The sequence below is a fragment of the Peromyscus leucopus genome, chromosome 8b (assembly GCF_004664715.2).
Source record: "Peromyscus leucopus breed LL Stock chromosome 8b, UCI_PerLeu_2.1, whole genome shotgun sequence".
In the NCBI taxonomy this organism is placed as follows: Eukaryota; Metazoa; Chordata; class Mammalia; order Rodentia; family Cricetidae; genus Peromyscus; species Peromyscus leucopus.
Window position 1 is genome coordinate 91,153,639 of NC_051086.1, and position 131,371 is coordinate 91,285,009.

Consider the following 131,371-nt stretch of genomic DNA (forward strand, 5'->3'; position numbering starts at 1 on the left):
CCTTTAACGGCTGAGCCATCTCTCCAGCCCTTTGAAAAACTGGAGTTCTTCTCTTGTGTTTGGAGGCAGCAGAGGTTGAAGGTCCCTTCACTGCATAGCACTGGACATGCTGCAACACCTAGGCACTCGTGTGCTGCATAACTAGATTTTTAAACGTGGGAAACCAGAGGGCTAAAAGTTCTCTTTTTTTTTTTTCAAACTGAAAAGCCTGCATAATTCTGCAGATGTCCTGGAGTTTGATTCAGTAACTTGTGGATGGAAGACTCACTGGGAGCTCACTATGTGGTTGCAGTACTAATTTTACATTGCTGTTCAGTTGTGGAAGCATCTGAGCTATATAGGTCTCCCTGTAGGAAATGTGAAAGGAAAGCACAAGAGAACTAGGGCTTGGGGTTTTTGTTCTTGTTTTTGTTTTGGTTGATTTTTACTATCAGATGGATTTTTATTTGTTTCAAAGCAACATAAACATGTAGTTAATAAGCATATTTGAAAAGGACCATTAAATCAGAGAAATTTGGATGGAAACTTGCTGTACAAAGGAGTTGAGCAAATTCAGGAACCAAGGGGAAATGTCCTGAGATAACACTTGCATTGTCAACCTCTATTGATTGTCTTTACAATAAAATTATTTTGCAGCTTTAAAAAAAAAAACAAAACCCAGGACCTTGTACATATGCATACATACGCAGCACACCCTCTGCCACATAGCTAAAGAAAATACAAACAGGGTTCTATTTTGAAAACTGAAATTTTGTCAGTTGGGTGCAATGGCCTGCACCCCTAGTCCCAGCTGCTCAGGAGGCTGAGGCAGGTGGATCGCCTGAGCTCAAGCAGTTCAGGGCCAGCCTGAGTAACAAGCCCTGGTCTCTTAAGGAGAGAAAAAACAAAATCAAAAAAACAGAAAAGCCCTTCCCCCACCACAAAAAAAAAAAAAAAAAAAAACCTTAACGATTCAGGCTGAGATGAACAGCAGGGAAAGGTGGTGCTAACAAGCCTGAGGACCTGGGTTCAATCCCCGGGACTCTGCAACCTGACTATGTAGGGTGGTCTCTAACCTTCACACGTGGCACGCGCACGCGCACACACACACACACACACACACACACACATGCATTTTCAAAAATGAATTCACACCAGCTAGTGGTGGCACACACCTTCAATCCCAGCACTCAGGAGGCAGAACCAGGCAGATCTCTGTGAGTTCGAGGCCAGCCTGGTCTACAGCGTGAGTTCCAGGACAGCCAAGGCTACACAGAGAAACCCTGTCTCGAAAAAACAAAACAAGCAAGCAAAACAAACAAATAAAAGAATTCACACAGTTAAGTGAAAAACTACAAAGGGTTACATGAATGCCCTGTGAATGCCCTATGAAGCCAATCCTCCTTCCATGATCCCAGGACATCTGGACGCTGAGGCTCCTGGAACCAGGTCAGACCTAAAGGGCACATGAAGCCCCCACCTGGCGCCTGCCCTGCCCAGTGAGCTTTCTGTGCCCCCAACTCTGTCCTTGTCGCCTTTCATCAATTCCTCCAACAGCTGGGAGGGTTTCATCTCAAACAGACACCCCTGCCCATCAGAAGACTTCCTCCTGCTCTTTTCCTGGAGGCCCGCCAGGAACATCATTAGGAAATTAGTAATTGAGGACCATTTAACACCATTTAAAGAGGTGAGGTCCTAAGCTGTCAGGAAAACAAACAGTGAGTTTAGGGAGGTCCTGTGAGATAAGTGGCCTGTGTGTGGCTATTTTTAGATGGGAAAACACAGCAGGGCTCAGCTAGGAAGTGAACAGCAGGTGGTTCTCCAAGTGTCCACAGTGTACCGTGGAGTGCAGGAAGGGGAAGCCAGGCCAGGAGAGCCTGACCTGCCCCCCCCCCATCTAGAAGAGCGGACAGGGAAAGGGTGTCCCTTTTTGTTTTTCAGGTTTTAAGCCTCTTGGGGTTGGGATGCACTTAGCTACCCTTTAGCTCAGTGATAGATAGGGCCTTGACAGCCGCGGGGTGAGCGACACTTGAGGCATCTTCTCTTTGGAAGGTTTGGAGCACAAAGAGGTCACAAGACTCCAGGGCAACTCTCCAACCGGAAACCCCCATAGCAAGATGCCTGTTGCTCTCCTCTCACGGTGAATCCCAAGCGCCCTTGACCTTCTCTGACCTCTTTGTTGTCAAAGCTCACTGGCCCTCCCGCATCCTGCTTCCTCTCTTAATCACCTAACCACATGTGGCTTGTTTGACGCTTTGTTCAAGGTGGCGGCCGGCACCGAGCTCTGCTCTGCCTCAGCAGTCAGTGTGTGTGTGTGTGTGTGTGTGTGTGTGTGTGTGTGTGTGTGTGTGTGTGTGTGTGTGTGTGTGTTAGCCTCTAGGGAGACACTCCCCAGATGTCCCACACATCCCCCGCCCCCAAGTTCCTTCCAGATCTGTTTTTCCTCCAGGCCTCCCTGCTTTGGAAGGGAAACTTTTCTTCTTTGCCATCCTGTGGGCACTGAACCTGGCATCCCTGGCATCATCTTTGTCGGCTTCTCATGCTGTGTGGCTGCCACTCATCAGGATGTGCCCTTGCATGGCCTACACTTCATTTTATCGTGTCTGGGGGTGCGTGGTGTATGCATTGTGTGTGCGCATGTGTGTGTGAGGGTGGCCCACGCATATACATGTGGAGGTCAGAGGCAAACTTCAGGTGTCTCTTCTACCACCTTCTGCCTCCTTGGTTGCTTTTTTTTTTTTTTTTTAACCTTTACTTAAAACATTTTTAGTTATTTTATTTGATGTGCATGCGTGTTTTGCCTGCATGTATGTATGTGTACTATGTGTGTGCCTGGTGCCCACAGAGGTCAGAGGAGGACATTGAATCCCCTGGGCCTGGAGTTATGGATGGCTGAGATCTGCCATGTGGGTGCCGGGGTAGCACCTGGATCCTCTGCAAGAACAGCCAGTGCTCTTAACTGCTGACACATCTTTCTAGTCCCTCCGCCTGAATTTTTTTGAGACGGGGTCACTACGGGACCCAGTGCTTGCCAGTTTGGCTAGACTAGCTCACCAGTGAGTTCCCGGGATTCCTCTGTATCTGCCCTGGGACCTCAGCGCTAGGATTACAGATGAGATCTCAGCTTGTGTGGATGCTGGGGACCAGGTGTCAGGTTACCACGCTGTCATCACCCTAGCCCTGCTTCCTCTCTGGCCTCTGGTTCCTTCACCACCTGAGGGCTGTCCACTCCCCTCACTCTCCACCCTAAGCCATTCAACCATTAGCAAGAGAGGCTTTCGATAGTGTCGATCTTCTCACGCGCCATCCAAAAAAAGCATTCAGTGGCTCCCATTGCCTACAGAATCAGAATGAAATTCAGGGCCAAGTTCACTCATGGTCGGATCCCAGGTTATCTTTTCAGTCTTGTTCCCCAAAGTCCTTGCTTCATGGCCCCACACTCCACAGACACCCGTTTGTCCCTAACTTTGCTTTTCCCTCCACCTAGAATATCATTTCCTTCATTTCCACGTGTCCAGATTCTAACCGTATTTAAGGTCAAGCTAATTAAGCCTTCCCAACACAGTGACCGTCACCCCTGCCTAAAGGAGCTCTCTGACCCAAAATTCCCTAGCACTTACGGGTCCTACCTTGGGGCCCTGGTCACATTCAAGCCTGCATTGGAATTGTTTGTTTATGTTTCAATCCTTCTCCTTCTCCTTTGAGCATCTCTTTCCGTTTCTAAAATTGAGTTCTGCTCACCCACCAGGTGCCCAGTGGGGTGTGGTGTTCAGCTGTGGAGAACACGCTCATCTTAGCCCTGGCCCAGGCCCCTTTGCCTCTGATGGCGTCTCTCTTCTTGTCGGAGCAGGAACTTTATGTCTTTCTCCTTTATGTCTGGTCTTGTGACTTGCCTTGGCTAACGGGACATTGGCAAAAGGGAGGCCGGAGGCTAGGGAGATGGCTCAGTTGTAAAGTACTTGTCAGGCAAGTGTGGGGACCCGAGTTCTGATCCCCAGCACTCACGTAAAGAGTCAGCAGCATGGTACGCTCCTGTAACTCCAGAGCTTCAGCAGAGGCAGAGGCAGGTAGACCTCTAGAGCTCACTGGCCAGCTCGCCTAGCCAATTAGTGAGGTACAGTTCCAGTGGGAGACTGTCTCCAGAAAATAAAGTGGAAGGCCGGCTAGGTGGTTCACTGCGTAAAGGTGCTTGCAGCCAAGCCGAGAGACTCGAGTTTGACCTCCAGAACCCACATGGCAGAAGGAGATAAACAGTCGCTACAAGTTGTCCTTAGCCTCCACACTCACGTTGTGGGTGTGCCCACCCCTTCCCCATGCAAAACAAATAAATGTAAAAAAATAAGCCGGGCGGTAGTGGCGCATGCCTTTAATCCCAGCACTCGGGAGGTAGAGCCAGGCGGATCTCTGTGAGTTCGAGGCCAGCCTGGGCTACCAAGTGAGTTCCAGGAAAGGCGCAAAGCTACACAGAGAAACCCTGTCTCGAAAAACCAATAATAATAATAATAGAAAGCAGTTGAGGAAGACACTGGACATCTGGCCTCCACAAATAAACATATGTATAACACACACACACACACACACACACACACACACACACACACACACAATCGAACTGATGCAGGAAAAGACCTGAAAAGCATTTGCTCATGAGGGCTTGCTCTCTTTGGGCTGTGGTTGGCATCTCAGACCACAGTGGAAAGCCTACAGGAGACAAGTTGCTATAACTGCAGCTATGAGACACATAAATAAAGCCACTTTGGATAACCCAGACCCTGTCCACTACCAGATAGCTGCAGCCTTGCCAGGGAACCCAGGAGAATCCAGCAGAAGAACAGCCCAGCTGAGCTCAGCCTAGATTGCCTACCCTGAGGGTTGTGAGCAAGGTAAATGGGTTTGTTGCTCTAGGCCACTGTTTTCAAAGTGATTGTTTGCACAGTTACTGGAATAGCCGATAGCCAGGCAGTGGTGATGCACATCTTTGTTTGAGACAGGATTTCTCTGTATAGCCCTGGCTAACCTGGAACTCGCTCTGTAGGCCAGGCTGACCTTGAGCTCATAGAGATCCTCCTGCCTCTGCCTCCTGAGTGCTGGGATTAAAGGGCTGCACCACCACCACCTCACTAGGTGATTCACGTATTTAATTCCAGCACTCGGGAGGCTGAGGTAGACAGATCTCTATAAGTTCAAGGCCAGCCTGGGGTCTACAGAGCGAGTTCCAGGACAACCAGGGTTATACAGAGAAACCTGTCTTGAAAGAAAAAGAAAGAAAGAAAGAAAGAAAGAAAGAAAGAAAGAAAGAAAGAAAGAAAGAAAGAAAGAAAGAAAGAAAGAAAGAAAGAAATAGCCTATAGATGCTGGTTAATAAAAAGTTAATTAATAGCTACATGAACTGAACATTTACTGTGTTCAGGACTATTTTGGGGAAATGCATGAATTAATTCACTTAATTCTCATAAAAATCCTGAAGTAGGTTTTATTACTGTTCCCATTCCACAGGTGATAAAATTGAGGCACAAGGGTATTGAGTAACTCGTCCTAGGTCATATTGACTGGATCCAAATCCTAGCAGTGTAACTCCAGAGGCACCCTGTAAACCACTGTACCCCATTGCTCCTGCTTGTTCAGAGTGAGAAAACAGCAGCATATTGAATGCTGTCTCTAAAGCTCCCCGCTACAGATTTGACGAGTGCTCGGTGAACAGAAAACCGTGGTCCAATTCCTCCATCCCGCTCTACTCTCCATGCTCTCTTGGATCTGCCTCCAAGTTCGGGGTTCCTTCTGAGCGGGGCGAAAGACTTTTCTGTTTATACCCGACATCCCAGGATCCTCTGGCATCACCTCCTTCCTGCACCCTTTGCTGGGCACAAGCTCAGATAATCCCACACTCCTCTGGGAAGGAAGTGCTTGGACTTGGCAAGTTCGCGCTGCCCTTTGGCCCGGGGTACCAGGTTGACAGTGCAACCGTGGTGGTTTGCTCACCGGGCTCTTTGGACTCCCACTCTCCTTGAGGGAGTCAAAACAGGAAACAGATGGGAAATGGCTTTTTAAAGTTTAAGACAAAAGTTATGTGAACGTAACAATGACTAGTGTCTGTTCCAATTTCAGTAGAGATGCATTTGAGCTTCCTTAAATGGGTGTGATACCATGCTGGGCACTGTCACCAAGGCTGATTGGATACGGCTTGCTTCGAAAACCTCCAATTTGTGTGTGTGTGTGTGTGTGTGTGTGTGTGTGTGTGTGTGTGTGTGTGTAGATCCAAGGTCACCCTTATGTACCATGTATCCTGTTTTAACTTTTAAATTACATTTATTGATTGACTTGCTGGCATGGGTATGTGTGCGCATATGCTGTGGCACACGTGTGGAACTCAGAGGACAGCTTGCAGGGGTCAGTTCTCTTTTCCACCCGGGGGGACCCAGGAACCAAACTTAGGTTGTCAGGCTTGGTGGCAAGTGCCTTTACCTGCCTAGTCATCCTGCCGGCCCTGAACTTGTTTTCTGACACATTTTTTTTTAAACTGGCCCAGTCTTGCCAAGTAGGGTATGGTTGTTTTTCATCAAATTCAGTAGCTTCCCCTTAAGCAACCGTTGCCTAATCAGCAATTGCAACCCTGAGGCTACCAGTAGCCATAGCCAGGAGGGAATTCTCTTCCCTCGGCTTTGGCTAATCTTGGCCTTTAAAGGGAACTTTGTGTAGATCTCTATCCCTCTAAAGAACTCAGGATTCAAAGGTTGAGGTGAAATTCTGCTTGCTCAGGGAGGCTGAATAGCAATTAGCTAACCTTCTCTCCTTTCTTGTGGCTCCCCCAAAACAGGACATCCTTCTGCTCAGCCCCCACTTAAGAACCCTAGCTACCCATGGTTCCTCCCTACCACTTCCTGTCAGCTAGTCGCTGACTCAGCCTCCTAACCCCAGGTTAATGTATTTAATCAAACAAATGTAGCACATCTTTGCATCATTAAACAAATGTTCCACAGCATAAACGAATGTAACACATCTTAAATTAATATTCCACAATAGGCTGGAGTGATGGCTCAGTGGTTAAGAGCACCACCTGCTCTACCAGAGGACCCAGGTTCAATTCCCAGCACCCACATGGCAACTAACAACTATCTGTAACTCCAAGATCTGACACCCTCACACAGACATACATGCAGGTAAAACACCAACGCACATAAAATAAAGATAAATAAATTGTTTAAAAAAAAATTCCACAACAGGGTATGTTTGCTAGCCACCAATCTGCCTGTCTCCACCTCCCTAGTGCTAGTATTTTTAAAAGTATAAACTACCACAGTGGCTGGAGAGATGCTTCAGCAGTTAAGGGCACTGGCTGCTCGTGCAGAGGACAGGAGTTCAATTCCCAGCACCCACATGCTTTAGTGGAAGAAGAAGGTGGCATCGTGTGGAGAAGGAAGGAAAAGAGAAAGGCCATGAGGGAAAGAAGTCGAGGGGAGCGCTCGGGCAGAGGGCAGTGGATAGAGAGAAGAACCTGCCCTGCCCGGTGGAGGCAGGAGGCCTGGACCCCGCAGCATCAGGATGTGTACCAGGCTTTTTCTTCTGGGCCACCCACCAGCTCCCAAATCACGACACTGAGAATTATTATGAGTTTGGAATGCTTGGCGTAGGTTAGGCTCCTTTCTGGCTAGCTCTTTTAACTTAGATTAACCTGTTTCTCTTTATCTACCTTCTGCCTTGGGCTTATTACCTTTTTTCCTTCTGTCTTCCTTTCACTGCTTCTCTATGTCTGTCTGTCTGTCTGTCTGGCATCTGCCTGGCTTCTTGCCCTGAGTGTGTCTCTCATTCTCTCTTTCTGGTTCTTCTTTTCTTTCTTTTTCTTTTTTTTTTTTTTTTTTTTTCGAGACAGGGTTTCTCTGTGTAGCTTTGCGCTTTCTGAGCTACTCTGTAGCCAGGTGCTCGAACTCACAGAGATCGCCTGGCTCTGCTCCCGAGTGCTGGGATTAAAGGCGTGCGCCACAACCGCCCGGCTTTTTTTTTTTTTTTTGAGATAGGGTTTCTCTGTGTAGCTTTGGAGCCTGTCCTGGCTCTTGCTTTGTAGACCAGGCTGGCCTCGAACTCACAGAGATCCACCTGGCTCTGCCTCCTGAGTGCTGGGATTAAAGGCGTGCGCCACCACTGCCCGGCCTCTTCTTTTCTTTTTGAGCCTAGATTTCTCCTCCTAGTTATTCTCTCTGCCTAGCATCCCTGTCTATCCCTCTCCTGCCTAGCTATTGGCCATTAAGCTCTTTACTAAACCAGTCAGAGGCAGGGTGAAACAAATGCAACACATCTTTATATAATTAAGCAAACGCAGCATAAACAAAAGTAACATATCTTTACACAGTTAAAGTGATATTCTGCAGCATAAACAAATGTAACATATCTTTGCCCAGTTAAAATAATATTCCATAAGGATGGGTCGGGGGTGGGGAGAGGGCTAGAGAGTAAGGTGCTGAACCCCCACACATGGGAAGCTCTGAAGACTTAAAGGAACAGTTGCCCAAGGAAATATTGTAGGAGGGAAGGTTGGAACTCACTTACATTATACCTGCCTCTGGGGCTGGGGATATAGCTCAGTTGGTATAGAGCTTGCCTACCATGCATGAAGCCATGGGTTCAATCCCTAGGGCTGCATAAACCTGGTGTGGTGGTGTATGTGTGTAACCCCACCACTGAGGAGGTGGAGGCAAAAGATAGAAGAGGTAGATGTTCAAGGCCACTTGAAGCTACCTAGTGACTTGGAGGCCACGCTGGGCTACCTGAGATTTATTTCAAAAAATGATAACCTGTGCTCTGAGTATGAGATGTGAGAACTGCATCTGGTTAGTGTGTCAGCACAAGTCAGTGGATGTCTGCAGGATAGTTCAACCATTTCTGGATGAAATCACTTCAGTTCAAAGGAGGCCCTGAGTCAGAATCTAAATTCATCTCTGCATCTAGGATTGTCTTAGGGAGTATCTGGGTTCATCCAAGCAACCCCCCAAAGCCCAATTTGTTTATTCACAGAAATTGTCAGATTAAGCGCACTGATTTCAACAAACCATTTATTTCCAAGAGAGAAGGAAGCAAGGCATGGGAGACAGATCAGTGTGAAAAAAGGTGCTTCCTGCTTGAGCCTGGTTCAATCCCTGGAACCAGCTTAAAAGCAGAAGGAGAGAATCTGTAGCAAGCTTTCTTTTTGGACTTTCTTGAACCACCAGCCCACAAATAATGACACAGAGACTTACTATTAATTAATTGGCCTTTAGCTTAGGCTTTTTCCCAAATAGCTCTTATAACTCAAATCAACCTGCTTCCATTAATCTACATTCTGCCATGTGGCTTTTACCTCTCTTCCATTCTGTATTTCTGACTTGCTCTGCATCTCGCTAGTGTCTCCGCCCCTCTTCCTCCCAGGGTCATCTTTCTCTCCCAGGGAGTCCCACCTATTCTCTCCTGCCTTGCTATTGGCCATTTAGCTCTTTATTAGACCATCAGGTGTTTTAGACAGGCACAGTATCACAGCTCCACAGAATTAAACAAATGCAACATAAACAAAAGTAACACACCTTAAAAAAGTATTCTACAACAGTTATCTACTGAGTTATCTCTCCAGCCTCTGATATAACCTATTGATGTGGTTCAGCAAGGCCTGGAACTCATTATAAAATTCAGGCTAGCCTCACACTTATGATCTTCCTGCCTCAGCTTTCCAAATACAGAGATTCCATGTGTGAGCCACCACACCCAGCTACATCATTTAATTTTACCATTCATTTATTATAAGTGTGTGTGTGTGTGTGTGTGTGTGTGTGTGCTCGCGCGCGCGCGCGTGCGCGCGCGCGCAAAAAAGCCGGCATATGGATGTCATAGGATAACTCTATGGACTTGATTCTCTCCTTCCATCTTATGGTGATATATTGTGTACCCTAACAAAATTTGTAGGAAAATCAGAAAACAGAACAAACCACTAGATTAAACATAGAGGCCAGGCAATGGTGACACACACCTTTAATCTTAGCACTCAGGAGGTAGAGATCAGTATGATCTCTGTGAGTTCAAAGCCACCCTGGATCATATGAGATTGACTCAGTCTAGGAGAGAAACAGAGCCAGGCAGTGGTGGCACACACCTTTAATCCAAGTACTTGGGAGTCACACATCTTTAATCCCAACACTTGAGATTTCATGCCTTTGCTTGGGAAGCACACACACCTTTAATCCCAGGAAGTGATGGCTGGGCAGAGAAAGGTATATAAGGTGTAAGGAGACAGGAACTATAGGCCTTTTCAGACTGAGGAGTTCTAGAGGTAAGGGGTGGCTGTGGCTTGTTCCTTTGTCTCTCTGATCTTTCAGCATTTACTCCAATATCTGGCTATGGGTTTTTATTATAAGACCTATTAGATTTTGTGTTACTGTTAGTTTTATGCTGTGGTGCAGTGTTATTCATTAAGCGGCACTGTTACCATTCGAGAAAAACCACGAGGTATGACAAAATCCACTATCAGAGTTTTATTAGGAGAAGGGAGGGACAGAAGAGAATGTGATCAGGCCTGTGGAAGATATGCAGGGAGTCGGGGGAGGAGAAAAGGAGGAATCTGTGATCCACTTTTTATGGATTCCCCTGCACATGCACATATGGGTTTACAGAGTTATGCCTCGTATGCGCCTAGATTGCGTGACCACGCTGCACACAAATTATGCGACCACACAGCGCACAGATTACCTAGGACGTAGAGCCCTGGAATGACCAGCATCTGAACAGTGCATGTGTGGTCATGTAGCTGGGGAAGTGGCCGGGAATTCCAACAGTTACACCACCTCTGTGTGAATTCCTGAGACTAATCTCCTTTCTAGGGCAGCTCTCTATGGAAGACCATATAGTCAATACCCAGATGCTCTGGGCCGGAGCAGGACCCCCGATAATAGGGTTCGAGGGCCACCATGGTGCTCCACGGTCACTTCTTGCATATAGGAGGGGTGAGACAGGGGATCCAACACTAGCTCCTTCACATCCTGCTAGTGTTGTACATCAAAGAATAGGATGCCAGTGCCTCCTGGGCAGGTGGGGGAGAGAGGTCCCGTTGGGGCCTCTGGTCAGGCTTCAGCCTTAGCAGCTGCAACTCCACTAAGAAGATACAGTTATCCTGGGCTGCATCCCCTAGTTCCTGGTCCCAGGTGCTGGGTCAGAAAGCTCATCACAGCTGTCAGCTCCTCGGGGCTCAGGTCTGCAAACAGCTGGCTCTGGCCAGGGTGTGTCTAGGGCTGGGTCGTAGGAAGTGTGAAGGAGCCAGGCCCACCTAACTGCCTCTCAATTTCTGTCTCCTATGCCTGTCATCAGGGCCCAAAATAGACAGAAAGAATGAAGAGATCCGTAGCTAGACTCCCACCACCTCAGGCTCTGGTTCTGAGTGTAAATGGGAAATGGAAAGGCCAAGTGACTCATGGAGGTGCCTCTGTCCTGCTCCAAAACAACACACGTCGAGCCGGGGTGGGAAGTCATGTGGGCTCCCGGGTAAGCAATGGAGAACGGCTGGTAGGCAGCCAGCTGCCGTGCGTAAGGTCTAGGGCTCTTCCCTGCCCTCTCTTGGTTACAAGCAAAAGATGTATCTTGCCCTGCACCCTAGCCACAGCTGGATTGCCTCATTCCCACCTTCATCCTCTAGTTTGAAGCACTTCAGGCCAGCCCTCCTCCCCACCAGAGCTTTGCTGCTGAGGAAAAGTAATGAGCAGAAGCCCTGGGAGGAGCTGGGCTGCAGGGCTGAGCCTCGTCCTTTCACGGAAGCCTGAGAGTTCTAGGCATCGGATAGGAGTGTGTGGTGTGCAGAGCAAGTTGGAAGCTGGGTACTTCCTCCATGGGAGCAGGGAGGACACACCAGGTAACAGGAACACCCTCCTGTCCCCTTGAGCATGATTGATTGGCAGACCAGGTCAGAGGTCAGGTGCGCCTGGGGCACTGACCTCCAGGTTACCCTTTATAGCCAGTGCTTGCAAACAGAAAATCCTCAGTGAGGGTGAACGTTCACTGTCAAGTTGATGGACCTGGAATTACTTAGAAACTAAGCCTCCCGGCACACCTGTGAGAGATTACTCAGCTTCAGAGCAGCAGGTGTGCTGATTTTGTTAACTGAGGTTGAAGACCCACTTGAAAGTGGGTGGCCCCATTTCCTGGCTTTGGGCTGGGACGTAGGAAACAGGAAGCAGGAGCGTTCATTCTTTCCTCCCTGCTTTCTGACTATGGATGTCACGTGAGCAGCCGCTTCTAGTTCCTGCGGGGCTAACTTCCCTGCCAGGATGGACGGACTGATGGACAGACCGATGGACGGACCTTACCCTGAAGACAAACCCTTCCCTTCTTAAGTCACTGTGATGGCTAAAGTTATGTTTTAAATTTAAATGACTGTGCTTAAGAGATCTAGAAAACAAAAGTGTCTCTGACCTGTCAGTCCCGTTTGCCCATGGACAGACAACTTCCTGGAATGCTGGGTGGCAGCTGTTCTTCTAAAGCAGCAAGCCACATGTTGTCACTTCTGTAAACAAGCTTGGCTGCCCCAGCTGCACAGGATGTGCTTGAACACTAGTAGGCGGGACGTATGCTTGCCCCCAATTGGATGAAAGTGGAAGTACATAGCCTTGTGGGGTTTGCCTTTATAAGCGCCTGTCTAATGCAGTTCAGCACCATACCCTGGGAATCCTGAGTGTAGATCTGACCTGTGTCCATCATCTTGGCCAGCATTTAATAAAGTTTGCTTCAAGTTTGTCAAGCTTTATTATTATTATCATTATTATTATTATTACTATTGTTATTTAGGTTTTTTGAGACAGGGTTTTGGTGCCTGTCCTGTATCTTGCTGTGTAGACCAGGCTGGTCTTGAACTCACAGAAATCTGCCTGGCTCTGCCTCCTGAGTGCTGGGATTAAAGGCATGTGCCACCACCGCCCAGGCTAATTAATTTTTAATTAAAATTGTGGTAATGGTTTTATTCTTGCTCAGTGGGATTAACACCTCTTCAAGTTATTTTATCTCAGCAACAGGGGAAGTAAGCAAGATGCCCTCTGTCTCTGCAAGGGTTTCTATTGCTGTGCAGTACACCATGACCATGGCAACTTTTCTAAAGCAAAACACTTCATTGAGGTAGCTCGCTGACATTTCAGAGGTCCAGTCCGTTATCGTCATGGCAGGAAGCAAGGCAGCATGCCGGCAGACATGGCGCTGGAGAAGGAGCTGAGAGTTCTTACATCTTGACTCACAGGCAACAGGAAGTGGTCTGAGACACTGGGTGTGTCTTGAGCATATATAAGAATGCAAAGCCTGCCTCCACAGTGACACACTTCCTCCAACAAGGCCACACCTCCTAATAGTGCCACTCCCTTTGGGGGCCATCTTCTTTCAAACCACCACATCCTCTTCCAAGATGGTGCAGAAGCATGGCACAGTGGCCCCCATTTTCCTCGTGGCCCTTTGTAAGGAACACATGTAAGGCCTAGGGTGAACAACCCTGGTCAGGAGTGATAAGCAATAGAATGATGTAAGTAAACCACAAATGGAGTAGTGATAAGCTATAAGCTATGTGTGGAAGTAGGGATAAGACTAGAAACCTAGCCAGAAAAGAATATAAAAGATGAAGCCTCAGACCCAACCAACAGAGCTCATCAGGCCCTCGCGCGAGACGACTCTCCTCTGCCAGAGAGGTGAGATCCTGTCCCCAGTGCAGATGTGGCTGACCTGAGGGAGGCTGACCCAAGATCCAGAGGAACAGATTTGGCGAGTCAGGACCTGTACACCTGGAGAGGTACTCCTGCTTCCATTTGGAAGACAGGATAAATATTGCTTGTAATCTCACTGTGTGAATAAATGAGTGTTATACCAAGTCTGAATCAAGAGTGATTATTCCTCCCCCGTAACTGGGGTATGTGCTCGATTGGTTGGGGGCTTCTCTGCTAGGTGGTGGACATGTATGAGGCCACTTGTAGGGAATAAAGGTTGTGAGGGCCATATAAAGGTTCTGACAAAGATGCCAGTGTGGACATCCAATTGACTTGGTTAAGATATGGAATGTCCAGGTGTTGTACCCAGAGTCCTCCAAAGACCACCAAGAGACCAAATCCAGTGCAAAAGCAAAGAGTCTTTTTATTGTTGCGAGTTAACCTGGGTCTCTGTCTGTCTGACCCAGCAGCTGAGCAGGAGAGACCCTGAGGAGCAATCAAGCGGGTTGTTTTGTTTCGTTTTGTTTTATTTGGTTTGGTTTTGGTTTTCGAGACAGGGTTTCTCTGTGTAGCTTTGCGCCTTTCCTGGAACTCGCTCTGTAGACCAGGCTGACCTGGAATTCACAGAGATCCGCCTGCTTCTGCCTTCCTAGTGCTGGGATTAAAGGCATGTACCACCACTACCCGGCTAAAGCAGGGATTTTATAATCGTTAGTGTAGAGGATCTGGGGGAATTCTGACTCTATATGGTTACAAGTTCAGGATTGGTGCTTACTTCAGGTTAGAGATGCTTGGTTTGAACTGACTGGAGAGTTGCATCTGCAAGGAAATTGCCATCTCCTCTAGCAATCTATGTTATTGTATCTATTTTGCCAGCAGATCCATTTCTTCTGATAGTCAGACATCTCATTTTCAGCTGCAGGAAACTCATTCCCTCTGACAGCTGTAGCATACATACAATCTGTAACAGCAGAAGACATCCCACAGGACACATGCGGTGCTGTGTTTAGTATGCCAGTTATGTTAAATCATAGTCTCTAGGTTATGGCAAGAAATGTCTGGTGTGCAGCCCCTAATTGTCTGGGTCTAGGGGCAGCACATCTTCTGATGAGTTTCCCAGGGTCTAAGGGTGGGTTTCCCAGGGCCTGCTGCCCCCAGTCTGACCCTTCTCTAAGATGGCTGACACCCTGTCAGCCTGTCAAAGGGACCCTGAGTAAATAATAAACGTGACTGTGATGTAACTCGTGATGTAGCCAGCTCTGGCAAGAAGCCACTTCCGTGTGAAGAGAGTATGTCGCATCTGCCAGCAAGACCCCTGCATCATCTTTAATCTCTCAGCTCATCCACCTTCCGTTCTTGGCCCCCAGACTCAGTTCCATCACCGCTGTCTACGGGACAGCCACATCCTGGGCAGAGGGGCTGAGGGTTCCAGAGATGGGACCTGACTCCCTCGAATAGCTGGAGTGGGGTGGGGTTTATTTTTTACCTGGTGGCATATCCAGGGAGAGATGTTGAGGGGATCTTAAAGACAATGTGTCCGGCTGGCACCGAATGGGAGGCAGTTCTAATCAGAGGCAAGAGATGAACCTGACAGCTATGAAGTGAGGCAGGGCAGGAGACCATGGGAAGCCTCCATGGCTGCTCAAGGTCGTTGTTGTAGGAAGATGAGAAACTGGATCTCAGTCCTGAGGCTAAGTCTTCGCTGAAGTCACCGCGTCCCTGGCTGGACTTTCGGAATGCTGGTGGCGGTTCCTACTCCTTGTTCTTCAGAGCTGTAGGCATGGGCTCTTTCCAAGGCTGTGAGAAATAGAAACTCTTCCAGTGGGATGGGATTTCCACACAGGTGTCATGTCCCCTGTCTGTCCATCTGTCCATCCATCCATGTGCCTCCCTCCCTCCACAGAGCAGCCCTCTGGTCCTTCAGGAAAGTGAGAATGTGCTTCCCTCTTCCTATTGGTTGAGGATAAGACCACTACTACAGTTTAAAGACAAATCTGAAGCAAGCTTTAATTAAATACTGGCCAGGTGAATGGGCTCTGGCCAGGTCCATCTCTGAGTTTCCAGGAAATGGCCCAGAATCATGTATGGCCAGGGCTTAAGAAGGAAAACCCATAATTCATTGCATTTTCCCATCAGGTCCAATCAAGGGCAACCATCGTGACGTATTTCCTGCCTGTGAACCTCCCACCTACATATGATCAACCACATACCGTACAGATGGTCAAATAAACTTGTTTAGGGGAGTGAAAACCTGTGGCTTGTTATCTCCATACACAACAGCCTCCAGCATTTCAGGAACTATTTGTTCTTGGGCAAGGGGCTTGCAGATCAGAGACTTTTTTGTTTCATGGATCTCTAAGGCATAGTAATTAAAACTTAAAACATAACTTTGGAGCTTACAATCCAATTTTTGTATTCTGCAGTAGCTCTGGGGTTGGGGTGGGGGGCAGGACTGTATGATAAATATTGTTAATTGAAAACATGTTTTTGGAACACTTGGGGGAGCATTTGGTAAACAAACACAAAATATTTGATAAGTGATTTAGAAAACATGGCTGGGTGTAGCCTAGTTGGTGAAGAATTTGCCTAGCATGCACGAAACTCCTGCTCCATCCCCAAGCAGCACCAAAAGCAAGCAAGGCAGTGCATGGCTGTAATCCCAGCACTCGAGAGAATGAGGAGTTCCAGGCTATCCTCTGCTACATAGAGTGCTCAAGGCAAGCCTGAGCTACAGGAGACTTGGTCTTCATTTAAAAAAAAAAAAAAAAAAAAAAAAAAAAAAGTAGTAGACAGGAAGAGGGCGCCATGACAGACACACTTCTGTTATCTCTGATGAATTCCTTTGATCCTTGTTCATCTCCTCCCATGGAGGTCCCGAGTGGGTATGGAGGACACATGTAGTGAGAGAAATGGGGAAGGGCTTCTGCAGTAGAGAAAGTGGGGGCGGGGGAGTGGGGGGTGGTGGAGGGAGACTTTGGAGAGCTTCCCTAACATAGGAAAAGCAGATTACTGGGGAATTCTGAGGGACCCACTAATGATAGTGGGAGATGAGGAACCAAGGCTTGGAGAAGTGACAGCCTCAGAGAGGAGCCCGGTCCCTCCTCCACCACCCCATTGTCCAGGCAGCGGAAAGGGGCCATCACTGTGTCGTCTAGATGAAGCCTCACACTGGCACCTGGAGCAGCCCAAGTTCTTTTTGCAGAGACCTCTCTCTGCACGTGAACACAAAACACATCCAAGCAGAGAAGACAGGTTTATTCCTGGGCCAAACGTGCATGACTCTGGCCCGGGGTTTAGGTTGCTTTAAATAGCGTATCCCAACGTGGAAACCACTTCCTGAAGTTCTCATAGTTACAGACCTAAAGAAAGTCATGACACTCTCAAGCACATTGATGGAAACATCAGGATAGCGGGATGCAGCACAGTGGGGGAATCTCTGGTATAGGTTTCAGATCCTGGCCCACGATGTTATTTTTAGCTTTTGAGGTGTTGGGTGTTAGTTGTTTGCTAAGTGAATACATCCCCAAAGAGTGAGTTTGGTTGGTTGGTTTTGTTTTGAGACAGGGTCTCCTGTATCCCAGGCTGGTATTGAGCTCACTGCGTGATGGAGAGTGACCTTGAACTCCTGATGCTCTTGTCTCCACTTGCCAAGTGCTGGGATTGTTGGAGTGAATCACCACACCAAACCCCAAACAGTTTTACTTTATAGTTGCAAAGACAGTTAGGCCAAACACACCAGTGGGTAACGGATGCTTCTTAAAGAGACTGAAAGTAACCCAGGATAACTTAGCTCTGGATCTGCAACATTCCAACTCTCCACAACTGTGAATCAGTCAGCCGGCCCTGTAGAGTCTTTAACACAGATGCGGCTTTTCCCTGGGAATTTCAGTTCTGGGAGAAGCTGTGATGTTGAATTAAATGCCTGTGTTATTTTTTTTTTTTTCTATTGTGATAAAACACCACGAGCAAGGGAACTTATAGAAGTGTTTAGTTTGAGCTTCGGCTCCATAATGACGGGGACGGTGTGGCAGCCGGTGGCAGACACAGCCGTTGGAACCGCTGCTGAGAGCTTATCTTGAAGCACGAACAGGAAGCAGGGAGAGCAGACTCAAATGACACAAGCCTTTAAGTTCCCAAAACCCATCCCCGGGGACAAACTTCCTCCAGCGAGGCCACACCTCCTAAGCCTCCCTAAACAGGGCCACCACCTGGTGACCAAGCACTCAGATGCCAGAGACCATGGGGACATTTCTCACTCAAGCCGTCACAGTCCCTCAGAAAACAACTTCGGGATGAGTCTTCAGGAAGCAGAGTTGGCATTTATTGAGAAAAGGTCTTAGGGGCTGGAGAGGCGGCTCAGCAGTTAATAGCACACACACACACAGACACACACACACACAGACACACACACACACACACCAACAACAACAATGGCAAAAGAGCTGGGAGTCAGGGTGCATGCCCGTAATTCCAGCACTGAGGCTGCATGGTTGCCAGTCTGGGTGACATCAGCAGCTCCAGGCTTGTCTGAGCTACAGGGTGAGACCTTGTTTTACTTTGTGTTTTCTTTATTCTTAAGGAAAATAAAGTTGCCAGGCAGCGGTGGCACACACCTTTAATCCCAGCACTCGAGAGGCAGAGCCAGGCAGATCTCTGTGAGTTTGAGGCCAGCCTGGTCTATAGAGTGAGTTCCAGGACAGGTACCAAAACTACAGAGAGAAACCCTGTTTCAAAAAACAAAAAACAAAAAACAAAAAGAAAGAAAGAGAGAGAGAGAGAGAGAGAGAGAGAGAGAGAGAGAGAAAGAAAGAAAGAAAGAAAGAAAGAAAGAAAGAAAGAAAGAAAGAAAGAAAGAAAAAGAAAGTTATAGGCATTTAATCCCAGAATTTGGGAGGCACAGGCAGGACCTCTGTGTTTGAGGCCAGTCTAGTCTACACAGCAAGTTTCAGGATAGCCAGAGATACAGAAACCTGTTTCTCAAAAAAAAAAAAAAAAAAAAAAAAAAAGAATAAAGTAAAGGTGTGTAACTATGTGTATCTGTGTATAGAATGTGGGTTTGATTGTGCATATTTGTGAGGCATATGTTTATGTATGCATGCACCTGTTTGGTGTGTATGTACATGTGTGAATGTGTTTATGTGTGAGTAAATACATGTGTGTATATCTGTGAGTGTGTTTGTGTGCTTTTGTGTAATTATGTTTGTATGTGTATGTACACATGTGTTTTGGGTGCACGGGTACATATGCCACATACATTTATGTTTTTGTTTATTTGTTCACAACGTGCATGTATGTTTGTGTGTGCATGCATGTGTGTGTGCTTGGCCCCATGTTTATCTTTGCATCTGTGCATGTTCTTTGTGTTTACTTATACACATGTGTGCTCATGTGTGCATGTATTCATATACACATGTTTCTGCCTCCATGAGTTTGTGTGTGTATTCTTATTTAAGTATGTGCCTGGTGAGCATGTGCATGTGGGTGGATGTATGTGTGTGCATGTTGGTGTATGTCTGTGTGTGTGAGTATGTGAAAAGATGCCCAGATAAAGGGCTGTTGTGGAAAAGGATAGTTTAGGACAGACAGACTTACTTAGCCAACACCTAATATCAACAGTCTGAAGTATGCAGGAACAATTTTTGGAAAAAATGGAGTGCCAAGGGCACAGACCTGGAAAGAGCTAGAAATCCCTGAGGTCTTCTTAGAAAGAACAGATTTCAAGGAGGAGGAGGAGGTGTGGGAATTCCAGGCAGGAAGGAGCTCCAGGAAGCGCCCTCCTGCTTTGCATTGAAGATGTCACTCTGACATTTGCCAAAGCAGTGTCCATGGTCCATGGGTCACTAGTGGAAGGACAGCTGGTTGAGGGGCAATTTCCTGAGAACAAGAATTAGATCCATGTGGTGTAGACCACTTTTTGGAGGGAGGAGTGAGTGCAGAGAAATACTCCTGCCCGCTGGAGCTGCAGGGTCAGGCAAAGGCCAGGAACATGCTGGTCCCTAGGGAAGCGGTGGTCAGTATTGAAGAACCAGAGACTCTGAGGAAGGAGGGCCACACGTTCCAGGCCAACCAGGGCTATGCAACAAGCAAGGCCATTCTGAGCTACGTACTGAGACCTTTTCTCAAAAGACCTAAAAATATAAATTCAGAAAGAAAATAGTGGATATTCCAGAGGAGCTGAATTGGAGGCTTTGCCTCCACAGGCTGGGGAGTTGAGAATTAACAAAAAGAAGAAAAGAAAGTAATGGACATAATGGCACACACCTTTAATCCCAGCACTCGGGAAGCAGAGGCAGGTGGGTCTCTGTAAGTTTAAGGCTAGCCTGCTCTACATAGTAGGTTGTAGGCTATCCAGGGCTACATAGTGAAAATAATAATAAAAATTTTTAAAAAAGGACTGGAAATCCTCCTCACCTCTCAAGGTTTATCCATATCATGGTTTTCCAGCCACCCCATATACATTGTGTAAATGTACATGACAATCAAACCGTTTACTGGGAAATCAGCCTCCTGGAAAGGGGATTGATCAGCAGGGAGGCTCTCTCTTTGATCAGCAATTGAACATGCTGTTCTCTGACTTGGTGCTTCTCCACACTCTCATCCCTCTGCCCCTGGCAACTTTTGTTTCTCTGTAAGATCAATGTAGACATCCCATCCTATGGACAGTGGCTCTCAATCTTCCTAACGCTGTGACCCTTTAATACAGTTCCTCATGTTGTGGTGACGCCCGAACATAACATTATTTTCCTTGCTACTTTATAACTGTAGTTTTGCTACTGTTCTGAATCATAAAGTAAATATCTGTGTTTTCTGATGGTCTTAGGCGACCCCACTGAAAAGGTTGTTCAACCTCCAAGGGGTTTGTGACTCAGAGGTTGAGAACCATTGCTCTAGGAGGCCTTTCCCAACCCTTCACTATCCATTATGAAAAGAAAAAAGAGAATATGGATATGATAAGATAAAAGGGACATTATGTAATCTACTTTTTAAAAGGAACTACTTGTTTTAAATAAGATAAGTAATGAAAATTTTTTGGTCTGAATTTATCAGATGTTACTGGACTGGACATTGTTAATATATATAATAAAGTTTTAATCTGAATCTGTCAAATGTTAATGGACTAGACATCATTAATGTAATTTTTGGCTGTATATATTGTATATACTTATTGGATAGTTTTTCTTGTATTAGTTATAAGCTGTTTTATTTTTAGACAAAAAAGGGGAAATGTGGTGGTATTGTGTTCCCCAAAATATTGTGCACCCTAATAAACTTCCTCCATCCTTGATGATAACTGTTACTTTATGAGCTCTCTTTCCCCCGACTGTAGAAACTGTCTTGTCTATTGGTTACTCTCTTCTGTGTTTGGCACTGTAGTCCCTGAGGAGAGGCCATTAGTGAGACTGAAGACTCAGTTGTATCAGTTCTTACCTCCATGTTCCTATCTTGAGTTTTTTTTAATTAGTGTATGTGTGAGAGAGAGGGGGGAGGGGGAGGGGGAGGAAGGGGGAGGGGAGGGGAGGGGGAGAGGGAGAGAGCCTTACAAAATCTAAGGAGGTGCCGGGCGGTGGTGGCGCACGCCTTTAATCCCAGCACTCAGGAGGCAGAGCCAGGCGGATCTCTGTGAGTTCGAGGCCAGCCTGGTCTATAGAGTGAGTTCCAAGAAAGGCGCAAAGCTACACAGAGAAACCCTGTCTCAAAAAAACAAAAACAAACAACAACAACAACAAAAACCCACAAAATCTGAGGAGGAAAGCCTTATTTTAGCTCATGGTTTCAGAAGGTCCTGTCTCTCGTGGGGAGGGCGGTGGTAGAGCACAGCAGCTCACATCATGGTGGACCAGGAAGCAGAGAGAGCAGGACAGGAAGCAAACCAAGTCAGATGTCTCAGGGGCTCACCCAGTGGCCTACTTCCTCCATGTTGGCACCATGTTCCAAGTTTCTAGAGTCTCCCCAAACAATGTCACTATCTCAGGAACGCAAATCATGTGTCTATGGACTCAAAGTGCTAAGGACCTGTGGTGGTTTGAATGTAACCAGTCCCATAATCAAAGGGAGCGGCACTGTTAGGAGCCGTGGCTCTACTGGAGTGGGTGTGGCTGTGTTGGAGGAAGTGTGTCACTGCAGGGGTGGGCTTTGAGGTTTCCTGTGCTCAGGATACCTCCCAGTGTCTCAGACCATTTTCTGTTGCCTGCAAGATGTAGGACTCGCAGCTACTACTCCAGCATCATGACTACCTGAATGCCACTGTGCTCCCATGATGATGATAATGGACTGAACCCCTGAAACTGTAAGCAAGCCACCCCAATTAAATGTTTTCTTTATGAGTTGCTGTGGTCCGGGTGTCTCTTAGAAAGCCAAACTAAGACAGTATTCAAATCCTAAATCTGTGGAGGACATTGATACCCAAACTATAGCAGTGGCTTTGTCTGGTCTGCTCTGCGTCGTGCTGGGATTATAGGTTACAACGCCGTGTCTGACCTCTATAAATCTTTACCGCAAGAAAGACTTCCTCTGGGTACCTGGAGCTGGAATCTGGAACTGAACTTGGAGGCCTTCCAGAGGAGAGGCAGCTGGCACATTCCTCACAGCGGGTGTCTGAGTCTGCATCCTGGAGAAGGCATAGCCATGCTCTCTTCAGCCTCAGGGGCACCCTTGCTCAGCTTCTTCTCAGGACAACAGCTCTCCATCCTAAGAGCTCCAGATGTTGCTGGTACCAGTTCCTTCAAACCGTCAGGAGGTTGATCTTCACTAGCTGCTCACTACCCCTACCATCTCATCAACCTAAGGTCAATACTGTAAGCAGTGCCAACAGTCTATAGAAGAGAGTAGATGAGGTAGGGGGCTGAAGACCCATTGCAGCCCTCCCGACTTGAGCTGGACTGAGGTTCTAATGGTCTAGATGTCCACTCCCCCGACCCCCACCACTATTGGTGGGCTAGGGAAGGTGATGAGATAGAGACACATTCAAACACATAGTCACGATTTCAGATGGAACTGTGTGCTCGCGCACACACACACACACACACACACACACACACACACACACACATGCACACTACCACATATACACACTCTGGCTCTTTGGTCTAGAGACAGGCATCAAGGGAATGTGTTTCAAGTGAACTGAATGGTGGTGGGTAGTGTTCCCTTGATTCCCTTCCCACTATCAGTGATGCTGCCAGAGGCCTGGAGAAGGGACCAGAAAAGAATGGTGTCTTTTAGTCGGCTGGAGAGAGGCTCAGATAAGAGCAGACTGTTTCTTCCAGAGGTCCTGAGTTCAATTCCCAGCAACCACATGGTGGCCACAACCATCTTAATGAGATCTGGCGGAGTAAATCTTTAAAAAAAAAAAAAAAAAAAGAATAATCTCTGTGATGAAACACCATGGCCGAAACAACCTGGGAAGGAAAGGGTTTATTTGGCTTTCAAGTCTGTATCATAGTCCATCACTGAAGGAAGTCAGGACAGGAACTCAAACAGGGCAGGAGCCTGGAGGCAGGAGCTGATGCAGAGGCCATGGAGGAGTACTGCTTACTGGCTTGCCCCACATGACTTGCTCAGCCTGCTTTCTTTTTTCTTTTTTTTTTTTTTTTTTTTTTTGTTTTTTCGAGACAGGGTTTCTCTGTGTAGCTTTGCACCTTTCCTGGAACTCACTTTGTAGACCAGGCTGGCCTCGAACTCACAGAGATCTGCCTGGCTCTGCCTCCTGAGTGCTGGGATTAAAGGTGTGCGCCACCACTGCTCAGCCAGCCTGCTTTCTTGTAGAACCCAGGATCACCAGCCCAGGGACAGCATCACCCACAATGGGTTGGACCCTCCTCCATCAATCACTAATTAAAAAAATGCTCCACAGGCTAAGTCAGGTGGTGGTGGTGCACGCCTTTAGTCCTAGCACTTGGGAGGCAGAGGCAGGTGGATCTTTGTGAGTTTGAGGCCAGCTTGGTCTATAGAGTGAGTTCTAGGACAGCCAAGGCTATACAAAGAAACCCTGTCTCAAAAAACAAACCAAAAGAAAAAAGAGAAAGAGAGAGAAGAAAAGAGAAAATGCTCCCCAGGCTTGCCTACAGTCCGATCTTATGGAGGCATTTTCTTAATCAAGGTTCCCTCCTCTCCCACGACTCTGGCTTGCATTGTTGACATAAAACTAGCCAGCACAATGGGAACCAAAGATGTATATTTAAAAGAGAATTTAATTCATTGGGTTGGAAGAATGGGGGTAATGAAGTCAGAGCACACAACTGACCACACATCCCCTTGGCCTCCACCTCACCATCTGCTTGTTCTTCATCCTTCTCTGTCCGCCCCAGGCCCTGTTATCAAGGAAGCCAGTCACTGTCCGCCCTGCGCCTTGCTGACATCTACCCTCCTGTTCTTTGGAATCTGTTTTTTCTCCACCAGCTGACTCCTTCCTTCCCAATCCATATTTCCACATCAACCTGTGGGAGAACAGAGGATTGGAGCTGGACAGAGAGAAGGAGGCGAAAGTTTCCATGGTGTCTGAACTCTTGAGCACCTCATCTCTCTGTTCAGAAACTGAGCAGCAGGAAAAACTGTCCCCAGTACTTCCCCTCCTGGCCCAGCCTGGGATCTGGCCAAGCAAAGGCCCCCATTCCACTGCTTCTCATTCCCCCTCCTGTGAGAGAGACAGTGGAGATGGAGGGAGCGATCGGCTGGAGTCCAACATTTCCTCAGAATTGATAGAAGAAAGGCAGGGCACGGGCCGTACTACAGGCCACCTACTTCTTTAGGTCTCAAGAACTCGGGCTATCCACTCCCCACACACTGGATATTGGTTTAAAAAGAAAAAAAGAAAGGACAGTTCATGATTGGACCCACTTATTTATTTTGATGAAGCAATATAGTCACATGGTTCAAAATTCAGTATGTTCCCAGAATGGCATGCAGTACCCAGTGTCTGCTCTCACCCATCTCCTCCCCGGAGGTAACTGGTGTTCCTCACTTCTCAATGCAGAAATAAACAAATATGCACTTATAACCTCCTCGTTTTTAGTTTTTCTTTGGTCTTTAAAGTATTCTTTTTTTTCTCTTTATATGTATGTGTCTGTGGGGGGTATGTGCCTGAGTATAGGTCCCCATGAAGAGGACATTGGCTCTCCTGGAGCTGAAGTTACAGGTAGTCGTGAGCACTTAATATGGATGCTGGAAACCGAACTTGGGTCCCCTGCAAGAACAGTGTATCCACTCTTAACCACTGTGCCATCTCCCTGGTGCCTTTCTCTAATTTTTAGCGGTGCTGAGAATTAAGCCCAAGACCCTGTACATGATGGGCAAAAAAATATATCTATCTATTGTAAAGCTGTGCCTCGGAGCCAGGCAGTGGTGGCACATGCCAGTAATCCTTGCACTTGGGAGGCAGAGGCAGGTGGGTCTCTGTGAGTTCCACCCAGCCTGGTCTACAAAGCAAGTTCCAGGACAGCCAAGGCTGTTGCACAAAGAAATCTTTCTTAAAAAACAAAAAAAGATAAAAGAAAAACAAACACACGAAACAAAATAGCTGTGCTTCGGGTACCCTACCACTGAGCCACACTTCTAGCCCTCGGTTTTGTGAGATAAGGTCTCACTGTGTAGCTCAGTCAAGCCCCCAGCATGGAGTCTGGGATCACAGCTGTGCACCATCACATCCCTCTATATTCTCCTCCCGTTAAAAACATGAGCTGGGAATGAACCGTAAACATTTCTACATGCCCCTTCCCTCTGAAGGTTACTTCCTACTCACATGGAATGACATCTAACAGTTTTTAGCTTAGTTGGATTGCACTGTAAGACTGTCACAATGGCCTGGTCAGTCTGCTCGGGAACGATGCGCCTTGTTTCCAGTCACTTGGTGTTTCCTTGTACCCTCCCTGTCCAGATCTCAAGAAAGTCAAGCAGTGATGGGAAACCGTGAAAAGCAGGTCCCACCACGCCACGCCTTCTCTCTCTCATACTCATTTGCATGCTTGCCTCTGATTGGATGGCCCTTGGTTTGGGCGTGGAGTCTCAGGGCTTTCTGTTTCTCACCTTTGAGGTCAACACATGGTTTCTATTCCACTGCCCCAAAGTGGCTACTACAGGGCACAGAGGACGTAGTCATGCAGAGACATGGAATAAAATAACCATTTGTCATAATCCTAGCAAGTCCGAGCCACCTGCTGTCTCTAGACCGAGTGCCGAGCAGGACTGTAGTGCGGGACAACTCCTACTCTTGATACGTGGTAGATGTTAGGAGACAAACAAGCTTGGTCCTTTCCAATAAGACGTTCCATTGCACCTTTGAGATTTCCACAGCCTCGGGGCCAGAGGAAGGGACTGCAGTTGAGAAATGAGGGCTGAGAGGACACGAAGGGCAGACCTCCCTTTGGACTGAGTGGGAAATCACAGAATGTAAGAGTGAGCAGGAATCCAGGAGGTGTGGGCACGAGAGAGGAAGGAGAGATGGAAGAGGCTTAAGTGAAAAGGAGCATGGACAGGAGTCCCCTTCACAGCCCATCTCTGGATGGTCAAGACTCAGGGAGTCCCTACTTTGGGGTCTCTAGAGAATTATCCTCATTGCAGAGTCTTCAAAGTGACCATACATTTTTTAATAAAAGCCAAAAAAAAAAAAAAAAAAAAAAGAAGGAACCGTCTGAAAAAGCCCACAGCCATCACTCCAGACTCCTAGCCAGGCTACTTGTCTCCCGAGGCAGGAACTCAGTACAGCCGCTCTCAACAAAGACCAGTGTCCCTGTGGGTCGGGCATCATGCTCAGGATGTTCCAGGCAGGGAGAGAGAGACAGGAAGTGCAGCAGAAGAGAGAGGAGACATCAGAGACATATGGACGGAAGGAACCAGACGGCCCTGTACACTGCCAGCTGCTGCTGCTCTCCGCACCTCTTATCCCAGGGCCCTTGGCTAGACTGTCCATCCACGGGACACTTATTTGTGAATAAAGCCTCCATGGGAGAAGGCAGGGAGGTCTGGCGCACAGGTGGCAGTCTGGGACAAGCAAGCCAGGGGGTTGACCTCACAGGCACTGGCATCCTGGTCTCCTCGGAAATAGACAGAGTCGGCAGAGTAGATGGAGGGATCTTCATCAAAGAAGTTGTAGGGCCGGAGGAAGAAGCCCACCCCGTTCCCCACAGTCACCGTGTTGGGAACGTCTTCTGCATGTGGGATGTGCAAAAAACCAGCTGTTACCCAGGCTACCAAGTCCTAGCAGGAGAGAGAGAGAGAAAAAAAAAAAAAAAGAAGAAGAAGAAGAAGACGGTGAGGTTGACTAGACACAGCCTCCCTCCACAGTGGCCTGTTCACGAGTTCATAAATCTTGAATCTTTAAACAGTGTCTCCTTTGGATGTCCCAGAAGTCAAAACATAAAAAGCTCATTCCATTTCGGGAACAATGGCTGCCTCCTTGAGACTGGCTTGTACTTCCATCTCTGATGTTTCCCATCACAAAGCTTTTTACCTGCTCACCCCAGAGGGTGATCACCATAGGCTACTTCTGCTTTTCTTTCCTAACTCTCTGAGCCCCCAGAGTGTAACTCAGGGAAGAACTGTGGAACCGGGGCATTCGGGCCTTAGAAGGTGGGAGCCGACTGACATGTAGAATGCACCCTTCGATGCAGGGATGGAAGCTGTGGTCTGTGTTTTTCCTCTGGTAAATTCTAGCCCTCTGTGAATCCTCAGGCCTGGAAACGGCTCAGTCGACCAAGCTGGGACTTTGAGGGCTTTAGGACCCAGGATTTTGCACATGACTTCTTACCTCTGGGAGAGTCTCTCTAGGGCAGTGGCTCTCAACCTGTGGGTCACAATCCCTTTTGTGGGGTCACACATCAGATATCCTGTCTACCAGATATTTATATTATGATTCATAACAGTAGCAAAATTACAGTTATGAAGTAGCAATGAAATAATTTCATGGTTGGGCGTCACCACAACGTGAGGCGCTGTACTAAAGGGTCACAGCGTTAGGAAGGTTGAGAACCACTGCTCTAGAGGTAATGATCCCATCCAGTAACACGTAAAAGGCAGACTCCTCTTCTGAGGAGTTCGGATGGTTTTCAGGGACCCGTCTGTAAGCAGGTGAAGCTCATCCTTGTACCCGATCTCTGTTCATCCCCCCACCAGCTCACCTGCCCAGCGATGGTCTCATTATTGATGAAGTCAGTGAAATTCACAGTGGGGGTCCATGGGTCATTCTGGTTGAAGATGCTGGAGCTTCCAGGCTCCTCCTCCTTCCTCCGCGTCACAGCCAAGTGGTACCTAGAAGGGCACTGGTTAGGTTTCCACGGCCGCCAACTCCATCGTGACACCCGCTTATGATGGAGGCAAGCTCTGTGCTCTGACAGGCTTCCATACATACTCACACAGCAACGCCAGCCTGCAGAACTCCTGACACCCCACCGAAGGGTCACGTCACTCCCCTGCCATTTCACAGTACAACCCGCCCCTACCACGGGGACAGAAGAGAGCTCTTCTCTGGCGTAGGTCCTCCAAGGTGGAATGACACCCTACCCCACCCCTTGTGCCCAGACACAGGCAATGTTTGAAACAGTATGAACTGCTTCCAGGCATCCTCTGCTCCTGATGCCTCCCAGGGCTCACCTCCCCAATCTTCTCCGATCACCGCCACTCACCTCCCCCAGCTGATGGATTTCTCTATGGGGCTTTCCTGAGGCAGTGGCTCCCCAGCAAAGCTGAGTGTCTGAATGCGGTAGCCTCTCCTATGACCCCACTTGTTGCTGTGGTTACTGGCCAGGTACAGGTAGCGTGGGGTGGCACCCCCCAGGGGGAAGGCAGCCTCCTCTTCCGTCTCCAGTAGTTTCCGGGTCACCTGCAGCCTCTGTATCTGGTACTCGGGACTCCAAGGTACGTTCATGGGGACAAAAGCCATGTCCTCTGCCCAGGCCCAGTTCTTCAACCCTGTGTAAAGCGTATATGGGCAAGTCATTCGACCACTCTGGACATTTCTGGCATCCACCTGGCTTCCGAGGAGGGACCAAAGGGCATCCCAGGAGTGACTGGTTCTTTGCTTCCCTCCTTGTCCCAAGATCTCCCCAATCCTTCAGACAAAACTATCAAGCTGTAAATTGGAATATTCAGGTGCTGGAGATCAGGCTCAGCAGTTAAGAGTGCATACTGACTGCTCTTTCATAGGTCTGGAGTTTGTCTCCCAGAACCCATGCTGAGCCGCTCGAAAAGTGCCTGGAACTCCAGCTCCAGGAGGATTTCCAGGGCCATGTACAGCTCATGTACACAACCCATAGACACAGAAGTAACAACAAAAAAGAAATCGGTTTGTTTGGTTTTGTTTTTGTGTTTTGAGACCAGGTTTCTCTGTGTCGCCCTGGCTGTCCTGGAACACACTCTGTAGATCAGGCTGGCCTTGAACTCAGAGATGAGCTTGCTTTGGTTTCTCTTTCTTCCTTCCTTCCTTCCTTCCTTCCTTCCTTCCTTCCTTCCTTTCTTTCTTTCTTTCTTTCTTTCTTTCTTTCTTTCTTTCTTTCTCTCTTTCTAATTTTGTGGCCTGTGCTTATCCCTGAGGACAGAGTTGAATAAACTGTGTCACTACCCTCAGTCTCTCACAGGCTCACAGGGGTCAGAGAATCCACAGTCTGGCCCTGTAGGGTGAGGAGGCCTGAGTGAAACAGGGTCAGTGGTCCAGGAATATAGGTTCAGGCAGGGACAGGATTTCCTCAACCCCCAGGACACCATTTCTGTCTACCCTTAAAAGATATCATCAAAAGAAATGTCCTGCAAGGGCCTTCTACGTAGGAGTAACGCCTGAATTAAACCAGAAAACCTGTGGACTATGTGCCCAGGCCCTGGGAGCATGTGGGCACAGCCACAGCAGAGCACCGGGGAGACCCTCGGGGTGGGCAGAGCTGGCAGAAGGGAAGTCCTTCTGCAGGTGACATCCTGCAGGTGCCGAGAAGTCAGCAGCTGCAGCTGCAGCAGGCCGTATGCGTGGGACAGCTCTCTGTATACAGAGGGGACCCCAGAACTAAAAGCATCAAGAGTGGGCTGACACTGGGCAGTGGTGGTGACGCACACCTTTAATCCTAACACTCAAGAGGCAGAGGCAGGTGGGTCTCTGTGAGTTCAAGGCCAGCCTGGTCTACAGAGTGAGTTCCAGAACACCTAGGGCTATAGAGAAACCCTGTCTCAAAACATAGGAATGGAAAGAATGTGACTCTGTGAGAACTCTGAGCTATTTCATATTCAGAACAGAAAAAAAAAAAATCAGGTGATGATTCATTGTAGGGGAGGAAAAAGGGAAAGATGATCTTCAGGAAAATCATGCAGCCTTGGTTGTCTGTGTGACCAGAAACTCCAAGAGCCTTCTAGAACTCTCCACAGTATTTACTGTACCACTGCACTGAAGTGAATGGCGTCCAGAAAGAAATGAAAAGCCAGGGAAGAGGAGGACCCGACTCCCGAAGAAATGCAGAGGAATGGTTGTTCCAGACCTGACTTGCATGCACAGGGACTCAGCAAACCCAAACACATCCTCCAGCACTGCCACACCACAGGCCAGACAGAGCTGAGCTGGAAAACAAACAGCTGCTTGCTTGAACAGAGGCCCATGTAAGCTCAAGAGACTCTGTGAAAGCAGATCCTGCCTTCTCCCTGAGCTTAGCCATTCCCAAGATTTCCTAAGGAGGTCACACGTATAGAAACTGGCAGCTGCCGGGCAGTGGTGGTGCACGCCTTTAATCCCAGCACTTGGGAGGCAGAGGCAGGTGGATCTCTGTGAGTTCGAGGCCAGCCTGGTCTACAGAGCAAGATTCCAGGAGAGGCACAAAGTTACACAGAGAAACCCTGTCTTGAAAAACCAAAAAAAGAAAAAAAAAGAAAGAAAGAAAAAAAAAAAGAAAAAGAAAGAAAGAAAGAAAGAAAGAAAGAAAGAAAGAAAGAAAGAAAAAAGAAAGAAAGAAAGAAAGAAAGAAAGAAAGAAGGAAGGAAACTGGCAGCTTTGCACCCAGCTAGGCAGCTAAGATCCAAGTAAAACCTCGTTGCCATCTCTCTCCCAGCCAGCCCAAAAGGAAACCTGAAACCCCAAATCTTTCTTTTGTGAATGACACTTACTCCCCTCCTGGAAGACCTTATCTCCCTCTCAGGATATCTTACCTGCCACATCCAGGTCCACTTTGTAGTGAGCACTGTGGGCGTGCACCGTACCTAGCGTGTGCTCCCCAACTCGGTTTCCAAACCTTTCACCAGCACCAAAGAAGAATGCTGAGCTGATGTAGCCCGTGGCATGGAATTTGACTTCTATGGCCCCGTTGGGGTGGAAGATCATGTCCCACACATAGTCATAATTGAGCAAGGTAGCCACAGATCTGACCACGAGCACGGTCTCCGCAACACCCCCAAAATAGTGGGAGTAGAAATCTGAGTGGTGTCTCCGTAGCGGGAGGCCCTGGTTCTGTTCAAACACACAAAATGCGTCGCGTAGTGTCTTGGGTGACTGAGATTCCTGAAGGAAATGCCAGTCCATGTAGGTGGCAGGTAAGGACAGTCCACCCCACGGGTCAGGGAGGTAGAATATTTGCCAATGCCAAAGCTACCGTCCATATAGCAGGTCGTCATTGCTGCTGGAGAATTGCCACCATACAGGGCTATGGCCTCCTGGACACTGATTTCATAGGCCACTCTCTCCCCTTTGAAGCAGATATCAAAGACCCTTGGGCCACTGAAAGCTCCAAGGCCAAAAGAGAAAGTCCACAAAGAGGAGGCCACTCGACTCCCCTGGACACTGAAGCGGGGTCCCTGGGGATGAAACTGCAGAGGGGGAGCTGGACCTGGTGGCACTGAGGACTTTAGGGACCAGGACCCACCTGTGCCATTGGCTGGTATCACCACCACATTTACCAGGCCGGCCTCAAACTGGTCCTCCAGAGTAACCAGACTCTCAAAGTAGCGGCCTTGATAAAATACCTTCCGGATGGTCCATAGGGCAGGGTCCAGGGCCTTGTGGTCTATCAGCAGCTCCAAGCCAATAGGGTGTAGGTAAAAACCAGCCCCTGAGAGGTTGTAGTACAAACCGAACCAGGTGGCCCGGTCCCCTGATTGCAGACCACGGGGGGCTGAAGTCATTTTTAGCAGGTTGTGTCCCCCATGTTTGTAGAAACAGCAGTGATGGAGGAGCCCAGAAATCTTGGGCAGCTCTCTGCGGAAGATCATTTGCTCGATATCCATATACTCTCTGCCTAGCACGGGACGCCGGTAATAGGGAATAGGGCCACCATGTCGCTCCACAGTCACATCCCGCATGTAGGATGGGTGAGGCAGGGGCCCCACCACCAGCTCAGTCACATTGGGCTGGGGTTGTGCACCAAAGAAGATGATGGCCAGCGCCTCCCGGGCAGGCGGGGGCGCCCCTCTGTCCAGATGGGCCAGGGCTGCAGCCTTAGCAGGCAGCTGCAGCTCCACTGAGAAGACGCAGTTGTCCGAGGGCCGAGCCTGGGCTGCATCCACCAGCCCTGGGCCCAGGTGCTTGGTCAGAAAGGTCATCACAGCTGTCAGCTCCTCGGGGCTCAGGTCTGCAAACAGCTGGCTCTGGCCAGGAGTGGTCCAGGGCTGGGCACTGGGAAGAATGGACGGACAATGGGGAGGTTGGCTCAGTCCACCTCCATCTCCGCTCCTACCGGCTAACAAGACACAAACCAAGGCAAAAATGGTGATGACAGCCAATGCCAGAAGCACCAGGGTGGTCTTCTGGGTCATTGTTCTTGAAGACGGACAGGCGTTTTAGCAGCAGTGGACTCTCTTGGTTAGGAGTCTGGACGCTAGCAGAATGTCTTTGTTTTCTGATGCTTTTGCTGAGGGTGGGGAGCAGGGAGGCTGGAGCCGGAGCTGGGAGGCGGGTCTGAGCTGGCGGCAGTGATATCCACAGACCTTACATGGCTTTGTCCTCCAGCTTCCAAATCAGACTCTGCTCTCTGGGTCAGGGTTTGGGTTGAGAGAAGGGGGAGGAATCCAGCCTGTGCATGGAAACCCACTACCAGTAAGGAGTGGGATCTGCTCCATAGGCTTGTGCCCCTCCGACCAAGTTCCTCCCCAACTCCCACCTTCCTAGGGCCAGAAGCTTTCTCTGCTTTCACTGTGAAGTATTCTTTTGCCAAGGAAACCCCCACTTCCAGCCTCTTTCCCAAGAAACATTCCTTGGCCAGGTCTACACTCCCTCCCTGCGGATCTTTCTGTTGCTAAATTTCCTTGGCTAGGGTTCTTAATATTCTCCTGGGAACTCCACAGGCTTTAAAAAGCCAAAGAGAATAAACTCAAGTCAAAATTTTGCAAACCATTTTATTGTCAATTACACATAACAACCATTCTTTTTAGATACACACGCATAAGATAAGGCCTGGTATAATGTGAACCCCAGCAAGTTTTGAAATGGTAGGATTTGTGGTATTTTGTTTGAGTATTCCAAAAACATTTTTAAAATAAATTATCATTTAAATAACTAGGAGGAGCCGGGCGCAGTGGTGCATGTCTTTAATCCCAGTAGAGTGCAGTGGCAGAGGCAGACAGATCTCTGCCAAGTTGAAGGCAGCTTGGTCTATCTGGCAAGTTCCAGGACAGCCAGGGCTACACAGAAAGACCCTGTCCCAAACAGAAACAAACAAACAGCAAAACAAAACACAGGAGGCAAGAATCAACCCTGAAGAGGAAGCCCAAGGGTTTAGTGTGGAAAGAGGCTGTTTTCTAAGGAACAGAGGGGGGGAACCTGGGGAGGGGCAGGCAGGACAGAGGAGGTGCATGCATCTCCTTCCCTGGGGTCTTAACCACACCTCAGGCCTATAAGCCTTCATAAGAAAAGGAGGGCAAGTTAGGGGCACAGGCTGCCAGCTGTGGGGCGCAGGCCACAGGGTTGACACTGCAGAGTCCCGCATCCTGGTCCCTCTCAAAGTAGACGCTGCCAGGGGAGAGGATCGAGGGATCTTCATCGAAGAAATTGTAGGGTCGGAGCAAGAAGCCCACGCTGTTCCCCACAGTCACTGTGTTGGGGATATCCTCAGCATGGGGGATGTGCAGGAAACCGGCTGTCACCCAAGCCACCAGATCCTGTAGGAAGGAGAAGAGGGAGGGAGGCCTTTGGAGGCAAAGACTCTCCTCTTAGCTGCAGTTTTTCAAGCCCCAGACTGGCTTCTGCCTCTGCCAACCAACAGAACACCTCATGACCTATGAGGGGAGCTGGCAGTGTGCCAGTGTCCTAATTCTCCCCCCCCCCCCAGGAGGGATGACCTGTACTGGGCAGAGGCTGGATGGCCAAGATGCCAGGAAAAGAGAAGGCCTTCTCCTCTATCTCTGAAGCCACTGACCTCTCCTAAGAGGGTTTCATTGTTGATGAAGTCAGCAAAGGCCATCTTCGTCGGGGTCCGCAAGTCATTCTGGTAATAGATGCTGCTGCTGTGGCCCTCTTCCTCCTTCCTCTGGGTCACCACAAGCTGGTATCTGACCAGGAATTGTAAGAAGGTAATGTTGGAAAGATCAAAGCTTTACTGGCCTTCAAGCCCCTTGGCTCAGATTCTGAGACCATTTCCTATCCCACATCTACTTGAATCTGAAGGCAGGTCCAGGGTCCGTGAGTGCTTCTGGGGGACAAAGTCCTTCCCTCCCACCCATGCCCAGGGCCCTCCTCACCTCCCCCAGCTGAGAGCCCTCTCCATGTCGCTCTCCAAAGGTACATGGACACCAAGAGGGCTGTGGATCTGGATTCGGTACCCGCGTTGGTGGCCCCAGGCATTGGTCTGGTTGGTAGCCAGGTAAAGGTATCGAGGAAGGGGGCTCCCCCAGGAAAATGCGGCCAGGTCCTCCCTGCTCAGGACCTGCCTGGTCAGCTGTAGGCGCTGTAGCTGGTGCTCCGGGTTCCAGGGAGCTGCTACAGGCTTAAACACTGTATCTTCAGCAACCACCCAGTTTTTCAAACCTGTCAGGGTAAGGAAAGGGAGAGTTCTACACTGGGGTGAGGTTGCTTGCACAGGCTCCTTGGTCTCGTCTTGATACCTGTATTTCTGGCCTGACCAAAGGCATCAGAGTACCCTGTGCTGGGAGTCCTGCGCTTAGGCAAGTGCTAGCCTGGTTTCTTCCAACCCACTGTTTCAATCGGATAACCATCAGTCACATGTGGCTACATATATTAAAACTTCAGCTCTCCAGTCACACTAGCTGTATTTAAAGAGCTCAGTATTGCTAAGCATAGTGGTACATACCTGCAATCCAGCACCTGGGAGGCAGAGGCAGGAGATGATTGCAAAGTCAAGGCCAGACTGATCTACATAGAGAGCTCCAAGATAATCAGGGCTACCGTCTTTAAAAAAAAAAAAAAAAAAAAAAAAAGGAAAAAAGGGAGTATGTCCGAAGCCAGTCTACTATACAGAGCAACACAGTTTGAAAAAACCGCTTGGCAGTCACATACAGCTAGAGACTTTTATGGCCAGCCACAACACAGAAGGCCCTATTAGCATCGGCCTACATAGACCCTAGAACAATTTGCTTCTGACTCTCACCTTCTGAATCTCTGTGGCAAGCACAATATCGTTTTATGCCTCTGTTCAATACACGGAAAGGCACATATGCTGACTGAAACATTCCTGTGACTTGACTGCGAGAGACCGGAAGCGACCCGAAAAACCCAGTCCTCTTCCACGGCCCCTGCATATTCCTCCCAGCTCTGGGACTCCATTCTCTCAGCACAGGGGACGCTATTGCCAGTCTTTCGGATGTAAGCGTCACGGCTTTCTACTACCAAGGAGCTTCTCAAACCCTAGCATGCATCCAAACTCTGCATCTCCCAACACAGTACTTGGATCACTTTTCCCTCAAGGGTCAGGACATTTGGTTCCCTTAAATGTGACCATGATACACACATGAAAAACCTAGTATCTGGCAGCAGGCTCTTTTATGCCAAAAGCTGTTGAGAATTTTCCAATTGGAGAGTCACAGTCTAAGTATATCAGATTATAATCTATGGCCATCATGTTAATCTTTGCTCTCCTGCTCCTAACCACGCCCCACCAAAAAACCACCACCAAGTATAGTGTGCAAGACACACATGCCAGGGCTTCATGCTCAAGAGAATGTTTCACAGGACATACACTTTGTCAGACATTACGCTTGGGCAGCCACTTCCTGTTCCATCTCCACTGCCTTCCTCAGTTTCCCCAACTGTGAAATTGAGGTCTGGTAGATTTCTCTTTCTGGGTCCACATCTGTGCTTTATGAGCTTGCTTTCTCTCCTCCACAAAATCTGCCTTAGCAGCAAGCTCCAGACTTGCAGCCAGCCTATCCCAGGCTTGCTGGAAGAGGGGACTGTTCATAGTGATGACAGGAGAGGGTGGCCTTCCCCACACTGGGTCACTAACCCAGAGCTACACCCAATCCCGACACTTTCTCTCCCCACATATACAACACGGCATCCCTACTCCTACTGGAAACTCAACCTGACTTTTGGTTACCTCTGCTCAGGTCCATGCCCCACCCAGCCACCCTAAGCTCAAGTAGCCAAGTGCTGGCTGGCTCTAGCCTCATCCAATTCCCATTGGGTCAATTCACCGGCCCGGAGGGTCCCTCGAGGTAAGGGAGCCTGCCTGGCATAGCCATTCCATGTCAACTAGTTCCACAACTGGGGGGAGGGGCCAGAGGGTGGGAGCTGGGCAAAGGAAACCTCATCTTTGGCCAGATACCCAGCTGTGATTGCAGTAGCACTCAGACAATCCTCCCTTCCCCTCCTGGCAACCAGAGGGCTTAGAATGTCCTCTTCACCTCTCAGATTGCAGCCTGATCTGGGGGCTTCCTGCCCTACTCCTAATCTTCAAGCCTCAGCCCAAGAACTCACCTGCCACATCCAGGTCCAGTTTGAAGTGGAAAGCGTGTGTGTGTACTGCCCCCAGCACTCTGTCCCCCACGCGGTTCCCAAAGAGGAGGCTCTCCGTTCCTCCACTCAGGAAAGCTGTGTTGATATAGCCCGTGGCATGGACACGCCCTTCAAGCGCCCCATTTGGGTACAACATAAAGTCCCAAATGTAATCATAGTTGCCCACTGATGACACTGACCTGACCACAAGGCTCGAGCTGGCCAAACCACCATAGAAATGACCCCCAATGTAATTGTGGTGCCTTCGAAGGGGTAATCCCTGGGCCTCCTCAAATACACACACAGCCCCTGGGAGCAGGCGGACTGCCCCTGTACCTATTAGTACATGGATGTCCATCATTGTGGATTGATAGGGGCAGTCCACCCCCCGAACCAAGGCTCGGCTGTTTCGGCCAAGCCCGTAGCTGCTGTCCAGGTAACGGATCATCATCGTCTTGGGGGAATCAGCACCATAAACAGACAGGCACTCTTGGACACTGACTTCATAAGCCACACGCTCACCCTTAAACCGAATATCAAAAAGTCTCAAGCCAGTGAACACCCCATGACCGAAGGCAAATGTCCAGAGGGGGGATACCACTGAGTTTCCCTGTACATTGTACTGGGGACCCTGGGATGAGAACTGTAGAGGAGGAAGAGGGGGGTCTGGAGTGACTCGAGACCTCAGGGAGGAAGCCCCATTTGGTGTGGGTAGAGGGACCTGAACCACTTCTAGGCGGCCAGCCTTAAATTCCCATTCCAGTTGGGCCAAGTCTGCATAGTAGTGCCCAAAGTAGAAGACCTGCCGGACCACCCAGTGGGCAGGGTCCAGGGCCCTGTGGTCCAGCAGTAGCTCCAACCCCACAGGGTGAAGGAATATTCCAAGACCTGAGATGTTATGGTAGAGGGCTATCCAGGTAGCCCGGTCCCCTGAACGGAAGCCACTAGCAGAAGAATGCAGAGGTGCCAACGTGGAGCCATTGTAGTTCAAGACAGAAGCCAGAAAGGTGGGTGCCTTTGGGAACTCCACTTCTTTCAAATATCTCCAAATCTGAACATACTCAGCTGTCAGTGTGGGGCGCCGGTAATAGGGAATAGGGCCACCATGTCGCTCCACAGTCACTTCCCGCATGTAGGATGGGTGAGGCAGGGGCCCCACCACCAGCTCAGTCACATTGGGCTGGGGTTGTGCACCAAAGAAGATGATGGCCAGCGCCTCCCGGGCAGGCGGGGGCGCCCCTCTGTCCAGATGGGCCAGGGCTGCAGCCTTAGCAGGCAGCTGCAGCTCCACTGAGAAGACGCAGTTGTCCGAGGGCCGAGCCTGGGCTGCATCCACCAGCCCTGGGCCCAGGTGCTGGGTCAGAAAGGTCATCACAGCTGTCAGCTCCTCGGGGCTCAGGTCTGCAAACAGCTGGCTCTGGCCAGGATTAGTCCAGGGATGAATTCTGGGAGGTATGGAGGGACACCGAGGAGGCTGGCTGGAACTGCTTTGCCTGGTCAGCAAGACATAGGCCAGAGCAAGGACAGTAAGCAGAGAGAGCACCAGGAAGGCCAGCAGCACCTTGAGATTCATGGCTGATGCTGGGCTGCCATCAGTCCCAAGAGCCACTCTTGTCTGTGTCCGACACCACGGCAGGGCTTATATTCAGCATGATGGAGAGGAATGGACAAAACTCCACCCATGGGCTGGACAGAAAATTTCTGTCCTGTGGTTTGGCTCAAGATGTTCCTTCCACAGGCACAGCTTGTTCCTTCCCTAGACTCCGACTGCTAACTATGACATGCCATCATTTAGACAACTACCTTGTAACCTTCAACAGTTCTGAGAAGGCAACTTTGATGTGCAATCCTTTCCTTGTGTGTAACACAAGTTCTAGCAAAACGCCTGTTTGGCAGAATGGTGCCCCAACCAATAGATCCCGGATCCTCTGCCCAGTTCAGTATTAAGCACTCAGCTCTACCTGGAACCTAATGCAGTACCTGACATGGGAATCTCGGGCCTTATTCTATCCAGTCAGTGAGAAAATATTGGTTGTGGTTCGGGACTTCGTGTTCAGATTTGTACAATGAACCCATCTAAGTTGTATAGCTTAAAGGAACTACTTATCTTGAGTTTCTTGCTTATAAAAGCACAGTGGGGCATGGTCACTTATGTCTACAATCTTAGCACTCAAAGATTACTGGGAGTTCAAGACCAGCTAGACTACACAGTGAATTATAGGTCAACCTCAGTGACAACCTGCCTTAAGACATAAAACCTGCCTAAAATAAAACATAAAAGTATTCTATACATTTTGATTAAAATGTAGTAATACAGCCAGACGTGGTGGCACATGTCATTTAATTCTAGCACTCAGGAGGCAGAGTAGGTGGATCTCTGAGTTCAAGGCCAGCCTGGTCTACAACGTGAATTCCAGGACAGCTAGGACCGTTACACAGAGAAAACCAAAAAATAAAATAGCTGGGTGGCGGTGGCGCACGCCTTTAATCCCAGCACTCAGGAGGCAGAGGCAGGCGGATCTCTGAGTTTGAGGCCAGCCTGGGCCACAGAGTGAGTTCCAAGATAGCCAGAGCTGTTAAACAGAGAGACCCTGTCTTGAAAAACCAATAAAATACAGTAAAGTAAATGTGGTCATACACACAGGTGCTTAGTAATCCCACAGGGAGGCAGGCACAAGCTGCTTGCTAGCTAGTGGCACTAAGCTCTGGGACAGAACAGATAGATGCCCCTTCCTTGCTGGAGACCTTAAAGCTCTGCAGACAAAGTCTTACTGGAAAAGGGGAGGGTATTTTATTTCAGAGGGACATGAGCCTCCTATGAGCCCTTTGAGTCATTTTAAACCAATCCCTGGGGTCCCCTCAAAGAAGTTCAAGCATTATGTAGAAAGTTAAGTTATTATGACGGAAAAAGGAAAACTAGACAGGGCGAGCCTGAGCCGCTGTTCCCACACGGAGCCACAGCGACCTCTGCTGGTAGCTCATGGGTATCACCGGGAAGGATGGACAGAGGCAGCCTCAGTTCCTGGAAAGGCTTTTACAGAATTCAGGTTCAACACAAAGCAGGAGCCACCTCCTCCCTGGTCAGAGGCTTCACTCCTGCCACCATGATGAGAAAAGGAGCATTCAATAGCAAATGTACACACAACAGATTGGCCAGAGCATCTGTGGAAGTGGGTGTCTGAATGCTCACACATGCCCACTATGTCCCTTAGTCATCAGAGTACGGCACCAGGGCCTGCAGCTTTAGAAAGAGGTCAAAGTACCTGTATTTTTAATAATTTCTTGACATGGTAAAAGAATTGTACATTACAATCCAAGGGTGGTGGGGTGAGGAGGGGCAGTGGAACAGTCAAACAAAAAGGGAGGCTGAGAAACACATGGCGGGAGGAGGGGAGGGCTCAGCTGAGGGATCTGAGGGTGGGTAGGAGTACTGCCCAACTAAAATGCAATTGGTTTGTTACTGAGCACTATTCATGGGAAGAGAGCATCCTGACTCCTCCTTTCCTATCCAATACTGGGAGTGAAAATGATGCATCCCAGGTGGAGTATGATTGAGAGTTGGAAGACAGGAATAAAAGCCAGAGAGACACTGAGAGTCGCTGGCAGGTTGACTGCAGACACCAACTCTCACTTAAAAAGCTGGCGGTTGATGGGGTTAACACAAAAGCTGTAACAAGTGGTATCTCTGGAAGATTCGAAAGAGGAGACAACTCTTCTATGGGTTTGACCTTCGCAGCATATTTATACACACACGAACACACACACATGTGCACGTGTGTGTGTGTGCACAGACACATACACACGAATTTCTGCTTTCCCTGGAAGCACAATACTATAAATATGAGAACTCTTTCCCAAAGGGAAAGCACAGCGAGGGTCAGCAGCCTCTGGACCGCACAGCTGCCCACACCCTAGCTGATGCACAAGCAGGCCTGGCAGAAGGGCAAGGGGGGCCAGAGGGCCAGCTTTTGCATAACACCAAAGGAACCCGAGTCACAGAGGGAAGGCAGGCCTTCGGGAGCCCTCTGCTCCTCGGCTCTCCTTCAACTTACCCTGGGCACCAACGGCTACATTATCAGAAGAGAGGGTAGTCCTGGGACTTTGCTGGGTGGATGACTAAGACAACTGTCACCTGGTAAGGTGTTGCGTGTGTGACAGGGGCTGAGGGGACAGTGGTGCAGGAAGGAAGGCTATGTTCTATAAGGGAGCAGGAAGCATGTATACATGTCCCTAGGCGTGTGTACATGCGTACACATGTATATGTGAAAACCCCATTATAAAAACATCCAAAGGAGCTCTAGGGATGCAGCTGAAGGCCTAAGGTATCCCTTGTCATGGTCAGGCTCAGGTGGGATAGAGACGGGTGGAAAGCCCTGAGGCATCACCAGGGCAGCTGTGGTAGGGAGGACCCAAAGTCCCCCAGAAGCGAGACACTGGCCTCGTGACAGGAAGAGATGTCCCTTCCACCGCCACCCCCCAGTTCCGAAGACACCTAATGCTTTCCCTAGGTCCTCCAGCTTTAACTGACTAACCATTGAAAGGAAGAAAACACAAAACTTAAAACAAGGGAAGGAGGGAAGAGAAGAAAAAAAAAAAACAAGAACCCCACGATTATTCTTGTGCCAGTATCTTGCACAAATCTGGAGTTCTCCAGAAATTAGGACAGGCTGGGTGTGGGGTTTGGGGGAAAGAGATCGAAGAGTTCCTGAGGCCTGAAAAAAGAGGTAAACACATGGCAGAACTAGATGAGAGCTTCATTAGACTCTAACTAAAAACAGAGAGGTGTGGTTACTACTTCCAGCCAGTTTCCCCATCACGATAGTCATGTAACAAACCAAGGCAATGTCGGTCTTGAGCCAGACTCACAGAGTCCCCTGGCCCTGGCCCTGGCCTCAGTACAGTGTCTCTGCATTGCTGCTCCGGGGCCGTTTGATTTTCTCAATATTCTTCAGGATCATGTCATGGAGAGTGACCTGGGAAAGGAAAGGTCAGGGGATCACTCATTTCTTCAACCTCTACCTCATCAAACAATCACTCACCTTATCCTACTCTATCACCTGACGCAGTGAAGGGGCAACACTACTTCCTCTGTTCCCTGAGCTGGCTCCAAGTGTTAACCACACAAGAGGCGTAAGAAGTCCTTTAGTATGCTGCCTCATTTACTGCTAAAAATTATGTTTGGAGTCAGCAATCTAGCTCCCATTTCAGAACAGAAACGGAAGTCTGAGCTTGAACATGATCAAGATCACACTTTCCAGCAGCCAGGATCAGGAAGTGCTCTCGAAGAGGACCTGACAACTCACAACTGCCACTAACTCCAGCCCAGGGATCTGACACCTTCTTCTGGGAGCCCCAGGTGCCTACGCTCTCACATGCACACATACTGACAGACAGAATTTTATCACAGCACTGGGAGACAAGAGTCAGTGGATCCCTGTGACTCTTGACACCAACATAGTGAGCTCCAAGCTACAAAGTGAGACTGGGTTACAAAGTGAGACCCTGTCTAAAAAACCAACAACAAATTAAAACAAATAAATCGCCCATTACAAGAGGACTCTGGTTACAAAGCCATCGTTCTGATTCCGATACCCATGCGTGACCATCCATATGCCGTACACCAACCCCACCTAGACAGAACAGCAACTCCCAACTAGACTCCTTCAATGCGGTTAAGCTCTCCACACCCAGCTGATGAACAGCTGTTTATGTAACCCAGCGGGCCTCAAATTCTGGATCCTTCTGCTCAATCTCCGGAGCAGTTGGGATTATAGGCAGCTACCACCCTGGCCATTCCACTCATTTTATTCTGAGCCCCAGTTTTCAAGAAATCACCATGGAACTAAGAGAAGCCAGGACAGCTATGGGCAGGGACTGACTTTACTCACATATTGATTCCTCAGCTCTGAGATGATGAGCCGAAGGCTGATGTATTCTTTCTCATCAATCTCTGTGACAGTGCGACGATAGTCCTCCTGCACAGGAAGCAGGGCAGGCTAGTCTTCCAGGCCCAACGCCTGTCGACAGCTCATTCCTAGCATCCTACCTATCCTGCCACACCCCCTCCAGACCCCAAACCCCAACTTACCACATGGGGATATTTAGCTATTTTAGAAACCAATTTGGCTCTTGTAATATAATATCTGGAGGGAGGGAAAAATGAGAAGCAGTTGAAGGGGACCCTGAACATGTCTCCCACTCCACCAGTAGTTTTCTGGGTCCAGCCCAAGCAGCCCTACCTAGAGATCTGGTCCAGATAAGATGCAGCTTCACTCTCGACAGTTCTTAGTTCTGCAACTGTTTCCTCCTGCGGGGAAGGACAGGCAAGTCAGGGTCCTTCCGTGCTACCTACAGCAGCACTGAAGACCAAAGCAGAGAGACCAAGCAGGAGAAGCAGCTCCCCGTTTGTAGCAAACACATTACCTGAATAGACACCCCGAAGTTGTTCCCGTCTTCTATTCTGGGAATCAAGAGTTGTACCCACATTTTGACCTAGAGTGTGAGAAGAAGAAATGAATGGAGAAGGACCTTGGGCTTTCCTGCTAAAGCCATGAAATACACGATACTTGTTGCTGGGGATAGATGCCAGAAACAAAGGAATCAAGAGACCTAGCCTGCCAACCCCACCCATCATTTCATAGCTCAAGCGAAGCTATTTGGGTTCAGCCATAGGTCACTAGGCCGTCTCACCGTGTTACATTTCTCGATGAGCAGCCGAATCTCAGGTTTTACTTTCTCAATAATGTCCACCAGCTGCTGGTTGCTTTTCAGCATCCCATTGGGCATCACAAACACCTTGGTTCCTGAAAGATACATCAAGGTCACATGTTCAGGGCAGTGTAAACTGAAAGCCTCTTCCATCTTTTCCTCTTCCTCAGATCTAGAAGATGTAATGACCTTTGCCTTTTATCTTTCACAATGCTAAATGACCCCGCTGCCCCTTAATTCATCAGGTAACTGCTGCTGCTACTCCAGGGGGCAAATGACACAGAACATGGACTTCTGTGATAACTGTGAGGTGTGGCTCATGCCTCCAAGCGTTCTCTGTGGCGTCTACCCTGAGTCAGCGCCTCCTGGTGTACTAAACAATGATCATTGTAGGAAGGTGCCAGGTGTTGATCCTGAGAAATTAAATCAGAGCTCAGCTGGTGAAAACCAGAGCCATGCTACTTCTCAGGACTGCTAGTCAGCCTAGATTAGAGGGCAGCTCTTACCTTGGAAGGCCTCTTCACATTCATCCAATCTGCGCTTCTTGTAAGTGGGCTAAGGGTATAAGGAAGCAGGAATTAGCTTGCATTTAACACCACATGCCCATTACAAGACACTATACAAGCAAGTTTAATTCCTTCCTGGACCCCATAGGTTATCGTACTAATTTCTGCACCAATACATATAAAGCTTTTAAAAGAGGTTCTTGCCACAAAGAAACTTACACTCTAGTTGAGAAGGCCAAATTTACAACCAATAGAACACATTAAAAAAGCAGCTGAAGCGCCGGGCGTTGGTGGCGCACGCCTTTAATCCCAGCACTCGGGAGGCAGAGCCAGGCGGATCTCTGTGAGTTCGAGGCCAGCCTGGGCTACCAAGTGAGCTCCAGGAAAGGCGCAAAGCTACACAGAGAAACCCTGTCTCGAAAAACCAAAAAAAAAAAAAAAAAAAAAAAAAAAAAAAAAAAGCAGCTGAAGGGGCCAGTGGAGGCAGGTAGAGGCGCGTTTCACCAAGCTTAACCACCCGAGTTTGATCCCTAGGACCAACACAACGGAAGGTAACCAGCTGGCATGCTCCTACCCACTAAACAAACAGTGCTGCTTTTCAAAACATTCAAGGAGCAGGAAAAATTCTTTTTAAAAAACAGGAAGAAGCCAGGTGGCGGTGGCGCACGCCTTTAATCCCAGCACTCAGGAGGCAGAGACAGGCAGATCTCTGAGTTCGAGGCCAGCCTGGTCTACAGAGCAGGATCCAGGACAGGCACCAAAGATACACAGAGAAACCCTGTCTCAAAAAAAAAAAAAAAAAAAAAAAAAAAAAAAAACCAAACCATGAAGGAAGCAATCAAGGCAGGTAGAGAATTGAGGGAATATGCACAAATTTGTTGGTTCTAAAATAAACACAAGATTCAACAAACTCAGAACAGTACTTTCTATATGCTAGGAGTAATGTTGGGAGCTAAGGATATAGGCAATTAAGATGATTCCTACCCTAACTGCAGATTTATTTTGCTTTGTTTTGGAAAAAGGATCCCAGTATATGTCCCAACTAGCCTTTAATTCACTACATATCCCAGGCTGGTCTTGAACTCACAATTCTCCTTCCTCAGACAAGCTGAGTGCTAAGCCACCATACCCAGCTTAATTAGTTGTAATTAAGATAGTTCTGAGCCAGGCAGTGGTGGTGCACACCTATAATCCCAGCACTCGGGAGGCAGAGCCAGGCGGATCTCTGTGAGTTCCAGGCCAGCCTGGGCTACCAAGTGAGTTCCAGCAAAGGCGCAAAGCTACACAGAGAAACCGTCTTGAGAAAAAAAAAAGATAGTTCTGAAAGCTAGTAATATAAATCAGTGGTACAGTGTTTATATAACATACACATAGGCTTGACCTCCAAGACAGGAAAAAAAAAAAAAAACGAAAAAAAAAAAAACGAAAAAAAGAGGAATATAGACAAAACTATAGTATCACTGGTGTTCTAACACAATGTGAACATGGAACTAATAAGGTACAGGTATTAGCTGGCATGGTGGTGCACACCATTCATCCCAGCATTTAGACAGCAGAGGCAGACAGATCTCCATGAGTCTGAGGCTAACTTGGTCTAGTCTACACAGAGAGTTCCAGGCTGGCCAGGGCTACATAGTGAGACCCCCATCTCAAATACAAAGCAAAATACAGGTGCTAAAGAGACAGTAAAAACAGGGCCTGCAGCTATGCAGCAGGAACAGCTTCTCTTCCCACCCTAAGACACAACGCGCCCAACACAAAAGTCTTATTCAGAAGCATGGGGAAAGCCAGGTAGCTGGGAAAAACAAAACAAAACAAAACTATAGCTAGTTTAGAACCAATTAAAACTCAGGCTAACACTGGGAGCAGCACTAACACACTCACCTTGTTAAAAATGAAACTAAAGGTGCAAAAAGTAGTATTCTGGAGTCACCATACCTGAAACAGAACCCCAGATCCCACAAGCAAGGCCCAAGTCCTCTGTACATCCCAAGGCTTACCAAGAAATAAAATACTAAAAACACAAACATAAATGCAAGACACTCACACCATCCAGTCCATCGTGGCTATTGGTGAGGAGAATGGGGTCAGGGACTGGGAGATTCATGTCTGAGTGGATCTGAGTTAGGTCATGGATATTTAGGATTGGTTCCTGAAAGAGAGGCGTTCACCCCAAAACAGTATTAGTGTAAGTTGAAAAAAAAAATAAAATAAAATAAAAGAGAGAGAGAAGTATTTGTAAAAGAAATGAGTGCCTTATAGTACACAAGAGAACAGAATCAACACACAATCTGCCCCATTTGTCTCAAAGACAGGGACCAAAGAGGTAATTTAAAGTAATAAAAAACGTCTCTCACCTTCAAAAAACTATCAAGTTCTAATAACTTCTTTGGGAAAAAATTTGCCACCAAGTCTTCTGCCTAGACAGAGGAAACACACCTGAATTAATGATCGTGGGGCAGTCACTCCCTCCGTGTAGCTCTTTCTGGGAACCCCCCAGCTGTTAACCGACACCTCTTTTCTCCTTTACAACACTCACCTCACTTGTGATCCGCTCCCTGAAAGAATCAACCTAAAATCAACAAAGAGAGCAATTCAATACCTGCTGACTACGGGCAAGGATGAGGAGCCCCAAACGCAGCTGCCTCTCCCTCACCTTGAAATTATAATCAGTAGGTGAGAGGCCCCCAGACTGCAAATACTTTATTTTTTTGCGGATCCATTTCTCCATCTCAGGAGAGATGTCGGGGCTGGAGGCCAGCACCTGTCAGTCTCCCCCACCTCTCTTCTCCCCCTTCCACCCCCTCCCTTTGTCCCTCCCTCTCTCTGGTTGTCCGAAATCCTCTGAATTTGATAAACAGACAAAAGCTGAAAGATGTGAGATCACAAACGTGCCGACTCCCACCCAGACCTGGCCTATCATACGCAGTATAGGCAAGCCGCCCAAGGCAGGGTCAGCAGCAGCGTCCGGGGGCGGGGACGCGGCTGGGCCGGGGGCCTTCCACCTGTCACTAGCCTAAAGCACTGAGTTTAAACACGTGTCCGCGGAGGAGAACCTGGTGCGCTCCATCACCAGAAGCAGGGCAGAAAGCCCACCCTAAATCGTCTTCTCCAAGGCCGTCTCCAGGCGTGGGGGGCTGGGTTGAGCCGAGCGGAAGCTCAGAGCTGGTGTCCCCAGGGAGACAAAGACGACACGGGGAGTGGGAAGCAGGTCCGACTGCTGGGGGTTCGAAGGGAGGGATGAGGAGGCCCGGAGCTGTGCCGCTACCTTGAGCTTCACTTCCTGATCCACCTTCAGCAACGAGGCCATGGCCGGGCAGGGCCGTGTCCGCTCCGCTGGGTGCTGGAGGTGCTGTGGACTCCGGGGAGGGCGCCGGAGGGGCCTGAGGAATCTCCACTGCCCTCGGGACCCGGCCGCCCTCGCTGGCTTGCTCACCGCTTGCTCGTTCCCTCCCTCCGTGCCGGCCGGCCACCCGCCCGCCTGCCGCCTGCTGCCTGCTAGCTCTCTTGCTCGCCCTCCCGGCTTTCGCCGCTCACGCCGGAAGTTACGTCACAGCCAATCGCCGGGGCTCCGGCGAGGATTAGCACGTGCCCCGCGCAGCCGCTCTGCTGCTCGGCTCTTCGAGGTGGCCGATGGGGGCTCTTAGAGCGCCAAGCCCTTGTGCCCTGTGGTGGTAAACCTGGGCCAGGGATGCTGAGACCCAAGGCTCCCGGGGACTCAAGGGTGGTGTGTTCTCTTGTCCCGGAACTCGACTTCACCGTGGGACCTCATGTGCCGCGGCCGCTGGAAGAGCAGCCGTCGCGCCCTAGTGACGTCGACTGAAGAAGCCCGCCGGTCCCGGTCCCTAGTTGGGCGTTCCGGGCTGACTGCCTGGCTCCCGCCTCCCTCCCCTTTCTCGCTCTCGCTAGGACCAAACAGAAGACAAGTTCCATAGCACCGTGCTTTCCCGGTGTAGTAGTTATCATAAACACGCAGACCTCAGATACCAAATACCTGAGGGACAAACTCTCGCCCAGAAGGTGACTGTGGCTTATCGAAGGCAACACATTGTTTCCGGTTACTTCACTAGACTCAAACCTTCCCAGTTCTAGGATAAAACTTACCATTTTCCTAATGGAAGTCTGAGACAGCATCTCTTGGTTCACCAATTTATTTTCTTCTTACGGGTTATTCAGTGCAATAAAATGGAGCAGGGTTCTGTGCTATATCGCAGAAGTGTTACACAGAGACTTGAAATGTATATTTCATGTACGCAGTTTAGTCTTCTAACAGCCGCATTTTAGAAAAAAAATTAACTTTAGCCACGTTTAATCCAATTTATATTACAATGCAGTCTGCCCCTTGTTCCGTGGATTTCCAATTCAATGGGTTCAACCAACTAAAAATATGGAAAATATTCAAGAAAGCTTGAGCTACTGGGACCTGCGAGAAAGATGGATGACACAGTGGGTATTAAGGAGCTAACAAGATAAATTCAATCCATTAGACACCCGTGAGAACCAACCCCTGCAAGTTATCCCCTGACCTCTATGCACACATGAACAGGCAAGCAAGCACACAGACACAGACACACAGACACACAGACACACACACACACACACACACACACACACACACACACAAAATGAAACAAAACAACCACAGAAGCCGTGGCGCACAGAAGCATGTAGCCATCGGCTCCTCTATGGAACACAATGTTTATGGGAAACTGAAAGTGAGTCATCCACTGAGGTTTCTGGTTGTCTGTCATTGATGCTTCATATTGGGGAAACCACCACAAGGTGACAACACAACTGCAAATTTTGATAATAAGAGCAAAGAGGTGGCACAGACAATGGCAGGAATCTATTCTAGAAAGTCCTTTCCCACTTACTCAAGTGCAAATCCCCTACCCCACCCACCTTGCTCACTCATTTCTACAGTTCACCTTTCACACTACTTTCTGTTAACACACATCTGTAGTAACTTTCCATTGTACTGGATACTTAATGTCAAGAATTCTCTCCAAATTAGCTTTATCCTGTTTTAGGTATGCCACTGTTCTATGTGTCTTTCAGAATTCTAACTTCAATGTAGCATGAATCTTAAAAGTTCTTGTTAATAAAAACAAACCTGGGGCAGGTACTGGGGTGAACTCTGGAAGATCACAGAGGTAGAACAAGCCACAGCTTCCTCACCTCGACAGTTCCTCAGCTGATCCTGCTTCCTCAGACTGGAAGCTTCTGAGTCCTCATCCAGAATGGGTCTCAGCTGAACTGTGCTGCTCAAAGCCTAAAAGCTTAACCAGCCAGATGCTTCTAGTTTCTGGTCTTCATGCCTTATATATCCTTCCATTTTTGCCATCACTTCCTGGGATTAAAGGCATGTGTTACCATGCCTGGCTGTTTCCAATGTGGCCTTGAACTCACAGAGATCCAGACAGATTTCTGCCTCTGAATGCTAGGATTAAAGGCATGTGCTACCACTGTCTATCCTCTATGTTTAATATTGTGGCTATCCTGTTCTCTGGCCCCAGATAAGTTTATTAGCATGCACAATATTTTGGGGAACACGATAACACCACACATCAAAATTAGTGTTTGTGCTTATAATTGTTTTGTTTCCAAGTAACTGTTTTGTCTTCAGATAGACTATGAGAAGATATCCTTTCCCCCCTCCCTTCCCACGTTTTATATAGACATCCATCAATTTACTTACTGAAAAAACAATTATAAATGCCACTAATTTTTGTGTGCTAGAAAGTCATGGTATCGAGGATGATTGGCCTTACTTTAAATTCATGTCCACAAATCTCAAGCAAATGTCGATGCCACCTGAGCTCTTTCTCCGTGCTCTTAACGAGTTTTCTCATATTCCAAATGACGGTCACATTTTCTCTTCTCTTAAAACCTCCACTGTTCCTTCTCATTCACCTCCATTTTATGGTCTTGGATCATTTGTCATTGAGAATACAGAAACAAATGAGAAGGTTCTTATTACCTGGCCTGGTTAGTTTTTTTTTTTTTTTTTTTTTTAAATCTTGACACAAGCCACGGTCATTGAAAAAGAGGGAACTTCAATTGAGGAAATGGCTCCCTTAGATTGGCCTGCAGGCAAGCCTGTGGGCACTTTCTTGATTGATGATTGATATGGAAAGGCCAGCCTTCTGCGACAGTGCCATCCCAGAGCAGGTAGTCCAGGCATGTATAAGAAAGCAAACTGAGCAAGTCAGGAGGAAGAGTCCAGGAGCAACATAACTCTGTGCTTTCTGCTGTAGTTCCCACGCCCAGGTTCCTGCCTTGAGTTCCTGCCCTGCCTTCCCTTCATGTTGGACTGAAAGAGAAAATAACCTTTCCTCCCCGGTTGCTTTTATTCATGGTTTTGATTTCAGCAATAGAAAGCAAACTAAGACATCACCTTCCCACCAAATTGCCGACCTACCAATCCTCTCTGTCTCTCTTTCCCTTCTCTCGTTGGAGGAGATCTCCCCTCCTCTGAAAACCCATTCTTCCTTTTGTACATTGCAGTCCATCCTCTTCCAGTTCTCAAGGGACGGCCTCAGCGACTGTCCTTTCTTTCTTCTTACTCTACTCCTTCCTCCCCCAACTCCCCGAGGCAGGGGCTGGTGTGCACCTCAGGGTGACCTCCAGCCCCCTGGGTGGACTAAGCAACCTTGAACCCCCAGTCCTCTGGCCCCCACCTCCTAAGTGGTGGCATCCCAGGTAGGCACTGCCATACCTGGCTGCAAATAACTAGGCTTTAACAACACCTGGTGTGCTTCTCTTTGCTCTTCCCTCTAACAACTACTGTATGAAACAGAACTATTTCAAATGAACTAAATGTAAGTTTTCTTAACAATTCTGAAATATCCCAAGATCAAAACTAGAGCTTCTGGCCCTAAAGTAGCCTAGTAAGGGAGAGAGATCACTCATTTGATGATTTTAATTTTTGGAGACATGAATGGGCCACCTTTAATGAAGTTAATGTTTGTGTTTCCGAGCAAACTAGAAGTTTGCAAGTATTATAAAAATTGTAGTATATTCTTAATTTTTAAGTCAGGAAATCATTAGTTTGGGAGGGGATATATATTGATATATGTAAGCAACTGAAACATAACCTAAAATATAGGCACTGAAGGACAAAAATTAATTCAGTTAACATAAGGTTGGCCATCCCTACCACCTCAGCCCTTCCTCTCTCTGATGTGAGAACTCCTTGTCCTGAGTTTCCCCTGAGAGCTGAGCCAACACAGACAGCTCTCCTTAACTCCCAAGTACGGTGAGGGTGAGCCTGTGGCTGAACCTCTCAGCTGAGATCCCTGACCAGGAAGGCAGTGATGGGCAGCCACTTGGGGAGATGAAACAGGAAGATCCCTGAACCCAGGAGTTCAAGGGCAGGCTGAGTAACAAATAAGACCCTACATCATGAACAAACCAACCTTGACATTTGTAACCATGTAAAGGGATGATGAAATATGGAAAAAACAGATCTTAAAATTAGAATCCCTCCAGGAAATCTTAGGAGTATGGGAGATGAGAACAGCCTGAAGCCCTGCCACTATATGAGACAATGTCTCCAGGAAAAGACTTAGCATTCCACAGTTGGACCACTTACGTTCTTTTTTTTTTTTTTTTTTTTTTTGGTTTTGTTTTGTTTTTCGAGACAGGGTTTCTCTGTGTAGCTTTGCGCCTTTCCTGGAACTCACTTGGTAGCCCAGGCTGGCCTGGAACTCACAGAGATCCGCCTGCCTCTGCCTCCCGAGTGCTGGGATTAAAGGCGTGCGCTACCACCGCCCGGCTCACTTACGTTCTTAAAATAATTTTCAATGTTTATTTATTTACTGGTGGCCCAGTTGCATGCCACAGTGTGCATGTGGAGGTTGGAGGACAACTTGTCAGAGCTGGTTCTCTCCTCCCACACAAAGGTAGACTACATGTAGGGGTGCACACCTTTAATCCCAGCCCTCGGGAGGTAGAGGCAGGTGTGTCTCTGTGAGTTCGAGGCCAACCTATCTTATTCTACCTAGCAAGTTCCAGGAGAGCCAAGGCTACAAGGTGACACCCTGTATCATAAAGACAGACAGACAGACAGATAGATAGACAGATAGATAGGTAGTAGACAGACAGACAGACACAAAAGCAAACAAACAACAAAACCAAAAAGAACCCTACTCTGAGTGACCACCAACCTCAATGGAGATTTCGCCACTTCCTCCACTGGCTCTTGACCTCCACTTTACTTCTTGGCCTCATGTTCCTGCACGCCTGCTAACATTCTTTTCATTTTCAGTTCCCCCTGGAAGGTCTTACCCACATTCATAGCTTTAGCATCTCAGAATGAACATGACTCAAACAGAATTCCAATTCCGTTACTTTCCTCTTGTCCATATCAGATACCTCACTGCTCAAACCCAAAACCTAACAGCCCCCCCACCCCCCAATTCCTCTTGTCCTCATCTTCTCTATTCAGTCTGTTAGTGGGTCCCCTCAGGACTTCCTGTCTGTCCCGCTCTAAGCCACTGCCATTGTTTCCTGGATATTACAATGGTTCCTGTCTGGCCTCTGCATTTCCATTTCTGTCATCCTCCCACTCTCCTATTCTCCACTGAGTATCCAAAGTTCTGTTTTTTAATCCTGGTTAGGTAGAACCCAGCAGTCAACTCAAAGGTGTCTGCCGTTTGTACAGAACCTGGCGAGCGCTAGATGAGGGCTCTGAGCCGGCATTTCCGGCCTGGCAGCTGGAGGTGGGAGATACCACTTGGCCCATTTACTCTTTTTCTTGGGACATTTTCTCTTGATGATCTGTCCTTTTTCTTCAGATGTTTCACTTATCCACTGGTCTCTGGATTCCTTAGTTGGTTGTTTTTATTCTCCTGGAAAGATAAAATCAAAACTCTGCTCTAACCCTAACTCTGGAGGGGTTCCTTTTTTGGTAGATTATATTTTTCCTAGGGCAAAAAGTTTTTTGGCAACAGAAAAAGTATTATCTTTCAATTTAAAAAGTTATTTTGAAATTTTGAAACTAAATATATCTTAGTATGTGTGGATAAATATAGCTGTCTTCCCTTTTTTCTTTATATATATTTTCAAGGTTTAAGTGTATTTCTTTTTAGATCACAAAGGACATTCTCTTTGAATTTCAGCCTGCCTTTTGCAAGTAGCTTTTAAATTTAAATCATTGTAATTCTTATGTACCTGCCTCTCCCTCCCAAGTGCTGGGATTAAAGATGTGAACCATGGCCTGGCTATGGATTCCTTATAATAGTTATTGGCTGTGGATTCCTTATAATAGCGATTCTCATAGGGTTGTCCTGGCTTAATTTGGTTCTCCATTTCCCTTATTTTTTAGTGTTAAGGGAAAATCTATCATGCTTGCTGATTTACTCCAGATTTGTTCCCTGAAAAAATTTAATATTCTAGACTTAATTAAACATGATGCCAATTTGTCCACTATTTCATTATTTTCAGACATTTTGTCTGTCTTGCTTGCGTGAAACACATAAAATTTGATGTCTTTGCTAAGTTTGTTAGGTTTCGCCATTTCTGTGCGTGACTCCCATGACCAGATAGATATCTTTGCCGTTTATCTGATAGTTAGCGTTTTTCCATTTTGATGACCACATACCTGTACTACTGCATGAACTGGACAAGACAGAGATTTCCCTTTTGCTTTCCTTGTGGATTGTCTTATAGTCAATAGTCCTGTTCTGATTTTCTGATTTTCTGGTTCCTTCTTCTGTATCTCACCACCACCACCACCACCCACCACCCCTGTACCCCCTCGCCCTCCCCACTACAGCCTAGAGGCTGCCACTTCCATTAGTTTCAGTTCTATCATGGCTGGTTGTAGGAGACCAGCCCCTACACTTATTTACCCCAGGAACTCTTTTTTTTTAAAGATTTATTAATTATTATTTATTTATTATATATAATTTATTATAATTTAATTAATTATAATAAATTATGATTAATTTATTAAACATTATATAAAGATATAATAATATTATTATTATTAGTGTTCTGCCTGCACACCAGAACTCATTACAGATGGTTGGGAGTCACCATGTGGTTGCTAGGAACTGAACTCACGACCTCTGGAAGAGCAGCCAGTGCTCTTAACACTGAGCCAGCTCTCCAGCCTCCCAGGAACTCTTGAGGAATGAGGGATAAGAGACTGAGGTAGAAATAAAGAAGAGAGAGAAACAGAGAGAAAACACAGGATAGACTCTGGTGGGCCTGTGGTGGTATTGTGTTCCCCAAAATATTATACACCCTAATAAACTTATCTGGGGTCAAAGAACAGAACAGCCACTAGATACAGAGGCTAGAAAATGGTGGCATTCACACCTTTAATCCTAGCATTCCAGAGGCAGAAATCCCTCTGGATCTCTGTGAGTTCAAGGCCACATTGGAAATAGCCAGGCGTGGTGACTCACGCCTTTAATCCCAAGAAGTGAGCTTTTTATCCCAGGGAGTGATGGCAGATAGCAGAAAGGTATATAAGGCGTGAAGACCAGAAACTAGAAGCTTTTGACTGGTTAAGCTTTCAGGCTTTGGAGCAGAAGTTCAGCTGAGATTCATTCGGGATGAGGACTGAGAGGCTTTCAGTCTGAGGAAACAGGATCAGCTGAGGAATTGGCAAGGTGAGGAAGCTGTGACTTGTTCTGCTTCTGTGATCTTCCAGCATTCACCCCAATACCTGGCTCCAGGCTTGTTTTTACTAATGAGACTCTTTAAGATTCTTGCAACATGGGCCTGCATCCTTATCTACTGGCCCAGAACTTTATTCCAAAGGTCTATTTATAACAATGCCAAATGCTGGAGCAAAAGACCTCCTCCTTGCTAGTTACAGTCACCTGGTACCCAGGCCGGAGGTCCAATCAGCCTCTTATGCAGTCCTGCTGGGTACAGTCACTAGGAAACCTAGTGGGCTACAACAGTTGGTGAACCATCAGTAAACCGTGTGTTAGCCAAATCCTGTGACCATTCTGTTGATCCCCACAGTCCAAAGGTGCCTCTTTTGAGGGAGAGGTGAGTGGTTTAGGGATAGAGATTATGAGCAACTGAGCTATTTCCTCAGGGCAGGAAGACACAGACCCCTTTTGTCACGAAGAAATTCAGACAGGTACCAATTCCACTGTAATGCCTTCCTTCCATGGCTGAGCCCGCAAGGACTCTGCCTTCGGACATATCCAATCCATCATTGTAAGGGGCGCCCTTATGACCATAGGGTGGTTGGCAATGACTGAGTATAGAGTTCTCCATGAATTGTAAAATGATGTTTCTCAAAGAAAGACTTTTGTTCTCTGTATATGGGAAACATTTATAGTAGAAGCCACCAGGCAAATGTCAGTGGACACCTTTTTGCATTATGAAGAGTCCAAGTTGCCAATTCACCAATAGATATCCATAATTAGGGCATCTGGTTCAATATCGGTCAGGGTTGCATGCTCAGAGAAGAGCTTACCAGCAATCGCAAAAGCTGCTCTTTGTTCCTGTCCCAATTGGAATTAGTTCCCTTTCTAGTAACCCTGTAGAGAGGGTTTTTATAATAATCTGTAAATATGGTATGTGATTTCTCTAGTGTGCAAACATACCAATTAGGAGCTGTATCTGAGTTTTGTCCCTGGGTGGTGGGATTAAAGCATGCCCCCCCACCTTGTTCACTATAACTCTAGAATTCAGAAAACAACTAATTATAGAGGTCCCACTGCCTCTGCTGTGATTAAAGCTACCACCCTGCTCAAATATTTTATCTCAGCTCCAAATCACTCCAACTCTTAGAGATATAGAAATCAAGTTTGAACTTTGAATTTACTTAAAACATTTAAAACCTCTTAACTGTGTTTTTAATACCAAACAACAAAAATACCCCTTTTATTTACGAAGAAAACTCAAAATCTGAGGTCCAAAATGTCCAGGGCCATGTGGCAATCTACAGTCTAACATGGTAACATGGCATTAAGACATGTGGTTTATTTCAGAAAGCCCAGTTTTCATGTCCTGCCAGTAGGGCAAGTGTGCCTTTGGTAAATTATCTTTTGAAAATATTATTATTTTGTATTTTTATTTTTTCATGCCTGATCAAATGAAAGGCATTTGTTGGTGATAGGTATTTTTCTATGCCTGGGAGTAGGTTTCTCTAACGACGCAGTAAGCCAGATCTAGCCAACTTAAAAAGTAACGGACCAGGTTTACAAAGCCCTCCCAGGTGACTCTCGGGAAAGGGAGCAGGAGAGAAAGCACACTGCTGTTCTAAAGGGAGTGGTTCAAATACCCTGTAGGGGCTTGGGGTGATGACGTGCCCCAAGGTGGGTTAATGCCATGGTAAGCTATTGGGCAGAGTCTTGGGCAGCCCAGGAACTGGGCTTTAGGTTGTTTCTCAAAGAAGGTGGGGTTTGGAAGGGAGGGGTGGGGTGAGCTGTAGGTGTAGGTCAATGACACATCCTCCACAAACTGGGTGGAACTTGACTTTTGGCAGTTTCTCTGAGAGGGTGGGGTTTGGGGAGGCAGGAATGGGGCTTTCTCAGCTGAGGCGAGTTGTTCCAGTTTAACATTTAGTCTTTATAAGTTAGTTTGGACTGAATGACCAAGCTGTTTGATGAACTATCACCTCTCCTAATCAAAAGGTCTCTCCTATTTGAATCTAGTCTTTATCAATCTTGATGGTATCCACAGCTTTTCTTCTCCTTTGGAAACAAAGACAAAACCTTTTCCCCAACATAACACATATCCCGGTTTCCATTCTGAGGTCAACACATCTTTAAAATGTAAAGGCTGATTTAATGCAGCAGTTTTTCTACTATCCATTGTCTCTCTGTAGCTATTGTTCCTTTCTCATTAGCATTTAAAACATTTAAAGTTAAAAAATACTGTGTAATCTATCTCTGGGGGTCTTTATTATTCCTTTCTGTTTATTAAGCATACCTTTTAAAGTATGATTAGATCTTTCTATAACTGCTTGTCTCATAGGATTGTGTGGTATACTTGTAATATGCTTTATGTTGTAATATGTAAAAAAATTGTTTCATTTTCCTAGAGACATATGCTGGAGCATTGTCAGACTTAATTTGTACAGGTATCCCCATAATAGCTATAACTTCTAATACACATGTAATTACAGAACTTAAGCAGTTGGCTCTTGAAATCCTGAATATATATCTATGGTATGGTGCACATACTTCAATTTTCCAAACTCTGCAAAATGATACATATCCATTTGCAAAATTTCCTTCCTTCCTTCCTTCTTTCCTTCCTTCCTTTCTTTCTCTCAGAAATTTATTATATATACAACATTCTGCCTCCATATATGCCTACACGCTAGGAGAGGGCACCAGATCTCATTACAGGTGCCTGTGAGTCATCATGTGGTTGCTGGGAATTGAACTCAGGAACTCTGGAAGAACAGCCAGTGTTCTTAACCTCTGAACCATCTCTTTTTCTCACAAAATTTCATTTCTTTGAGTACCTTTTGAGTTATTTCCTGCAGGTAATGGAGTTTGGCTATACAAAGAACAAGTAGGACATTTCCTGATAATTTCCTTGGCTTGTTGCCAAGGGATAGAAAAAATCTCTCTTCAAACTTTTGCTCTTTCTCATGAAATTCTGAGGCTTCTAGCACATTTCCTATTAATAGCTGATTAATTTCATCATCACCTTTTGCCAGAGGGCCTGGAAGACCCATATGGGATCTGATGTGCATTATACACAATGGATGATTTCTATTTCTGATTACTTGTTGTAGTTGAATGAATAGCGAAGTTAATTCTGAATCATCTAGAATAAGCTCAGTGGTTTCAATATGTAAATCAACTCTCTGCACATTGAGAGGCAGTAACTATATTAAGAGATTCAGGAAAATCTAATAATACCATAAGAATGGTGTTTAGCTCTGATTTTTTTAACTGAATAATAAGGGATTTGAGCCACATTGCTTATTTTTCCAGACTTAAAACCTGCCTTTTCTGATTTATTTACATCAGTATATAATAAGGGGCTCCAGAAATTGGTGTTTCTATTTTTCTATGAGGGAGACTCTAACTAGTTCTTTTTATAAACTAAAGTCTCTTGCTTTGGGAATATTTGTTAATCTCTCCCAAAAAAATTACTACAAGCTCTTTGCCAATGTTTATTTTCTGCCCACAATGAGGCAATTTCAGCATTAGTAGAAGGTACCAAAATTTCTGTTGGATCTATTCCTGGTAATTGATGAAGTCTCATTTTTCCTTTCAGAATCAATTCAGAAACCTTTTCTACATAGGTCTTAAATTTTTAACCTTGTTTGTGTGCTAAAAATATCCATCTAAGATATTATCTTCTCTCTGCATCAGAATTCCTGTGGGAGAATGAGTAGATGGCAAAATGACTAAAATATAATCAAGCTTTGGACCCAAGTGATCCACGTGTGCATCCTGTACTTTTTTTTCTACTGGAGCCAATTCTTTCTTGGGCTCAGCTGATAATTTGCTTAGACTATTTAAGTCCTTATTACCTTATAAGGTTTGGCATAAATTACTTAGCTCTTGAGTAGTTAATTCAGTTGTGGGCCGTAACCAGTTAATATCTCCCAGCAATTTGGAAAATCTTTAATAGTTTGTAACTGATGCCTCCTGATTTTTTTTTTTTTTTTTTTTTTTGGTTTTTCGAGACAGGGTTTCTCTGTGTAGCTTTGCACCTTTCCTGGTACTCACTTGGTAGCTCAGGCTGGCCTCCAACTCACAGATATCCACCTGCCTCTGCCTCCCGAGTGCTGGGATTAAAGGCGTGCACCACCTGCACCACCACCACCACCACCACCACCACCACCACCACCACCACCAGCCAGCGTCTCCTGATTTGTACTTCCTGTGGTTGAATTTTCTGTAGTCTTATCTTATATCCTAGAAAATTGATAGAATCTCCTTTTTGTATTTTTTTCAGGAGCAATTTATAATCCCCAGCAAGGCAAAATTTTTTCTTTACTTAATCAAACATTTTTCCTAAGGTATCTGTGTCTGAATCACATAGATTTTAGATTGAGGAAACTATATATGAATTATTTCTAACAGCTGTTGTACAAAATATTGACACAAGGTGGGGATGTTTAACATTCCTTGTAAAAGAACTTTCCACTGATACTTTTCACAGGTTGAGCATTAATATTATTAAACTTTTGATATCTTTTCACAGGTTGAGCATTATTATAAGTAGTTGCTGTGAAGGCAAATTTTCTTTATCCTATTTTTGTAAAGGTATAGTAAAAAAGTCTTTTAAATCAATCGCTATAATAGACCATCCTTTAGGTGATAAAGAAGGCAAGGGAATTCCAGGCTGTAAAGTGCCCATTGGCTGAATCACCTTATTTATGGCTGTTAAATCTGTAACATTCTCTAACATTCTCCATTTTCCAGATCCTTTTAATGGCAAATATAGGAGAATTCCAAGGACTGGTTGGTTTTTCAATATGTTGAGCATTTAGCTGCTCCTGTACCAGCTTTCATAGTGCCTGTAATTTTTCTGATGTCAATGGCCATTGTTCCACTCACACAGGTTTTCCAGTTAACTATTTTTTTTTTTTAAGAAACTAAGCTGGATATCTTTTTTACTTATGATCTATTTATTTATTATGTATACAGTATTCTGCCCGCATGTATGCCTGCAGGCCAGAAGAGGGTGCCAGATCTCATTACAGATGGTTGTGAGCCACCATGTGGTTGCTGGGAATTGAACTCAGGACCTCTGGAAGAGCAGCCAGTGCTCTTAACCGCTGAGCCATCTCTCCAGCCCCTTCAGTTAGCCATATTAAAGGTAGGGCAGTTGGTACCTTTGAACAAGCAGCAGCTGTTGTGTCCTGCTTATGTACAACCTGAACAGTCTGTGACTGTTCTTGATAATATCTTTTAATATTTTTCTCAGAAGCATTTTTTAGGGTTTGATTTGTGTCTGTGATAGAAGGAATGTTGATCTTTGTTTTCCATTGCTGTAACAAATCATGTCCCCATAAATTCATTACTATGTCAGTCACATATGGCTTTAATTTTCCTACTTGTCCCCATAAACTCAACCCATCATGTACTTTGTTTTATCTGAAATAAAGTTCCAATCCCTCTAAGCTGAATATTTACCTCCGAAGAGGCCACCTAGTGGCCAAGATTTGTGTGAAATTATTGTTATATCTGTTCCAATGTTGACTAAACCTTTGATTTCAATGCCATTTATTTTTACATTTTGTCTCTGATCATTTGTAGCAGTTTGCCAAAATACTTGTTTTCTGGTCTCTCCTGAATTTTTTGTTTAACTACTGAAGCTGTTCTGTCCTTGATTACATCCAGAGCAGTGTTGTTTTTAATAACAGGCATTAAGTCTTTTCATTACTGTGAATGAGTTTCTCTGATGCTGACAGGGAATGATAGAATCAAATTTGCTATGGGGCCTGTGGGAGGCCCCTTAGGGCATTTCATGATGGCAAAGGATTGCCTTGCTTGTCCCTTGTTGATCTGCATTCATTAGTTCAATGCTGGCTTTTACCTCATGTTCTGCATGCTCCAGAAGGCTGGCGTCTTCTTTTTGGATTCTCTATTAAAAAAAAAAAAAAAATGTTTCTAGGAATACCTTGCCTGCAATCCATTTTCTTTTATTTTCTTCCTTTCTTTTTTCTTTTCTTTTTTTTTCTTTTTGTTTTTTTCGAGACAGGGTTTCTCTGTGTAGTTTTAGAGCCTGTCCTGGAACTCACTCTGTAGGCCAGGCTGGCTCAACCTCACAAAGAACTACCTACCTGCCTCTGCCTCCTGAGTGCTGGGATCAAAGTTGTGTGCCACCACCATCCTGCTTACTTGTTATGCTTAAAGACTTATTTTGACTGGACACACACTTAGAAGTTCTCAGCAAGAACAGTCTATGTCTCTTGGTAATCTGTTCCTGGTGTTTAAAAATTAAAATACTTGGTGGCCTGGAAAGATGGCTCAGTGGTTAATATCACTGACTGTTCTTCCAGAGGACCTGGGTTCAATTCCCAACATGGCAGCTCACAATTGTCTGTAATTCCAGGATCCAACACCCTGACACAGGCATACATGAAGGCAAAACATCAGTGCATATAAAATTTAAAAAATTTTAAAAATTAAAATACTTGACATTCATTTACATTGTTGTCATTCTTTCCCATTAGAATAAAGCTCTGAAGGTATAGATAGTTGTCTTTTTTTGTTGCTGCTGAATCTCTAATGCCTAGAATAGTCCTTGGCACATGGCAAGCCCTCAAGAATTTTGTTGAATGAATAGATAATATTTTACACCTAGGTGTTTATTTCATTCTTTTTAATAGTTACAGAGTTTCTATTGAATATGCTATCCTACAATTTATTTAAACAATTCCATTCTTTTTTCCTGTTTTTTTATTTAAAAATTTTTTATTCATTTTACATACCAATCACAGATCCCCCTCTTTCCTCCTCCCGCCCCTCCAGCCTCCCCACCTCCCATTCTTTTTAAAAAAATTTTTTAAAGAAAAAGGAAGGAGGGTTGCTTCAGTGACTAAGAGGGCATACTGGTTTTCCAAAGCATCTGAGTTCAGATTCCCAATACCGGGCAGCTCTCAATGCCTGTAACCCCTGCTCCAGGGTGTCCAACACCCTCCTCTGGCCTCCCCAGGAACCTGCACTCATCTGTATCTCCTCACTATTGGTTTTGTTTGGTTTGGTTTGGTTTTTGTTTTGGGTTTTTGAGACAGGTTTCTCTATGTAGTCTTGGCTGTTCAGGAACTCACTCTGTAGACCCTCGAACTCATAGAGATCCACCTGCCTCTGCTTCCCGAGTGCTGGGATTAAAGGCATACGACACCATGTGCCCAGCCCACACTACTATTTTGAAACATCACTTTTGTCACGTACTAAATCTGTCTGTATCCTTAGTGTTTTTTTAAATTCTGTTCTGGTTCTTTGACCCATCTATTCCCGAACCAACACAAAAATGAGTGTGAGTATATCTGTCTCTGTAGTGGGTGGGAGGGCCTTATGGGTTCTACTACTGAATCACATCTCAGTTCCCCCCAAATGATTTAGTTTTATAATTTTATAAAAACTTCCCCAAATCCGAAAGTGCTGAACATTTCCTAATAATTGGATTTAAAAAAAAAAAAGCTTGTATGATCTCCAAAACAGGATGCCCAACCCCTTACTACTATCACCTTTTGATTTACATTTTATTACATATATGTAAAACAAAATTTACCATCCTGCCAAACGCACTCCCTCAGAGGGGTTTAAAGGACAACTTTGAATCTCCCAAAAGAAACATTAAAAACTGACACCGAAGGAATAATAGAAGTAGCTCCACTTGGAAGAAACACATCTAAATCCCTAGGACTCTAAATCAGAACAGAGGTGGGTGGCTTCTGCACAGCGGCCAGCGCATGCTGCGCTTCCCCTCTCAGCCCCTGGATGGCGCCCCGAGCCGAGTGAGCAGGGATCTGGACCAGGGCTCCTTGCGTCAGCAGCCGTCACGACGTCACGTCTGGTCCCGGGCGGAAGTCTTCAGCTAGCCGACCGGGAAGTAGCTGAAGACCGGGCGATGGGAACTCTGGAGGTCTCGCTCTGGGGCGGACCCGAGGCTACCGTGCCCCCGCGGTAGAGCGAGCCTGGGCGGCGGGCTCTGGGGTGCTGAGGTGAAGAGCGTCGGGGCCTGAAATGAGACCTTAGGAAGAAGCCCAGGAACCCTGACAGCCACTTTGATGGCCCCTTCCCCCGCCCGGGAGTCCCGCTGCCTTAGCCCGGCTCTGCCCCGGAAGCAGGTCCTCTTGGCGTCAACCGATCCCAGAGGGAAAGGCGCGGACCGGGGTTTTCTTCTTCACCTCCACCACCGGGGCAGAGGGTGGCCTCGGGTCCGAGGTTCAAGGGCGCGATTCTTAACATCGTCGTCTTCTTTCCGCTGCCGCAGGCATGGAGGGGTCTAAGGCGTCCAGCAGCACCATGCAGGTGAGCTTCGTGTGCCAGCGCTGCAGCCAGCCTCTGAAACTGGACACGAGCTTCAAGATCCTGGACCGAGTCACCATCCAGGAACTTACAGGTCAGCAGGACCCGTGGGAAGAGGGTGGTCAAGAACGTGGGAAATGGGCAACTTTAGGGACCTTGGTCTTGTGGTGGCAGTCTCTGGTTTTTGGTTTCCTCAGCAGGGATCTAAGCGTTCTGACATTGTCTCCAGAGCAAAGGAATATCCACATATAACAAACTTACAGTGTACCGAGCGCATTCTAGTTATTATTTCCTTTAGTCCCTGAAGCAATCCTCGTGGGAACCAGGCTTGGTGACTCATATCCATAATTGAAGCAAGAGCTACCTCAAGTTCCAGGCCAGCTTGGGCTACATACAGAATGAGGCCCTGTTTCCAAAAACAAAAAGAATAGAGAAGTGCTATGGTTGCATCCTTTTACAGGTGAAGAATTGAGGTTTAGAGAGGTCATGTGACTTAGACTTTCCTGAGGTCCACCCAAGTGTGGGAGTCTCGAAGTCTGAAGAAGTGAGAGGTCAATAGAGTCTAAACAAGCTCATGGACCTGGCATTAGGCTTTGTTGGAGCTCTCTATACCTTGGTTTATTTTTCTTCATTATTACTATTATTTATGAGTGTTCTGCTAACATGTATACCTCTCCACCACATGAACGCCTGATGCCTGAAGAGGCCGGAAGAGGGTGTTTGATCCCCTGAACTGGAGCTATGGGTGGTTGTGAGCAACCATGTGGGTGCTGGGAATCGAACGCAGGTCCTCTGCAAGAGCAACAAGTGCTCTAAAACGCTTAAAGATCTCTCCAGCCCCTATTTTCTTCTTTTTATTTTTATTTTTATTTTTATACAGAGTCTCACTCTAGCTATTGCTGGCCTCAAGCTCATAGAAATTGTCCTGCCTCTGTCTCCTTAGTTCTGGGACTAAATGAATGCACCACCGCACCAGGCTTATTATTCACAGTTTTGTTTTGTTTCGTTTCGAGACAGGGTTTCTCTGTGTAGTTTTGGTGTCTGTCCTGGATCTCGCTCTGTAGACCAGGCTGACCTCGAACTCACAGAGATCTGCCTGGCTCTGACTCCCGGGTGCTGGGATCAAAGGCGTGTACCACTGCCGCCTGGCCTATTTTTCACATTTTTTTTTTTTTTTTTTTTTTTTTTTTTGGTTTTTTACGAGACAGGGTTTCTCTGTGTAGCTTTGCGCCTTTCCTGGAGCTCACTTGGTAGCCCAGGCTGGCCTCGAACTCACAAAGATCCGCCTGCCTCTGCCTCCCAAGTGCTGGGATTAAAGGCGTGCACCACCACGCCCGGCTATTTTTCACATTTTTAAAGGTAAATTGCTGTATATTGAAAGTATAAGAAAGGTAAAGACAGGGCCCATGCTTCATCTCCCAAGTGTCGGAGTAAAAGCATGTGTTGTTATCATGCCCAGTTTTATATATTTTTAACTTTTAGATACATTTTTAAAATCTGATACATTTGTGGATACCATTTGATGTTTGAATACACATATAAATTCAAATCAGGGCTAGCACATTTGTCTCTTCCAACATTGACTGTTTCCTTGAGGTAAAAACATTCCCAATCTCCCCTTCTGGCTTTTCGGGGCTGTGCAGTGACTATTGCTACCCATGGTCACCACTGTACACTAGAACGCCAGAACTTATTTCTCCTACCTAACTGGCCTGTTGGCCTTTACCCGTCTCTCCCACACCTGCAGGAACCACCATTTTGCTCTCAGCATCAATGAGATGAACCTCATAGGAATGAGATCATTCAGTGCCTGCTTTTCTTTGCCTGGATAGTTTCATTTAATGTATGTCTTAAATGACAGGAGTTCGTGCTTTAAAAAAGAAATAGCTGAATAGATTTCCATTGTGTGTATATTAGCTGTGTGTTTGTTGTTGCTGATCTGTCTTTGAGATAGAGTCCCATTATATAACCCAGGCTGGCTTTAAACACATGATTGACTTTTCTCCACCTCCAAAGCTCTAGGATTATAGCCATGCATCACTGTACCTGGCTCTCCTCTGTCCTCTCCCAATGTCAGGGTTTGAGACCAGGGTCTAGCTCATGCTAGACAAGTGTTCTACCACTTAACCACACCCCCAACTCTACATTCTTGATGCATGGATACAGACAGGTTGCAGCTTCCCAGGATTTCTTTCATTCCTTCCCAGTTATGCTAACTTTTGTGATGGAAAAGGGCCGGAGGGATGGTTTTGTGGCTAAGAGAGCTTGCTGCTCTTCCAGAGGACCTGAGTTCAGTTCCTACATCAGGTCACTCACAACTGCTTATAACTCCATTTCCAGGTGATACTACACCTTCTACCTGTCCACAGTCACTACACTAATGTGCACAACCTCATACTCGCATGTACACACATACACATAATTTTTAAAAGGTTTTAAATATATAATGAGTTCCTACATGCCCATCACCTAGTTTCAACAATTACTGACACATGATCAATCCTCTCTACCCTGAAATACCTTGAGGTAACTGGCTAGGACATAAAGACTGTAACTCTTTCTGTATGACTCTTAATGTCATGATACCCATATGCTTTTAGAATTTTAACATTCTCATAATAAGAAGAGGGGAAGAAAACTGAGCTTTCTTTATGTAAAGATTAAAAAAAAAAAAAAAAAAAAAAAAAAAGAGGCCATAGTGGCACAAATCTTTAATCCCAGCATTCAGGAGACAGAGGCAAGTGTATCTCTGTGAGTTCAGTACCAGTCTGATCTGTCTACATAGTTCCAACCTTGTGGATGCTGGGAATCAAACCCAGGTCCTCTGTAAGAGCAGTAAGTGCTCTAAACTGCTAAATGATTTATCCAGCCCCTATTTTCTTCTTTTTAAAAAGCATTTTATTTTTATTTTTAGACAGTCTTACTCTGTAGCCATTGGCTGGCATCAAACTCCTAGATTGTCTTGCCTCGGCCTCCTGAGTACACAGTGAGACCCTGTCTAGAGAGAGGGAGAGATGATGGTAGGGTTGGGGCTGGTGATGCTGCCATTTTGGGCTCTTTCCCATGCTTTGGGAAGCTCTCCTGCTTTGATAAGACTGTTCTGACCCAGGATTTTCCTTGTCCTTAGCTCCATTACTTACCACAGCCCAGGCGAAGCCAGGAGAGACCCAGGAGGAAGAGGCTCACTCAGGAGAGGTAAAAGAAGGACCCTCTCCCCCTCCCCCTCCCGATGTGCTCAGTGGGAGGCCGACATGAGAACACGGGTACAGACTGGATTGCTGCAGAGCATTGGTGCCCGGACTTCGGCGATTAGTAATAAAGACTGGTTAATAAGAGAGATTCCAGCCAGACATGGGGTTGCCCACCTGTAATCCCAGCACTTGGGAGGCTGAGGCAGGTGGATGTCTGTGAGTTTGAGGTCAGCCTGGTCTACAGAGTGAGTTCCAGGACAGCCAGGGCTAAACAGAGAAAAAAACCACACACACAAAAAAAGATGATGAAGAGATATTCCAGCCAGACACTATGTTGCCCACCTGTAACCCTAGCATTTGAGAGCTGAGGCACTGAGGGTCATGAATTTGAGGCCAGCCTTGGCTACGTGGTGAATTCCAGACCAGCCTGCAATACATATAACAAAAACAAAACAAAGCCGGGCGGTGGTGGCGCACGCCTTTAATCCCAGCACTCGGGAGGCAGAGCCAGGCGAATCTCTGTGAGTTCGAGGCCAGCCTGGGCTACCAAGTGAGCTCCAGGAAAGGCGCAAAGCTACACAGAGAAACCCTGTCTCGAAAAACCAAAAAAAAAAAAAAAAAAAAAAAAAAAAAAAACACAATTATAGCCCAGCAGTGATGGTACATGCTTTTAATCCTGGCACTCAGGAGGCAGAGCCAGGCGGATCTCTGTGAGTTGAAGGCCAGCCTGGTCTCCAGAGCGAGATCCAGGACAACCAGGGCTACTCAGAGAAACCCTGTCTTGGGGGGGGGGGTAGAGAGACACACAACAATAACAACAATTAAAAAAGAGTATAAGGCCATCAAGATGGTTCAGTGGTTACGGGTGCTTGCCACCCATCCATCCTGACCACCTGAGTTTGTGTGTGCACTTGTGCATGCGCATACACACACCAATAGATAAATATTTTTAAAATGGTTAAAAATGTGGTTATAGACCAGCACAGTGGCTCTTGTCATTCTAGGTGCTTGGAAGGCTGAAGCAGAAAGGTTGTTGTAAGCTTCCAGCCAGCTGGGCTCAGAGCCTTACAGTCTGAGTTCAAACCCTGGACCCCACACAGCAGCATGACAGCTGACTAAGTCACCCTTCTTTGTACTATAGCATGTGCACACACCCACACAAGTAAATGAGTGTAATTTTTAAAAGTAAATGACTAAGGCCAGAGGTGGGCTGACCTGTGTATCTAGGTTGTTTCAGGGCATTCTTGGTTCATATCTTCTATTCTCTATAATTGCTGTCTCCATCCCTCTCTGTTCATAAACATATGTTGTTTGGACAGTGGGTTGTGTATCTACCATAGACATAAATTTTAATGCTATCAGTGGTAAAGCTGGGTGTGTAGTTCAGTGACAGAGCCCTTGCTTTGCCTGGGCCCTGCACAGTGATGATAATAAAATAATAACAACAATAATAGTAGAGATGGTTTTCATTAATAAAGATAGATGTTTGGAGTTGCTCTTCTTTTGTGGGGAGCAGCTCATTGTTTAAGTAGAAGTGACTTATTTGGGAGAGCATCCTAGGGGACGCTAGTAGGAAGCAGAAAAGGGAGATGGGAAGGGAAGAAAGCCTAGGAAGAAGACCTAGTCAAGGCCCGGTGGGCACCTGGAGCTCCATTCTGTGGAGCAGCTCCCTGGTAGAGGGCATCGGCTTCACCTCTGAGATTTATCTTGCCAGAGTAATGAGGGAGCATATCCACCTGGCCGTCTGTCATCAGAAAAGCAAACCTGAAGTGGATCGTGGCTGTTAATTCTGGCCACATGCTCTGCATGCAGTGTAGGATGCAGGGGCTGAGCAAACCTGCCAAGAAGCAAAAGAGGCAGGCAGGTGAAGCCAGGCATACTATAAAATGTTGGCAGTAGGCGTCAGTCCTGGTCCTGGCAGCTCCACTGCTTGCTTTAACGTGCACTAAAGCAAACATTGTTTTCCTTTCTAAGAAAGAAAAAAAATAAGTGGTCTACTTTGTGCTATGGCAAGCTTCATTGCACTCTGTTCTGCCTTTTTCTTTGTATCATGATTTAGGGTGTTTGCTTCTCTAACTGGTAAATGTTGAGAAAATGCAAATTGAACCACAAATAAAGTATAGTATCCTTAGGAAATGCTGTTCCCCACCAAAGAATGCAATCATCAACTTATACCTGGAAGCTGTCAGTGCCGTGGACCTTTTCTTAGTTCACACATACAAAGGCTGTGAGGATCTCCACCTTAGTTTTTGAGACAGTCTTGAGCCTGGATCTGATCGCTTGCAGATTAGGCTGGCTGGCTGCTCAGGCTGGGGGTGGGGGTGGCAGGATTGAGGGGGTGGTGGTAGGGAGATCTCCCAGTTCTGCAATTACAGGTGCACATCACCCTGCTCACCCTTTGTTTTTCTTTTTGGTTTTTGTTCTGTGGGGGTGGTTTGTTGTTGTTTTTGTTTGTTTGTTTGTTGCAGAGACTGCGTCTCTATATCACCCTGGCTGGCTCTTGAGCTATATAGACCAGTCTGGCCTTAAACTCACAGAGACCTACCTGTCTCTGCCTCTCAGAGTGTTGGGAGCAAAGGCATGTGTCACCGTGCCCCATTTATTTGTTTGTTTAACTGGGGATCTGAACTTGGGCCCTCTTCCTTGAATAGAAAGAGTGGGTGTTTACTTAGCCATCTCCCAGCCCAGACACTACCCACTCCTTAAGTTGCTCTGGTTTATCAAGTTTTGTGGTTATCAACCTAAGCTAAAGTCAAATAGTTCTCAGGCTTTGGGGGAAATAGATTCCAGTTTAAGTTGCCAGAACTCTGATGCTCTCTTATTTCTTTCTCAGGAGCCATTTATTGAAACTCGCCAGGATGGTGTCTCTCGAAGATTCATCCCCCCAGCCAGGTGCTTACTAGTCCTCAGTCCCCTGTTTCTTGCCAACGGCCAAGGAACTTTTAATTAAACCTAGGAATTAGGACTTGGGACCAGGTGATGTAGATGAATTATCATCTAGCCTTTTGGCTCTTTTAGGAAAGATGTGTTCCCTTATACATGACCTTTCAGCATTGATTTTTTTTTATTTTTTCCTCTGTAGCCATTCCCACAGTGAGAAGGGTTAGTACTACTAATGTTGAAGAAGTGAGGGATGTTGAGGGAGTGATTGAGATGGGTTCTTGAGAAGTTTTTTAGTAGAACTTGTTAGATGTTCAGGTTCTTAGTACTCATGAATGTAGCAGGTAAAAGTTGCTGTCAAGAAGTATAATATTAAAAAAAATGGTCTTTCTTGATTCTCCTTCCTTTTTGCTGTAAACATACATATCAATTTTTGATGTCCCCTCTCTCTCCTTAGTCCATCCAGGCTAACCTGCTGAGTAGTGCCCCTGTGGAAGACCAGCATGGCCTTCCCTTGGGAGATAGGTGGCCCTGGGAGGTCCAGTCGGGCTAGGAGTGGGTATGAACCTTGAGGCCCCTCAGCCAGTGCTTGAGCAGTGCAGTAGGTGGAGGCGGCCTCTCTGCCCCCTCATGTGGCCATGGGCGGGGGGCTGTCTGCAGGATGATGTCTACAGAAAGCGTGAATAGCTTCACTCTGATCGGGGAGGCATCTGACGGTGGCACCATGGAGAATCTCAGCCGGAGACTCAAGGCAAGTCAGCCTCGCTTCACTGTCAAGAATTATGTGTAGTTGTTAGCGGGATTGGCTGGGCAGATAGCCCAGGAGAGGCCCTAGCTGACTGTCCCATGCTTCCAGGTCACTGGAGACCTTTTTGACATCATGTCGGGTCAGACAGATGTGGATCACCCACTGTGTGAGGAATGCACAGATACTCTCTTAGACCAGCTGGACACTCAGCTCAATGTCACTGAAAATGAATGTCAGAACTACAAGTAAGTACCTCCAGGGCAGGGTCTGTGCCAGGGAGACTGCTGGGCCCTTGGGACTCAAGAGCACTGTTCCCTCGGGCACATGGAACAACAGGTGCCCTCTAGTCAGTAGACCCGTGTGCTTGGCAGACGCTGTTTGGAGATCCTCGAGCAGATGAACGAGGATGACAGTGAACAGCTACAAAGGGAGCTGAAAGAGCTGGCCTTAGAGGAGGAGAGGCTGATCCAGGAGCTAGAAGATGTGGAAAAAAACCGCAAGGTAGTGGCAGAAAACCTGGAGAAGGTCCAGGCTGAGGCGGAGAGACTGGATCAGGAGGAAGCTCAGTGAGTGCTTGTCCTGCTCTTCTGCCTTCCTGCCTCCAGCCCCAGGAGAGGGATGGTTCCCAGCTGAACGTGTCTGACTAGGTCAGCTGTCAGTGCCCGTCTGCTCCAAATCCTGCATGCTGTTTCTGGGCTTGTGTCCACGAGTGTCGGGAGGGCCATGGATGGAGACCTGACGTCATACGTGAAGAGAGGATGTTGTTAGTTAAGTAGAGCAATGGCACAGGGCTCTGAAAATGCCACTCTTGGGTCAGTTCAATGGCTCAGTGGCTTAGAGCACTTCCTGTCAAGTTCAATCCCTGAGACCCACTTGGTGGAGGAGAGAGCCAACTCCCGCCCACACACAAATAAATAAATGTCATGAGAGACCCAGTCTTTTTGGTTTTTCAAGACAGGGTTTCTCTGAGTAGCCTTGGCTGCCCTGGAACTCATTCTGTAGACCAGACTAGCCTCGAACTCAGAGATCCACCTGCTTCTGCCTCCCAAATGGGACTAAAGACACTCGCCACCATGTCTGGCTAAGAGACCCACTCTTAATTATTTCACGTCTGAAAAAAATCAAAAATACAGAAGTTTTTTTTTTTTGTCACAGTTCACAAGAGTTCTTTTTTTTCCTCTTTATTTTTAAATATGGGCATCTGGAATTTGAGACATTTTTATACCTTGTAGGCAAAACATTCCTCTGAGAGGAATCAGTGCCAAATGTGGAGTTCTGTAATTAGATATAACTACACCACTAGAGTAGATCCTTCAGTAGAATGGAGAAAGAGCCTGTAGTCTCCACCGTCAGCCCTTTATGGTTCCCTTGGCTGCTCACAGGTACCAGCGGGAATACAGTGAATTTAAAAGACAGCAGCTGGAGCTGGATGATGAGCTGAAGAGTGTAGAAAACCAGATGCGGTATGCCCAGATGCAGCTGGACAAACTGAAGAAAACCAACGTCTTTAATGCAACCTTCCATATCTGGTAATGAGCGCTGGGGGTTGGGGGAGGCACATCTGGGAAGCACTTCATATCTGTTAGCAACACACCAGGTGACCACCTCCCCATAGAAGAGGCACTATAGGTCATCTTCCCCTAAGCCAGGTTTATGTCATTCCTTGTAATAGGATAGGTCTAATGTGTGGTGTATGTGTGCACACACTCAAGTGCTCACACTCGAGTGCCTACAAGTAAGATTCTAGAGTGGTTAGCCAGGCAGTGGTGGTTTGCAACTTTAATCGCAACACTCTGGAGGCAGAGGCAGGAGGATCTCTGTGAGTTTGAGGCCAGCTTGGTCTACAGAGTGAGTTCCAGGACATCCAAGGCTACACAGAGAAACTTTGTCTTAGAAAAAAGAAAAAACAAAACAAAACAAAACAAAACCAACAGGAGTTTAGTGGTGTCTGCCCACCAAATCCTGTTCCTAGTGCTGCTTATAAATTTTTATTATGTTCATGTGTATGGGTGTCTGCCTGTATGCATGCCTGGCACCCACAGAGACCAGATGAGGTCGGTCGTCAGACCCCTTGGGATAGAAGTAACAGAAAGCTGTGAGCTCAGTGTGGGTGTGGGGACTCAAATCTGGGTCCTGTGGAAGAGTAGCCAGTGGTCCTAACAGCTGAGCCATCTCCAGCCCTGGTGCTGATTTATAAACCTCAGGCTCACTCATGTATTGATTACTGAATTAGTAACTACTGAGTGTCTGCTGTATGGAGAGCACAGCAGACAACGTACAATATACCAGTTACTTATTCCCTGGAAAGAAGGCATGAGTAATGGGCCTGTGTGATACAGTGGGATAATGGCCCAGCGTGCTGGGAGAACATGAAAAGGTACCTTCTCATTTGGGGAAGCTGCATGGAAAATTTCACCCAGAGAAGGCTGATACGGCTGAGGGGTGAAATAGATGTCTACAGAGGAGGAGTTGTTCTGGCAAAGAGAACATCGTGTGCAAAGAAACAGGAGCAGGGGAGTGGCAGATGGAAAGAGCTAAAAGGATCTTATTATGACTGAAGAGTGAGTGTAAAGGGGCAAGGGACGGATATGAAACTGGAGAACTACCATTCTTTTTTTTTTTTTTTTTTTTTTTTTTTTTCAAGACAGGGTTTCTCTGTGTAGCTTTGCGCTTTCCTGGACTCACTTGGTAGCCAGGCTGGCTCGAACTCACAGAGATCCGCCTGGCTCTGCTTCCCGAGTGCTGGGATTAAAGGCGTGCGCCACCACCGCCCGGCTAGAACTCCCATTCTTAAGGCATTTGGAATTGATCCCAAAGGCAGAGGGAATTATTGAAGCATTTCAGACAGGGACGTGGTATGAGTACATTTGCATCTGTGGATGGTGGGAATAATCTGGGAGGAGGTATGTTGCTGGGACTCCAGACTGGGGAAGAATAGCAGCACCGAGGTGGAGGGAAGTAGACCGGCTTCAGACGAACGAGTAGGAGGGGCTGGAGAGATGGCTCTGCAGCGACCAAGAGCACTTGCTGCTCTTGCAGAGAACTTGTTCAGTTCCCAGCACCCACGTGGTGGATGACAGCCATCTGTAACCCCAGTTCCAGGAAATCCAACAGGCATGCATTGGTGCAAATTCATACATGCAGGCCAAACATTCATACACGTAAAGTAAAAGTAAATAAATCTAAGAGAGAAAGGTAGGAGGCAGACTCAGTGGAGCCTGGTGGGTTTGTCTGGCTTTGGTATTTTTTCTTTTTATTTGGGGAGGAGCGTGAGAGTATTCAGTGACTCAGTTCTGCTTGGACATAGAAACAGCAGGGGAAAAGATGATGCCTTAGGTTAGGGGCAGCCAAGGAAAGCTTAGATATATGCATCTGAAGATAAGGAAAAGAACTTATGCTAGGTTTTGGGTGAAAATGGGAAATCTCCAAAGTTTTATGATCTATTTCTCCCCTGACCCCGTTTCTGACCTTCTCTGTAGGCACAGTGGACAATTTGGCACAATCAATAACTTCAGACTAGGTCGCTTACCCAGCGTTCCTGTGGAGTGGAATGAAATCAATGCTGCCTGGGGCCAGACAGTGTTGCTGCTCCATGCGCTAGCCAATAAGATGGGTCTGAAGTTTCAGAGGTGAGAAGATGCAGCTCTTCCATAGCACCTTGGGTGAGGTGTGTCTTTGACGTAATCTGTCTATACCACATGGTACTGCTCCACTATGGCAAGAGCCCTTGCTGCCAGCAGCAGAATTTCCTGTGGGTGAAGGGTCTGTGCACTGTTTCCCTTCAGCACAGGGCTCTTGTCATGGAGCAATCATCATCAAACTGCATGACTCCAGCAGTGGTCCCAAAAGTCTCCAGAACCTAATTTTTCCCTAATGAAGTTTCAGTGTTTGTTTTTACAAACCTCCCAGTGTGTTCAACCTTTTGATACTATGACACGATACTGTGGTCTACAAATGTGTTGAACCTCGTTCATAGCTATCCTGGAAGAAGGGCAACCCACAGGCCTCAAGTTATACACACCTTCTAAACCAAAGTACCAGGCACAGTGCTGAACACTTGTGGTCTCAGTACTGGGGGAGTTGAGGCAGGAGGATCAAAAGTTCAAGGTCAACCTGGCCTACTTAGGGAGACCCTGTCATTTTAAAAACAAAACAAAGCCAAAACACATTGGTTGATAAATACCCTGTTATATAATAGATGAAATCTTTTCAGTTAAGTCTTTAAACATGGACTCTATAGGGAATTGGAGGTAGATGGGAATGATAAATAATAAAGTCCTTGGGTAAGATGCGGATTGAAAATTACTGGGTTGCAACTTTGCAATAATCACTGTAGGAGTCCTGTAGCCATCTCTCTGCATCTCCACTTTAGGTACCGACTTGTTCCCTATGGAAATCATTCATATCTGGAGTCTCTGACAGACAAGTCTAAGGTACTCTGGGAGTTAGAGTTCTTGTTAATCCTAACAAAATGGGTTCATTTGGGGACCAGGGATGTGGCTTGGAGATAAAGCATTTGCTTAAAGTACATAAGACCTTGTGTTTTAAAAAAAGGTTTAGTTTCCATACCTGCTGACATTTTTCAGTTTTTTCTCAGACTATCTCATAAGGAGCCAACATCTTATTAAGACTTAGCTCTTTGGAGTTTATAGAGAAAATTCAGGTTCCTACAACAGTGTGTTGAGAAAGGGTCTGGGCAGATCAGGGGACAGCACGCAGGTGAGGGTGGGAATATACTGGAGTTCAGTAAATTTCCATTGGTAGGGAAGCTGCTGTGAGTTGATTTTGACCAGGGCTGTTGGAGTTGTTGAAGGTGATAGAAGACATCAGTCAACTGTAATACATGTTCTAGTGGGTGCAGACAAAGCTTGGGTGATTGGAGGGCAGGGAATGACTGGGGACATGCCCAAAGCCAGTTCTCTCTTCTTGGGCAGGAGTTGCCGTTATACTGTTCTGGGGGATTGCGGTTTTTCTGGGACAACAAGTTTGACCATGCAATGGTAGCTTTTCTCGACTGTGTGCAGCAGTTCAAAGAAGAGGTGGAGAAGGGCGAGACACGATTTTGTCTTCCATACAGGTGAGAGGTGACTCTTATCCTCTTAGGGCTCAGTGAACTAGTAGCAGGGACTAAACTGAACTAAAGGGCCAGTGAATGAAAACAGACGGGGAAAATGGCAAGAAAGAAAACAGTGCACGGTCACATGACACTGATGGGCAAGGACTGATGTGATATTGCAAGCAGAACAGAGGGCGGCCACCTGGTCCCTGGAGTAAAAGAAAATGGGGATTTTCCTGGCACAGAGCTCAAGTTTGCAGCTCATTTCTGAAAGGCTTTTCGTGCAGCCTTTGGAGATATACAAGAATGCTTCTCTTAGTGTGGTAGCCCAGCATAGAGACTAGTTCTAGAGACTGAGTTTGAGAGCCAAGTGAGATGGGGCACACCTATAATTCCAGCCCTCGGAGGCTGAGGCAGGAAGAATGTGTGATTTGAAAAGTCGGTTTGTGTTTCGTAGTGAGAAAAGGAGTAAAGTTGAATTTCCTCACACCTGAGTACGGAGTTTTTCTTTCTTTTGCCTCCCTTTCTGTCCCAAGTTCAGGGATGCCTAGGCAGACAGTGAAGAGTACTGTGGCCTTCACTCCCCTCCTGCTCCAGACTTCTCATCTGTGTGGGTGTGTGTCCTGTCCTTGTACTCTGCAGTGACAATGACAGCCTTTCATTTTAGGGTTTCAGGCAAATCCAAAATACACACTAGCAGCAGTTCTTCGCCAAGTGTTCTGTTAGATAAAATGACGTGAATGGTCTCATGATCGAGTCCCTGCCCATTTGCCTGAGCTGACTTGACTTGGATCTGTTTCTAATGAGCTCCGCTTTGTCCATCTGCAGGATGGATGTGGAGAAAGGCAAGATTGAAGATACTGGAGGCAGTGGTGGCTCTTATTCCATCAAAACACAGTTTAACTCTGAGGAGCAATGGACAAAAGCACTCAAGTTCATGCTGACGAATCTGAAGTGGGGTCTTGCTTGGGTGTCCTCACAGTTCTATAACAAGTGACTTATTCCCTAGGGGATGTTTGCCTTTAAGGTTTTATATTTGGTTTGGTTTGGAAGATGCTTTAAATTAAATCTGGGTGATATTAAACCACATGTTTACAATACCAAAAGAAACAAAAGCCACTTTATTTTAAAATACCCTATGACAGATAGTTTCCAGAGCTACAAAATGCTGTGGATAGCAAACAGCCCTTGCCATGGTTTTCACTCAGCTCCATGCTTTCCTTTCCCTCTTTCCCCGGAAAACAACTAATTTAAATTTGCTCTGTTTTTTTTTTTTTTAAGTTAGTTGAATTGACATTGATGTGTTTTCACTGGATTTTATCTCTCTCAACTTCCTGCACTTAAAATATGAAACAGAAAAGTTTTGAGATGATGTTGGTGGCACACAGCTGGATGATGTGGGAAAAGGACAACCGGGTCAGAAGCTGGAAGTTTAACTCTTTCCTCACGCAGTTCTAGTATTGAATGCCTACTCTGCTATCTGTTAGAATTACAAAATGGTGTTTGATACTGTTTGAGACATGGAAAGATTTAATTATTTGTAATAAAGGATTTGCTATGGTCTGTTAATTACCAAGAGGTGTGATGGTAAGTTATTCCTTAAAATTGAGTATTTTGTATTCTGAAAGAATTGGGTTCCAGTCAGTTTTGTAGAAATTCTTTTGAAACATGTTTTAGTTTAAAAAATAAAATAGTAAGCCAGGCATGATGGTACTTAATCCCAGAACTCAGGAGGCAGAGGCAAGTGGATCTCTGAATTCCAGCCCAGCCTGGTATGTACAGTGAGTTGTAAGCCAGCCACGGCCAAATAGTGACATCCTGTCTCAAAAAAACAAAAAGAAAGAGAGAGAGAGAGAAAGAAAGAAAGAGAACGAAACTAACGAATGAACAGCTATCGGGTAGCAAAGGAAGAAAGGCTACTTCCAAGATACCAGTCAAAGTCATTCAAAAGTCTGTTTTAAAACCATGGGTAATACTTATCTCTATATCTGATGTTCCCAATTAATCAGATTAAATTAGGAAAAATTAAATGTCTTGTCAAACAAAAATGGACCAATTTCATAATCTAACTCTCTCCAGTTCTTTGATGTTTTTAGCCTCCTATGACACAAGAGGACATGTTTGTCCACCATAACTCTCTGATATAGAAAAAAAGTGCCTGAAATTGGAATACAAAGTACTGTTCAAAGGAAACTTGGAACTTTTGTACCCTGAGTATGAAAGTAAACAAAGAGGAGGAAGAGGATACAGTGACAGGCTGTGTGGCGGGGTTAGCCAGCCTCATGTGTTAGAGGACTCGGCAGTCTGCAGGGCTCTGGCGGCCTTGTGGGGAGCAGGCTGCTGTTGCCCAGGAGTGTTCGTTCCCACGCTGTGAGTCAGGATTGCGTAAGAGAACTCAGCAATGCTTTCCGAGGCAATGCCAGTGATGCTCTGCAAGTGTCCTACAACCTTCAGAAAGACAGGGTCTTATTACTGGAAGACCTCAGCATGTTAGCGCACAAACTCTCACACACACAGACAGAAATACATCTTGAGATATACTCCCAAGCCTAACAGCTCTCAATTTTCTGAACACAAAATTAAATCCAGATGCCTATGTTTGCTGATGGCCAAGTGTCATGGCCCTGATAGTGTTCACATGGACTCTCTAGTTAGTTGTTTCCCTCTGTTAAAGTTAGAACAGTGGGTTGTAATTATAAAGAGAGATAACAAACTGAACTTGAGCCTCTATTTCCAATTTCATAGAAGAAAATGGAAACATTTCCATCCTACTCTAGTTTTCCAGCCCTCCCTTCTTGACTGTTCATCCAGTTCCTGGGTCCTGGCACTTCTCTTCTGCAGATTGTCCTGTGTGTTCCTTTAACTGACAGGGAATGCTTTCTATTAAATCAATTCTGATCATGCTGGCCCTGCTCAGTGGTGCGTACCTGGCTCCAACATTCATGGTTTTGGATGAAAGCGCTTGCTGCAATGATTCCAACTGCCAACAGCATGAAGTCTTCCTTCACAGAGATAAACTTTTCCCTGGATAATTAAAACCAGATTAATTTGGAAGTAGTATGAAATGTGACTATAAAGTCTAGGGTCATAGAACTTCAACTATGAGTTGTTCATGTTGCTCATCTTGGACTTTTAGACACAGAAAAAAGTGGTCAGGTAATAGCTGATCTGTCCCATTGTCCCCCGGCTCAACTGGGATTAAAACATGCACCTGTGTCTTGGGTGGCTGATAGGCCTTTTATTTTTCCAGCTCCCTTCCTAACAAATGTAATTGTGAGGCTTTGGCCAGTCTGACTTTACAGTAATCAAATACTTTTGTCCAAGTTACAGCCATGTGACGGGCTTTTCCCCCTCAAGTGACTATAAAAGCAATCCAACACTCTCAAATTTTAACTAATTGCAAAAGAAGAACTAGAAAAGAATGTTAAATGTTTGAAGTAATTTACATTTAATAGTAAAAACCTTTTAGAGTTTTCCTGATTGGGTTCAGTCATCAGCATGTGAGCCACATAATGGAAGTCAGTAAGAACCAATTAACCTGTGTTTTCTTAGTGCTGGGTATTGAATTTCCTGGGCAAGTACTACATTAAGCTCCAAGCCCCAAAGGCCTCATATCCATATGATGTGTCCCCTACTACGCAATCCTGGAAGGAGCCTACCCTAGAGAAGTTTCTTACCCTTGCAGCTGACTGGGTGTAGAATTCTCAATTGAAGCCCTCAGCAGGCTCCCATATATGGGCTCATGCAGAAGATAGACCAGGTCAAGGAGGGTCAGACAAGTTGCATGTAGTTGTGTGGCTGGGACCAAACAGCCATTGTACCCTACACAGAGTTTGAGCATGAAAGACAGCATGAAGTTGTGTTCTCTAGTCATAATCTTAGGACATACTACTGATACATTGCTAATGTGCTTCCTGATAGTTACACACTACTATGAAAGCTCTGTTAGCAGAAGGTCTTACTTTATTTGAGACAGGGTCTTGCTGTGTAGCCCTGTCTGGCTTGACAGACTGGATTTAAGATTAGAAATCCACCTGCCTCTGCCTCCCAACTGTTGGTATTAAAGTTATGTGTCTGGCCAGAGGTTAATTTTAGAGAACAGATCTCCATCTGTAATACATACATACATTACAGTACAGCTGTTCTGACTTGTGCTTCTCCATCAACCCTTGGATCCTGCCATAAGAAATGCCTAATGAGGTCAGCATGGTGATGCATGCCTTTAATCCCAGCACTTGGGAGGCCAGCCTGGTCTACAAAGAGAGTTCCAAGACAGCCAGGGCTGTTACACAAAGAAACCTTGTCTCAAAAACAGAAAACAAAGTGCCTAATGAATCCAAATAGAAATCAGGTGCTGAGACCTCTGAGCTACCTTCCCTGACTAGTGCTGGGGGGACATTTTCAGCCATCCAGAAACACGCAGGCTTCTAACTGCTCCTCTTTGGTAGGTTGTCTCCTGTTCCCAAATCCCTGGGCACATTTGTTTTCCTCTCTGGAGGTCTCCAGCCCACATCTCCTGACACATTTAATAAAGTACCTAGAACTTCAAGAAGCATCTCCACAAATGCCAGAGGAGTGGGCAGATTTATTTGGAAGTTCAGGGACTTCAAAACATCAAGTTCTGATTCTAGCAGTTCTTCTTTGGTGCATATATAACCAAGAGCCTGGAGGAAATTCAGGACTGTAATGTTGCTGATTATCTGAGGCAAGAAAAAAAAAAAAAAAAAAAAGGCAGAGGAAAGATGTCAGATGTCAGGATGCAGGTCATATGCCTCAGCAGCATCCACAAAGCACTTCAAGTCCACACCAGTCTTCTCTCTTGGTAATCCACTAAATCATGCAAGCAGGATTACTTGCAGTTAAACCAGGGTTCTCCCTTCTCCATGCTGGATTCCCCTCCCTTTCTGCCTGTTCCTTTCTCCCTGCCCTCCCTAATTCTGTTTCAATTTTCTCTGTAGCCACTATCCCCCACCTACCAATTTCAATAATTCATTTTCTCTAAATAAACTTCCTTGACTCTCCAAGCTGATGCGGTTCCTCCTTAGCCCTGGATTTACACTAACATCACCTTTTCACCTTGTTTCCACCGATGCCTTTTCCCATTGGGTGAGGGATTCCTTGAGAGCACAGGCAATATTTTTTACTGTGGTAGCCATGGTATCTACTGAAACATCTAGCCATAGAAGAAACTCAATAAATATTTGCTGAACGAGTGGTATTTTACTGTACAGGCACTGGATAGTAATGTGGAAACATTGTATCCTTTTAGGTGTAATCGTTCTCCTTTAATGCTGATAGGCATGTTGGTAATTCAGGCACCTTATGTAAACTGTCCTTAAGTCCAAGGGGAGGAAAGGTGACCCTGTATGAATGATGGCGTCTGTCCAGCAATTACACTTTGGGAACAGAACTTCGGGCTATTTAATAACTGCCTCTGTGTGGGTGGATTCAGGAGGTATGCTTAGGAAGCGTAATTACGCTTTCCACATGAGTAGTATCCCCTAGCTCAGAAGCGGGTTTCCCACAGCCACCTTCCCTGAGCTGCTTTCCTTCCAACACTCAGTGCCCACGGAAGTCCGGCTCCTTACTTTGTAGTGGAAAGACAGTTTGCTGGCCAGCTGGACACAGGACACCAACCGGAGGGTAAACTTGTTAAAAAGCTGCTCTTTCAGAGCCCTCCACTTCTGCAGTTCTGTCTTAGGATTTCTCAGCTGGACTGTGGCTTGCCGACAGATGTTCTCTGCCTGCTTCACCATAAACCTGTAAAGGAAGAAAGGGATGGAGAGTAACTCGCCATCACACCAACCAAAGGGACTCTGCTGTAGACAGGCCCCACTGATCCTGCCGGTAACAGTGCTGGCTAGGAGAGCTACATTTGCAAGTCAAAGAAGGGCACCAGGCCAGCTTCTAGGTAAGGGGGACTAGTGCTGTGGAAAGATCTAGGCACCAGCCCATTCTGAGGGGCCCTAGCACAAAGGCCTGATGCACAGGCTTTACCTTTCTAGGATTTCTACAGCCTGGTAGCTCACAGATTTCTCCAGACACCATTGTTCAGACAGGAGAAAAACAAACTCTGCCAAAACAGGAGAGAAGAGCTTAATTCACAAGGTGCAACCCAAGCCGCTCCGTGAACTCGGCACTGTGTAAAAGCTGTGATGGCGCGGAGAGGACAGGGTCAGGAGGTGAGAAAGACGAGACTGGAGCAACCAAAGCCCGGCTTAGTTCCCTTGGCTGCCAGTAGGCAGATGGAGGCCTGGGAGGGAGGCCGACTCAGGGCCAGAGTCAAGGGCCTACCAAGCTCCCTGCCTGACGCTTGGGCCTTCCTGTGAGTCTCAGCCATAAAAGGTTTGGTCAGTTACACACAAACATACACCAGCTGGCCTAGTTGGTCTCTACCTCCTGCTGGGAACCCCTAGCTTCATGGAAGATTCTTGGATGGATAAAAAACCCTAACCCTTATATTCTGTTTTCAGTGGAATGTTGGCAGGAACAGAAAGGTCTCTCCTGGAGCTTCAATAGTCTTTCTGACACTGTTTGTTTAGTAACCACCCTCTGCAGAACTCCCATTGCTTTACAAACACAATTCACCTTGCAGCTGGTCACCGCCTCTCCACCACCAGTTTGTTGTGTAAATCTCTATTGTTACTGTGGAGTGACTTGTTTGGAAGAAATGTCCAGACTCAGAGAACACAACCCAATTTAGAGGGGAAGAATCACTGAGAGGCTGGGAGGGTGAGATACTTTGGCAAGATTTTATCCTGCTTCGTTTTCCTTTGAAAGAACAGCCTCAGATAAAATTCTATTTAGTTTGCAATATCATTAGAGGGTGGAAACAGGGTAAATGTCAGTTCTCAGTAAAGAAAACTGCAGATCCAAGAACCTTTATCATTGATCAGCAAAGAATTACAGATTGGAGATCCTTTATCTCAGCCTGTATGCACATAATCATATTGTCATATGTCTTCCAAGAAAATCTGACTTTCTTAGAGGAAAGACAATTTATCGGGCATGATGGCAAATGCCTGTAATTTCAGCAGGTGGAGGCAGGAGGATCAGGAGTTCAAGGACATCTTCACCTACATAGTAAAGTAAAGGCTAGATTATCTCAAAAAAAAATTTTTTTTTTTGGTTTTTTCGAGACAGGGTTTCTCTGTGTAGCTTTGCGCCTTTCCTGGAGCTCACTTGGTAGCCCAGGCTGGCCTCGAACTCACAGAGATTCGCCTGGCTCTGCCTCCCGAGTGCTGGGATTAAAGGCGTGCGCCACCACGCCTGGCTAAAAAAAATTTTTTTAAACCTACAAAAATACCAAAGTCAAGCTACCAAAAGACAGTTTAGCAATATACTTATCACAAGTTACAAATAGATTTATACACAAAGCTTTGTTACAAAGACCACAGCCCTGCTAACACTCTCCATCCAGGAAGAGAACTGAACACAACTGTATGTTACCAGCCAGACCAATGTCTTTTTATTTGCTGGACCTTGGGCTTCATTTCCTAGTCCAGGGGATGCTTGTTCTCAGATCTTTGGTTTTGTTTTGGATTTGTTAGGACTTATTCGGAGAACTGTTTCTGGTTTTTTATTTTAGTTTCTCAAGGAAACCGAGTTTGGGTTAGGCCGAATGAACTATGTCACACCTTGCTCTTGTTTCCACCTCCTCCACTTAACATGCTCAGATGGACTACTCCATACAAGATCTTCCCCTCTCTGAGATACAGCTCCACCTCGCCATCTCGGCACGGCTGAATTTCTTTAATGCTTGACTCACACTCCTACAACTTCTATTTCATCATTCGCTCCCTGAACTTTCCGCCATTTCCTTCCACTTTCCCCAGTTTGCTAAAATTATTACGCCAAAAATCAGCAAATTTTCCAAACTGTAAAATAACAGGGTCCTCTTCCAACCTTTATTTCTGTTGATACCCTGGAAGCATGAGACTGCTGACCACTACCCTTCCCAACCCTCCTGGTGGCTTCAAAAATGTTTGGTTCTATGCCTGTCTCCCCAGCTACTGTTTGTTGGTGGATTTTTTTTTTTTTGCTTTGTTTATTATTTTACTTTTTAAAAGATTTTTTAAAATTGTATATGTGTGTGTGAATGTAGTGCCTTTGGTGGCCTTCTCTCCAGTCCCTTATTTTATGTGTGTGTGTGTGGGACTGAGCATGTATGTGCACTACGTTCGTGCAAGTGTCTGCAGAGATCAAAAGAACAGACTGGGTCCCCTGGAACTGGAGTTCAGGTGATTCCAGCCCATGTGGGTGCTGGAAACCAAACCCGGGTCCTCTGGAAGAGCAGCAAGTGCTCTTAACTGCTGAGCCATCTTTCCAGACTCTGGGTTCAGTTTTTGAGATGGGGTACTGGTGTATCTTAGGCTAGGCTAACCTGAGACTCATTATGTAGTTCATTTTGGCCTAGAATTTGCAATTTTCCTGCCTCAGCTTCCTGAGTTCCTGAACCACTACATACAGCTCATTGTATTATTGACTCTTCCCTGAACACAAAATGTTTCCCTAAGGAATTGTCCTTGACCTGCTTCTCTTCTCTCCTTCATGGAGTATCATGAAAATAATTAAAAAACCTTTATTTCTATCTAGTTCTGACCTTTTTAAGTAATCTGCTATTAACCTTCTTCTGGATGATCTTCAAATATCTTAAACTCAGTAGATCCAAATCAAAACAATTTCCCCCTAAAACAAAGGTCACATTTCCTTATTTTGTATTTTGCATGTGTGTGGATGTAGTTCTCTTAGTGGCACCACTATGTTCCCAGGCTCTGAGGATCAATCCTCTGACAGTCACCTTTACCTTCTTTATTTCTCAAATGAAAATGTGGCTTTCTAGATCTTTGTCTCTGGGACATTTAAAATCCATTCTTGTCACACACACACACCCTGTTATCACTCTGACTACAGATGGGCTCCTCTAGCCTGCCTTCTCCAGTCAAGTCCATCCTTCATACATACAAAAATCATTTTACCAAGGCAAAAATTACAGCCACACTGCCTCCTCCCTTAAGTTTCAGTGTCTTCATGCTGGAAAGATGACTTAGCAGTTAAGAGCACTGCTCTTCCAGATCTGAGTTCAATTCCCAGCACCCACATGGGTGGCTCACAACTGCCTGTAATTCCAGTGTCAGAGGAGTCTGACACCCTCTTCTGGCTTATTCTAGCACCAAGTATACACAGGGTGCACATACATTACATACATGCTAGCAAAACACCCATACACATACAATAAATTAAATAACAAATTTTAGTAACTTTCATCTTCCTGCTAAACCAAGTATAAAGACCTCCCCCCTTGACATTCACATTTCTACTTGAAATATCTCCAAACTACTTTCCTGGTCTTAATTTCTATTGCTTTTCTACATGCTCTGGTCAACCTGGGCTACCACTGTACCCTCCACTCCCTCTCCCCATTCCTGCCTTCCAAAGCTTTATTCATGTTGTCCTGTCCTGGTAGAGATGCGATTCCCTTTATCTTCCACCAAAATGTCACCATTCATTCAAGGTGTACCTCAAATGGCACTATCCCTGGACCACAGCTTATCACTCTTTTAAATGTTCATAATAGCTTGTATTCCCTGTGTCAATCATTCTAACCACACTTGTACCTACTTGTTGGTATACTTAATATCCCCACCCAAAGTACACAGTTTGAGAGCAATGACTATACTGCTGTTTCATCTTCCCATCCCAGGCAATGTCAATAATAAGCACTCTAAGCATATTTACAAAAAGAAGAGTAAAACTCTGCACGATGCCATACGCCTTTAAATACCGCCACTTGGGAGCCAGAGACAGGCGTATCTCTGAGTTGGAGGCTAGCCTGGGCTACGGAGAGAGTTCTAGGCCAGGACTCTACAGTAAGACCTTGCCTCAAAAAAGGACAAGAGAAGCCGGGCGGTGGTGGCGCACACCTTTAATCCCAGCACTCGGGAGGCAGAGCCAGGCGGATCTTTGTGAGTTCGAGGCCAGCCTGGTCTACAGAGTGAGATCCAGGACAGGCACAAAGCTACACAGAGAAACCCTGTCTCGAAAAACCAAAAAAAAAAAAAAAAAAAAAGACAAGAGAAGGGCCAGGGTGGGTGGTGGGTGGGGTGTAGGAATCAAGAGTAAGAGTGCTGGTAAGCCTCGTTCATCACCTACGACCTAGCATAAAAAGTACTAACAAAATATATTTGAGTGAAAAATAAAGGTCAGTGCTCCCAAGACTCCCATACGCCCGACTCCCGGCTCTGCATCCACACCCACGATGCGGGTCTCCCTGAAGCTGCCCATCCGTCCCGCGGCCTCCTTCACCGCTTGCTCATTCTGCTGGGCCAAGTGAAGCAGAGCGTTTTCGATGGTCTCTGTGGCAACTGCTCCAAACTGGAAGTCACTGGAGTTGGCTAGTCTTGGCCGCAAGGGTCCTTCCATGGTCAGAAGTCTTTCGGGGCCCTGGGGCAGTCCACGGGACCCATAAACTGGCTTCCTTAGCTTCTTTCCAGAATCTTCTGCCACACCTTGGATTCTTCCTTTCCTTCCAATGCCTCGAATCTGAGGAAAACGTAATTCCCACCACAGCCTCGAACTATCAACAGCTTTTCGCGCCCCAACTGCCACGAAGCGCTCAGCCAATCAGAAAACACAACCGCTTCTCGCCTTCCCTGCCCCTCCTCTAGGGCGGAGAGACCCTGTCTCTACCCAGGAAACTCCACGGGACTACAACTCCCAGAGTCCCTTGCGGCGGACAGACTACTATTCCCGGCGAGTTCCGGGCTGGGCGGCTTAGGGCGGAGCAGCAACATGGCGGCCTCCGGAGCTGGCGACCCTCTGAATGCTAAGGATGGAAATGCCCCGTTCGCTCAGCGCATCGACCCATCGCGGGACAAATTGACCCCCGCGCAACTGCAGTTTATGCGGCAGGTGCAGCTTTCCCAGTGGCAGAAAACACTGCCACAGCGGCGGACCCGGAACATCGTGACCGGCCTGGGCATCGGGGCCGTGGTATTAGCTATTTGTATCCGTCCTGCTATACCATTTATCGGGTTAAGGAAAAGGGAACGAAACGTGTAGCCTTTAATGTGTGGGCCAAAATGGGGTTAATACCTAATCTTACTATATGTACGCTGCTCTTAGTGGTTTAGTAATATAACCACGGAGTTAAAGGTTCAAAAGGGGCAGAAATGGGTGGCACTCCAAAATCATTAATTTGGGTAATAACAAGGGTGGTAGAAGGAAGGAATGTCCATATGCTTTGTGGTTTCCTGAACCCACCCCGCCAGATGGTTACACCTTCTATTCAGTGGCTCAGGAACGTTTCCTTGATGAGCTGGAAGATGAAGCCAAAGCAGCCCGAGCCCGAGCTCTTGAGAGGGAAAGAGCGGCAGGACCCTAACTGTACGGACCATCTTCAAACTGCTGGAGCCCCTGTACATGTTATATGACGCCTGGGTGAGCTCACAACATCGCTGGTGTACTAACTTCGGACGATGGTTGAGCCCAAGAAGCCAAAGACTGTGCATTTGGCCACTGCCAAAGGGGCTTACGCATTTTACAGGCAGTTTGTACAGTTACTCAGCCTTCTTATTTCCTTGTTTGAGAGGTATGCGACCTTGCCTTTCCCCAAACTTTGTGGTTTACCCCTTCACCTCCCAGGGGCCCAACTGTTAAGGGGGAGGGTGTGGCGTATCTGCAGAGTTGGAACCTAAAGTGGGAAAGATAGGGTCAAATTAAGAGTAATAAAATGAGTCATCTCTCCTGAAGCCAAGCTAGTGTGTGGGGGCCCGAGAGACACATGGCACTTCACACTGGAAAGCTCCCTGGCATTAGCTGCAGTGGTGGCATTGCCCCAGGGAGCTGTAAATGTTTAACTAGAATTACTTTTTCCGTGAGATCTTTCCACCTGATTTGAGGGAGAGATTACTGGACTGTTTGAGACTGAACCAGGTCTTAGGGGAAGGAAGGTCACTCTTTCATTCTCTGCCTTCAAGAACAGACTCTAATGTCACACAGCCTTTCCCCGTCCCTGGATGGGCAGATGAAGGATAAGACACAAGTACCTTCATTCTTTTAACATTCACTGGTACCTGCCTATACAGGCCTAGGGTGGGGTCTGGAGGGGATCATAGCTTGGCCAGGTGCATCACTGGTCATGTAGTTTCCTCATGACCTGGTGGCAAAAAGCCAGAAACTGGGCCGCTTCTATCCTGCCTCCCGTCGTGAGAGGAGAGTGGCTTCTGTATCCACATCTGCTTCACCCCACAAGTCTTTGCCCCCGGTTCCTCAGGCATGGCAGATACAGACCCACAATCCTTTCCAGTATTTTTATTGGTTGCTGTTAACTTTGGTTGGTGGTGTGAGCACACCTCCTACACTCCCAGCTGGAAGCTGGCCTTCTAGAAGCATCTGGACTTGAGTGGGATTGCTTAGTGGTCGGCCCTTGCCTGGGGAGGAGTGAAAGATGAAGGTGGGGTAGGCTACAGAAATGACATTTCCACACAGCAAAGAGTCCCCACGTGTTTGCTTCTTCAGGATAACACAACCGCACTCTCCGTGCCCACAGGCCTTCTATACCCTCTCAGTGCTGGGGTGTTCTGTGCTGAGTTCAGTTGGTCACAAAAGCATCAGATTCTGAGAGCCCAAGTGCCATGGTGGGCCTGGTGTTGGGGAGACATAGGACTTCTGTTCTGAATTCACTGGAGGGGAAAAGAAAAGTGCTGAAGAAATGCCCAAAGGGGAAAGAGACAAAGCTGCTACCAGTCACCATTCCCTGGGCTCTCCCTCCCGTGGGCCCGCCCTCACCATCCTGCCAACATCCCCGGCGAATGTCACCCCCTTGCTTGCCCGCTGCTCCTGGGAGCCAGTGCTGCTGCCACTCAGAGAGTTCCTTCGCATGATGCCTGGGAGCAGGATGAGGGAGGGAGAGCGCTAAGTGAAGGAAGGGGCAGCCAGGGGCGGGGCTGGTCCCCCAGAACCAAGGGTAGACCACCGGGGGCCTGAAAGACGGCGTCAGTAGGGGGAGGAGTCTCAAGGGAGAGGTGAGGGCTGGGTGGCTGCCATCTCACCAGGGCCGGGGAGCTCAGAGCGCTGCAGGCTGTTGCGGCGGGAAGTGGGGAAGCTGCCCTTGGAGAGGCGGCGCCGGCGGCAGGAGAGCATTGCGGCCGGGACGACGATCCCGGGTGGGGGCCGCTTCCCAAGCCGGCTGTACAAGTCCTCGATTTCTTTTTTCTGTAGGGTCTGTAGTGCCTCCACTTCCGATAAGTGCCTGAAGGTGCACGGAGGGCGGGGAAAGGCTGGTCACACACTTGTGCTCCAGGTTTACCTCCAGCTCTGCGGGCTTCCCCAGACTCACTTCTGCCGAAGGTTCTGCAGCTCAGCCCAGAACTCCTCGTCCTCCCCACTGCTCTCGGACTCCTCACTGCTCAGACACAGGCTGCTGTAGGAGTAGTTCATCCACACCGGGCTGGGATGACTCAGGAGTGGGGAGCTTCCCCCAGTTCGGACCCCATCATTCCCTTCCTCTTCGACCGCAACCCCTAGGCCCTCGGCTGCGCGGTCACTCTCTGCCAGAGCCTCCCTGGTCTCTGGTCCTCCGGCAGCACTGTCCTCTGTGTCTGAGCTCTCTGAGGTCAGCGGAGGGGTTGGAAGTTTTAGGGAACTGGAGAGAGGTGGTGCTGGTTGAGGGGGTGCCTCTGCTGGCTCCTTGGACGAAGTCACTTGGAAACGCCCGACAAGCTGGGGCTTTCCCTCTGCAGGGAGATAAGGAGGGAAGTGAGGAGGAGGAGGAGAAGGAGGAGGAGGAGGAGGAGGAAAGAGATCTAGAACATAAAGAAATGTGTTGGGGGTAACAGGCAGGGGAAGGTCAGGGATTCGAGGCCTCACCTTCAGAGATGGGTGCCAGTCTAGCTTCACCCAGGAGCGGCGGGGCAGAATTTTGGGAAGCCTAGGAAGTGTGATACCATGAGGAAGGAAAGGATCCAGAATGGGGAGCCCTCCCCCATCCTTCTTCATGCCCGACTTACCTCACTCTCTGCCTCAGCTGTTTGGGGTGAAAGGCTCTCCTGGCCACAAGAAGCAAGGGGAAGGGGCAGGCTAGGCGGAGGACCCGGAGGAGACTGGGAAAGCAGCCCAGGGGAGGGGGACAGCAGAGACTGGGCCACAGTCATCACAGCCAGAGAGAAGGCGCTAGCCAGAGAGAGGAGAGGAGCTGCTGTAGTGGAGGGGAGGGGAGGAGGAGAGGGGCAGACAGGAAAAGGAGAGGGGCTAAGAGTGACTTGGGAACAACTAGGAGAGAGTGGGTGAGGAGAGCTGGCGGGGAGAGAACTCGTAGGAAGGTGAGAGGATGAGAGTGGAAACTGAGAAGCACTGGAGAAGGATGGGAGAGGGGAGCTGGGGACTGTGGACAGGGGTGTGAAGAGGCCTGGGAGAATGGGCAGGGATGACAGAAGGGTGAACTGATAGGAAAGACGGGGCATGGGAAGACAGGAGGGGTCCCAGGGGAAAATGGGGTTCCAGGGGACAGGGGGGTTCCAGGAGAAGATGGAGAGGTGGAGAAGGCTGCCCAGCTCCTCTGTTCCGGGGAGATGCTTCTCTGGGGCTCTGCTGAGGAGGGAGGGTTGAAATTCCAGACCCCCATGCCCTGTGCCCTCCACAAGGTCCGTCCAGGGGTTGGGATGAACAGGAACAGAATGCAGAACCTACCATTGGATGGGCCTGGAAGGGCAGGCACTACTGCTGGCTCTTCCTGGGGGAGAAAAGGGGCCTTTAGTGGGGAAAGCCAAGTCTCCAATGGAAAAGTTGCAGGCTGGGATTCTTAAGCTAGGACCCATGAGCTTCTAGGAATCCAGACATGAGCTTCTTGGGATTCAAAAATGTACTTGCTGAAATATTTGGAGGTAAAGAGGTTTGAGTCCTGCCAACCTAGTCTCAAGCAGTTCAAAGGAACATAACAAATAATATAGAGGAAGACTGGGAAAGCTAGTCAAAGGGGATTAACCACCAGCAAATCTGGGCAAAGGGCATCTAGAAAAGTGCTCTACAGTTCTTGCAATTTCTCTCTGCGGGTCTGCACTTATTTCAAAATAGCAAGCTAAAAGTATTCATTCACTGTTTTCTAGAACAGGAGTCTGTTGTAGCTTTCATCATACTCGGAAATAGAGTTGAGAGTCAGCTGTAAGGTTCTCAAGATCAAGAGACGTTCATCCACACTCTGCTCAGGGCAGTCTGTTCCTGCTGGGGGTGTCTCGAGGCCTGACCTGAGGGCTCAGGGCGTCTTCAGCAGCCTCTGGGGGACCAGAATCTCTCTTCAGCAGGCTCTCCACTCGCTGGATAATCTCCCGGATCCTGCTCAGGAATCCATCTCGCTCCGAGGGCAGAATGAACTCATTGTACACCTGGCGGGGATTATGGGATGGGAGGAGGCTGTTGTCTCACGGTTACTGCCCTGCTCATGATGTTTCAGCCCAGCTGTTGGCACCACTGCATCATTTGCTAAGGATGTGCTGTGTGCCAGACACTTGTGGGCAAGGAGAAATGTAGCTAGGAGCTAACATGCCTAGGATGTGTGTGCTGTATGCACCAAGCTTTCACGTATCGGCACATTTAGCACCGACAACCTGCTCTGGTCCATTAATATCCTCCCTTTGCTCTGAAGCTAGCTAATGCACAGGTTAAGTTCATCTGGCCTGGGCCTGGAGCGATGGCTCAGTGGTTAAGAGCACTAGCTGCTCTTCCAGAGGACCTGGATTCAATTCCTAGCACCTGTAACTCCAGTTACAGAGGATCCGACACCCTCACACAGACATACATGCAGGCAAAACACCAATGCACATAAATATTTTTTTTAAATACTTTTCAAGCCGGGCGGTGGTGGCGCACGCCTTTGATCCCAGCACTCGGGAGGCAGAGCCAGGCGGATCTGAGGCCAGCCTGGGCTACCAAGTGAGTTCCAGGAAAGGCGCAAAGCTACACAGAGAAACCCTGTAAACTTTTCAAAAGTTCAGTTGGCCAAAGCCACACTTTGACCCAGGTCCACTGAAAGCCAGAGCCTGAGCTCTTTTCACAGTTACATACTTCTGCACTCAGATAAAAACACGGGGTCCCAGTCACACTTGGCAAAGTTAAGCAGAACAGGGCGTGAACGGTAAATGTCACTTCCCACTCCACAAACATTGAGTACCTGCTGTCTACCATGCATTGTGGGGATACTGTTGAATACGGGAAGCATGAAACAACATCTTAGTCTTCCACCTCACGTCAGTACACAGCACTGCAAGCTGTCCTGGGATGGGAAGAGCACTTCAGGGCCTTGCTAATAGTGAGTATGGGTAAAAAAAAAAAAAATTTTCTGGAGGTGGGAGGATCTTAGGAATTTTTTTTTTTTTTTAAAGACAAGGTTTCTCTGTGTAACAGCTCTGGCTGTCTTGGAACTTGCTCGGTAGACCGGGCTGGCATGGAACTCACAGAGATCCTGTTGCCTCTGCCTCCTGAGTGCTGGGATCAAAGGCGTGCGCCACCACGCCCACAGGAGGATCTTCTTTAGCAAGCATTTCAGACTTTGCAAGGTCTGGAGATCTGGTTCACAACAATGTAGATACTGTACTATTGAACACATGCTTCAAGTGGTTATAGCGGTAAATTTTATGTTGTTGTTTTGTCTTGTATTTGGTTAGTTGGTTTGGCATTTTGTTGTTGTTTGGAGATGGGGCGTCTTACTATGTTGTCCAGAGAGGCTTCAAACTTGTGGCAGTCCTCCCCCCTCAGCTTCCTGAGGGCTGGCATTACAAGAATATGCCACTATGCTCCACTTACAATGTGTTTGGATTTTTTTCTTTTTTAAAACACAATTTAATCAGGCATGGTGACTCACGCCTTTAATCCTAGTACTCAGGAGGCAGAGTCAAGCTGATCTCTGTGAGTTTGAAGCCAGCCTGGTCTACAAAGTGAATTCCAGGACAGCCAGAACTACACAGTGTGACCCTGTGTCAAAATTACCAAAACTACCACCACCACCAAAATTTTAAAAGTGCTAATAATCTAATTAGGATATTGAGATGGATAAAGATGCTCGTCATCAGGTTTGACTATATGAGCGCAGTCACATGATCATACAGTGAAAGCAGAAAAATGACTCTCATGGGTTGTCTTCTAACCTCCACATACAAATAAGTAAATGTAATAAAAAAAAATCTGCAATTGATCATCCCCCCCAATGCTATTCCAATGAAGGAACAGGTCATACACCTCTGGGATGGGAGAACCTAGGATGGTGTCACACAGGAAGTATTTGATGCTGAACCTTACAAATGTGAGGTAAGAAAAGCAACCCTTCACTGAGGATCGATGGGCACCTCCATGCCTCACCATATTAGATCACATCTTTGACAAACAAATAGTAATGGGTGAAGAGCTGAGGCTCAGAGCTGGAGAACCCTGCCACAGAAGCTAGGGTAGTGATACAACACTTGCCCCAAGCCCCTGGATTTGATCTCCAGCACCACAAGAAAAGAAGGAAGGGAAGAGGAGGGATTAGAAGAGAAACCTGGCCAAGTTCACCAAGTTTCAACACATGAAACTGAACTCGGGCTACATAAAAGCCTAGTGACGAGGCAGTTCTCAACCTGTGGGTCTCGACCCCTCCGGGGTCACACATCAGATATTTTTTACATTAGGTTTCATAACAGTAGCAAAATTACAGTTATGAAGTGGGACGAAATAATTTTACGGTTGGGGGTCACCACAACCCGAGGAACTGTGTTAAAGGGTCGCTGCAGCATTAGGAAGGTTGAGAACCACTGCTGGACTGGTCATTCTGTTTGCACCCTGCCCATCAGAAGAGAAAGGATAACTGCTGAGGCCAAGAGGACAGCCTTGAGGCATGAAAGACACAACCCATTCTGAAGACAGGACCCTGATGCAGTTGGATGGACAATGGTTATAAAGGCCATGCTTCCTGATTTTAGAATCACAAAGAGCCGACGACGATGATGATGAAAACCAGAACGATTAGGTCCAAGTCTCAAACTCTGCTGCAGAGGAGTTAACGAGTGAGGAGAGAAAAGAAAATGGAGCCTGGATCCAGGCGTGGGTCACTTGGATTGTGTGGGTTCTGAGTGAGCATAGAAACCATGGGGAAAGGTTTTCACACCTACAGACCCCTGAGTAGATAGAGGCAGAGGCAGGAAGGCACCCAGCGTCTTCCAGGAACTGTTCAGAAACCTGTGTGGCTTGATAAAGACTCTGGGTCACGCTTGGTAGACCTGGAGAAGGGTCACGTGGCTTGGCAGAAGATGACAAGCCTTAGGTGTCAGGTGATACTTTTCTTTGATCTGGAGACTAGGTGAATGGCATCCAGGAGGGGGTGCTTTGTGAAGAATTCCCCAAATCAGATGTTTTCTCCACAATCTCAACCCCACTCTGCTGAAACTGTCTCCCACTGAGACTTCTAACAAAAGCAGTGCAGTCTTCCTTAGGAGTCCCCGTCCCCCCACGCCACCTGCTTGAAACTCGTTTTCACTAATGTCTTTCTACTTCTTTGGCCCCAACTTGCTGCCCGTCAGTAACTTGTCTCCCCACTTCTCATTCTAGAACAGGACGTTTTCAAAACACACAGTCTCGAAGCTTCTCTCACCTTGGCAGGCAGGTCTATTTTCACCCATCAGCTCTGGGCTGAGGACTCCTAAACCCATCTCTTTCCAGCTCTGCCTGGCCATATCCAGCTGCCATGGAGGACCTGGATTCAGCTGTTGCTCAAGCTCATCATGACCCTTAAGAAACCCTGCTTTCATTCCCAACTTCTCTCATTCAGTAATCTGCTCCTCTTTGTTCCTCTGATACGGGTTGCCCTTGACGTCCCTTCTCCCTAACGCCCCAGCATATCAACTCAGCAAATATTTATTGGGCATCCACTACCCACACTGTGCCGCGTCAAGAACTTACTGGATTACGCAGCAGTTTTCCTGAAGCAACCCTTAAATCCACCCTTTCTTCTCCTCTATATTCCGTCTCCCCTTCATTCCTGTCAGGCTTCTTGTGTCCACCCCTCCCACTACCAGATCCTTACTCTAAAAACCCTCCCACATCCCACAGCAGAATGGTCTACTTAAAACCCATTCTCAGGGCTGGAGAGATAGCTCAGAGGTTAAGAGCACTGGCTATTCTTCTAGAGGTCCTGAGTTCAATTCCCAGCAACCACATGGTAGCTCACAACCATCTGTAATGAGATCTGATGCCCTCTTCTGTCATGCAGACATACATGCAAATAGAGCACTCATATACATAAATAAATAAATCCTCAAACAACAAACAAAAAGCCGTTCTTGAACTTTGTTTGCTTTATAAGGTCTCATGTAACCTGGGTTGTCCTTGAACTGCTGTGCAGCCAAGGACGACCCTGAACCCCTGACCTTCCTGTCTCCCCTTCCCAACTGCTCAGATTACATGTACTGCCAGAGCTGGCCTTTCGTGTGCACTTACGATCTGTGCCGAATTCCACTTTCCAGGATTTTCCTGTGGGATCCCTTTTCTCCTGAGACAGTTTCCTCCTTAAGTCCTCCCAACACTCAGCACTAGTGCTGTTGGCTGCTCCTGCTGTGCCTCCAGCTGGGCATGCCCTTTCCGCCCTTCCCTGCCATTCCCACTCCGTTGCCAGGGCCGGGGGGTAAATCCCACTCCTTCCTGTGCTGCTCCAGTCCACCCTTTACTTCCAGCCACAGTGTGGTACCTCTAGCAGGAACAACGGTACACACACACACACACACACACACATACACACAACACACACACACACACAACACACACACACACACACACACACACACACACACACACACCCCACTCCTGTCTACCCAGTCCCCACTGATCTCAAAGTGTAAAACCTGACTAGATAAACAGAAATGCCTCCCCCACACACGCACCAAGGCTGAAGCATCTTTGGTGTCGCTCTGCCAACCAGTGGTTTTCATAAACCCTTGCTGTGGGGCCGGGGTGTGTCAGCACCAGTGGATACCAGGAGGGAAATGCTTAGGTCCACATCTGTCCTGCCTCTCTCCCTCTTACCATGGCAGCTGCGATCTCTTCTGGGCTGTCTCCGTCCAGATCAAATCGGAAGGTCACCATCTTGCTGTTGTGGGTCTGTAGCTGGCATTCCACCACTCTGTCATTCTGGTCTGAGACCTTCAGATTCAAAGTCAGCAGGAGGGGAGAGATCAATGCTTCTGCCTTAATCATGCGTTTCCACCCTGTGCCAGCTAAAGCACATTGACCAGAATGGACCCCGAGAACAGATTCTGCCCCCAGAGTCTGGCATCGAAATGAGACTAGATGCCTCATGGGTACCAACCATACACTGCAACTCCGCTTTTCTGGCCCACCTCCCCCATCTCCATGGCGGTTCCCTACTGGTCCGGTAGGTTATTCCCCAGCTCCTATGTTCTCCTTACACTAGTGACCCGGAGCCGGGATCGGGGTCTCCGACGAAGATTCTTCACTGGAGTTTTCTCATTTGTCCCCCCTCTCCCATGTCACTGAGGCCCGACGCTGCATCTGAGGCACAGCTAGACAGGGGAAAGAAGATAGAAGCGTTTAAATGGACAGTGGGAACCCAGAACGTCCCGTGTCTCATCCTGGCACCCCAACTTAAACCAGAACATACCTGTCCCCAGGAGAAAAGTCACTCCCGGGACCAGAACGTGGAATGGACAAGGCGAAACCCTGAAAGAGGACACGATTCATGAGATCAGGAGATGATAACTGTTGATGATAATTGTGGTGACCCGGGAAATGGGGTCAGGGATGTGGGGAGAACACTAGGGAAACAGAATTGGAGAAGACAAGGACAAGAATGGTGTGTTTCAGGAACGAGGGAACAGGTTAGGGGGTTGGGATTCAAGAGAAAGGGATAGGCCATGGGCTTTGAATGACTGGAAGGTTCCCGAGGGACCCCCTCTCACCGAGGGCAAGCAGAGATGGGACTCAGCGGGGCTGGATGGCACCCCCCCGGGGGGTTGAAGGGCAGGGTCTGAGGCATCCAGGAAGCCGGAGGAGCTGAGGTAGCCATCAGTCTCGCAATCAGCTGGTAGGGGAGGGAGTGGATCAAAAATAATAATAATGACAATAAAGGACTGTCATGGTAGAGGAGGGACCTGTCTGTGCAAAGAGGGGCCTGGAGCCAGGAGGGAATTGTGGGAGTGTTTGTCCCCAAGGAAGGTTTACAGCTAGAGTTGGAAGTTTGGTAAGTGGCAGCATTTCCGGGCTTCTGGGACCTAGACCTCTAAGTCGGGGTGACTTACAGGTGGTAGATGAGTAGCTTGCATGGCGGAAGAGGAAGGATTGGTGCTGGTCAGCCTCTGGCTCCTCGGGCTCTGAGGGAAAGGCACTGGGGGGACCAGGAGCTATGGACGCAGTTGCTGGAGGAGGTCCTGACTCCGGTGGGAGAACCTTCAACTCCCTAGCTTTTCGAAGCTTCTCCCGCTTCCGCTGGATGGCAGCGACCCTTTCCCGAACTGCACGGGCCACTGGCTGGTAGTCGGCTTCACAGACTAAGCCCAAGGCTACCTGGAGTCAGGATGGGAAGGAAGACAGTTTCCGATTCCCCCAAAGACCCAGCAGGGACTGGGGAGCTACCTAAGTTAGTAAAACGCCTGCTCCTTAAGTCTGACCCCCAGTGCTCACATAGAGTCAGGCATGCATGCTTGTTATCCCGGTGCTGGGGAAGCAGAGCCCTGGAGCTTGCTGGGCACCCAGTCTAGCCTGACTAGCAGGCCCCAGGTCCCAGTAAGAGACCCTGTCTCAAAAAACAAGGTTGCTGGTTCCTGAGACATGACACCCAAAGTTAACTTCTGACTTCCACGTGTATGTACATGCAGAGAGACAGACAGACAAAGATAGAGGGTGGATCCAATCAAGACACCTTTAAATTGCCCTCACACATATGCACATCCACATCTGTACATTCAGAGAGAGAGGAGGGAGGGGGAATCTATTAGAACACCTTATTAAGGCTTCTAGGAATGAGGAAGGAGCTATTTATTGACTAATCACCATGTCTGTTACCTGGAAACTCATCATTATTAAGCCTTCTCAATAACATTGTGAAACAAATTTTGCTGTTGTTTTGGACATGGTAGTGCAACCATGAAGACCTGAATTCCAACCACCAGCACCTGTGTCAAAGCATGCACACACATACATGCACATACCCACACAGAAAAGTACACACACACACACACACACACACACACACACACACACACACACACACACAAATCCCTTGCAGGTAATAGATCAAGACTTGATCTTGAGGACAGGCAAAGCTGGGCACACGTCTTTAATCCCAGCACCGGGGAGGCAGAGCCAGGTAGATCTCTGTGAATTTGAGGCTAGCCTGGTCTACTGAGTGAGATCCAGGACAGGCACCAAAACTACATGGAGAAACTTTGTCTGGAAAAACCAAAAAAAAAAAAAAAAAAAAAAAAAAAAAAGACAGGCAAGATGGCCCTGTGTATAAAGGTGCCCACTGCCAAGCCTGACAGCCTAAGTGAGTTTGATCTCAGTGCCCACATGATAGAAGGAGAGAACTCTGACCTCTACTGATCTCTACTTGCATGCTGTGGCCCGTGTGCACCCACATACATACCCCATACCTGCAGTCGCACACAAAATTAACAAGATGTAACTTTTTTTTGTTTGTTTGTTTTTTCGAGACAGGGTTTCTCTGTGTAGTTTTGGTGACTGTCCTGGAACTCGCTTTGGAGACCAGGCTGGCCTCGAACTCACAGAGATCCGCCTGCCTCTGCCTCCCGAGTGCTAGGATTAAAGGCGTGCGCTACCACTGCCTGGCAAGATGTAACTTTTTAGAAAGACTTAATCTAGAGCCAAGCTGCATGGTGTTTTGGCAATTGCATTTCTGTCACAAGTTATTATTATTATCAATTATTAATTATTATTATCATAGATAGGGTTTCACTGTGTATCCCTGGCTGGCCTGGAGCTCACAATGTAAACCAGGCTGGACTCACCAAGAGTCACCCACCTCTGCCTTCTGAGCGCTGGGGTTAATGAGGTGCCCCACTAAATCAGGGCGGTCTCGGGCTCCTGACCCTGTCACCAGATGACCCTTGACCTGGCAACTGCCTTTTCTCTACTGAGAATCCCATGATGCCAGCCCTTCGCCTATCCAGGCTCCCTCAACAAGCTTTCAAAGTTCTACCCTGGCATGTCTATCCCCACACCCGCTTTCTCCTTCACCAGTGTCTGCTCATCACCCTCTCTCGCCTTTTCATTCAGTTTAGCTGTGAGCTTTGCTGGGTGAGGAGAAATGTGGCGGGCCACCTGACCAAATCTGAATGGCTTGAGATTAAATCCTGCTTGTCATTTGTTTACTTGGGACTCCGGACAAGACAGTCAATCTCTCTGAGCTTGCATTCCTTCATCGATAAGTTGGGATAAAATTGCCTTCCAAACAGGCTCACGTGAAAATGGTTTCTTTAAGCCACGTGTGATGTTAAGGAATACCTCCCACCTGCCCAACAGTAAAGGATTGGGAAAAAGATCAATAAAGTATTGTCTGGTCACGGATGGTTCCTAGTCTAGCAGAAGAGAGAGAAATGCATTCAGGTACGAAACAAAGCCCACGATAGTTTGAGGCTGTGAAGAGGCCACACTGATTTGGAAAGAAGCATTCAACTTTTAACTCCACAGGAGTGACCTTCCTGAAATTGATGGTGCTAAGCATAGAGGGGGAAGAGACGAAGAAGGTGGAGAGGGGAAATAAATAATAAATTGCCAAGAAGGGCATTCTGTGATAAATAAATCTGCAAGTAAAGAAGCGAGATTAGAGGATCCAGGGTTTGTTCTGGGAAAGAACCCTAGTGTGTGCAGGTGAATTAGGGTGAGAGAGACGCAGGAAGACCCCCTGAAGGAGATGTGGCTCTGGGTGGGGACCTCCTCTCCTAGTGCCCCGCCCTGGCCCTCGGATTGACTGATGGCAGGTTGACTGAACCCTTCACTAGCTCAAAGAAAGCAGGATCTATCATCTCCTCACCATCTCCTGAGCCACCTCCTCAGCAGCGTCCCGGCCGAGCTGGAACAAGAACTCGATGGCCTGGTTGTCCCGTGGGCGCCCCCCGCGCCGCGCGTCCTCCATGCGCAGCCAGAGCTTGAGGCCCGGCTTCTCGCCGTCATCCTCTTCGGCCAGCTCCACGTGCACACCTCGTTCCTCGCGGAAGAACGCGTGGGCCAGAGATCCTGAATGGTGAACCTGGGGACCGTGGGGAAGTGAGCCGAGGAGCCCGCTGCCACCCGAGCTTCGTCTCCATCTCCGTGCCCTCTCTGCCCCGGGACCCCACCTCTCGTTCTTATCCGTGCGGATGCAGCCTTCAATTATCTCCTTCACCTCTGGCATCTTCACCTTGTAGAAGCTGTTGGGCTTTGTGCCCTGGGAGAAGAGTTGCATGAGGCCTCGGTTGCCAAATCTCAGTAAGTCTGCAATGCAGGCAGTCTCCAAGGCTCGGGTGGGGGGAGCGGGGAGGGTGCTGGTACTGAGAGACTCGATTTCAAATCCCATTCCCTCCGTACATTGTTGGTGTGGCCTTGCCCAAGACTGCCCAGCGGGTTGTTGTCTCGTTTGTAAAGCGCAGAGCAGAACATTTGCCTGGCTCACCTGGTGGGGCTCCTAGAAAGATCTACTGAGACTAGATGTGAAGTTGTCTGTAAACTCTTAGGATAACACACATTTTTACTAGCTTGTGTGAAGGTTATGTGCATACAATATATTTGCGCTTCACTGGGGCATCTTTCTGTCTGGCCTGTTTTTATTAAGATAAAGGGCAAGGGCTATACGCAGGCTAGTTAGAGGGCAGGAGAGTGGGAGGGCCTCTGGGGGTCCCTTCTTCCCCGAACCCCACCCTTCTCACCGAAGTGACCTTGCGGTAGATTTGTGCCGCGTTCTGACACTCGGAGTAGGGATACTCAGATGTAGCCATCTCCAGCATGCACATGCCAAAGGCGTACACGTCCACCGCCTCATCGTACTTTTCCTCATACATCTCAGGGGCCATGAATTCCGGGGTCCCTATTGGACCCACAGAAAAGATCAGGCTTCTTCCTCTTGGTCTCCTCCCTCCACTCGGGTATCATGGGCTAAGTAGTTCAAGGGCAACCCCAGGAGTTCTGGTGACCCACTCTTGCCCAAAGTGTGTGCTGGGGGCAGGAAGAATGGGGTCGCCCTAGCTCGGTAGCTCTCCAAAGCCCTGTTGGAGCCGAGGGGGGTCCCGCGCTCTTTTCAGACGCAGGGAGCTAGCAATGGCAAGGACCCTGCTGGACAGACGCACCGATGACGCTCTTGGCAAAGGAGGCACGCTTGAGTGTGGCCAGTCCGAGATCTCCGATTTTGACAGAGCCTGAAGGGCCGGTAATGAAGACGTTGTCACACTTGAGATCTCGGTGCAGGATGGGGGGCACTCGGGAATGTAGGAAATGAAGTCCCCGCAAGATTTGGCGGCTCCAGCGCTGAAGGACTCGGGGCTTCATTTCGCGGAAGCGCCTCAGGTACCTGGGAGAGGGCGCATAACCATGGTCGCCGTGGGGATATCTATTCCTGGACTGGGAAATTCCCCCTCATCCCACCTTTACCACCACCTCTGCGTCCCCTGCCAGCCTTCTTTTAACTTAGTTCTGTCTGGGCCAAACAGAAACGGAGTCAATGAGGACAGTAAATAGGTTACAAAATGATTCCGTCCGTAAACTCTGTAGATAGGGCCGCCGCCAAAGAGGGTGCTGTGGGGGCCCAGGGAGGAATGACTGGCTGTCCCAGGCGTGGGGGAGGACCTCGCTGAGGAAATAACGTTTGTCTTGAAGGGGGAGTATAAGTTCAAGGGTGACGACGGGACGGGAGGAGATTTTCCAGGCTGAAGGGCCCCGGGAGTGACAGAGGAGGGTGGGAGGAGTGACGGAGATTGGATTTGTCTGTAACATAAGCTAGAGAGGAGAGTGTGTTTTAGGGACTTTACCCCGGGGCAGTGGGAAACTTGAAGAGGTTTAGGGAGGGAGTCAAAGGGTCTGATTTCCTCTAGGTTGCAGGAAGATGGGATAACTTGAGGGGTGGGCAGATTGGGAAAGGCCCTTTAGGAAGGCTGCTGTTGTGGGGATGGGGGGGTGGTGTAGCAGCAAGGTTGGGGCAAAGATGAGCAGTGGAAACCCAGTGGGAAGATGCTAAACAGACTTAAGAGACCCCACTGTTGAGAGTGTGGGGCCACAACAAAAACACAGGAAGTTTTGGCTATTGTCATTCACACAGGTCGGGTAGGTGGGAGATAGCCTGGTTTTAGCTGTAGAAGTTTGGAGTGATTGAGAGAAGTTCCCGGGGCCTCAGAGTGACAGTGACGTCCCATCCTCCCCCTCCCACCCAGGCCGGAGCTCACGTCTTGAGCGTGCCCGAGGTCATGAGTTCAGTGACCAGCACGATGCAAACCTGGCCCCTCAGCACCGACTTCCACGAGTCATAGAAGCGGACGATGTTGGGGTGCTGCAGCCCCTTGAGCATCTCAACCTCCTCGGAGAATCGCTGCCGTTCAGCTCGAGACAGTTTCCGAGTCTGTGGGATGGGACCATGGGGGTCACATCAGACCCAGACCCCCAGGAAGAAGAGCAGGGGACATTTGGGTAGAGCTGGGGCGGCGGCGGGGGGGGGGGAGATGAGGGCAGGAGCATATGGCCGGGGTATGGTTGGTGAGATCGCTAGCCAGAAGGGCAGCAGACCCCCAACTTCTTATTGCTCTAAGAACACACCCATCCTGGGCCTGGGGCAGCACTCTGGACCCCCCGCTGGACACATGCGTCTTTATGCCGCCAGGTCTGGGAGCCGGGCGCTCAATAGCGCCTTTGTGGCCTCCAGAGCCGACCGTGGAAGTTGGGTGGGGGCGGGCTGTGCCCCGGGGCTGGCAGTCGGCAGGCAGCAGGCAGACCACGGGCCGGGAATTGGGGCCGGCAAGAGGTTGGCCCTAAAAACTAGGAGCTGCAGCCTCGAGACAGAGGTAGAGGAGGGTACCATGAAAGAGAAGATCCAGGATCAGGGCCAGGAGACCGCCCCCCATGGCTGGGGCTGCCTCACGCCTCCTTTTCCTCTCTCCCTCCCCCTCCCCTGAGTCTGGCTGATTCTCCTGGCCTGGCTTAGAGCCTGGGGCGCGGCACTAGCAGGCACTAGGGGAGAGCCCTGTGCCAGGGCCAAAGTGGAGGGACCCTTCCTCCTGGTTTTGTCCCCTAATCTGAATCTTCAATTTCCAGGGCCATTCATACTTAGAGTGGAGCAAGCAACCAGAGGAAGAATGTCCAAAACTTGCAAGAGCTCAGCTCCTTTGGCAATGGAAAGGGAGACCCCAGGTATGTAGAGGGGTGAGAAGCTGGCCTGGATTCCAGCTTGAACTCGAGCTAACTGTCCCTGCTCCTTGAAACTGTTGAGAAGTCTGCAAGGCTGACTGCTTAAGAAGGGGCTCAGGGAGCCCCCTTCCTGTCACAACTACCCTAAATCTTTTTGGAGGTGGAGAGGACCTTGGCCTCAGCTCCCAGCCTCCCACATCCCAGTCTCCAAGTTTGGAAAGAGGAAGGAGGACGAGCAAGAGGACAAGGGTCACAGCAGAAAGTCTCAGGTCTTAGAGGAAAAGTAAGAGGCAGCGGTGCCCAGGGCAGGAGACTGGAGGGGCTGCCCTCTACCCACTCAGTTTCCCAAGCCTCAGATTCGTATGGAGGCTTGAAAGTGAAGCTGCCTATGCGCATTGGCTCATCGGGAGGCAGGCAGCATATACCACCTGCCTCAGTTTCTCCTGAACCCACCCAGAGTCAGTGAGATCATACCAGCAAGGGGAGCAAGGGTTCCTGGATATCTTGACAAGAAAAAAAAAAAAAAAAGATCCTTCCCTGATGTGTCCTCCCGTTTTCCCAACCTCTAAAGGGCCCCATCCCGAGGTACTACAGAGGGGGCGCCCAGCCACACCTGCAGCTCACACCAGGCCACCTCGACCGTGGTGTCGGTGTCTAGCCCTCGATACACGGTCTTGAAGGAACCTCTTCCAATTTCAATGTCAAACTTGAGGTATCGGCCGTCTGGAGACGTTGCCACAGCCTGGGTCTCTGTGTCCTCTTTCTCTTCCTGCTCCCGCCGCCGCTCCCGGGCTGCAGCATCAAGAAGCCTCGGTGGCTCCCGGGACCCGGGACCTCCTGAAGGTCCCGTAAGCTCAGGACTTGCCGAGTCTGCAGCCTTCACCGGGGCTGCCCCGGTCCATGTGTCCTGGGGGGTTTCTTTGGAGCTAGGAGGTGGGCTCCTCGTGGGTCCAGCAGAGTCCGGAGGATCCAGGGGTTCCGGAAGGAGTGAGGCTGGTTGAGACCAGGAGCTCAGCAGTCCCAAATCGACTGAGCTGCGGCGGCTCGGTCGCGAAGAGCGAGGCCGGGGTTCAGCCTTCCCAGAGAAGCGGCGCACTCGGCGAGGAGGTGGCCCCAAGCGGATCGGCCCGGAGGAGGTGAGAGACGGCGGTGGCCGCAGAGCCAAGTCAGCCTCGGTTTGGGACATGGGGACCCCGGTGTCCGTAGTTCGAGGTGCTAGCATGGGGAAGGGCCGGGCGCCGCAGAGCGGAAAGCCAGGCGACTGAAGGCGACGGCCTGACAGGCGGACCGGCTGGGTGCACAGCGCTCCGGCTGAGCTGTTGGGGCCCCAGCCCCCGGCTGGCCGTCCTGGCGACCCGCCCCCAGCTCCGCCCCACGACCCGCCTCCGACCGAGATCGGTTCTCACCCCCCAGGGCCACCCCCTTGTGAGCCTGGCGCGTTGCGCCGTGTGGAGCTGGGGTGCTGCCCTCACCTCTGCAGCCCGCCTCTTAGCCCCCTGCCGCGTGCCCTGCTCTCCAGAGTCCCCGCCTTCAAGCCTTCTTCCCTTCCCGAGCCGAGTGAGTGGGAGGCAGCGGCGGGTGTGCTCCCACACAAGGAGAGCGCAAACACGTTTGGGGTGGGGGAGTTGGAGGACACTGAACAGGAGATGAAAAGTGACCGCGGCGGCTCCCATGCCTCAGTGGGGAGGAGGGTGGCTGGGGAGGGGCACCACCAGGCTGCACACCCCTGATAAGGCAGCGCTGCCGGTCCTAATCAGGAGGAGTAGCCCTAGGCCTAACATGAGTGTTGGAAAGGTAAGGTTTTCCTGACTCAGCTAGACCCCAGGTCTGCACAAAGATGGGTGTGTATACTCCAGGACAAGCCCCCCCAACCCCCAACCAAGAACTGGTCACCCATCAGCTCCACCCCACCTTGGCCTGAGTCTGGCCCTGGCCAGAACTGCTGTTTTTGCTGTGGGCTCTCCTTCCTCCTCTTCTGTTTGCCAAAGTCTTCAATAAACCAAAGTCCACATCCGGTTTACCCCCCCCCCAGCTCCCCTTGGCCACAACTACCCCACCCAGACCAGATGGGTGGAGGGAGGGGCTTCAGAATAGTTCAGGACTTCCATGGGGGAGCAATTAAGTGACTCCAATTTAGAGAGCAAGCAGCAGTCTGTCCCCAAGCTGTTCCAACACCACTCCCCCACACAACCCACCCAGCACATGGAAAACTACAGGCTCGCTGGAGACCCCAGGCCCAGAGGCCCTTCTCTTGTACAAAGGCCAAAGGCTCCTTCTCCTCTTTCCTTGGCTGGGACTCAATCAGGTGGAACACTGCCCCGCCTTCCACAGTCGGATTCCAGCAGTAGTAACAGGCAGACAGTGGGAGATTTTAATATCATCAATCAGAGTGGGCCCGCCTTTCCCTGCCAAGCCCCTCTGGGGCTTCCTATCTCTGTATTGCCTGGAAGGCTGCCCGCAGCCAGGGCTTCCACCCACCCCTAGGAAGATCCAGCACCAGCCTGAGAAGGGAGGCCACAGCAGCTAAGGAGTGGGAGGGGAGAGGAGAAAGAAGCGTGTGCAGGCGCATATGGGTGTGTACTTATGTGTGAGAACACATGTAAAGTGTCAGGTTTATAGACCCTGGCCCAGGGACAGTCTAGGATGGGAAAGGAGGTAGGGCAAGAAACATCCTTTTTCCCTGGCACCGTGGGCTCACTCTGTCCCGGGGACAGATAGATGGACTAAGGGGGAAAGATCCCTAAGTCTGAGCTTTCAGGACTTGAGCCCTTTGAGTTGGGTGGAGTGACGGGTCCAGTCTGTGGGACACTTGGTCTGTCTCCTTTGGAAAGCCCTGGAAAGGTGGGAGGTAAGAAGCAGAGGGAGACAGGTCTCTGCTAGAAGAACTTGACTCCTCGGCCGTCACTGACAGTGATGATCTCAGCCTTGTGCTCCTGCTGTAGGGCCTGTAGAGCACGAAGCAGGGTGGCCTCATCCAGCCATGGAACTCTGGATAGGAAGAGATGGTCAGTCAGAACACCCAGTTCTTTCGGTGGTTGAGCCAGAAGCTCAGCACTTCCAAAGGCAGGATATTCTATTTGTACGCTATCTGTACGGCTGCAGCTGTCACTCACACTTCCTGGGCATTCCGTGGGAGTTGAGAGTGGAAGGGAGCCTGGGTCAGCATGAAATGAAGCAGGCTTATTCCACCCTTCTCAATTCTACCCCCAGAGCCCTCTTTCTCTGTGGCTGTTACCAAAAAGCTAACATACCACGGACACCTTTTGCCTTTAGGACCACAAAATAACCCTGATAATCTGACCTAGGCCAGGGCCTATGCACTGACAGTGACCCCATCCAAACATCTGTATAAACCAGGAGGATCTGCTTTAATACATGAAGCATACGCAGCACCCCCTAGCCAAGAGACTGCTAAATTTGGTAGCCAGTATCTGCCCTTTCCTAGTTGAAAGGGAGCCAAAGGCCAGCGGAGTATCCAGAGATACTGGGAAGATACTGTAGAAAGATGTGAGAGGCAGCAGACAAGCCCTAACAGGCTTGCTCACCTCACCCCCCGAGGGAGCCCAGCTCAGGTCAAGGAGTGAGCATTCTGGGGAAGCCTCCAGTTGTACAGGCTGAGTGGTGGGCTGGGCCAGGCTGCAGTGCTGAATTCGTGGGGTGATGGTGGGAAGAGCAAGCAGAGGCCTGCAGGGCAGGGGGAGACAGCCAAGCGGCGTAAAGTCTGCCGGAGCAGTCACAGCCTGGCAGAACCCCCACCCCCCTTACTCTGGCAAAGACTGAAACTTCTGGTGATCCTGGGGATCAGAATGAAGAGTCACAGGGGGAAAAAAAAGAGCTAAGAAGTGTTTACCCTATGTAAAAATCAAAGGCCATACAAATCCTTGCCTGGCACAAACCCAACCTTTTTAAATGGGCAAGGGGGTGGGGCTGGGGGTGTTGGCCCAGTCCCTTCAGCTGACACCTACAAATCCTGAGCCTTCTATAAGAAGAAAGGGTGAAAGAGAGATTGAGTCAGCAAGGAATGGATTCCAAGTTTAATCCCCCATGCTGGTTCCTTAACTGGCTTCCACAGCAACAATTTTTAACATACTCCTGAAAAATCTTTTAAAAACACACAAACATCCACACCAACAAAAAGAGTGGTTTTGTTTGTTTGTGAATTCAAGTGGTACGGAGTGTTTGGGTGAGAGTTAGGACATTCTGAACTTTGCTGGAGAAGAGGCTCCGTGGTTAAGAATCCTTGCTGCTCTATGGAGGGAATGCGTTTGGATCCCAGCACCTACACAACAAACAGCTCCCAACAGTTCCAAGGGGTCCAGCCAATGACCCTTTCTGACCCCCATGGGCATCAAGCATGTTATGTGGTGCATATACATACATTCAGGCAAACACTCATGAACATACCATAAAAATAATCTTTTTGCTGTTGTTTTGAGACAAGGTTTCTCTTTATAGCCCTGTCTGTCTTGGAGCTTGTTCTTTAGACCAGGCTGGACTCGAACTCAGAGATATCCGCCTGCCTCTGCCTCCCCAGTGCTGGGATTAAAGGTGTGCACATCACAGCCCAGCTAAAAATAAGTCTTAAAACAGAAACAAAACAAAACAAAACAAAAAACCCAAAACCTCAGAACTTTGCACTGTGGAATCCAGAGACTGGAGAAATGGTTAGTCTTGAGACATACTAACCCAGTACCAGAGAGGAGAGGGTTCTGTTAGAGAGCTGGAGGAGAAAGGGCATTACCTTCATCCTCTGTGTCTTCCCCACTGGTCAGTTCATAGAGGGTAAACACAGAGTTGTTCTGGCCGCTCCTGGAAACCTGAGGGTACAACAGATGAGGACTGAGTAAGGACCAAGGATCTCCTGGAAGAAGGTCAACTTCAGCCCTGCCTTTTCCCCAGGAATGCTACCTACTCCCAAATCAGGACTGTCACCTCTGCACTGTCCTCCCCCCATGAACCTACAGGTGCTATATTTGTCTGTGGGTACACACATTTGGAACCACTAAGCCGCAGCCGTTCACGTGTCTCAAAAGTGACCTCTCATCCTGGTTGTTTTCTGTTCAGGAATGGGTGGTGTGTATTTGTTATATTTAGGTTGTTGATGTTTTCCCCCCTCCTTCTCTCTTGGGAATGTTTGGGGCTGGTGGTGACTAGGAATTTGAGGGACAGAAGACTCTGTCCTCCCACCCACACTGGCTCAGAAGGTCTCATTCATGTGAACAACACCATGAAGGCACAGTGGGAGAGGGAACCCAGGTTTTTTTTTTCCCTCCCTTCCTTTCCCCATTTATCTCCTGTGGCCAGAGGCTCTAGCCAACAATAGCACTTATGGTTCCCAGTACTACATTCTCCAAACATGGCCTCACGTAGCCTCTGGCCTCCTACAGGCAAAGAAAGGGAGATTCTGTGCAGGAGAGACATTGAGTCACTGAAGGACAGCTGCCAGGAAGGCCCGTGCTTCCGGTTTTGCCCACTCCCCATTCTGCCAAGTTTGGATCTAAAAAACACCAGCGATCGGCTGGGCACTGGCGGCAATTCTTCTCTGCCATGGGTCACTGCTTAGTGCTTAGCAGGGTGGCCTCACCCATTGATAAATGAGTTTCCCCCATTCTTCTGGCCTCCGCCACATGATCAGGAAGCTAGACTTATTCTTGTCCAGCCACTCGAGGTTCCCTGTAAAACAGATACCTATGAAAGCATCGTGCTCTTAAAAAGGGGGCAGAAAGGCAAATACCGACACGGGACAGTGTGGAGGACTCTGCTTTCAGAATAAGAGATTCAGTATGCAGCCGGGCAGGTAGTGGCGCACACCTTTAATCCCAGCACTCGGGAGGCAGAGCCAGGAGGATCTCTGTGAGTTCGAGGCCAGCCTGGGCTACAGAGTGAGTTCTAGGAAAGGAGCCAAAGCTATACAGAGAAACCCTGTCTCGAAAAAACCAAAAAAGTGATTCAGTACTATTCTTACTTATAAAGTATCCTATTCTCCTTAGTCTATCTCTCTTCAGGTAGAGGCCACAGAGGGATTTTAATGTTGTATATTAATGGGGGAAAGAACGGGGCCATCTCAGAATACTTAAGGCTTCAAGTTGGAGGAGAGAAAGTCACTAAAATGAAAGAGATGCCCTGCTCTACCCTGAGGAAAACCCAATTAAGAAGAAGAAAATAGGTATCTGAGGGACTGAACCCACCTTTCTTCCTTAGTTCCTCTAGTACAATCTGGATTGACTCTACCGGAAGTTTTCCTGGTTCAAGGTTAAGGGGGTGCTCTATGTGGGTAAAATAAAAATGCCCAGAGCAGGGCCCATGATGAGTGTCATCTGGACCCTACCTTCCCCTGCGATACACACATGCAATTTTTGAAGAAGATACAAGTTAGCATTTTCTGAACATTCTGGAAAGGAAGGTAAAAAAGAAATTTTCTACTTGGAGGGAAGAATTAGCAGAGTAGTGGCACTAACTCTTATGAGATGGAGACAGAATCACCCGTACAAGGCTGGGCTGGGCTACAGAAATCGGGTCTCAAAATAAATAAATAAAAGGCGAGAGTTTTAGAAAATAAAGAGTATTAGCATTCTCCTCATTCTCTGTCATCTTCTCCACATATTTTACCTATGAATCAGTCAGCAAAAATAAATGACCCTCACTTCCTGAGAGGGTGGTGTAAGTACAGAAAATTATTAAAGGTGGTTTAGGGGTCTGAGCTTCACAGATAGGAGATTCCACATGTTTTACCTATGAATCAGCCAGCAAAAATAAATGACCCTCACTTCCTGAGAGGGGTGGTGTAAGTACAGAAAATTATTAAAGGTGGTTTAGGGGTCTGAGCCTCACAGAGAGGAGATTCAATAGTTTAAAACAGTCCAGGATATATTTTTGGGACTCTACTTAAAGGCCCAGATTGTAAGACCCCAGCACTTATTAATGTGAGGGCAAGGGGGGCTGGCACTGCCTGGGAGGTATGTGTCAAATGATGATCTGCCCTGTATCTCAGCCTTCTCCTAAGTCCAGTTTGAGTAGAAATCTGTCTACTGTGGGTAAAGGCAGGCGGGGAGATGCAGTCTGAACATGTAGAGAAGTGTGGGAGTGCGTGTGTGGGCTATGGAAGAGCCTGAGGGAGGATACGCTGTAGCTTGACGTTATTGAAGAGCGGGCTCTCCTGGGCTTCCATCACGGTCATGCTGGACTGTTTGTGCAGGCGGCAGAAGGACAGAACCAGAGAGCACCAGGCGGCCAGCTGCTTCTGCCGAGTGTCCACGTTCGGCTGTAACCTGCCGGGTGAAGGGAGTGGGGGCGCAGAATTAGAGAGCGCGAGAGGGCGAAAGCAGCACCGTTAGGGGAGAAAGTGAAGGGCTGGCTGGACGGAAGGCGCCCGGAAGCTCCTTTCTCCCCCGGAACCCCAAGTGAATCATCAGGGCTGAGCCCTGGGCCCCGGGGAGGGAGGGAGGTACCCGGGGTTTCTCGGGGTCTGAGCCTCACGTAAAGAAGGGCGGGAAGCGGTACTGCCACGGCCACTCGAAACTCATCGCCATCGTAGTAGCCCAGAAAACCCGGAACTGACAATTGGCTTCCGGTCTCCGGCTCGGCATGTCCGGGCAGACAGCATAGCAGAAAGGTTCCGACTCCTCTCCGGAGGCACGCAACGGGATGGGATCGGTCGTTGTCACCAGCCAGTCTAAGACAGTCCTAAAAAATTTCACCAAGCAGAGCAGAAAGGGCCCTGGAAGTCTCTGGTTTAAACCCAGGAAAAAGAAATGACTTCTGCAAGTGCGCAGTTAGCAGAACGCGAGTAGAGCTCACATCTCGAAGGCTTCTTTACATTCGTGTCAATCACCATTCCATATAAACTCTCGATTCCGCAGGCTCCTGCATTCCCACCCAGGTTGCCCGTGGGAACATATTGTGTGGTTTGCATCACTGTAAGCGACCTTGCTCTCTTCCAAGATTCAAAACTAACATTTAGTTCTCATCTTTCCCACAATCTCACCTTTCTAGACCCCAGACTTGGAATCCCTGCCGGCTTTATCCGACTCATAACCCAACGTACACTACCCAGGTCTGTCCCTTTGCCTGCCTAAATTACTGGTCAGTTCCCAAACCAGAATTATTGTTCCGTTCTCCCAACACTACCCCCACTCCTGAGCGATGGAAAATTGCTGAAGGAGGAAAATACCCAGACCTGTTTACTCAGTCCCAGGCTCCCTGAGTAATCTCAGTCCTGGGCCCTCAGGGGAGCCTTGTTGAATCTAGAAATATAAGTTTGGGAGTCTTCTGATCTGAAATGCAATATGAACCCACCTGAGGGATGGAAATGCTAAACAAAAGGTGGATTGAAAAGAAGGTTGACATCTGACTGCTCAGAAATGCTCACCTGTAAAGAATGGGGGGAAGATGGGCTGTTTTCCTTGATTCCTTGTCATCCTCAATCATCAAGACAGCCCACCTGTGTCTGTCCTCCTGCTCCCTGCTGAGTGATTATGAGAATCCCTTCATCTTTCTGTCATGTTTAAGTCATACCTCAAAAGTTCCCCTCCACTTTTCCTGTCTCTTCCTTTTAAACTCAAAAGTATCATCCTTCCTTTGTAAGAAATGCCACCGCCCTTGCCTCTCTTTTCCAGTTCCCTACAGGACATCTTACCTCTCTTCCTTTATCCACAGCTCAGTTTATTCCTATTTAAAAGTAACGTTAGCTGGTGGTGGCGTGGCGGTGGCGGCAGCAGCAGAGTAGCAGCGGCGGCGTGGTGGCACACACCTTTAATCCCAGCGCTCGGGAGGCAGAGGCAGGTGGATCTCTGTGAGATCCAGGCCAGCCTGGTCTACAGAGCAAGTTCTAAGGCAGCTAGAGCTGTTACACAGAGAACCCTGTTTGGGGCCGGGGTGGGGTGGGGATGGAGATGGGGTGGGGGTGGGAGGACTATGTTAACCGAGCATGCCTTTTTTTTTTTTTTTTTTTTTAAATTAGCCTACAACTAATTTTGACATTATTTATTATGTATACAGTGTTCTGCCTGCATGTCAGAAGAGGGCACCAGACCTCATTACAGATGGTTGTGAGCCACCATGTGGTTGCTGGAAATTGAACTCAGGACCTCTGGAAGAGCAGCCAGTGCTCTTAACCACTGAGCCATCTCTCCAGCCCCCTCCCCTTTTTTTTGGAGAGGTCTGGAACTCTTTATGTAGCCGAAGATGATGATACTTTACTTCTGATCCTCCTGACTCTGCCTCCCGATTGCTGAGATTAGAGATGTTCACGACCACACCTGGCAAACATCTTTTCCTTTTTTTTTAAGAACACATTATTTTATTTACATGTACATACACATTTATGCAGGTACCCATGGAGACAAAAAAAGGGTCCCCTGGAGCTGGAGTCTCGGGTGTTTGTGAGTTGCCTGATACGGATGATGGGAATTAAATTCTGGTCACCTGCAAGAGCAGCGGGCACTCTTCTGGGCTATCTCTTCAGCCCCCTACATCCTTTAATTTAGGTCAGTTCTGAAGGTCAAAGTCTAATTCAGAGGTTAAGAGCACTGGCTGCTCTTCCAGAGGTCCTGAGTTCAATTCCCAGCACCCACATGGTGGCTCACAGCCATCTATAATGAGATCTGGTGCCCTCTTCTGGCCTGCAGGCATACATGCAGGCAGAATACTGTATACATAATAAATCTGAGTTCAAGGCTGGCCTGGTCTGCAATGCAAGTTCCAGGACAGCTAGGGCTGTTACATGGAGAATCCCTGTCTTGAAAAAACAAACAAGCAAAAAGAAGGTAGGACCTGGTGGGAGGAAGAAGGTCACTGGGGGGTGTGCCCTAGAAAACTATACAGTCCCTAGTCTCTGCCACCTTGTGCTTTCCAGCTGCCGTGTGGGCTCTGCTCGGCTACATGCTTCCTGCCAGGATACTCTTGCCTCACCATGGCCCCAGAAACAATGAAACCAAGTGGCCATACTCTGGAACATTAAGCAAAAATCAAGCTTTGCTCCTTTAAGTTTCTTTTGGCTGTTTTTTTTTTTTTTTTTTTTTTTTTTTTAACATCATTTTTCTCATACTGAGTTAGGGAAGATATTTTAAATTTATTTATTTATTTTTATTTCACATTACATTGGTGTTTTAGCCATGGATGATGGGTCCCAGGAATTGGAATTACAGACAGTTGTGAGCTGCCATGTGGGTGTTGGGAATTGAACCAGGGTCCTCTGGAAGAGCAGTCAGTGCTCTTAACCACTGAGCCATCTCTCCAGCCCAGGATTTTTTTTTAAAGGATTTTATTTATTTATTTATTTAAAGATTTATTTATTATGTATACAGCATGTATGACTGCAGGCCAGAAGAGGGCATCAGATCTCATTATAGATGGTTGTGAGCCACCATGTGGTTGCTGGGAATTGAACTCAGGACCTCTGGAAGAGCAGCCAGTGCTCTTAACCACTGAGCCATCTCTCCAGCCCAGGATTTTATTTATTTATTATGTATACAGTGTTCTGTCTACATGTATCCTTGCAGGCTAGAAGAGGGCACCAGATCTCATTATAGATGGTTGTGAGCCACCATGTGGTTGCTGGGAGAAATGAACTCAGGACCTCTGGAAGGGCAGCCAGTGCTCTTAACCACTGAGCCATCTCTCCAGCCCCTTGGCTGGGATTTTATCACACGGACAGGAAAGCTGACACCACATCTCTTGTGACCGTCTCAGCCATATGTGCTCTCCCCCTTCCTTTGCACTTGGATACATGACCGTTTCCCTTGCGTGACTGCCATTGTATGTTCTAGGTTTTTGATTTATTTGTACTTGTCACGTTTCCCAGGGGATGAAAACCATTGAGAGTAGAAACCAGAATTGCTCTAACCTGCCTTTCTAACACTACGCTGCACACAGTGTTTTACACCAGCAGGCATCTGGTGCATATTAGTCTTTTTTTTTTTTTTTTTTTTTTTTTTTTTTTTTTAAGAGCTGAGGACCGAACCCAGGGCCTTGTGCTTGCTAGGCAAGTGCTCTACCACTGAGCTAAATCCCCAACACCCCACCCCACCCCGTACATATTAGTAAAATGAACAAAGACAGATATATATTCATGGGAATAGAGCAAATATTTATTCCAGCTAAAAACTAAAAAATATCCTTAGGTTGGTGGTCTGTGATAGCACGTGCCTTTAATTCCAGCACTTGAGAGATGGACTCAGGTGTATCTCTGAGTTCAAGGCCAGCCTGGTCTACAGAATGAGTTCCAGGACAGTCAGGGCTACACAGAGAAAACTTGTCTCATAAAAACAAAACAAAAATCCTTAGATAACAGATGTGGCCTGAGAGAAGCATATCTTTGACAACAAATAGGTAGGTTCCAAGAAACACAGGCATGTATATCTAAAACAGATAAGCATGTGCCTGGAAATAGGCGTGCACTATTTAGGGAAGCAGATATTTTAGCAGGGAAAATGGAAGCCTGTAAAGAGCCCAAGAGTGCTGCAAAAGATAATCAGATGTTTCTATGGAAAGTAAAGTTGCTTTGCATGTGTCTGGAAGAACCTGGTAAGTGTAGTTCAGGAAGGATTGGAGATAAGAGTATCCTGCACCACCACCCCCCCCCCCCCCCCCCCCCGTGAGAACTGGTCCTCACTGTCTGGGAAACACTGCTCATATAGAGAAATGATGAGTTGCAGAGAAGTAGGTGTGTCAATGGAGTATCTTAACCATATTTCTTAAGAAGCTCTAGAAGGGCCCAGCTAAGATTTTGGTTGTTAAGGAGATAACATGTTTCTGAGCCCCAGGGTTCAGTTTCCGCAGCAGCCTGGAACTTCCTCTAGATCCCATACATTGTCTGGTTGTTGCCTTTAGTGGACACCAGGGGGCAGTGTGTGGCCATGATGGATCTAAGATGATGTGGTAACCTAGAGGGGACCTTAGAATCTTATAGATGAAGCTCCCACTTCCTTGGGCCTCAAACCTGAGGTCCTTAAGGATAACTTCTGTTGGTAATCATATTTCTTCTTTCTGTCTCTAGAGTAAAATTGAGGCACAACGAAAGGGCAAAGCTGGGCTCCTGGGTAGTCTTTCTTCCCTGCTGGAGTAGAGATTTCTTGCCCCTCCTCCCATACCTCCCCCAACTAAAGGCCCCCAGCTGCTGTCCAGACCGACCGGAAGGGAGTCTCTTCCTGCTTGCTTCCTGGAGCTGGGTTTGGAGAGGGACAGGAAAGGCCCCTCCCTGGGAGGAAAGAATATAGGAACATGGCTTTCTTGTGGAGGCGGAGGGCAGGTGAAAGGACCCGAGGAGCAGGGCTGTCCCGATTCAAGCTCTGTTCCCAGGAATGAGGCCCTATAGAACTATCATCGACACAGACCCCACTAAGAAGGGAATATTGTACAAAAACACTTTTTTTTTTTAAAAGACTACAGAAATTGTTCCATGACTCGACTTGGCTTCCATTTCCACCAATCCAAAGGTCTGTGGGGAAGACGAGAGCGGGAAAAGGAGATAGGAAGGGGAAGAGAGATTCCCAGTTCCAGCAGGGGTAAGGGGAAAGATGGCCGCTGAGGATCGTGCCCCCTAGCTCTGGGCATCGCTATCTTTACTCCTCCACACCACAAGAGTGACCAGGAACGGGATGAGGCAGATGGGGGCGATGATCATGGCTAAGAGCACATCCTCTGGGGGATCGGAGAAGGTGGGCTGCACCAGGGAGCAGTTGGCAAAGTGTATCAGGTGAGTCTTAAAGATGATCCTTTCTGCAAAAGGATTTGGGAACCCCCGGCCAAACCTCTCCGCCTGGTACTCCAAGCAATATTGCAGGTCGCTGTAATGCCTGGGGGGCAGCAGAGGATTTGAGTGAGGGAGGCGTTGGGCACAGGGAGAAGGGTGTCCCACATTCACGCGAGGTCCACCCACGAAGAAGTCGCCCAACGCCTGGCCTGAGCCACCCACCCTTCAACGTTGCCCCTACCTGCTAATCAAAGTCCAGTTACACCAGTCCTTGACCGAGTCCATAAGACTCTTATAATCAAACCAGCAATACTGGACATTCTCTTCATAGCTGTCCTCCATATTCCCTGTAGGGACAGATGCTTCACAGTGACCACACCTCCAAGCTGGCCCTCCCTCCAAGCCTTCCGACCCAGGGATTTACAAAGTAGAGCCTTTTGCCTTTAGACAAGGGAATCCCTCCGAAAATTTCCCTAGCAGGACACTTGTGGCTGTGGGGAGGTCCGGGCTCTGGAATCCTGTAATGGCTTCCATGTGCACAGTATTTCCCTTCCCAGCCTCACAAGCACATCCACATACACCTTGTCTGGGTCTTTTTTTACCCAGCTCGGGCAAGATGCCTTAAAGCTGGATTCGGGCTTTGTGGGATAACGGAGAAAGGCCGTAGGAACCCCAAGAGACACCAGGGAGGTTAGTGGAGCATCACCTGGCCCCAGGCTTGTCTTGTGAAAGGACCCCTCCCCTGTGCTGGCTTTATCCTTCCGCTAGGTCGTTCCCCCACAGACTTGGGCACCCACCTTTCGACAGCCAGCTGTCCTCAGTGGAAAGAGACTGATTCAGGGACTCCGGAGAGGTTGAGACAGCTGTATAAAGAAATGAGTGAGAAGGGTCAGATGATGCGGGAGAGGGAGGTCTGAACAGCGGTGCCTGTTTAGGGGTAGTGACTAAGGCCCTGGCAAGTCAGCACTACTTTGGAACATAAAGAGAAATAATCTCCCCGCTCCCTACTGTATTGTCCTAGTGCGGGAAGGGAGCGGCTGGTACCAGCTGCGCCCCAACTCGCACCGGGGCCCAAAGCCCCCTCCCTTCTTGTCAGTCCCGGACCTTCCAAGACCTCTCCGCCAGGTCCTGGCAGGCGCCCCAGCTTTCCTAAAGCGGGAAGCACGGTCCTGTGCCAACCGGGAGATGTGTTCAGGGCCCATGTGCAGGTCAGAGCTGCTCCGCACGTCGGTTGGTACTCTCATGGTGGTCCCGTGCTGGCCTGGGTAGTCCAGGCCTCGTCCCCACCCCACTCCCCCCGACCTTCCTCGTCTCCCACCCGGGCCCCCGGGGTTGCGCTCACCACCCAGAAGCAGCAGCAGCAGCAGCAGCAGGAGCAGCGGAGGGAGGCGGAGCGCTGCCGGCCGCCCGGCGCGGGTCAGAGTGAGCGGCGATCCACCCGGGGCGCGCTCCACCAGGAACCGGGCCATCACGCCTTGGGCGAGAAGGCGAGGAGGGGCGGCGGAGCTGAGCTGGCCCGGGCGGGGGCGCCTATATCCCCGGCCCGAGCCGCAGGAAGCCGCGCCGCTTCCTCGGAGGGGCTGGGACGGCGGCGGCCACGTGGGGAGCGGGCTGCAAGGGGGAGTCACTGCCGCACCCGCGCCTGGCGCCCGCGCCTTGCTCCGCCTGGCGCGCCTTGGCCCACTCTCCTTTCCAGCTGGATCTGCAGGGCTGGACAGCTCCCCCTGTAACCCCAGAACCGAGATCTACTTCCCGCCCCGTACTAACTCGGGTCTCCCAGCGTCAGCTGAGGGATTCAAGTCGCCCCCTCCTTCTCACGCCGAGGGGTGGGGTCCAGCTGCTGTTCCAGACCTGGGGAAGAGGGAGGTGGCTGGTCGCTCCAAAACCCTCCCGCCGCTTAGTATCTGAGGCAGGGGGTTTGGGGGAAGCGGTGCCAGGAGCTGCGCCCGCCCGCTTTTCCCAGGGAACACCCACTGATGTCAGGCTGTCTGCCGAAACTCGGGGAGAAGAGGGGCCTGGCCATACCAAGAAATGGAGAAGGCCAGGGAAGCAGGGTAGGAAGGAAGTAAAGTCTAAATAACCTCCCTTCAAGGCAAATTCTGGGTCCTTCACCCACAAACCTGATATGGCAGTAACATGAACATGACTACATTTCCAGGGAAATGGAGGGATTAGAACTCCCAATGTGCCGCTTAGTGTTTGAGGTGAGTTATCTTAGCTGCTGTTGCTGTGGGTGGAACCTCGGCCCCAAGGTATGCATATTATCATCACTACCCAGAGGAGGAGGCAGCTAAAGCTCAAGGAAAGACCCCAGGACTTGAACTGAGACATTCAGGTCCTAATTCAACGTTCCCACTCCCTGGTTATACAGCCTTGAAGTCCACATCGGTCATCAGGACTTGCCATGCAATGTCAGGACCTTGCTCTCCTAACCTGTTGTGAGGACTTACTTCATCTGAGCAAAGAAATCGATCGTACTTACTCCACAGAAGCCGGTTATCTTTTTTCCTTTCCTGAGAGACTTGACTAAGGTCACATTATTGGGAAGCCCCAAGGCTCAGCTTAGGCCCCCAGGGACCCAGCTTTCTCTCGTAGCTCAGCTGTTGCTGTATATTGGGCCAGCGATTCATGAGCCTGAAGCAGCCCAGGAGCTGGTTTGGTTATGTTGTGCAACTCCAGGCACACAGCTGTCAGCACAAAACTTTCCCAATTACTCGCAGACATTGCCCCTTGAACTCAGCTGTTGCTGTTGTCACAGTTTACTGATTCCTGTCCACCATAGTTGTCTTTTATGATCTCTTTCTTTGAGGATTCTTGTCTCAGGACCTCCAGCGGCTGCACTGTGGCCACGGCTAGCTGGAATCAACGGGCAGCTGGAGGTGGTCCTTTGAACACCTCAAAGCTCCATTGGTGCCGGGCGGTGGTGGCGCACGCCTTTAATCCCAGCACTCGGGAGGCAGAGGCAGGAGGATCTCTGTGAGTTCGAGGCCAGCCTGGGCTACCAAGTGAGTCCCAGGAAAGGTGCAAAGCTACACAGAGAAACCCTGTCTCGGAAAAAAAAAAAAAAAAAAAAAAAAAAAAAAAAAAAAAAAGCTCCATTGGTGAGGATCATTCCTGCTAAGGTGCAGAGGAGAGCCTGGTAGCCTCAAAGCCACTTTAGACTGGGACCAAGTTTTTCACATCTTCCATTCTTTCCAGAATTGCCCTTTTCTTCTTTTAATTTTAAATACTGTTTTATGTATGTATGTATGTGTGTGTGAGTGGACATGTATGTATGTGCATATGTGTACAGGTGCCTGAAGAGGCCAGAGTATGGTGTGGATGCATGATGTGGATGCTGGGAACTGAACCTTCATCCTGTGCAAAAGCAGAAAAGGTTCTTAACCACTAAGCCATCTCCCTAGCTTGCTTTTCTTCCTTCCTCCCTTCCTTCCTTCCTTTCTTCCTTCTTCTCTCTCCCTCCCTCCCTCCCGTCCTTTTGGATCAGTATCTTATAAAGCTCCACCTGGTCTAACACAGCCAGGGATGACTTTGAACTCCTGATCTGCCTGCTCCACTTTCTGAGTAAAGTATTGGGATTACAGATGCACACCACCACACCCAGTTTATACTATGCTAAAGGTAAAATCCAGGGCCTCATGCATGCTAGGCAAGCCCACCATCAATGGAGCTACATTTCCAGCCCAGGATTGCTCTTTTCAAGAAGGAAACTTGGTCAAGAGGGAGGTTTCTGGGTCATAAAATTGAGAGAAAGAAAGATCCAAAGATTGATTGGCTGAGAGGTGAGCAAGGAGGTGCAGGAAGCAAAAAGGAGACATTTCCACTGGGTGGGGCCAGAAGCACCAGAGCCCACTGGGGTTTGGGGCTGGGGTCAGGGTCAAGGTTAAAAATGACAGAAGCAAATATGGTTTTAAATGGGACAGTTGAGTATAATGGCTAAAACGGCAATCAATGAGGAGGATGCTGAGGTCAGATCGGGCCTCTGTCTTTCAGTGGAATCTTGGGCATATCATCTTCCTATCGCTGGAGCTCAGTGTTTTCATAAGTAAACTGGTCTTAGAATCAAAGGAGTAAAAATATAGGTAGCTTGCTATTAAGGGCAATTTTAGTTGGGACTTGGAGTTAAATCTGCATCGTGATGTTGAGCCTCCAAAGGATAGTTTGGGTTTTGTTTTTGTTTTTGTTTTTCTAGATTAAAGCATTTATTGTGTTTGGAAAAGCAGATGTTTATCATCTGTAACATCTTGCAGACATCCGGAAATTAAAATATCTCTGCAATTCACATTTGTTGGGGTTTTTTGTTTGTTTGTTTTTGAGACCGGGTCTCTCTGTGTAGCCTTAGCTGTCTTGGAACTTGATCTGTAGACCAGGCTGGCCTCGAACTCACAGAGATCTGCCTGCCTCTGCCTCCTGAGTGCTGGGACTAAAAGCGTGCACCACCACTGCCCAACTATAATCTAGAATCTTAAATGAATGATTACATGATATTTTAGACTGGGCATGGTGGTACATGCCTGTTATTCTAGCACTCAAGAGACAGAGGAAGGAGGATAGGTGCAGGTTCATGGCCAGCCTGATCTAATGGTGAGTTCCTGGCCAGCATAGCCACTTAGCCAAACTCTCTCTCAAAAAACGACAACAAAACAAAACACACAGAAATACGTATTTAGACTTGCCAGGCAAGGTGGCACACGCCTTTGATCCCACCACTGGGAAGGCAGAGGCAGGCAGATCTCTGTGAGTTAGAGGCCAGCCTGGTCTACAGATCGAGTTCTAGGAGAGACTCCAAAGCTACACAGAGAAACCCTGTCTTGAAAAACCAAAAAGAAAACAAAAAATTGGGCTTATTTATTTCATATGTATGAGCAGTTCATGTACATATATGCATGTGTGTGATGTGCCTGGTGCCCACAGAGAGCAACAGAGGGTGTCTAAATCCTTGGAACTGGAGTTACAGTTGGTTGAGAAACCACAATGTGGGTACTGGGAATTGAACCCAGGTCCTCTGCTAGGGCAACAAGTGCTCTAAACAAGTGAGTCAGCTCTCCAGCCCCAGATAATGCATATTTCATTCCCTCCATTATCTGGCTTCCTTTCCTTCTTCCGGTCCCCTTTAACCCCTTCCTCCCCTGCATCAGGCCCTGTGGAGGTTTAGATGGGAATGGCCCCCATAGTCTCACATGTTTGTCCCTGGTTGGTAGAACTGTTGGGGACAGATTTGGAGGAGGTGTCTCCCTGGGGCAGCAGGGAGGCTTTGAGGTTTCCAAGGACTCATACCTTTCCTAGCATCCTCTCTCTGAGTGTGGGTCAAGTGAGTGCTCCGCTGTCCTTCACTGTGATATCACGGACTCCAGTGCTCTGAAATCACAAGCCACATTAAATGCTTCCTTCTCCAAGTTGCTTTGGCCCTGGTGTTTTATCACAGCAATAGAAAACGAAGACAGTCTCCTTCCAATTTCACTTCCCCCTGCTCTGCTCTCCCTCTCTTTCTCTCTCTCTGTCTGTCTCTCTCTGTCTGTCTGTCTGTCTCTCTCTCTCTCTGTATGTGTGTGTATTTAAATCTAGATAATACATATAAGAGAAAACTTGCAATATTTGTCTTTTTGAGCCTGGCTTATTTTGCTTAGCATGATATCTCCAACCCTTCCAGTTTCCTGTGAATGACATAAATGTTGCCTAGTTCATTTTCTTTATGGCCAAATAAAACTCCGCTGTATATGAGCCACATTTCCTTTTTCTTCTATTTTATTGTTTGTTTTGTTGCTGTTTTAGAGATTGGGTGTCGCTTAGGAGCTACCATGTCATGACATTTTCTTGGTTTCTTCTTTTGTTTGTTATATTATTGGTTGGGGGTTATAGGCATATGTCTGTCACAGCTTACATGTGGAGGTCAGGAGACAATTTTTGGGGACTTGGTTCTCTCCTTACACCTTTACATGGGTTCAGAGGATTGAACTCAGGATTGCATGGTGGCAAGTGCTCTTCCAGCTGAGCCATCTTGTCAACCCCTATATCACATTTTCTCAGCTGTTTCCACTTCTTGGCTATTGTGAACAGTGCAGCAAGCAATAAACATGTATGTGCAAATATCACTATGTTAATGTGACAGAATCTTTTGTGATATTCCCAGGAGTGATGGAGCTGCATTAGATGGTGTGTGTGTGTGTGTGTGTGTGTGTGTGTGTGTGAATGATGGTATCTCTCTCTCTCTCTCTCTCTCTTTCTCTCTCTCTCTCTCTATATATATATATGTATGTATGTATATATATACATATATATGTATATATTTGTTTTGTTTTATTTTTGAGGAATCTCCACACTCCTTTACATACCCACAAAGGACAGCCTATTAAAATCATTCCTGGCTGGGCGATGGTGGCACACACATTATTCCCAGCACTCGGGAGGCAGAGGCCAGGTGTATCTCTACGAGTTCAAGGCCAGCCTGGTCTACAAAGAGAGTTCCAGGCCAGCCAGGTTTCCCAGTGAAGCCTTGTCTCAAAAAAGCCAAAAAAGAATGGTTATTCCCGAACTTAGGCGCCCAGACCCTCCCTTGCAGAGTCTGGGAGTGTTCCTGCCTATTGATTTTGCTCATCCCATTTTCCCATACCAGTTGGGTATTTGGGTGTTCCATTGATCCCTTGAGTGCATCCTGGTAACTAAAGATCACTTGAGGAGGGGAGGATCCTTTGAGGTTAACATGGGACAATAGACCTCAGCTTCCTCTTCCAAGAAGCTCTAGGACATAGTCTTATGACCCTGAGCTACTGGAAGGGGAGGCTTCACTAGGGACCTAGCTGGTCCCTTCACAGAAGTCCTTTGTTTTTCTCCCGAGGGGTTGTTACTTTCCCCTTCCAATCCCACTTGTGCTGTTAAGTATATACTTAGTGGAGGTCTTGAGAGATGGCTTGGCCAGTCAGCAGGTAAGCACACTTGCTGCCAAGCCTAGTGACCTGGGTTCGATCCTTGGGTCCCATACGGTGGAAGGAGAGAACTGACTCCTATAAGTTGTCCTCCAACATCCACATGTGTACAGTATGCATGCACTTACACATGTGCACACAAAATAAGTAAATAAAATTGTGATAAAAATTAAAACATTCACACACACACACTTTGTTTTGCTTTTTTTTTTTTTTTCTTGTTCTGAGAGAAGGTTTCAGTCTATAGCCAAGGCTAGCCTGGAATTCACTATATCATCCAAACTGATCTCAAACTCACCGGAGATCCTCCTAGCTCAGTCTCCCAGGTGCTAGGATTACAGGCATAAGCCACCACCTCTGGAAAAAGATATACTTTTTATTACAAATAACACATGAGTGTATACCAATTGCAGAATGTTTAATACAGAAAACTTTTACCCCTACTCCTGTCTTCTCAACATTTTCAATTTTTAAAGAAATAATTTGCCTAGCCAGACATGGCGGTGCACACTTTTGATCCCAGCAGTTGGGAAGCAGAGGTGGGTGGATCTCTGAATTCAAGGACATCATGGTCTACAGAGCGAGTCCCAGGACAGCGAGGGCTACACAGAGTAAAAAATTAAAAAAAAAAAAAAAAAAAAAGATCACAGCATTGGGAAGGTTGAGAATCACTGCTCTAAGCCATCTCTCCAGTCCTACACACATTCACACATTTTAGATTAAAGCAAAGTATCCATAATATTTGGTATCTTTGACTCAGTTACTTTAAAATTTTTATTACGTTTTATTTATCTGTGTGCATGTGCGCATGCGTGCTCACGCGCAAACGCTCTTACCACAGAGAATGTGTGGAGATTAAAGGACAGCTTGCCAGAGTCCCTTGTTCTCTCTTTCCACCACATGGGTCCAGGTATTGAACTCAGGTCGTCAGGCTTAGCGGGCACCAATCTATCTTGACGGCCCATTCAGTGCCTTTTTTATTTCTTTTTGCACTAATAGTATGTCTTGGATAGCATCCATGATACTGCGTATAGATCTGTCTCTTTCCTTTTAACCATGGCACTGTATTTTATTCCTTTTTCCTTTTATGTTCAGTGGAGTCTAGTCTTTAAGGCTCTCACACAGTCCTTTATTCCTCTCTTCCTATCCCCACTCCCTATGCCCCAGTGCTTGCAAACAGAGGAATCTGGTTCCGGTCCAGCTGGATACTATCCTGAGATTTCTTACCCAGCCTAGATTGATTCCTTCTGAGCAGGGATCTTACTGCATATGAGTTCCCCTCTCGTTACAGGCCAAGGGTCGTCTTGCCGGGAGCAGGGAAAGGGGTGACTCAACTCTTTGAAGGGGTGCCATTTATACTCTTTAAACTCCCCCTGCACACCCACAAACCCAGAAAAACCCAGAAGGGAGCAGAACCCACCAGAGGCCTCCTACACCGTGAAATTCTCTGCAGAGCATTCTGCCGTTAGCTCACACACGCTGGCCTCTTCCCCAGCTGTCTGCAAAATTAAAAGTGGAGCAGAAGAGAAGATGAGGGGGAGAGGCAGGGTAAGGAAAACCAGAAGTTCTGGCTAGGAGGGGTTGATCTTCCCAAACCAGAAAGAGGAGACAGACTTCTTGGGGGGGCGGGGGAGGGGTACGCCACAAAGGAGAGAAGCTACTAGGCTGGAGCCAGCTGGCAAAGAGAAGGGACATAAAGTGGCTGGAGACACAAGGACTTCTTCTCCATCCGGCTTCTTCATCTCCAGAAGGCTGGCACACCTAGTATGACACCTAACTCTTGCTCAGGGTCACCGTCGGAGAGAACTTCGGCTCATGAGTTGGTAAAAGGCAAATGGTTAAGCCTCTAACTTAGCGGAGTCGTGATTTAAAATGAAGCAGTTTACTTCCAGTATTGAATGTCCTACACAGCATTCTTGGGGCTTGAACGTGTTATGCCCTGTGTTACATAACACCCCGGCGCCTGGAGTGCTAGGGGATGATTTCACAGGACAGCTCTGAAGAACAGGAAGGAGACAGCAATCCTGACATCTGTCATGGGGTCTTGGCAGCAGCCTCAAGAGTCCCTGGTATTGGCTGGGCAGTGGTGGCGCACACCTTTAATCCCAGCACTCGGGAGGCAGAGGCAGGCGGATCTCTGTGAGTTCGAGACCAGCCTGGCCTACAGAGCGAGATACAGGACAGGCACCAAAACTACACAGAGAAACCCTGTCTTGAAAACAACAACAAAAGAGTCCCAGATATTGAGAGACTAACAGTCCTCAGTGCTACTGGGTGTTTTCATCCAGTGCTGGGGATTTGTTAGTAGCTAACATTTCTTTTTCTTTTTCTTTTTTATTTGGTGGGAGTGTGGAATTTGAGACAGGATTTCTCTGTGTAGTTTTGGTGCCTGTCCTGGATTTAAATTTTGCTCTGTAGACCAGGCTGGCCTCGAACTCACAGACATCCATCCTGGCTCTGCCTCCCAAGTGCTAGGATTAAAGGTGTGTGCCACCACCACCTGGCATAACATCAGATTTTTATTCTCAATGGGGAAATAAGATAGTTGAGGTAATAGCAGAGCCAAGATTTGAACCCAGGATAGCTTGACTACTGGGGCCATGCATAAACCATATGATTTATCACACCCTTCTTACTCCAGACCAAAATCTTATTCCTTAGTGGGTCTTTTTTTTGGGGGGGGAGCAGTTAAGTAGTTGGAGATTGGTCCCAGGGTCTCCTTCATGCTAAACATACACTCTGCTGTTGAGATATACCACCAGCTCTCTTTACGGAGTTCTGAGAGGAAGACAGAAGTTCTTTTAAGACCAGATGGATTCATCTGGAAACAGACATGTGTGCAAACTGCTTCCTCCTCCCTCTCTGACCCAGGCGGGACCATGACATCACATAATAGAAGCTGTTTTTCTGAAAGGAACCCAGGCCAGATTTACAAGAACGACACTGGACAGTGTGACTGAGAAGGACCGTGGCCAAAATGACCACAGCCTACGCCCAGCGACGCTGAGAACACAGCCAGTCCCTCGGCACCTGGGGCTGACTCACTGTCACTCTCAGGATCCAATGCCAGATGCAAAGATTGCTGGGACCCTCGTCCTGTCCCTCATGGCTGTCCTGTGAAACCACCCTCAGGAATACTGCCTCATCCTAGCATCCCAAGAACCTGGATGTCACATAGGAGAGTAATACTACACTGATTTACCAAGCCCCGGGGACACCAAGCAGGATGCCCAAAGCGTCCCACAACTTGATTCCTTTGAAATGTGACTATTAAATGAGGTATGGTAGTGACCCACATTCTAGACAAGGAAGCTGGAGCTCAGAAAAGCTGAGTAACTTGAGGCCGGAGAGATGGCTCTGTGGTTAAGAGCACATATTGGAAGCTTAGTTCCCAGCACCCACTTCAGGCAGCTCCCACCCTCCTGTAACTCCAGCTCCAGGGAATTTGATACCCTCTTCTGGATCTTATGAGTACCTGCACTCTCTCATACACAGACTCACATAGTTTAAAAATAGTACAAATAAATCTTTAATCCCGGTACTTGGGAGGCAGAGACAGGTGAATCTCTGTGAGTTCAAGGCTACCTTGGTCTACATAATGAGTTCAAGGACAGCCAGTGCTATGTAGAGAAGTCCTGTCTTGCTGGGTGGTGGCAGGCAGTTCTTTGTGAGTTCCAGGCCAGCCTGACCTACAGAGCTAGTTTCAGAACAACCAAGGCTACACAAAGAAATCCTGTCTTGAAAATCCAACTATCCGCCGGGCGGTGGTGGCACACGCCTTTAATCCCAGCACTTGGGAGGCAGAGGCAGGCGGATCTCTGTGAGTTCGAGGCCAGCCTGGTCTACAGAGTGAGATCCAGGACAGGAGCAAAGCTACACAGAGAAACCCTGTCTCGGGGAAAAAAAAGAAAGAAAGAAAGAAAGGAAGGAAGAAAATCCAACTAACCAACTAAACAAAAAATGACAACAAAACTTGTTGAATGGACAATGAAAATAATAAACAAATCCAAATATGTTAAACAAATATGATGCTAATGGCCCCATACATGCTTAACCTACAGCATCTGTAATACAAGCTGAACTAATATGTTTTCCTCACCTGTTCAATGGGTATTATGAATTAAAATGTGTTTAGGTGACAAGTTGACAAGTGGTGGACTTCTGTTGGTGGATCATCATTGTCAACTTGGTTAGACTTAGAAGCATCTAGGAGACATGCTCAGAAACATGTGTGTTTCCAGAGAGGTTGAAATGAACAGGGAAGACCTAGTGTGAATGGGGGTGGTACCATCCCATGGGTGAGGGTCCTGAACCAAAAAGGAAAGAGAAGACAGCCAACCGAGCACTGGCACTCATATTGCTCTGCTTCCTGACCCTATAGGCAACGTGACTAGCTGCCCATATGATCTAGGGCAGCTCTCCCCGCCATGCCTTTCCTATCATGATGGACCACACCCTCCAAGTGTAAGCCAGAAATGAACCTTTTCCTCTGTAAGTTGATTCTGTCAAATATTGGATTATAGCAATGAGAAGAATTTGTAATACTGGAGGCGTTACAGTTTGAATTTCTTCTACATTTTGAACTCTTGATTTCCAGATGGTAGCACATCCTTGGGGGATTCCGAAAACATGGGGAGAAATGAATGCTGGTGCTCAGCTTTCTCCTTTTTCCCTTTCCCACCTTTTCTTCAGTCTCGGACCCCAGTCCATTTGATGGTGCCATGTGGAATACTCCTTTACACTGTGTGAATATATGTCACTGTGATTGGTTTAATAAAGAAGCTGACTGGCCAATAGCTGGACAGGTAGAGGTTAGATGGGACTGGCAGACAAAAGAGCATGAAGAAAGGGAGAAGTCTTCCGGGAGTCTCGAGGAGATGCAGAGGAAGCAGGAGATAAACTTGCTGTGTTGAAAAAAGGAACCAAGCCATGTGGCAGAGCATAGATAAGAAATATGGGTTAATTTAAAATGCAAGAGCTAGCTAATAACAAGCCTGAGCTATTGGCTGAGCATTTGTAATTAATAATGAGTTTCTGTGTGGTTATTTGGGAACTGGCTGACAGTACAGTATAACACACATTCTGAATTGTTCTCTCCTCAGTGAAATCTCTCTAGACACATCATCAAAGAAGTAGGTCACTAGGGTAGGGCCTTTGCATCTTATATATGACCCTGCCCATGATTTCTATGCTTCTCTCTGCTTCCTGGTCTACCATGAGGTCAACAGCCTCTGCCACATGATCCAGCCGCCATGAACTGGGCTGCTCTGTCTCTGCCCTTTCTTTTCTGCTGTGATGAGCTAGAACTGTGAAACTATGAACCAAATAAAATATGTATTTCCTTAATTTGGTTCTATCAAGTATTATGGTCACAGAAATGTACAAGAGTCTAATACAGGCAACAATATGAATAAGTTATAAGACATAAAATACTTAGAGAAGAATTTGGCTATAGTCAATGTGTATTATTATTATTGCTGCTGCTGCTGTTGCGAGCATACTCTTTGGCATTAAGTAGGGTTGGGTGTCTTACCCAGCTTCATTGCTTATTTACCTGTGCAAGCCTTTTTTTTTTTTAAAGGCATCTCACCCTCCAAGTGTGTTTCATATCTGCCGAATGGGATGACCTGATGGACCTCACTGATCAGTACAGATAATACATGTAAAAGCATTTGGCCAAATGCCTTGGACTGTGTGAACATACTTGTATCTGAATAGACGTTACCAGGGATGCAGCTCAGTCGGTTGTGGGAAGCCTCAGGTGTGATCTCCAGCACTAGATGAAGCAGGTGAGGTGGTGCACACCTGTAATCCCAACACTGGGGAGGTGGAAGCGGGAAAGTCAGAAATTCAAGGTCATTCTCCTCCATGATATAGCAAGTTCAAAGCCAGATGGTGATATGCAAGACCCGCTCTCGTTAAATAAATTCATAAATGGCAATTTTTTAAAAAAATTAAAAAGAAGTGATCCATAATGTGTATCACATATAACAAACAACATGACAGCTATATTTTTAAGATATTTTGGGATCTCTCCAGTCTCATAATTGTGTTTTCATTACATAATACTCCTTTTATTGTAAAGAGTGCAGTCAGTTAGATTTAATCTGGGTTGGAATTTCAGCTTTCCTTCTTACCGACATTAGGTCATGAACCATGTGGCAATTTCTCTGAGTTCAGTGTCCTCTGTAAATTGAGGATAATAATACCTATTTTTCAGGTATTTTGCAAGGATTACATAGATTTACATTCTCTATAACAAACTGTTAAATGTTTGAATAAATGTGATTTATTTATCACCCCCCCGTGTGTGTGTGTGTGTGTGTGTGTGTGTGTGTGTGTGTTTGTGCGTGCGCGCATGTGAGTATAAGTACCTAGGGATGCCAGAGAGGAAGTCAGATCCCTGGAGCTAGAGTTACAGAGTGAACCACCTAATGTGGATTCTGGGAACTGAACTCTGATCTGGAAGATTAGTATGTGCTCTTTCTTTGTAGGGGAGGGTTTTGAGACAGGGTCTCATTATGTAGCTCTGACTGTTCTGGAACTCGTTCTGTAGACCAGGCTGACCTCAAACTTAGAGATCTGCCTGCCTCTGCATCCTGAGTACTGGGATTAAAGATGTGTGCCACCACTGCCAGGCTGCAAGTTTTATACTTAGTTTCCTATACTGGGACTACAGACACTTGCTGCCATGCCTGGCTTATGTGTTATATTTTTATTCATTCATGTACAATATCGTGTATAGATGTGCATACTTGTTCTGAAAGAAATCTATAGCTGGGTGACCCATCCTAACCTCAGTGTGTTACAAAGGATCAACACTATCAGACTATCAGAGGAGTGACCTGGTAAACCAGGAAGGAGAAAAGGGAAGTCACCCAGCCAAGGGGAACTCCCCTTTCCTGCCTGGCTAGGATTTGTTTGTCTTCCACAGAAACTGTTCCCTGTTGATAAGGGGGTCTGTAGAGTGTCTAGCTTTGATTGGCATCTTTAGTACAGAGGAAGTGAGGAGCCCCTTAACTTTCAACTATTTCCCTCTGGATGAGCAGACTGGAGCCCCTAATAGAATCAGTTTCTGGCGCCACTGGTCAGAGCAGAAAGCCAGGGAGTGGATCCAGAATCATGATGTCAGAGTTAGAAGACCTCAGAGGAGGGAGGAGGTGGAGAAGTTTAGAGCATGGGCTAAGGAGGCAGAGTGAAGGCACAAATCCTGGCCATGCTACTTTATAGCTGCATAACCTGGAAGAAAGTTCTAGAATCATGTAAAGCCCTAGTTTCCTCAGCCGTAAAATGAGGATAAGGATATCCCTGACTCTTAACCGGAGGCAGAGGTAGTCAGATCTCTGAGTTTGAGGCCAGCCTGGTCTACTGAGTGAGTTCCAGGACAGCCGGGCTACACAGAGAAACCCTGTCTCAAAAAAAAAAAAAAAAAAAAAAAAAAAAAAAAAAAAAAAAAAAAAGAATGTCCCCGACTCTATAGGAAACAAGACAATCCTTGCAAAGAAGACACTTAGCATAAGGCCAGGCACATAATGAGAGCTTGATCATGGTAGGCTGCTGGGCTTTTTTTTTTGTTTTCAGCTCTGCAATTTCACTTTTATGGTTGAGGCTCCTGATGGCCAGAAAGGAAGCACAGCTCATTAGCTGTCCAGCTGACCGGAGCTACTTCCCAGGCGGGGCTATGCCAAAGGTGTGTCCTGAGAGATCAAGGCCCTGCATTAACTGAGCTGAACTCTGAGAGTCAGATGGGTAGCTCTGCCCTAGCTGTGGGTCTGGACCTTTTAAAGCACCACAGATCAGGGCATGACTCCCTCCCCGTGTTCCCCACCCCCACCCCCGCCCCTCATCCGCCCCCAAATCCGCACCGAGTAAGCTCCCGAAGAGGCAATCTCTTCCTGCTGGAATTATTTATTTTGTAATTAACAAAGGCTGAGGAAGCCCTGTTTATGTTTTGGCTCGGAGGCTCAGAGTTGAAGTTTCTAATAAGCCGTGGACAAGGGTTTATTGTAGGCTTGCTCTTGCTTGCTGAATCAACGCCATTCTTAGGATCCCTAAGCCACTAGGGGCCAGAAGCTAAGTACCTAAGGCAGAAAGTGAGTTTTCTGAGATCAGAGGACAAAGTGTCCAGCAATGGAAAGGCTTCGAAAAATCAAGCCATGGTTCCTGGCTCCATAACGTCCAGCCCTCCACTCGCTTTGGAACTGTATTGGCCCCTAAGCATTCCGGGAGGGGTCTGGCTGTGTCACCGGTCACACCACGTCCCGGGCAGCAGCCCCAGTTTCTGGTGACCTTCCTGCGGGGCCGTTTAGGCTTGTGCTTTGCTTTGTTTTCCTGTTTGGTTCCTCACTGCAGGGCGGCCTTTCCCTGCTTCTGGGTGGGAACTGGGGGCGGGAGGGCGCCTCGCTCCCATCCCCACAGCTGTGTTTACACTTCCCTGTTGGGGAAATCTGGGGCCCAATCTTTCCACGGCCCCTCTGTGTCCCCCCCCTCCAACACTTGTTATTTGAGATCCCTGGGGGCTTCACAAGGGAGGGTCAGAATGGACTGCAGGGGGGGGGGCTTGGGGGGAGGGTGGTGTCACCATCTGAAGGGAACTCAGGTTGGAAGGGAGGAAAGAACAGTACAGAAGCCCTATTGAGAAGCCTCATCTCTTTCCCTTCCTACCAGGGATTGAGGACTAGCAGGCAATGAGAGGACACTTAGCACTGGCCCATCCCAGAAGGAACTGAGCACGTGATGTGCCCTTTCTAATCGCTGGGTTGAACAACATCTTGCTTTGTGAAGGGGGACGAGAGTTCACAGAGCAGGGAGTTCTTCTCCCCGGCTTCATTGGGGCTGGTGGTCAGAGACAGAGCATGTTAAAACCAATACGATTATCCCGAAATACAAGCAAATTAAAGAGGATTTAAGAAAACAGTCAAGTAAATAACACTCTTCTCCAGGGAGCAAGTTGAGCTGGTATTAATCAGTCGACTTGTGTTGCCAGACTCTCGGCCAAGCCCGGCAGAATGGCTGCCAAGGCCAATGAGGCATTAGGTTTCAGAAATTAAACACATAATTTTATTTTTCCGCAATAGGGGACACTCAGAAAAAGAACCCGAACTATTAGACTACTCGGCACACTGTGTCCAGTTTCTCTCGGCCCCAGAGGCCTCCAATTTAAGAGCAAGATGAGCAGCGAGAAGCCAAAAGTGACACAGTTATTCCTTTCTCTCTGTAGCTTCCTGGGGGGGCGGGGGGAGACTTGGGGCTGGGATCCTGGTTGTGTCTTTCAAAGGTCCAGCTGCTGACCATGGCCAACAGTTGCTGTGTCCTTGTTGTGGTCCCCCACCCCCACCCCAGGACAAAGACCTAAAGCGTTGGAAAAGAAAAAAGAGGTTCAGAAGGAGAGCTGGCCAAAGGCTGGCCGATGGTATCTGGTGGAACAGGGTCAGCTGAGAAAGCGCCTGGTCTCAGGAAAAATACCTGGCCTTGCGCACCGAGGAGGAACACACTGGCAAACAAAATTTCCCCTAGGAACTTCATACTCACTGGTAATGTGGAAAGTTGTTTTTATAGTCCTTCATTGACAAGGATTACTAAACCTATGCTCAGTTCCCATGCCAATTATTGTGAGTAAGAAAGGGGGAAAACTGGAGTTGAGAGTCAGGCAGTGATGGCACCTCCTTTAATCCCAACATTCAGGAGGCAGAGGCAGGCTGGTCTCTGTGAGATCAAGTGAGTTCTAGGACAGCTATTGCTGGAGGGCTTCTCTCCAGGTTCCACCAAGCCCCGCAGCCCACAATCCACGTATAAAATAATCACTCAGACGCTTATATTACTTATAAACTGTATGGCTGTGGCAGGCTTCTTGCTAACTGTTCTTTTATCTTAAATTA

The 131,371-nt window shown here is 47.8% G+C and overlaps 9 protein-coding genes across 17 annotated transcripts; 2 read left to right on the plus strand and 7 right to left on the minus strand.

The window, feature by feature from the left end:
- Positions 1 to 26,256: 26,256 nt before the first annotated feature.
- Positions 26,257 to 32,733, minus strand: Aoc3 (amine oxidase copper containing 3). Its single transcript, XM_028856855.2, is given in 5 exon segments — positions 26,257 to 26,855; positions 27,776 to 27,905; positions 28,280 to 28,565; positions 30,774 to 31,154; positions 31,157 to 32,733. Coding segments are annotated over 5 exon segments (2,289 nt in total). The 5' UTR covers positions 32,373 to 32,733; the 3' UTR covers positions 26,257 to 26,579.
- Positions 32,734 to 32,931: 198 nt separating this feature from the next.
- Positions 32,932 to 38,886, minus strand: Aoc2 (amine oxidase copper containing 2). Its single transcript, XM_028856866.2, has 4 exons — positions 36,487 to 38,886; positions 34,293 to 34,578; positions 33,971 to 34,103; positions 32,932 to 33,713 (listed from the first exon to the last, which is right to left on the minus strand). Exons 1-4 carry the CDS (start codon positions 38,075 to 38,077, stop codon positions 33,447 to 33,449), a joined length of 2,277 nt encoding a protein of 758 aa, XP_028712699.1. The 5' UTR covers positions 38,078 to 38,886; the 3' UTR covers positions 32,932 to 33,446.
- Positions 38,887 to 39,742: 856 nt separating this feature from the next.
- Positions 39,743 to 47,260, minus strand: Psme3 (proteasome activator subunit 3). 2 transcript variants are annotated; one of them, XM_037200921.1, is made up of 11 exons: positions 46,375 to 46,492; positions 46,258 to 46,290; positions 46,076 to 46,138; positions 45,766 to 45,870; positions 43,719 to 43,767; positions 43,195 to 43,307; positions 42,928 to 42,996; positions 42,744 to 42,811; positions 42,593 to 42,647; positions 42,393 to 42,479; positions 39,743 to 41,477 (listed from the first exon to the last, which is right to left on the minus strand). In XM_037200921.1, exons 1-11 carry the CDS (start codon positions 46,447 to 46,449, stop codon positions 41,397 to 41,399), a joined length of 798 nt encoding a protein of 265 aa, XP_037056816.1. In that variant the 5' UTR covers positions 46,450 to 46,492; the 3' UTR covers positions 39,743 to 41,396. The 2 variants fall into 2 exon arrangements, with proteins under 2 accessions (XP_037056816.1, XP_028712677.1); XM_028856844.2 differs by lacking the exon at positions 46,375 to 46,492 and adding an exon at positions 46,987 to 47,260 and having other exon boundaries at positions 39,747 to 41,477.
- Positions 47,261 to 62,187: 14,927 nt separating this feature from the next.
- On the plus strand, positions 62,188 to 76,095 carry Becn1 (beclin 1). 4 transcript variants are annotated; one of them, XM_028856832.2, is made up of 12 exons: positions 62,188 to 62,337; positions 62,610 to 62,738; positions 65,772 to 65,839; positions 68,669 to 68,727; positions 69,376 to 69,466; positions 69,572 to 69,708; positions 69,835 to 70,029; positions 70,846 to 70,992; positions 72,943 to 73,092; positions 73,836 to 73,896; positions 74,398 to 74,540; positions 75,348 to 76,095. In XM_028856832.2, exons 2-12 carry the CDS (start codon positions 62,612 to 62,614, stop codon positions 75,514 to 75,516), a joined length of 1,347 nt encoding a protein of 448 aa, XP_028712665.1. In that variant the 5' UTR covers positions 62,188 to 62,337; positions 62,610 to 62,611; the 3' UTR covers positions 75,517 to 76,095. The 4 variants fall into 4 exon arrangements, with proteins under 4 accessions (XP_028712665.1, XP_037056815.1, XP_028712664.1 ...); XM_028856831.1 differs by lacking the exon at positions 62,188 to 62,337 and adding an exon at positions 62,355 to 62,497 and having other exon boundaries at positions 75,348 to 76,091; XM_028856833.2 differs by lacking the exon at positions 62,188 to 62,337 and adding an exon at positions 62,372 to 62,463 and having other exon boundaries at positions 75,348 to 76,091.
- On the minus strand, positions 75,616 to 85,127 carry Cntd1 (cyclin N-terminal domain containing 1). Of its 3 annotated transcripts, none has more exons than XM_028856835.2 (7): positions 84,773 to 85,127; positions 80,517 to 80,592; positions 80,108 to 80,279; positions 79,057 to 79,219; positions 78,197 to 78,341; positions 77,447 to 77,543; positions 75,616 to 76,967 (listed from the first exon to the last, which is right to left on the minus strand). In XM_028856835.2, exons 1-7 carry the CDS (start codon positions 84,939 to 84,941, stop codon positions 76,800 to 76,802), a joined length of 990 nt encoding a protein of 329 aa, XP_028712668.1. In that variant the 5' UTR covers positions 84,942 to 85,127; the 3' UTR covers positions 75,616 to 76,799. The 3 variants fall into 3 exon arrangements, with proteins under 3 accessions (XP_028712668.1, XP_037056817.1, XP_028712667.1); XM_037200922.1 differs by having other exon boundaries at positions 84,825 to 84,909; XM_028856834.2 differs by lacking the exon at positions 80,517 to 80,592 and having other exon boundaries at positions 84,773 to 85,018.
- A 130-nt stretch (positions 85,128 to 85,257) lies between these two features.
- On the plus strand, positions 85,258 to 86,269 carry LOC114682814 (cytochrome c oxidase assembly factor 3 homolog, mitochondrial). The gene is made up of 2 exons (XM_028856848.2): positions 85,258 to 85,524; positions 85,790 to 86,269. The coding sequence occupies exons 1-2, from the start codon at positions 85,311 to 85,313 to the stop codon at positions 85,900 to 85,902; spliced, it is 327 nt and encodes a 108-aa protein (XP_028712681.1). The 5' UTR covers positions 85,258 to 85,310; the 3' UTR covers positions 85,903 to 86,269.
- An 841-nt stretch (positions 86,270 to 87,110) lies between these two features.
- Wnk4 (WNK lysine deficient protein kinase 4) lies at positions 87,111 to 103,101 on the minus strand. The gene is given in 22 exon segments (XM_028856847.2): positions 87,111 to 87,202; positions 87,309 to 87,406; positions 87,572 to 87,771; positions 87,859 to 88,255; positions 88,389 to 88,449; positions 88,529 to 88,902; positions 88,905 to 89,108; positions 89,208 to 89,250; positions 89,762 to 89,899; positions 94,563 to 94,679; positions 94,946 to 94,998; positions 95,001 to 95,059; positions 95,158 to 95,216; positions 95,456 to 95,577; positions 95,795 to 96,059; positions 98,548 to 98,747; positions 98,750 to 98,763; positions 98,852 to 98,940; positions 99,419 to 99,576; positions 99,836 to 100,056; positions 100,925 to 101,097; positions 102,493 to 103,101. Coding segments are annotated over 22 exon segments (3,657 nt in total). The 3' UTR covers positions 87,111 to 87,199.
- A 1,126-nt stretch (positions 103,102 to 104,227) lies between these two features.
- Vps25 (vacuolar protein sorting 25 homolog) lies at positions 104,228 to 109,466 on the minus strand. 2 transcript variants are annotated; one of them, XM_028856857.2, is made up of 7 exons: positions 109,356 to 109,466; positions 109,002 to 109,147; positions 108,068 to 108,121; positions 107,464 to 107,552; positions 106,621 to 106,696; positions 106,077 to 106,079; positions 104,756 to 104,865 (listed from the first exon to the last, which is right to left on the minus strand). In XM_028856857.2, exons 1-7 carry the CDS (start codon positions 109,463 to 109,465, stop codon positions 104,756 to 104,758), a joined length of 588 nt encoding a protein of 195 aa, XP_028712690.1. In that variant the 5' UTR covers position 109,466. The 2 variants fall into 2 exon arrangements, with proteins under 2 accessions (XP_028712689.2, XP_028712690.1); XM_028856856.2 differs by lacking the exon at positions 106,077 to 106,079 and having other exon boundaries at positions 104,228 to 104,867.
- A 4,761-nt stretch (positions 109,467 to 114,227) lies between these two features.
- On the minus strand, positions 114,228 to 117,205 carry Ramp2 (receptor activity modifying protein 2). 2 transcript variants are annotated; one of them, XM_037200909.1, is made up of 5 exons: positions 117,053 to 117,205; positions 115,913 to 116,421; positions 115,368 to 115,433; positions 114,812 to 114,917; positions 114,228 to 114,673 (listed from the first exon to the last, which is right to left on the minus strand). In XM_037200909.1, exons 2-5 carry the CDS (start codon positions 116,037 to 116,039, stop codon positions 114,418 to 114,420), a joined length of 555 nt encoding a protein of 184 aa, XP_037056804.1. In that variant the 5' UTR covers positions 116,040 to 116,421; positions 117,053 to 117,205; the 3' UTR covers positions 114,228 to 114,417. The 2 variants fall into 2 exon arrangements, with proteins under 2 accessions (XP_037056804.1, XP_028712691.1); XM_028856858.2 differs by lacking the exon at positions 117,053 to 117,205 and having other exon boundaries at positions 115,913 to 116,494.
- Positions 117,206 to 131,371: the final 14,166 nt, after the last annotated feature.

What these genes read in the sequence shown, in the direction of transcription:
- Aoc2 (XM_028856866.2), bottom strand. Translation starts at nt 38,077, where the DNA reads ATGAATCTCAAGGTGCTGCTGGCCTTCCTGGTGCTCTCTCTGCTTACT. An exon ending in ACTGGACCTGGATGTGGCAG is followed by an intron (nt 34,579 to 36,486) that starts GTGAGTTCTTGG and finishes TTACCCTGACAG; the next exon opens with GTTTGAAAAACTGGGTGGTT. An exon ending in ATGAAACCCTCTTAGGAGAG is followed by an intron (nt 33,714 to 33,970) that starts GTCAGTGGCTTC and finishes TCCTTCCTACAG; the next exon opens with GATCTGGTGGCTTGGGTGAC.
- Psme3 (XM_037200921.1), bottom strand. Translation starts at nt 46,449, where the DNA reads ATGGAGAAATGGATCCGCAAAAAAATAAAGTATTTGCAGTCTGGGGGC. An exon ending in CTACTGATTATAATTTCAAG is followed by an intron (nt 46,291 to 46,374) that starts GTGAGGGAGAGG and finishes TGTTGATTTTAG; the next exon opens with GTTGATTCTTTCAGGGAGCG. An exon ending in TAGCTAAATATCCCCATGTG is followed by an intron (nt 42,480 to 42,592) that starts GTAAGTTGGGGT and finishes CTTCCTGTGCAG; the next exon opens with GAGGACTATCGTCGCACTGT.
- Becn1 (XM_028856831.1), top strand. Translation starts at nt 62,404, where the DNA reads ATGGCCCCTTCCCCCGCCCGGGAGTCCCGCTGCCTTAGCCCGGCTCTG. An exon ending in AGATTCATCCCCCCAGCCAG is followed by an intron (nt 68,728 to 69,375) that starts GTGCTTACTAGT and finishes GGCTGTCTGCAG; the next exon opens with GATGATGTCTACAGAAAGCG. An exon ending in ATCTCAGCCGGAGACTCAAG is followed by an intron (nt 69,467 to 69,571) that starts GCAAGTCAGCCT and finishes CCATGCTTCCAG; the next exon opens with GTCACTGGAGACCTTTTTGA.
- Cntd1 (XM_028856835.2), bottom strand. Translation starts at nt 84,941, where the DNA reads ATGGAAGGACCCTTGCGGCCAAGACTAGCCAACTCCAGTGACTTCCAG. An exon ending in CAGGGAGACCCGCATCGTGG is followed by an intron (nt 80,593 to 84,772) that starts GTGTGGATGCAG and finishes CTGTTTTGGCAG; the next exon opens with AGTTTGTTTTTCTCCTGTCT. An exon ending in GCTGTAGAAATCCTAGAAAG is followed by an intron (nt 80,280 to 80,516) that starts GTAAAGCCTGTG and finishes CTTCCTTTACAG; the next exon opens with GTTTATGGTGAAGCAGGCAG.
- LOC114682814 (XM_028856848.2), top strand. Translation starts at nt 85,311, where the DNA reads ATGGCGGCCTCCGGAGCTGGCGACCCTCTGAATGCTAAGGATGGAAAT. An exon ending in GGCCGTGGTATTAGCTATTT is followed by an intron (nt 85,525 to 85,789) that starts GTATCCGTCCTG and finishes CCACCCCGCCAG; the next exon opens with ATGGTTACACCTTCTATTCA.
- Vps25 (XM_028856856.2), bottom strand. Translation starts at nt 109,465, where the DNA reads ATGCCGAGCCGGAGACCGGAAGCCAATTGTCAGTTCCGGGTTTTCTGG. An exon ending in CAATAACGTCAAGCTACAGC is followed by an intron (nt 108,122 to 109,001) that starts GTATCCTCCCTC and finishes ACCTTGAACCAG; the next exon opens with GAAAACTTCCGGTAGAGTCA. An exon ending in AGAGGAACTAAGGAAGAAAG is followed by an intron (nt 107,553 to 108,067) that starts GTGGGTTCAGTC and finishes TCTGTTTTACAG; the next exon opens with GGAACCTCGAGTGGCTGGAC.
- Ramp2 (XM_037200909.1), bottom strand. Translation starts at nt 116,039, where the DNA reads ATGGCCCGGTTCCTGGTGGAGCGCGCCCCGGGTGGATCGCCGCTCACT. An exon ending in GGACAGCTGGCTGTCGAAAG is followed by an intron (nt 114,918 to 115,367) that starts GTGGGTGCCCAA and finishes CTGTCCCTACAG; the next exon opens with GGAATATGGAGGACAGCTAT. An exon ending in AACTGGACTTTGATTAGCAG is followed by an intron (nt 114,674 to 114,811) that starts GTAGGGGCAACG and finishes GCTGCCCCCCAG; the next exon opens with GCATTACAGCGACCTGCAAT.